We start from the raw sequence: 108,841 nt of genomic DNA, 5'->3' as shown, positions 1-108,841 counted from the left end.
TTTTTGTCTGGCTGTTTTTCTTTTTTTTCCCCGTTCCATAACATAAAACTGCTGATTTCATCCCAATAGCGTGAAGTAGGATACCTGGCTACTTCTATTTCCAGTAGTATTTCAAAATAAAACGTATGGTGAATTATAACATTACAAGTGTGTAGATTAAAATAATTCTGAGACAGCTTAATGACATTACTTTCTATAGAAAACTTTCTTCTGATCCCACTAACCAATTCAGAGCAACTGTACATGAAAAACTAGACTTTTGGTTTAACAACGAGGATCTTGGTAAAGATTGACATCTTTTTATGAAAATCTATCATCCTCTTCCTAAAGTGCATAAGTCACAAACTGTTCCTTTTGTTGGTACACCAATAGTCAGTGGCATTGGGTCCCTGACCAGCAATGTTCCTACTTTTATTTATCATTTAATTAAATCGTGGGTTACTTCTCTTTATTCTTATACCAGAGACTCGATCGATTTTATCAACAAGCCGAAATCTATCAGTATACCCCCTGCTTGTTTATTGGTCACGCCTCTATACTAACATTCCACACAGTGGTGGTATAGAGGCAGTTATTATTTGTTTTGGGCCAAAGGGATCCCTCAGATAAACCCAGTACCACTTATGTGAGTGAACTCACTGAATTAGTGCTCACTTCTAACTACTTCAAATTCATGAATGACTATTACCTTCAAACTAAAGGCACGGCTATGGGCAGCACCATGGCTCCCAACTACGCCAATCTGTATATGGGTTTATTTGAGATGTATTTTGTGCTCAATGCTGAGACCAACCCTTTCTCTTCTAATAGTCTTTCTTATCAATGTTATATAGATGACATTTTTATTATTTGGAATGATACGGTTGAAAACCTGAATTTGTTTTCCGTAAAATTTTGCACAAACATCGGCATATCATTAACACGGATCCCAGACTAAAACATGTTTTTAAAGAGCCCCCCAGGCTGGTGTTCAGACGCCCTCCCAATCTAAGGCACCAACTTGTCCATTCTTATCCTCCACCCACTAATCCTTCTTTCTTATCAGACATTCCTCCTGGTAATTATAAGTGTTAGAATTGTGCACAAAGTGGATATACTACTAAATGTAAATCTTTCACACATCCACACAGTGGCAAAGAGGTTACTATACGAGGAGCGATCACATGCTCCACCACATATGTGGTTTATCTCATCAAATGCCCCCCCCCCCCCCCCGTGGTGTTGACCATAATTGTCTATTTCTCCAACGAGAATCCTTTTATATATATGCTACAGGGAAATTGGAGAACCAGGGAAATTGGAGAAGGAGCACTAGTTTTCACCGCCCCCCAAGCAATTCTGTAGAAACAACACTAGAGGGAGCCACGAGCCAGGCTTCCCAACTAAAGTGCACGCACATATATGGCCGCGACCACAAACACACACACACACTCGCTCATGCTTTCAATTTAGAAACTAGAGGGAGCCACGAGCCAGGCTTCCCAACTAAAGTGCACACACATATATGGCCGCGACCACACACGCGCGTGCGCACGCGCTCATGCTTTCAATTTGGTTTATTGAAAGCAGGACTGTTAATAAGATACTTTTATTGTGTTCTGGCTTTTGTTTTATTTCCCCCCTGACACACACACACACACACACACACACACACACACACACACACACACACACACACACACACACACACACACACACACACACACACACACACACACACACACACACAGTGATCCAATTCTGTCCCTATCGGTTCACAACTCGGACGGCGCTGATTCGACTAGCAGGGCATCGGCCGGTCAGCGCGGGCACTCCTCGGCCTCAAGCTCTGCTGAGTCGGCGCGCCTCCGCCATGGACAATAACTATTATCACATGTGCGTGTGAACCCGTCCGTGTTCAGCGTTCCCCTAGCGTGGCTTCCTGGTTGCTACGTCGGGGGGAACAACAAAAGACAGGTCCGCGTCGCATCAAAGCCCTGCCTTGCCCCGAAGCCCTGTGCCTAAAAACGAGCGCTCTGTCTTCAATCTCCCTGGTTCTCCAATCTCCCTGTGACATATATACTCTCAACACTATGTCCCCTTGTGGGCTCAATGAAGAGTTTGATGTCAAGCCATTCTTGTGATTCTTCTGTATTTTTCTTTCTTTCTTTTTCTATTTTTATTATTTCTCTGTATATCTGACATTTTGCATTGGTTCTGTTTTGTCCTCATTATTATTTCTTACTTTTTGCATTGCTTTTGCTGCACTCATACTTTGTTAGTGGTCATTACTTTTAGCCATTTTTATTATTGAGGTATTTTCATGTGTCCATTTTAGCTGTGAATGGTAAATGTATTGCACATTAACTTTTTAGTGTTGGCCCTTTTTAACCTGTCCACCCTGAATGCCTTTTTTGTCTCCGCCAGGCCGAAAGGCATGGCGAGAGAGTATGTTTTGCCCCCTGTCCGTCCGTGTGTGTGTGTGTGTGTGTGTGTGTGTGTGTGTGTGTGTGTGTGTGTGTGTGTGTGTGTGTGTGTGTGTGTGTGTGTGTGTGTGTGTGTGTGTGTGTGTGTGTGTGTTTATTCTTTGCATCATCAGGCTATTGTTGTGGGTAGCCTACTTGTGTTGTTGTGGAGTGGAGCTCTTGCTATAACAAAGTATAGGCCTATAATAGTAGTGTCATTGATGTAACCTGGTATCTGGATTGTGATGCTTTTGCTGCAGGGTGAACTATATGAGTAGCTTATAGTATAATAGATTTCTTAGTTTTGTTCAGGCATGTCATACAAGTAAGTTGGACACAGCTCGAGCTCGAGTGGAATTTTGTTGAATAAGTTCCACAAACAGCGGGGGCCTCCACTTAAAGTGTTGTTTCCCCCCCTTCCCTTCCAACAGGGTTAACGTTATGAGGTGGCAAGAGTGCACTTTTTTTTTGGAAGCCACCTGGTGATTTGTTGTTTTTGTTTAATATCTTTTTTCTTTTTTGCTTGTAGTCAGTGGCGTAGCCAGAACGCTAGCATAGGCTGGCCCTAGGGAGGAGCGGGTGGGCACGAGCATGCCCAGACAGCGGTTATTAATACTTTTTTTGCGGGTTTGTGACGGATTTCGGATACCTATATATACACTGTTATCAAAATGGCTGAATATGATATTGAAAAATAAAAAATAAAATTGTTTTTTTTTTTTTTTGGGTGGGCAGAAAAACCAAATGGTTGGGCCCAGGCTTACCTATGCCCACCCATGGCTTGTAGTTGGGCTGTAGATGCATCAATATTACTGTGAAGATCAAGTACAATGTCAAACAGACATTTTAAGGTGATATCTCTTAATGTAAATGGCCTGAATAATCCAGTTAAACGGAGCAGAAGTCATACATTGAAACGTGAAAAGGCACAAATGATATTTTTACAGGAAACTCTCTCGGACGGAACATGAGAAACTTAAAAAGTTTGGATTCATTCTATTGCTCTTTTAAATCAGGAAATGGTGTATCTGTTTTAATTCCAAATTCCTTAAATGTAGAACTTAGAATATGTTGATATAAGAAGGAAGATATGTCGTGGTGAAATGTAAACTAGAGGGCCGTGTTGTCTCGTTGCTGAATATATATGCCCCTCCAGGGAGTAACACATTGTTGTTTTAAACCTATATTTAATTTGATAACAACGGAATCTGAAGGAATATTGATTTGTGCATCAGATGCAAATACTATTCTTAGCAAATTGGATACAACAAATAGCAAGATAGTTAAATCTCCACAAACGGTGCACATTAATCAACATGTCAGCTTTTCACATCCACGTAAATGAGCCAGAGTTAGCCAGAGTTGGCTAATTCCCCTGAGCAGGCTGTTAAAATGGTGGTATAGTTATCCTTACAAAAATAGACATCATCAATACAATACAAGACAAGTAGACATAGTACAGAGACAGAACAAATACAGTAATACGAGAAGAGACACCAGTGATTAATGGAGCTGATAATTACAAATTTGGTTAGCTTTAAGCCATCTCTTAATGTTGAATTTGAAGGTGAGATAGTTGGTGGTCTCTCTTACTTCGGTAGGGAGACTATTCCAGTGATGGGAGACTCTAACAGAGAGGACTGTTTCACCAAACACACTCTGAATGGTACCTCACAGTCGGGACCGTGTCTATGTTCCCCGGGTTATATGTTTCCCAGGTTCTATGTCCCCCGCTTTCCTAACCCTAAACCTAACCCCTAACACCCTAACCTTAGTGGAGGAACCTATGTTCCCCTTACTGGGGAACATAGGGATGACCCCTCACAGTCCCCTCTGATAGTTGCCCTTGTTGTTCTGACCACTTTCCCTTCGCTCTATGAACTGTTTTAGTGGTGGAGGTGCAAGCTCATTTAAAACCTTAAAAATTAGACAAGCATCTGCAAAATGTTTGAAGCTTTCAACATTAAATGAATTATACTTTTGAACTATATGGCAATGGTGGTAACGGTTGGGCTTTTGATCAAGTGTTTTTAATGTCTGTTTGTAAAGTGATTCTATGGGTTTGAGAGTTGCTAGATTTGTCTGTGACGAGGTTGTGAAGCAGTAGTGTGAGAAAATCATAGCATGCATGAAGAGTTTGGCTGCGTTTGTTGTTAGATATGGTCTTATGTGCCTGAAATTAGACAGATTGAATTTGATTGTGTTGGCTACATTTTTTATGTTTTTTAAATCAAGTTTGAGTCTAGTGTGATTCCAAGATATTTAAATTCTGATACTACCTTAATATTGTTTCCTTTGACCATAATGTCAGGATAAACAGTGTCTGTGGAGTTGTGTGAAAAAAAACATACACACAGTTTTGTTTGTATTCAGGTGTAAACATGAGTTCCTCAACCAATCAAATACACGGCTGCAGTTGTTTTTTCTGCTGCTAGTTGTTTGTTTTCAGCATGTATATAGAGAACTGTGTCATCAGCATACATTTGTTTGGAGACAGATGGACAGACAGAAGGCAGATCATTAATATACAAACTGAATAAAATAGGGCCCACCCAGTATTGATTCCTGAGGAACTCCAATGTTACTGTTGAGATATGTTGACTCTTTGTTACCAATACGAACCCTTGTTTTGACAAGAGTACCTGATGGTCTACAGTGTCAAAGCCTGTTGTTTAAGGTCCAGAAATACTGCACCCACTCTATCACCTTAATCCAAACTTGACTTGACACTTTCGAGAAAATAACAGTTAGCTGTTTCTGTTGAGTGGTTGGAGCGAAAACCGAACTGCAGTGGTCACGAAGGAGTGTGGCCTGTGTTAAAATGAGCGGTCAGTTGTTGAGTAGCCTCGATCTCCAGGCTTTTATTGTTTAGTTTTGCTAAGAAATAAAAGCCTGGAGCAGCGCGTCGGTGTACCCGATATTAGTCCAGGGGCCAACACTGATATTTTCACAAATTGGTACCACCTGAGGTGGCTGTAAAGTTTTTGTATTTTTGTATTCCTACATGTCTCTAGTTTATATTTTGGTATGATACATCTTCCAATTCAGTAGCTTAATGGCAGTTATCACTACCTACCGGCTAATGTATCCGGTAGGAGACACAAAGTAGAATCTTTGTGTCTCCTACCGGAAATACACCCGGGCATCAAATTATTGCGACAAAAAACAAAATATATCCATGTATTCAAGGCTTCATGGGGTGTGCAATTGATAACTTCTCAGATTTTTGGTGTTTGCAAAAAGACTGCTTTCCATAAGCTTGTAAAAGTTGACCCTCCTTCGGTCTAGGGTGGTCATAGCTGAATGGGTAGAGAGTCCCCCTGGGAAACTTAAAGGAGGAGTTCACCCAAAAAATGATTTATTTTCTATCAATTGCACACCCCATGAAGCCTTGAATACATGGATATATTTTGTTTTTTTGTCGCAATAATTTGATGCCCGGGTGTATTTCCGGTAGGAGACACAAAGATTCTACTTTGTGTCTCCTACCGGATACATTAGCCGGTTTAGAGTGATTACTGTCATTAAGCTACTGAATTGGAAGATGTATCATACCAAAATATAAACTAGAGACATGTAGGAATACAAAAATACCAAATATTTACGGCCACCTTAGGTGGTACCAAAATCTGGCTTGGCCCCTGGACTATATAGGAAGTGTGTCATTTCCCCAACCAACCAGAGTGCAGTGGGCGTCGCTCGTAATGTTGTGTTGACGGGGCGGGGGCTGACGGACAGATCGGTGAACCAATGGGATCACACGGCTGTTCTCGCCGGAGATGTTAAACACGCCCCTTTAGGTCAGAAAACAGGAGCGCTGATGCAGCCTAGTTGTTGAGCAACCCATTTCTCGGCCACCTTGGACACTGCAGGCACTATGGGCCTGTCATTTGCCACATTTGTCTGGTCACCAGCCTTAAAAATGGGTGTATCAATAGCTGATTTCCAAGTACTTGGGAAAATGCATTGCCTAATTGATAGATTTATCAAATGAACCAGAGGTCATCAACAAGGAGGTTGTTGATGACCAGATCATCCTTGTGTGTTTTTAGAAATGTTGTGTCCATATCATAAGCACATGAGCTCTTAAGGAGCTCATGTTCTCTAAAAAAATGGCTTGTCATCATTAATAGGAGCACATGTCAGAATTCTAGTGGGGAAGCATTGGGCCAGTAACCTGACTCTGCCAGATGGGGGCGGTATTGAGTAACCAGGTTCCCCAAACAAATGTGTGAAGCAAGCATCTTGGATCTGGCAGCGTCAGGTTATTGGGCCAGATCCCTAACTGAATTTATAAAATAGCTATTTAAAGTATTTTTGAGTTAAAGTTCCATTCACTTTAAGTTCATATTCTTTTGTTTTCTGTTCCTTAATTCTCCCAGTTAATTTATTAAGGGTTTCCTAAATAAATTTCCCATTTCCCCTTGTATCTTCTATTACTTTAAAGGAGCTACACCATGAATTTAAAAAATAATAATAATATTTGATATCATATTGTTTATGTCCCTCAAACGTTTTTCAAAAGGTTTGAGCCTAAATCAAGCCCAGATATACTCATTCCAACTAACTTCTCTCTGGCTTATAAAGCACTTTCACCTGCAATACCACATTGTCCTGTTTGGCATGGGGCGCTATCGAGCCAGTTTGTATGCATGTTATGTCCTGGTTCTGTGTGGAAAAAGTAAAAAAAAAAAAAATTGTTCCCAGACGTGACGTAGGGTGGGGGAACAAATCTGACGGACTATTTTCAGACCAATTTACATAAAAACACAGATAGCCTATGAAAGCCTGCATGCTCGAAGTTGGGTATTTGTTGGAACAGAAGAGAGGTGGGGGAGACCAAAAACACACAAAAATGAAGAAAAAGTTAAAATTCATGGTGTAGACCCTTTAATAATACTTTAAATTCCTTACTACCTTATTTCTAAGACTTAAGAAATCTGCCTATCACTGCTGTAACCTGATTTGAGTGATCTCTTCAATGCAAAATCTCGCTCTCTCTCATCTACTGCCAGAGGGCGCCATTGAGCCATGGCAGGGTGTTCTTTTGTCCAGGTTTACACAACACCTTCCTCATGAAGGGTGGCACTACTCTGTTTGTAGTTGCCACAAAAATACTGCTGCTATTCTCTACATCCTGACTACACAGCAGATTAGAGTAGACCAATCAGATTGTTTTAGAGCCCTATCAAGATTATCATTTTAATTTTTTGGAAATATCTGGTGAAAGGATTTAGGTTTTGGGATATTGTCAAACCGTTTACTGGTGAGTTTCCTCACCAGTAATGTGATGTTATGGTCAGACATACCAGTTATAAAATGATATGATTTTGTTATTCTCTCTGGCCTATTTGTGAACATTAAATCAATTTGTGTCTGTGAGGAATTTGTTATTCTTGTTGGACCTTTCACCAGCTGAGTGAGATTGAACTTGTCTGTTATCTCCTTAAGTTTTTTCCTATCTGATTTATTAGTCCAATTAAAATTTAGATCACCAAAGATCAAAAGTTCCTTTTTACTATCACATTCTTTAAGCATGGTATGTAGGTGCTCGTAAATATCAATAACCAATAAGACTACACTTAATTGTGTTTTTTTTACATATATTAACACTCCCCCCCCCCCCACTTTCTCCCCTAGCTGCCACTGAAGAGGTTTGGTTTAACCTGTTAAAGCTGGATGATATTGAGAGAGCCTTTGAGACATAATTATAAAAATCTTTACACGCAACCATTTGAAATTAATAATGAAGCCGCAATGTCATTCCTGGATTCCTTAGATCTGCCCTCTATCGGAGAAATACAAAATAAAATCATGACTGCAAAAATAACAATAGAGGAGATATATGGAGTTACATATGTGTCTTTATTAACCAAACAAAAGAAAAAGATTTGAGGGAGAAAAATTATAAACAGAGCAAAACATTTTTTTGAATGAAAACTAATTAAAACAGCAAGCAAAACGTTATAATGTGCAAGCAAAAACATTTATATAAACAGAGCAATTTTCATAAAAAGATGTTAATCTTTACCAAGATCCTTGTTGTTAAACCAAAAGTCTAGTTTTTCATGTACAGTTGCTCTGAATTGATTAGTGGGATCAGAAGAAAGTTTTCAATAGAAAGTAATGTCATTAAGCTGTCTCATAATTTCACAGTTGTAATCGAATAAAGGTGTGTGAAATGTATATCACAAACCATATCCACTCCTGTAACTTACCAGCAAAAATCATAATCATAATAAAATCAAATTGTAATAATTGTGTTAACGGCCCACGGTACACATCATAACCGCGGTGAAGCAGTTATTGTTTCCAGCACCTCTTGATACAGGGGTTGTTCTGCAGGTGGTGCCAGTACTTGAGCAGCTCACTGGGTTGAAACCCGTGGGACGTGATCAGGTTGCTGTACCTGCATCTGGAGTAGGGCACTCGAGTAGGGCCTTAGAACAGGAACTTGTTGGGCGGCGGTGTTGGCTCGATCCGTAGCTCGGCCAGGCAGATCCCCACATACACATCCTCGATATGCAGGTGGCGAATGCTCAGAGAGGCTCGGTAGATTTTCGCCGCCAAGTCTCCGGAGAACACGTAACCCGAACCTGAGCCGTAGGCGGGGTACTCCTCACCCGGGTACAGCTCCGGGGACACCACTTACTGTTTTTGTTTCGGATCGGTAATTCGCCTCTCCAGATATATCCTGTGTAGTAGTTCTTAGGATTAGGACATTGAAGGAGTGTCACAGCTTGTATACCAAGGCAAAGGAGGGCAGAACTGGACGAGTGAAGCTGGTTGTCGTTAGTTGAGAGACAAGTGTCCAACAATGACAATAACATTTAGGTCTTTTGGTCCAATAGCCTGGTTGCTAAAATATCTGCCTCTTGATCACAAGGTCGCTGGTTCAAGCCTCACGTCATGTACACTTTATTTCAATTTGTTGCACACAATACTATATCAAATAATGCATGTGCAATTGTTAACATAAAATGCTTATTTGAGAGCATGTTTTTTCAATGTATGACATACTTCATTGTGAAAATAGCCGATCTACAATCTCACAACTTTTCAGATAGCAACATGTTTCTGAGCTTGTACATCCTTCGGCTACTTTCACTAGTTTCGGTTCCGAGGAGACATACAATTTATCCATTGGTAAATGGTTTGTGAACGAGTTATCTAAGTGTTAGTGAAACAGGGGCTTGAAAAGAGAGCATGGTGGTAAATATTAACTTTTGCCCCAAAGTCTTTATATTCCATAATGTGATGTCCCACATCCCTCCGGTGTTGTTTACTTTTTGAGAACGTCAACGTAAAGGCTTGACGCAGACGCACGTTAGTCAAGGAGCCCCCAGAAAGCTGTTTCCATTCAAAAAAATGCACGTTTCAAAATAAGAGTTATTTTAATCTACACTTGTAATGTTATAATTCACCATACGTTTTATTTTGAAATACTACTGGAAATAGAAGTAGCCATGTAGCCTACTTCACGCTATTGGGATGAAATCAGCAGCTTTATGTTATGGAACGGGGAAAAAAAGAAAAACAGCCAGACAAAAAGTGGGGGGTATGAAATCACGGATCTGTGAGAGTGAGGGTGTTGCGTCGTACGCACAGTGAATCGGCGTGACGCCCCTGCACTATTCAACACTGTCAACACTATCAAAACTTTCAACACTACTAATACTTTAACACCTTTCAAACCTTTATAACCATAGACCTTTAGAACCTTTAAACCTTTAAATCTTTAGAACGTTAAACCTTTCAAACCTTTAGAACCTCAAACCTCAAACCTTTCAAACCTTTCAAACCTCTCAAACCTCTCAAACCTTTCAAACCTTTCAAACCTTTCAAACCTCTCAAACCTTTCAAACCTTTCAAACCTTTAGAACCTTTAGAACCTTTAAAACTTTTAACACTACTAATACTTTGTCACCTTTCCTTTAACACTTATAAAACTATCAATACTCAATACCATCAACATTCTTAGAAATCCCACACTGTTTCTTCAGGAACAGTACTTTCTAGTTATGCCTAATACATCAAAACTAATCAAGTGTAGCTTGTAGGGTGTGTCTTTTTCCATTGTTACATGTGCATGCCTTGGACTTTCACACAAGCAAAAAAAAAAAAAAAGTGAAACGTTTTGAAGACTACATATAAACAGTTCCCTCCATTGGCTTATTTATAAATAAGGCCTAATATCAAAGTCCTCATTGAGTCCTGTTGGTGTTATAGTTTTAAGATAATGGATCTCTTTTTTGCTTGTTACTTCTTAATTACAGTGGCTAGGATCTGGACCGGGTCAGAAGATATATATATATATATATATATATTATTTTTTTTCGAAATATATAAGTGTTGCCATTGATAAAATGTGTATTAAGTCTTGGTACCGCCCCTGTTCACCAGGTGGGGCTGGTAACCAAAGTATTCATTCTTGTATAAAAAGAGGTCATTTCCTGCTTTGTTGTTTATACTTGAAAAAGACAGAAAGGGTCGAAACATTGTATACCATCTGCTGTTTGTTAATAAACCTTGCAGCATTGAAAAAGTGAGTTGCGAGCCCCGCTTTGTTCTCTTATATTACTGTTTTGCAGTTAAGGCTCAGCACCAAGGAACGGAGGATGTGCGTTATTTATTTATTTATTTATTTTGAATATGTATTTGTATTCGCATTTTTAAAATACAAGACATACATGACCACAAACAGAACAAAAAACACAAAACAGAACAGAACAAGACATAACATAAGCGAGACAAACGGCAAGACAAATAGGTGATACAGGTGTTGTTCTGCAGGTCATGCCAGTACTTGAGCAGCTCACTGCCTTGAACCCAGTGGGATGTGATCAGGTTGCTGTACTTGCAGCTGGAGTATTCCACTCGCCAGTGGTTGAACAGGAACTCGTTGGGCGGCGGTGTGGGCTCGATCCGTAGCTCGGCCAGGCAGAGCCCCACGTACACATCCTCCAAATGCAGGCGGCGAATGCTCAGAGAGGCTCTGTAGATTTTCGCCGCCAAGTCTCCGGAGAACACGTAACCCGTCCCGGAGCAGAAGGTGGGGTACCTCTCACTTGGGTAGTCCTCCAGAGACACGTACCACTTACTGTTTTTGTCTCGGTTCGGTGAGAAGTCGCTCATGATATATCCTGTGAAGTAGTTCTTCTTGGGATACAGTTCGGGTCTGAGCAGCTTGTGGATGAGATTATCGGTGTTAACAAACATGTCACCGTCAGTTTTCATAACATAGCTGGCCTGTGGACAATGAATTGCCACCCAGTTCATCCCCATCAGTGTCTTTATAGTCAGTTTGTTGTAGGTATCCAAGAAGTCCTGCTGAAGGATATCGTGGTGCCTCTGGCTCTCGGACTCCAAGGTCTTCTGCTGTAGGCGCCCCAGCTCGCCTTCACTCGCCCCCAGCAGGAACAGCCTGATGATTCCTAGGCCTGGAGCGAGGCTCTCATTGCCCCACGTCTGCCGTATGGCGTCCCGTGCCTCTACTTGATGAGCCTTGGTGGTTATCAGCAACACCAGGAATGGTTGAGCTTTTCCCTCTGGACATTTGTTTGCCTCGTTAATGATGTAGGGGTACGGCCCGGGGGACAGCATGCCACTTGGAACGCCCTCTTCACTTTGGCTGGCATTAGCTGTCAGAGAGTGTCAGAGATTTTTACCATTTACCATTATGCTGTTGCTGGTCGTTCTGGTTTCCTGTTGCCTTACAGGTGGAGTCCCGATGGATAAGAAAGACCACGACCGCCAGGAGCGAGAGGAGATACAGGAGTCCAACGATGTGCGGACGGCATTGGCGTCTCCTCCACTGCATGGTGTCCAGCGGCTCTGTGGGAACTTTAATCCACTTGGACCTCAGTCACATTGGTCAGGGAAGTCGCAAGCAGCTTCTCAAACCTACATAAAGCGTGGAAGTAATGTGACGGCAGTCACATTACTAGGAAGGTCCTCTATTATGGGTGGTGAGTTATACACGCTGTACAAGCTTTACAATCCTTTATGACTGTTGGCAGGGCGTTCCACATTTTTATGGCATAGCAGGAGAACGAATTTAACCCCCTTAGTAACCTTAGTAACCCCTTGCTAGAGCCAAATCTGGTGATCAAGGCAGTATCACATGACAAGTTGTTTATTGCGTTTGTTAAATACATAAATGGATTATTTTTTATAATAATAATAATCTTATAATAATAATTATGGATTATGATTGTTACTATGGGTAATATTAGCATTATTGAAACGCTTTCTCTCAGCTGGCATAAATTAACTTTACTTGTCAGTTCTGCCGTCCTTTGCCGTCCTTCTCAACAGATGACATAGCCTGCCTTCTGTTTTTGCTCTTTTCCTGCACCATTTTTCACTGTGGTCACTCACATTTAGAGATATTTCACTTTTAAAAAATCCCATTCATTCATTTCAATGGGGAAATGCCATTTAGCTGCAGTGGAGCCAAGAAACTGCTTATTAGACCATAGCAACACCATATTGGAGCCTAGCAACCACCTATTATACCCTAGCAACCGTTTATTAGACCCTAGCAACCACCGTTTTACCTTAGGAACCCCCCAGTGGCTAGGATCTGGACCGGGTCAGAAGATATATATATATATATATATATTTATTTTTTTCAAATATTAAAAAAAAAAAAAATCATTAGTTTGCCTGTCTGTGGGTCAAATGAGTTGTGTCTACTGTTTTTAATATATATATATATATATTTATTCTAAAAAAGACATTTCTAAAAAATCAAGAATATGTTCTAAAAAAAATAAAAATAAATGAAGATGAAGTGTTGTCATTGATAACATGTGTATTAAGTCTTGGTACCGCCCCTGTTCACCAGGTGGGGCTGGTAACCAAATTATTCATTCTTGTATAAAAAGAGGTAATTTCCTGCTTTGTTGTTTATACTTGAAAAAGACAGAAAGGGTCGAAACATTGTATACCATCTGCTGTTTGTTAATAAACCTTGGAGCATTGAAAAAGTGAGTTGCGAGCCCCGCTTTGTTCTCTTATATTACTGTTTTGCAGTTAAGGCTCAGCACCAAGGAACGGAGGATGTGCGTTATTTTTTTTATTTTTTTTTATATGTATTTGTATTAGCTTTTTTCATTTTAAAATACAAGACATACATGACCACAAACAGAACAAAAAACACAAAACAGAACAGAACAAGACATAACATAAGTGAGACAAATGGCAAGACAAATAGGTGATACAGGTGTTGTTCTGCAGGTCATGCCAGTACTTGAGCAGCTCACTGCCTTGAACCCAGTGGGATGTGATCAGGTTGCTGTACTTGCAGCTGGAGTATTCCACTCGCCAGTGGTTGAACAGGAACTCGTTGGGCGGCGGTGTGGGCTCGATCCATAGCTCGGCCAGGCAGATCCCCACATACACATCCTCCAAATGCAGGCGGCGAATGCTCAGAGAGGCTCTGTAGATTTTCGCCGCCAAGTCTTCGGAGAACACGTAACCCGTCCCGGAGCAGAAGGTGGGGTACCTCTCACTTGGGTAGTCCTCCAGAGACACGTACCACTTACTGTTTTTGTCTCGGTTCGGTGAGAAGTCGCTCATGATATATCCTGTGAAGTAGTTCTTCTTGGGATACAGTTCGGGTCTGAGCAGCTTGTGGATGAGATAATCGGTGTTAACAAACATATCACCGTCAGTTTTCATAACATAGCTGGCCTGTGGACAATGAATTGCCACCCAGTTCATCCCCATCAGTGTCTTTATAGTCAGTTTGTTGTAGGTATCCAAGAAGTCCTGCTGAAGGATATCGTGGTGCCTCTGGCTCTCGGACTCCAAGGTCTTCTGCTGTAGGCGCCCCAGCTCGCCTTCACTCGCCCCCAGCAGGAACAGCCTGATGATTCCTAGGCCTGGAGCGAGGCTCTCATTGCCCCACGTCTGCCGTATGGCGTCCCGTGCCTCTACTTGATGAGCCTCGGTGGTTATCAGCAACACCAGGAATGGTTGTGCTTTTCCCCCTGGACATTTGTTTGCCTCGTTAATGATGTAGGGGTACGGCCCGGGGGACAGCATGCCACTTGGAACGCCCTCTTCACTTTGGCTGGCATTAGCTGTCAGAGAGTTCTCCAGACCTGTCTCCCCCCGAGGAGAGGAGTCATCTGCATCTTTCCAGAATCTGATGTTATTATGCTGTTGCTGGTCGTTCTGGTTTCCTGTTGCCTTACAGGTGGAGTCCCGATGGATAAGAAAGACCACGACCGCCAGGAGCGAGAGGAGATACAGGAGTCCAACGATGTGCGGACGGCATTGGCGTCTCCTCCACTGCATGGTGTCCAGCGGCTCCGTGGGACCTTTAATCCACTTGGACCTCAGTCACATTGGTCAGGGAAGTCGCAAGCAGCTTCTCAAACCTACATAAAGCGTGGAAGTAATGTGACGGCAGTCACATTACTAGGAAGGTCCTCTATTATGGGTGGTGAGTTATACACGCTGTACAAGCTTTACAATCCTTTATGACTGTTGGCAGGGCGTTCCACATTTTTATGGCATAGCAGGAGAACGAATTTAACCCCCTTAGTAACCTTAGTAACCCCTTGCTAGAGCCAAATCTGGTGATCAAGGCAGTATCACATGACAAGTTGTTTATTGCGTTTGTTAAATACATAAATGGATTATTTTTATAATAATAATAATCTTATAATAATAATTATGGATTATGATTGTTACTATGGGTAATATTAGCATTATTGAAACGCTTTCTCTCAGCTGGCATAAATTAACTTTAATTGTCAGTTCTGCCGTCCTTTGCCGTCCTTCTCAACAGATGACATAGCCTGCCTTCTGTTTTTGCTCTTTTCCTGCACCATTTTTCACTGTGGTCACTCACATTACAAGACATACCCTCCATCCACAGCCTAGGACCTCCTCCAGCCTAAAAAATTAGCTCACGTCTGATCAAAGTTAGGTGCCTTCGCATTAAACTATTGTGACACTGCATTCATTTAGAATCCTGTCATGTCCTTCATTAATCACTCATTGTACGATTTTCCAACCCGGCACACACTGCAAGTGCGTCTGGTCGGCTACAGTGCCTGCAGTGTGAACAAAGTCTTAGTGCAGAGGGTCCAGTGTGATCACTACACCTTCTATGTTAGTGAACTAGTCCTGGACCTTAGGGCTTCTCTTCCCCACCTCGTCTCCACATACTTTGAGGCCAGCAGCATGGCAGTGACACCAACAAGCTGGAGCTGCTTTTGTGAAACTGGTTGAACCTGTGATACATCACAACAACTTATTAAAAACAAACAAAAAAACACAAGAGCAGATCAAATGCTCTTGTGTTTGATCCCTGAATTAGTCATGGGTGTGTTTGGGCGTTACTTTAATTCAGTGTTTATCAACCTTTTTTGTGCCAAGGCACACCTGGCTTAGCCAAAAGATCCCAGGGCACACCTAGATATACGGTATATATATATATATATATATATATATATATATATATATATATATATATATATATATATATATATATATATATATATATATATACATATATATATATATACATATATATATATATACACACATACACACACACACACACACACACACACACACACATACACACACACACACACACACACACACACACACACACACACACACACACACACACACACACACACACACACACACACACACACACACACACACACACACACACACACATTATTGGGCAGGTATAAAGAAACCTTGTCCATTACAAATATATACACTTGGGTCAATTCAAGTTCTTCTTTGGTAAGTATATTTGGTACCCAATATACTTCTAATATCTGATAATAATATCTAATAATCTGATCCTGATAGCGTTATTGCGGACGCATGCGTTGTTGCCCACTACAGACGAACACCAAAACTCTCGCCCCAAAACAGTCACCCCTGGGGAAATCCGGTGATATTCACCTGGTATTCCTAAACGTAACCTCATTAAACTATGCCTAACCTTATTCCTAAACGTAACATCAGTAAAACTAATAATATGGCTAACCGTGAACTTATTTCTAACCTTATCCTCAGTAAAACAAATACAGGAATACAAGAACCGCTGGTCCGCGAAAAGAAATGGGGGCGAGCGTGTTTTGGGGCGAGTTTTCCGGTTATATCCACGGCACCACGGCTTGAGTTGCAAGAGATTCTCTCTCCGTGGCGTGGAGGAGTAATTAAACACTAACGTTGACACAAACACACTGGATTGATTTAGAAGCACTTTATAAGAAAACTAACACTTATGTATTGTTTTATTGTCGGACATTCATCATGGCAGGTTATAACATGGGCTTTTGGGACAGGACAGCCCCTCTTAGCAGGTACGACGTTCAGTTTCGCCGTATCGACCCGTTCCGACCCACTTAGTAATACTGAGTGCCCTTATACAGTACCAGGTAGGACAACATATTTGCATTCCTATGGGTGATGGTCGCTACACTGAATGGACTCGGCCGTGGCTGGGTGTGAAACGGATGATGGCCGTATCGATTGGCAGACAATGCTATTGTTCTCGAGGGTCTGGTTTCACACTTTCTTCAAAGCCCGTGGTACACCTCGCCAGTACCCGCGGTACAAAAGTGTGACTTCTACCAGGGTTGATAAACACTGCTTTAATCAATCCAATCAGAGTATCCGCTGCCATTCCCTTTAAGATCAGCGCAAGATGCAGTGCTATTTTCAGTGCATTAAGCAGTGAGACCAAAGAGACAAGCTACTGCTGCCCAAAATATCTGATCTCCAAGCAGTGGCGTAATTTGCCTAGGGTTGCTGGGTTATGAGAACCCATACATGGGACTTCCACGCAAGGGGGCCATTACTTCATTAATTAATTAAAGTTGATTAATTTATGTTTTTAATAAATGAAAATTTTACACAGTAAAGGCATCTGCTGTTATATTTATTTTGGTCATTTCCAATATATTATGTAGCCTAGGATAGGATTATATCCCCATAATAGTATTCATATAATTTTCCGCAATAGCCTTTACTCATTGACGAGAAGCGTGGCATTCCGGTGGTACTGTAACTGGAACACTCACCCCAAAACACACACACACACACACACACACACACACACACACACACACACACACACACACACACACACACATACACACACACACACACACACACACACACACACACACACACACACACACACACACACACACACACACACACACACACACGTACGTTGTGTCCCCCTCTCAGCTCTCCTACTGTCTGACTCTCCTCAGCTTCCCTACTGTCTGTATCTGCTACACTGTCTCCCTCTCAGCTTTCCTACTGTCTGTCTCTGCAACAATGTCTCTCTCTCAGCTTTCCTGCTGTCTCTCTCTCCTACGCTGTCTCCCTCTCGGCTTTCCTACTATCTGTCTCACCTACATTGTATCCATCAGCTTTCCCACTGTCTGTCTCTGCTACACTGTTTCCCTCTCAGCGTTTCTACTGTCTGTCTCTGCTACACTGTCTGCCTCTCAGCTTTCCTACGGTTTCTCTCTCCTACACTGTCTCCCTCAGCTCTCCTGCTGTCTATCTCCCCTACACTGTCTCCCTCTCAGCGTTCCTACTGTCTGTCTCACCTACATTAGTCTCTTCCTGAATCAGACTCAACTTTATTGGCACATCACAGGTTTACAGGTGTAAAACAGTGGGTGCAATTTGTTTTTGTGCAAGCGTTTTTTTTTCTTATTTCCATAAGAGAAAGGATTCATTCATTACTCTCTCAATTATAGATTTACTTACAAGGCTTAAAGTTAAAAACATGGGTTGAGACAACTATGCTTTCAAATGCAGTCTCACCCTCCTAAATTCTCTCTGATTTGAGCCTTTCAGCACCATGGACAGTGTCAGAGAGCACAATTGTATTCACTGTGGAGATTTCACAGAAAACGTTTCCTTTTTCTTTTTCAATTCATCATTGAGGTGAGCTCTGTTCCAGTTGCAATGCTCATTTCAGTGTAAATTAATTGAACATTGCAATGTTCCATCCATAGTATACTATAAACAATAAGAATAAATCAGACTTCAAAACACATCAGCCTGGATAAAATATAGCGCACAGCGACACAGGTCTTACAGTTTTTCAGGTTGTCACAGTGCCTCTCTCAGGTTGACGATGTACACACATCACATTTTCTCTTGTAGACTTGCATCTGGAAGTCCATGTTGGTTCCTCCCCGGTGGAACCAACATGGTTCCACCTCATTCACTGAAATTGAGGTTAAATGTTAATGCTAGGGGGTGGTAAATGGTAATTGCCATCCCCTGGGACCATAAATGATGCCCCTGATAGAGATAAATGCATTTCTTTTTAAAAGTAGCTAAAATAAGTTTGACAACAAATAAGGTGTAACAGCATCAACAGACGGTATCTTTGTATTTGCAGCTGATACTGCTGTTCAGCTCTGCTGGCTAGATGGGGGACGTTGAGATGGACAGTAGATGTGAAGTTACACCGTCCCCCTCCTTACCACCTGTCCACCCTGTGAACCCACCCTCCACCCACCCACCGTAAATCACCACCCACCCATCGCAACACCACCGTCATTTCCGTGAAATTTTGCACACACATTCACACTAATCCAAGGAAGAAATGCCACTTGAAATTTGTCAAATCAGCCTGGTGGCGCTATTCTCGTTTTTACATATAACTGCACCGATCTGTGTAAAACTTGGTATGCGCACTCCCTAGAGGCCAAGGAAAAAACAGATTTTATCAAAATATCACACAAATCGGTACACATGATCTCTATAGTCATGTGATCAAGACGGATCTGTTTCATATCCCATCCTGATTGGCTAAGATTCACATCTTAAGTTTGCAGGAGTGGGCCGCTTTGAACAACATGCCGCAAATCATGAACTGCGTCCGATTGCGCTGAAACTTTGCAGATACATTCGTGCTATGTTGAGGAACAAATCCCACCCTTTAACATTGCCCTATTAAAGCGCCACCAGGGGGGCGAATTTTGCAAAACTTTGTTTTTTTATATTACTCCTACAAATTGTGTCCAAACATCATGCAAATCGATACACATTATCTATCTCACACAAAAACCTACCTGACCTGGCGGAGACCTGTGCTCCGAGGAGCACTTTTTCTAGTTCGTCATTATACAGGGAAATCACCAGCATCAGGGATTAGGAAAACAGCAGATAATCACAAAATGTTCTCTACTAAACTGTCTGATGGAAACAAACGTCTGCACTGACAGACTCTGCTGTGTACTACTGTGCTGTGAGGCCCACAGTGACAGGAAACACACGTATGCACACACGCACACACGCGCGCGCACGCACGCGCACACACACACGTGAATTAATTCAACCCGACTGGGATGGTTGATCATCCCGCTACTGGAGGACCTTTCCTAAAATCACCGCTAGAGGGCAACATTATCAAGTAGCTAGACATTGCACATTCATAGACCGTGCTTGATTATTGTGTCATCAAAAACTACTGGCATGAAGACAACAACTCTCAGACTGAATGTTGATCACCTTAGTTTCTCTGGGGATTTAACTTCATTTAAACCACCATATACTTAATGAACTGGAGGCGTGTCCACATAAAAACATAATTTTGTCAATTTCTGTATACTTTTTTGAAAAAAATCTTCCTCCTAGTATAACCATAATAGCTGATGATTATGTTTTAGGGGGGAAAAAATCACTGAAAACCACGGCACCCCGTCTTTAAAGAATTGATGAATTATGATCAAGAAGCCAATTCAATAGGCTTTATTGGCATGACATTTGGCAAGTGTTGCCAAAGCACATTTACAATTATGACAACCTAACAACATAAACTCTACTGGTTTTCCCTTTGCACACACCCACGCACACACACACACACACACACACACACACACACACACACACACACACACACACACACACACACACACACACACACACACACACACACAAATCATATGACATTTTTCATCTATGAGCTTATATATTTATATATATCATATATATCTTATGTACTGTAGGCTATATGTTTTTTTTGTTTTTTCAAAATAAATGGGCCACGTACAGAGGCAAGTCTTGCCACGGACGTGTTTGTCCGTGTACGGACATGTTGATGACCCCTGCATCACATATTCCATACAGGACCCACCTGGGTCGGTCTTAAATTCTGATACCCTCTAAAGACACAAGACGTCTCAAGACATCTTAATACTTGTGAGACATTAGGTAATTGCCTAATATGTTTGATAATGTTTCATGGTGTGTCTAAAGACAATATTATCCACGTAACATGAACTGACAAAACATTCAGTAAAAATATAATGTGTCAAATGTTTGTTCACCCATGACTTGTTTTTAGAATACCATTTTAAACTGCTTTCATAACAGGGTTATGAACTGGCAAAATGAGCCTGTCTAGGTGTCTTAATAAGCAACATGTCATGGCAGCAGATGACAAGGAACTGGAAGCAACACTGTATATTAAAAAAAAAAGAGATTTAAAAGAATAATTATAGGCCTGAGTCCTCCGAGTGTCTCTGCCTGACATCTGAATGAGGAAACCATCTACCTGCCGTGTTTTTCCGGGGGCAGAATAGTATAAAGCATGGGACCTTGTGGATCATAAGCCAAATTCTACTCTTAATACTTTTAATATACTCTTAACTTCCATCCTCCACTCACACCTTAGCCCCGTCCCCGAGCAAGGAGGTGAGGATTAGATGTCTTCAAGGTGGGCAACACCTGACCAAGCGTCATGTCCAGTGGTGGGGGAAAGTACATTTTTTACTTGAGTAAAAGTATCAATACTGCAATGTAGAAACATTCTGTTACAAGTAAAGGTAAGCAAAATTAGTAAATTATGAAATGAGTAAAAGTATAAAAGTATTAGCATCAAAATATACTTAAAGTACCAAAAGTAAAAGCACTCATTATGCAGAATGTTTCACAAGTTTCACAAGTTATCATATCTAAAAAAACAATAATAAATCCTTTGAAAATAGCTGATCTACAAGCTCACAACATGTCGCATTGTGTCGCGTGGAGAGCTTGTAGATCGGCTATTCTGAATTTTCATGCACGCACACGCACACGCACGCGCACACACACACACACACACACACACACACACACACACACACACACACACACACACACACACACACACACACACACACACACACACACAGACACACTCACTCACTCACTCACTCACTCACTCACTCACTCACTCACTCACTCACTCTACAAAAACATGAAACAGCCATGAAAACACCAGTGGTGTATGAAGAGGAGGAACCAACATGTTTCATGGCGTGACTAAAAATATTTCCTGCTTTGATAGCAGGGACATAATCTGTGAAACTGGGCCTGTGTACATACCCTCATCAGCACACATGTCATGTCTGTGAGAATGTGTTGCAACGTCAAGGTCCTAGTGTAGGCTACTGATGATTGACTTTTGATTGTATTGCTCGCTACAGATTACAATTTACAATTTAGGAATTTACTCTGCTATGCCTAAATCTTATCCGGAGTATTTGATTGAATATTGATTGAATACTTTATTTAGAAAAGACATGGAAACAGTACATGGAAGTACAATTCACAATACAAGGTCCTCTAAACTGGATCGCTCATAAATGCACAATGGCTTATTTAAAATGAGATCCCCACGCACTCAAATCTCATACTGAATGTTTGTGAATCACCTTAGTTTCTCTGGCGATTTAACTTAATTTAAGCAACCTTGTTAACATGATGAGCAAGGCACTTCCAATGTGCTCCAACACACACACACACCAAAAAAATATCACATATGACATTTTTCATCTATGAGCTTATATCTGCTATTTTTGATTAGCCAAAGTATAAAATGACACAAATGCTTTCCTGGTTTTAATGGGTTAATGAGCATGTCATACCAACATTGTTCAAACACATTTTGAAAAATTATATTGTGAATATTTAATATTTACCCTCTCCAGACACAACACGTCTCAAGACATCTTAATACTTAGATAATAAGATACTGTAGTGAATATTATACAATGGGTGTGAATAACACACCTGTGATCATATTGCATGCGTGTGACCTTAGTCAACCTTTGACATGTCTCTGAAAATTCATGCACCTTTTCTTATTGTAAGCATAGTAGTGTACTAAATTTAGGGAACTTCACCAAGTTCGTGTCCTCTGAGTTTAGGGAACTTCAGAAAGGTCGCGTCCTCTCTTATCTTAGTCTAATCAATTAGTGTTGAGCAATTTGTGTAGAAACATTGAAATATTTGCAGAAGAACACGGTTATCTACCAGGACCAGATGTTCATCTTCCAGCAAAATCAACGGGGAGGCCATTTTGCACCCTGCAACGCACTTGAGGCTTTAGCGCTTGTGCAAGAAGAAGATGACCACGGTTTGCACATACCTGAACACTTTTGAGACATTTGAGTTATGAGCAAAACATAAAGACCACACAGGCTTTATTAATTGCCCTCCACATAAGTCTAAATTGATTTGAATTCAGCTTTTTGTTCAGTCCCTGTGGCTGCTGAAACACAACCACTATTGGCCTTTGAGTTCGAACGTCGACAGTATTGTTTCACACGGCTGGTCCAGGGCCTGATTGTCAGTCCTGCGGCCTTTGCACACATGGTGCATGAAACCCTGGCTTATTTCGCACCACCTGAAGGCTGCCATCTTATGTGAACATTCTTTTACTCACTGCACTGGACAAAGACACTTGTGAACGTGGCTCTAAAATGCTCTTGCATCACTTGGCTAAGTATGGGCATAGGGTCTCCCTCTCAAAATTGCAGTCGGTCAGCTTTGTGCTGTCGAAGGGACAGAGAACTTTGGCTGCTGATCGTGTGTCAATGATTAAGCAGCGCCCACCTCAGAGGACTCAAAATCAAATGAGATCCTGGCTCGCCGTGGTCAACTACGTTCGACACTGGCTGCATGACTGCTCCTATCATGACAAAGTGTTGAGACAAAGTGACTGGTTATCCTCAGGATATTGTGTGGAACGAGCAGCAGATGACAAAATCCTTAACTGCATTGAAACACTCTCTGTGCAGTCAGCCTGCGATTGGCTTGCGGAGATACGGAGAAACTTTTCATCTATACGTCAGCGAGACTGGTGTGAGGTGCTGGCGCATAAATCTGGGTCTGGATTTCACCCTGTGGCATATCTGTCGACTTCATTCTCACCTAGTGAGCAAGGGTTGCCCACCTGCCTGCGCGGGGTGATGGCCTGCTCTATGATGATACAATGAGCTGAGAAAATCACTGTGACATGATTTTGCATGCTAATCACCAAGTGTTTATAATTCTTATCAAGGTTAGCTCCAACACAACCACAGCACCACATAACTGCTTAGAACAGTTAGCCGAGACAACGGGTGCACGCACAGACATTTCAACTGTCCTATTTGATGAAGGTGATTTCCTATTTGTTGATGGTCCATGCTCGAAACCTGCTGATGGTGTGTGCAAGTGTGGTTATGCCATTGTTAAGCTGCCTGACACCGTTGTTGAGTGCTACAAATTGCCATATATGTTGGCACAGTAGGCTGAGTTAATGGTTTTAATTTGCGCTTGTGAGCTCTCTAAAGGGAAGGTTGTCACAGTCACTATTCTAAGTATGCCTACTGTGTGTTGGTGGATTTTTGCAGGCTCTGGTTTTTGCAGCGAAGACAAGACTTTGTTTCGGCAGATAGGAAGCCCATTGCACATAAGCACTTGATCTGCCGCACAATTACCGTTGCACCTGGCCAATGATGCCGATGAAAAGGGACGCGTCTGCCTCCCTAGTGCATCATTACCTTTTATTGTCCGCCATTTTCACGGTTGTTCACATGCCGGACAAACAGGGGTAGTAAATAGAATCTTGTAGATCTCCTATTTTTGAAAACTAAACTCTCACCCTTTGAGGTGATCACGGGCAGGCCTTTTCCAACTCCATGGATTCATAACACTAAACACCTTGGTCCATGTCTCACCGGAGACATGGACCATTGTATCTGACTATACCGATGCTCTGATTAACAAATTGAATAGCGTTCATGGTAATGTCTCACTTTCTCTCCCTCTGCCGTCTAGTAGGTCCGTCTCACCCCACAGGCCAGGTGATTTAGCACTGGTGAAGGAACTGAAAGAAGTCCTGGGTGAGCCGAGGTACAGTGAGCCGACTGAGGTCATCGCTGTCACTAGAACTGCTGTCCTTACAGCCCAGGAGCCCAGGTGGATCCACGCAACCCGTTTGAGGCGGGCACCAGGAAATGAAAATGTTTATATATATAAAATGTCTAACTGTTATTCCCCAGGCCCCTAGGTCTTGCAGAGGATTAGAGGAAGAGGGCACCAGGGCCGAGGAGGGGGACATGTCTCCTTCTCCCGCACACCCTGGTTTTGGTCCAACAGAGAGCCCCCACCGCCGTACGCACCTCGAGGCAGGCGTGGCCCTCCGGCACCTCCAAGAAATAGAGTAGACAGACCCTGGTTGACTCAGGAATGCCACTCCATAATAATAATTGTTATGCCCTAACCCTAACCCTAACCCTTGGTTGTCTCAGCAGCATGTGCTGCTGCGTTTGTGCTCTGGGCATACTGTTAGTTAGTTAGTTTATTTATTTTGGTCATGATTTAGAAAAATAAACAGATAATTTTGGCAGAAAAGGTTTGGGCTGAAACAGAAACTTATTATGCCCACCTTATTAATAATTAAATTAAATTAAATGTCACAACAGAAAAGGAAACAAAAGAGAAAAATGTTTGTGTTGCAACAGTTAAACAGAAAAAGTAAATGCCATTTACTAATTGTTATATAATGTATTTTTACTCGTTTCATATTCATAATAATAATGTATCACTATTATTTATAGTAATAATAGTAATAATAGGTACTGTAAGAACTACCATATAACATGATATGAATGTTAATATGTGAGGAATTTGTATAAAGACAAAACAAATACTCCCACTACCATGTTTTATGTATATGAAGTGGTAGCTTCATACATATAAATATATTCTTGTTGATATTCATTTTTGTAGACTATTAGAAATAGATTTACATAGATATGTATGTATTATGCGCACACATATATACATGTGGATACGCACGTACGTATGCTTGTACGCACAATTACATATGTGGAAATATGTATTCACTATATCACTAGTTTGTCACTAGTGATTCTATATATCTATTAATTACTGTTGCCTTTTAAGTTATTTTAAAATTTCTAATGGAATTGCTCAATTTAAGTTTATTGTGTAGTTTATTTCATATTTGTGGGTCTGTGGCCCAGGGGACGTGTCCGCCTGTGGCAGGACACAGCTACTCATAAAAGTTTATATGATGAAGGGCAGCACTAACCATTCTGTTTTCTCCCAGACCACACCTGACACACTGGACTACGACATAACACCAGATATTCCTTCCTTTTCATTATATTTTTATTCAATGTATTAGAAAATTATGATATGCTTTTCTTCCTCCTATGACTGATTAGGTGTATACTGGTCTTCTTTCATTGTATAATGGTGTTGTCCTATTCAGGACAAAAGAGGGCAACTGTAGTGAATATTATACAATGGGTGTGAATAACACACCTGTGATCATATTGCATGCGTGTGACCTTAGTCAACCTTTGACATGTCTCTGAAAATTCATGCACCTTTTCTTATTGTAAGCATAGTAGTGTACTAAATTTAGGGAACTTCACCAAGTTCGTGTCCTCTGAGTTTAGGGAACTTCAGAAAGGTCGCGTCCTCTCTTATCTTAGTCTAATCAATTAGTGTTGAGCAATTTGTGTAGAAACATTGAAATATTTGCAGAAGAACACGGTTATCTACCAGGACCAGATGTTCATCTTCCAGCAAAATCAACGGGAAGGCCATTTTGCACCCTGCAACGCACTTGAGGCTTTAGCGCTTGTGCAAGAAGAAGATGACCACGGCACATCCTGCTACCACCATGAACTTTTGCACCCCAGATCACAATACACATATAGAGAGTCTTCCTTGATTGTAATCAGTTTAAACCGTCCATTTGAGACCGCCTCAAATGGGATGTTCCACATTGAACTTGTATGTATATATATGACTGTCTGTCTTTCAATAAATTAGAACATGTTAACCTTGGACACTTGTTTGAGACTTAATGTGTTCCCGATCGATCGCTCCTCTTCTTTGCTGCTACAACTGAGACATCACCTGGTATTTTCCTATGAACTTCTCTCATCCACATCATCTGACCAGACTTTGAATGACCTAGAGAAATAAAATCGCTACAGATACCTTGAGACATATTAGGCAATTGCCTATGTTTGATAATGTTTCATGGTGTGTCTAAAGACAATATTATCCACGTAACATGAACTGACAAAATATCCAGTAAAGTTACAATGCGTCAAATGTTTGTTCACCCATGACTTGTTTTTAGAATACCATTTTAAACTGCTTTCATAACAGGGGTTCAAACTGGCAAAATGAGCCTGTCTAGGTGTCTTAATAAGCAGAATGTAATGGCAGCAGATGACAAGGAAGCAACACTGTATATTTAAAAAAATAGATTTAAAAAAATAATTATAGGCCTGAGTCCTCTGAGTGTCTAATCACTTCCTCACTCTGCCTGACATCTGAATGAGGAAACCATCTACCTGCCGTGTTTTTTCCGGGGGCAGAATAGTAATAAAGCATGGGGACCTTGTGACCCATAAGCCAAATTCCAATACTCTTAACTTCCATCCTCCACACACACCTTATCCCCGTCCCTGAGCAAGGAGGTGAGGATTAGATCTTCAAGGTGGGCAACATCTGACCAAGCGTCATGTCCAGTGGTGGAAAAAAGTACTCCCATTTTTGAGTAAGAGTATATTTACTTGAGTAAGAGTATCAATACTGCAATGTAGAAACACTCTGTTACAAGTAAAGGTAAGCAAATTTGAGTAAAAGTATAAAAGTATTAGCGTCAAAATATACTTAAAGTACCAAAAGTAAAAGCTCTCATTATGCAGAATGTCCCGTTTCACAAGTTATCATAATGTAAAAAATATATAATTAATCTTTTGAAATATATTTTCAAATAGCCAAAGTATAGGGCTGAAGTGGTTAATGTATGTTTTGAGAGAACAGTTTCTCTGAAGAGTAGAGTAAAAGTGATGTATAAGGAACCAACATGTTTCATGGCGTGACTAAAAAGATTTCCGGCTTTGATATCAGGGACACAATCCCAGACCCAGAATGTTCCAACTAGGAGATTAGACAGTTGTCAGACGGTTGTCTGTCTAGACAGATGTTAGGCTCATTGTTTATCTGGTATCCTATAATTTCTTGGAGGCACTACGTTGTTCTCTCTGTACTCTACTTATGTGACTATTTACCTTGTTGCTTATTGACTAGAGTTCATTACTCATCTTATTCTGATCTCGTACTAGGCTCTATGCACAGCAGCCATTGTGAAGTCATTCACACTTCACAGGTGTTACCAATGATACTAATGAAGGCTCTGTTCCAAACAGAGTCAGGGTTCTGATATTGTGCATGTTGGCTCACTGGAAACTCTCTGCTACACCAGTTGGTCTCAAAGTGTGGTCCAGGGACCCTCATGGTTACTCCTTGAGGGGGTTACAAATGGACCCCTTACGGGTGTGTAACTCTGAGTGTGTACAAATGGGGCCAAATGGACCCGTAAGGGTCCTTTTGGTTCCATTTGTACACTCTCAGAGTTATGGGGGTCCTTGAAATTGAAAGGTTTGAGAACCACTGTGCTACACTAAATGGAACAGAGCCTTCATTAGAATCATTGGTAACACCTGTGAAGGAAGGAAGTAAGGAAGAGGCCCAATTTTTTTCCAATATGGCTGCTGTGCATCGTTGGGTGCAGCGTTGGCTGGCGGGCGTGGGTGGTATTTAAAAACTCTCTCTCTCTCTCTCTGCAAATTGCACACGTTTTACCTAAGTAAAATATCAATACTGCAATGTAGAAATACTCTGTTACAAGTAAAAGTACCAGTATGTAAAATGTACTTGAGTAAAAGTAGAAAAGTATTGACATCAAAATATACTTAAGTACTAAAAGTAAAAGTAGGTTACTCATTATGCACAATGTCCCATTTTTGTCTCCCCCTAGCTTTAGATTGGACCCCCCCAAGTCCATTTTAGAATAATACAAATAAATATTAAAATGATTAAAAATACTTATTTAATAGAACCTAAACTGACTTATGCATCATAAGTCATTAATAATGAAGAATTAACATAACACAGTGTCAAATTAGCTAGATTAGAGAAAAAGAAAGAAAAAAAACTCAAAATGTTGCAATGATGTATTTAACTTTGGGGAATCAAATATTTGTTGAAAAGGGTTAAAAAAAATTGCGCACGTTCGTGCGCATGCGGAGTCCCCCGCCAAACCCAGCCCCCCTTGGAATAAATGACTTCCAGCGCCACTGCGTGTCTTGGTTTCAGTTCCATATAGTCTGTATTCCCACCTTGAGTTAATAAACACTTTGAACCGATCTGTTCAGCCTCTGCCTCATCCTGCACTTGGGTCCTACATTCTGGCCTGAATCAGACCGTGACATCTACAAGGTGTGTAGAGGGAGGGAACATTTGCCATAAAAGCAGTCCAAGTACAAAGATAACTCAGGTCTAGTTCACTAAGTCTAGGCAGGGGTCTTCAACAGAGGGTTTAAGTGACATTGTGGTCAAGAAAACACACCTACATGTAGTGATTTGCGCCGAGCTGAGATCAAACCTCAGTCTCCTACTCGGCAAACCGACGCACAACCTACCGTGCTAATAGAGCTGAGACCGTTTGACAGAGTTGTTGTGGCCGGGTCTTGTCTGGGGCGCGTGACTCCATAGTCTAAACCAGTTGTGCATGATTGGCCAATACGCTTGTGCAAGGACGCGCTGTGATTGGCCAGTAGCCACTTTGAGTGACAGTTGGGGCAAACGCTCTCACCAAAACATTATTTACTATTCTGTCCCTATCGGTACATAACTCGAACGGCGCTGAGTCAACTAGCAGACCATTGGCCGGTCGACGCGGGCACTCGCGCCTGGAGGCGCTCGGGCGCGTCTCCTCGGCCTCAAGGTCTGCTGAGTCGGCGCGCCTCCGTCATGGTCCAAAACTATACTTTATCGGCGAAAAGAAATAGTCCGCGGTTGTTTGAAAAAGGCACTTCCGCGTTGGCCACAGAAGGGGGCGTGTTTATAGCACAACTGGTTTAGACTTTGTAATGTCGCGTCTGGGGCACTACATCAAACATTTCCTGCATGCAGCCAGTAGGCCAAGCAGGAAGTACCTTTTCAAATTATCCTCATGGTGGCGCTATATACCATTTTGCTTTTCATTAACCATCCATTAACAATCCGTTAATAATTTATTAACCATTTATTAGCCATCCAATTAACCCATCCTAGGAGAAAGCAAGGCCATGGTGGAGTTTCAATGAGAGATGAGAAGCATCATTTCACAGTGATTGTTGAATTTTCAAGAACAAACTATGTCTGATCAAAATGTAATTATAATATTTATATCAACTATCTTTCTTTGAACAATCTTTCTAATAACTACCTATGCTGCTACCTACTGTACAGTACATCTATGCACTCTATCGCTCTTCTGCATTGGATTGATGCCACCCATGTTCAATGACAACATAAAATCATCCATCCATCCATCCATACTGTACTTTCCTTGTCTCTGCTCGACACATTCTTATTCCTAACTATGTTTACGAGGTAGACAACATCTGAACAAGCGTCAGACTAGACCTGAGACCCCTGACATATCGCATGTTGACGAGGATGAAATAATTGTTTATCAGTATGCGACTAGAATGGTGCTTAGTCGGTGACAAGGTGACACTGTCAACTTGTGCATGTCAAATGTGTAGCTATGCTCGCTTTTTTAGACGTGTAAACCTGTGACGTGACAATAAAGTTGAAGTTGAGAATGTGTAGCTATGCCTTATCATGTTCTTGGCAAACAAACAGTTTCACCTGAATTAAAATGTGTATTATGTTTCTTTGGAAGTTTTTGGTTTCCTCTTCGGACCAGTGCCATGTTACCTTCCTTGTACCGATTGAGGAAACAAAAAACTTCCAAAACAACGACAACTCAAACACACCCACATCCAGGCCCGGCCCCTCAGTTGCAAAGTCTGCCCCCTCAGTTTAAGTTTTAATTCAAGTTTTATGAAAATAGCAAAAAGTAAACCAAAATATTGGCTGATGAATATAATTAGCATAGAGATGACATTAGCAGTATTGAAACTCTTTCTGTAGCGTTTTTCCCTATAGGCTAATATAATCATCTGACGTCTAATTTCCCACTGTACAATCACCGGCAGTAGGCCTACTTAAAATGAACGTCGGATTGGTTTTCTAGTGATAATAGGATACAACAATACAGCAGGATATTATTTCATATCTTCCATACACAGCCATATGAACACTCAATGCATGTTCAAGGACCGATTATCTCGGCAGTCGCACAATTCATTATGGATGACTATTATATGCATGGCCTGATGAATCTGTAGAGAAGAAACAAAGGAAACAGTCATATAACATAATATAAACTCTCCATTATGCAAATATAAAGAGACATTCAATCGGCATTCCCAGCAGGCTGTGACAATACTGACTATTTGAAAAGTGGTCCTTGGTGCAAAACATCTTTCTCTGTCCTCCTGTTTCCTGTCTCATGACATCACTTTCACATCATTCAACATGCTGACACGTGTTTACAGGGGGAGGCATGCGTTAATCCGACAGACCTTTTCTCCGACTATGTGGCATCCGCGTGCGGTTGGTAGCACACTTGCAGAGCCACTTTTGTCTTTGTCTCTATTTGTTGCTACTACACTGGCTGTTATTCTGTATGTCCTCTCATTATTGTTCTTTATCGACGAGTTCAAACAGAATGTTATTTAGATAGCATGTTGTTTAGACAGATGCTACGTTCATTGTTTACATGGTATTCTATAGACCCCTTAACAGACGACGTCACACTGATAAGAACCAGTATGCGTGCAACCAGTATGCGCGCAATGAAACCCATTCTGTCAGGTCTCGCTAGGACGCGCCTCACTAGCCAACACACAAGAGGGGGTTGGGGTGTGCTGAAACCAGCACACCCCGAAACAACAGGTTGAGAATTGATTGCATGAAACAATCACCTGTGCATCCAGTCTGAATGTTGGTAAACAAGTAATTGGTCTATAGTTTTGAATGTACAGAATGTTATTCAGATAGCAGACAGTTTGATCATCTATTAACCTATTTATGTTTCTACTAACACTGGTAATTTGTTAATACCATTACAATTGTGAAATAAACAGCCTATTTATTTATTTATCTATTCATTTAACGAATAGTTATACTATGTGTTAATAAATAAATACATACAAAATCATTGTTTCAGTAGAATCTGTAATGGCCTGACGAAAATAGAAGAAATTAAAACACTCCTAATTTCTACTACCCTCGATAGTTTCAGCAAAACCTATAAACCCTATGAATTTAAACCCAATAAGTGTAGCAGTGCCGTTGCACCCCAGATAGCGCGTGCCCCGTGCCGAGAAGTCTTCAGACCAAATGTAGCTGTGAAACTATTAACCTCTCTGCACTGCGAACACACTCTAAAATGCCTATTTCTATTTATAGTAACCTTTGTTGCATATTTTCTCACTCACCCAAGTGTCCGCTGATAAGATCAAACGGCTCGTATGAAGAAATCCTCTTAAAACTTCTCTCGTAGAAAAGGGTTTTTATTTAACACTCAAGCTAATACAGGCTTTTAGCTAAAATACAAATCTATGTATGAAAAGGCAGAATTTCTGATAAGACAGACAACAGACCCCTAAGCTCTATCTCCTCATTTCCTAAATCTAAGGTGCCTGGCACAGGCAGAAAAATATCCCCAAATTCAACTTAATTCAACCAAGATACGGGCAATGCCATGAATTCTTGTTTGAATGTTAAAATCTGAATAATATTCCTCAATTCCTGTGAACTGCACGGTCATTGACAAACACATCCCCAGACCAGTTCTGGAAATAATCTATCATTTCCCATGCAATAAGGCTGCCTAAGATTAAGCGACCAAGCAATCGGTAATGCTAGGAGCTGACAAAATTCTCTGTTTATTCAACCAGATTATGGGCAATGCCAAGGTCCCAGTTGAATACAGCAGAATCCACTATCGCTCCCCGCAACCTCGTTGCAGTGTGGCCGCCAAAAGGAACTAATCAGAGAGAGCTAAAACGGGAGAAGTCCGCGCAAGGCTATGTCCGTCGCCCGGTTAAAAGGCACAAACAAGTGACACCTCACACAAGCTTCTCTACCAAACCCCCCCAGAACAGAGATATACAGCAGTATTTATACATTTTGGCTCCATCCGACACACCAAATATGGGATCGCCTCCCTCCGGATTAGATCATTTCAGTAGCTAAACCTTATATGGTGCTGGTTAGATTATTTCAATAGGAAAAACCTAATATGGTTTTTCCCTCTACCAGTTAAAACATTTCAGCTGTTGACAGGGCAAGTTGGTCATGTGAGCAAAAAGTACAGTTTGTAGCAAGTCATTGCGTATGAGGAAGTTGTGGCTGTGGTGTGACGGCTGGCATCAAGGAGCAGAGTTAGTGTCCACAGCAACAGTGAGTTGATTGGCGTTCCAACGCCTACGTTGACGCCCCCCGCGCTTGTTCCTCTTCTTCAGCAGAGCGCGTTGCTTGGCAAGGTCAACCAGCTGCCGCGGGGTCAACAAAGGCCGCGGAATGACAAGGCCATATCTTAGCCCAACCATGACAAATCACACCAAAGGTCAAGTGGCCTAATTGCCCCTGAAATACTGAAATTCCAGGCCTGGTAGCTATGCTCATGTTCTTGGCAAACAATTTCACCTGAACTAAACCACAGTGTCCCAGACCCATAGAGAGAGAGAGAGTTCTGACACTCGCGTTCACTTCATCGGGCCAGGTCTTCTACATAGCCGTCTATTGGCGAATAGTGACAAAGCCCTAAACCGGACGTTTATGGAATGCACTGAAGTCAACAGCTCCTTGTAACTATTTCCATTTACATGAACCACATGACCGGTGCTATTTCTGCCCCCTCATTGGCAGAACTCTCTAATATGTTTATGTTTATGTTTATGTTTATTAAAGGATCCCCATTAGAGTCACACAAATGAGCCTCTAGTCTTCCTGGGGTCCTGCACAAAGCAAATACAATACAAATAAAATAAATACAAATAATAGTACAATAAAAGCAAACAATAAAAATGAATAGAAAAAGACAAATTAACATGTTAAAATCAAATCCAACAATCCAGTCAAATGAAACAAATACACAAATAACAGTTACATACTTGCCAAGTTACTTGCAAGGTATCTCTTGATGTGTTTTTTTAAGTAATGTTGTTATGGATTGTACATAAGATGTGTTTGGGCAGAGCATTCCAGAGTTCTACTGACCTATATATACCAGTGAGCACAGAAAATTAGTTTTTGGTGTTGTTTTTGTTCTTAAGTTATCAGAAGCTGCTCCTCTGGTGTTGTACCCATATTCAGAAGTCATGTGTAACTGTGACATGTGTAGCCAAGCTAGACGGCTTATTGGTAATATAATACAAGGCTCTGTACGTAGTGTCCTAAATGTTATGAGGAAACGACAACAAAAAAATTCAAAGACCTCTCAAACTGACAACTCAAACACACCCACATTATTTCCCAATTCACTATCTAATCCATCAAACCCACATTATTTCCTGGTTCATAAATGTATATATTGTCACGTTTGCCCGCTGTGGTGGCATTCTCCCTGAAGAGTTGATGACAACAAGATGCTGTCTCTGCCTCTGTTTCTCATCCTTCTGACAGGTAAAAACAATTCAGTATTATTCTGTTAGATGTGTGATTGTGAACCATAAGATTCTACATATGAGTATTTTTGGTAGTGATCTGCAGATCGATACTCAGTATTGACATATCGATACTGAGTATCGATACGTCGATAGATACTGAGTTTGGTACGTTTGGTATTAAAGAGAAGATGTCTTTATTAAAGAGACGTCTTTATTATTTGTTTTTACAATTAGAATTCAGCTTCCCTTTTATAATGGGGAATCCTTAATCATTTCAGATTATTCCCAATTAACCATATCAGTGAGCCAAAAGAATCAGTATAATTACAAAATCCCTGGAAGGAGGTCCCTGATATGTGTGTGGTTTTAACAAGTGATATGGACATCGAGAACACCTGAACATCTACTTAATTAACACATGGATAATTGCTGCTGTCGCTGCTGTGTGGCACTTTATTGTTGCAACATTGCTGTCAGGCGTAGAAAATGGTTTTAAAAAAAGCAGTGACCAAATTAGGATCTTTATCTTTAAGAAAGTGCAAATGTGCAAGTTTTATTTTGGAATTGTAATCGTTTTTTAATTGAGATGTATTATGTTAATTCATAAGTTTTTAATTTTCACATTTTATTATTTAATATTTCTTTAAACAAACTTGTTTTGTTTTGTTTTGCATTTATGTATAAATTGCTGGTATGAGTCTTGTGATTGTGATGCCCCTTCAACAGTACTTTTTGACTTTTTTCACACATACCCATTTAAATAATGATTAGCAGTATGGTATCGGTATCAGTTTTGAGAAAATTGGCACAAAAAATCTGTATCGTATAAAAAAATTAAAAAAAGAAGTATATCGCACAACACACATTTTGGGATAGTTTCATTATAAATTGGGCACTTGAATTTGTAACAGATTTTTGGCTCTGTTAAAAAACTTTTACAACACTTTAAACTTTTAAAGTGTAAGGTTGACTGTATAGAAGGAGAATGAGACAATGTGGCTCTGAGTCCAGAACCAACGGTGGTTCCTGAGCTCCGAACTCGATGCCTATAAACGTCTGTCCACACCAGGGAAAGTGTTTCATTAATTCACATTAATTTGAACTGCTGTTTGTATCATGAGTACATATTTTATCAGCAAATGAATAGTTTGATTAATCACATTGTTTATTCGTCTCACTCCCGGTGTATAAGGACCTTGAGAATCTCCCACTGAAAAACTGTCTTCTTAAAACCTATAAGACAGGCTTTTAATAATCTCTTATATTTTTGCTATTTTGGAAGCTCATGCCTCCTTAATCAATGCATGAAGAGCTAACAAGCCTTCTTGTCCAACCGGGAAAAACCTTCCCCGGTTGGACGTACCGCGTGGAAGGAACACGTTATTCCAACCAGTTCCTTTCCCCTCCATCAGGCGCCCCGGTACCTACCCTAGGGGACACGGGGAGAACATGCAAACTCCACACAGAAAGGCCCTTTCGCCTTTTAATAATCTCTGAAACATGTCTCCTTCTCATTTACAGCTGGAGTGACAGCATGGGACAACAACTGGGACCAAGTTTTGAATCGTGTGTGTCCACGGGGCCAAGCTGTTTCCAGCATCTCAAGGTACAGAAATAAATAAATGAATGAGGACACACACACGTACGCACACGCACACGCACACACACACACACACACACACACACACACACACACGCGCAAATTGAAGCATCGTTTCATTGTTGATAGTACAGAAGGCTATGAATCATTCCATCACTTTCATTTGTTTCCAAGCGCTCACCACAACCGTCATGAAGATCGCCGCTGGACTGTCCGATGCAAGGCAGCTGTGACCTTCACACAGTGTCACTGGTCAGGCTGGGTCAACAATTTTGATCATCCCATGAACTTCAACTGCCGTGACAACTTTGTCATCACTGGGATGTACAGTTATCACAGCAATCGCCACGAAGACAGACGGTAAGAACAGGTTGCATGCAAGCCGATTTGTCATGAAAAGCTGGCATGAAATATAAGGCATTAGCATTAGGGTATTATACAAAGGACTATTTAATTTGCAATATCGGCAGCTACTGTGTGTGTGTGTGTGTGTGTGTGTGTGTGTGTGTGTGTGTGTGTGTGTGTGTGTGTGTGTGTGTGTGTGTGTGTGTGTGTGTGTGTGTGTGTGTGTGAAATGACACTACGGGATGAGTAGGACAGAGGCCAGGTGCTACATCCACCCGGAGCAGAAATGTGTGGGGAGGGCTAATTGGCATAATGACTAGAGAAAAAAGGTGTACAAATATATGTCATCTAAAAAAACAAAGGGGGGAAAAAAATAATTAATTGGATAACATATCCAATGTGAGACTGCGTGTGAAATATATCAATATATCAACCAATAACTCATACCAAATATCAACAACGTATTAGAAACAGGGACAAACCGCAACCACCAGTCTTTACAAACACCTTCACAGAAAAACAAGGGCAATGTCACAATAAGCAGACATGGCAACCACCAAACACGCCCCCATTCTACAGCCACGCCCCCACCATATATATATGAACAGAAGTGCACGCCCACAATTCAGTCTAAACACATCCCACAAATGGACAGGGTGTTTCTTAGAGAGTGTTACACACACTCTCAAAAATGCAATGGATGGACAACCCCCCCTCCCCAGCCACGTCCAATGAATAAATAAATAAATACAATATAATTTCAGATGGCAGTTTCACTGCTGTATGTCGCCTCGACTGGAAACACATGGCTGCCATGAAACACACTGGGTGAACAACTGGGACCAGTACTTCTCCTGGAGAGTTCCTGGAGGAAACTACTTGACAGGCGTGTACAGTTACCACGATAATGGCAAGGAGTAAGTACAGTCACAGCCCCACGTTGTTTTTTTCTTTGTCTCTCTAACTGCAATGTTGTTCTTTATCATTTATCATTACATAATAAATATTATGTAGTTTCCCCTACAGTTAAAGGTAGGGTAAGTGATATTTTGGGGTACATGTTTTGTACTATATTCTGATAGTAATCATTGCTACAGAGCGTTTGTTTGGTCACGGGGGTCTCTCCAGCTCTTTAGGAAACGAAAAGAATATAGTGCATTTTCAGGTAGGTGACAAACTTTAAGCCAATCAGGAGAGAGCACTGAAAATGCATTTTCTGTTTAATAAAGAGCTGGAGAGACATGGGAGACTCCTTTTACTGAACAAACACTCTATAGCAATGAGTACTATCAGAATATAGAGCTATTTAAGACTTATTTTAACCAAAGTAAAGCACTTACCCTACCTTTAATAAAACATCAACTAATGCACAAACTTGGACACATCATCAGTGTTGTTACTTGCAACAGACACCCTCCTCCAGGCGACCCGACCGAGGCTGATCAGACCCCGGCCTGTGTCCAAGTGGCATGCTACTGCCCCAACTGTCTCTTGGGGGTTAGAGACAGAGCTAATTGGGTGTTAGGGTTAGCCTGGCACTAGCCAGACCGACAAAGCGGATCCACTCACACATGGAACGTATGGGAGTGAATCCACGCCCTCAGTCTGGCCAATGCCAGGCCAGGTTAGGTGAGATGTTGCAGCAGATGTTGGCGACACTAGGAGGCTCTAGGCTACCATTATATTGGATATAATATAATTGCACTGCGTTGTGAGCTTGTAGATCGGCATTTTCAAACATTTGAGTACTTTTGGTACATTAAGTATATTTTGATGCCAATACATTTTGAACACAGGCCTTTTCCTTGTGACAGAGTATTTTTTATATTGTGGTATTGTTACTTTTACTTAAGTGAAATATCTGAGTACTTCAACCACCACTGGTTGCAAGTGGTTACAGTTGCAACTTGTTGTGTCACGAATCATTGTTGTGGACTGGGATGAACAATCACAACAGAGCAAGAAGGTGGACTGTGACTCTTCCCTGATGTTACGCAGTGGTGGAAAAAGTACTCAAATTCTTTACTAGGTAAAAGTACCAATACTGCATTATAGAAAGACTCTGTTACAAGCAAAAGTCCTGAATTAAAAATGTACTTGAGTAAAAGTACAAAAGTATTGGCATCAAAATGTACTTAAAGTACCAAAAGTAAAAGTACTAAAATATTTGAAATAGCAGATCTACAAGCTCACAATGCGTCGTGATGCGACGCGTTGTCCCCCACTACAAATAATTGTAGTAAAAGTACAATATATTTGCCTCTGATGTAATGGAGTAGAAGTAAAAGTATTGGAAATTGGAAATACTCAAGTAAAGTACAAATATCTCAACATCGCACTTAAGTAAATGTACTTAGTTACTTTCCACCACTGATGTTACGCAAACATAAACATTGTAGTTTTGTTAATGAATGATCATCACACTATTCACCTTTCATACTGATTCACATGAGCTAAATGTCTACACCAACTTCTTTTGAAGTGACATTCAGTTAACTATGCTGTGTTTTATATTGACAGGGATCGTCGCTGGCGTTTCAAGTACTGCCAGGGACGTACCCGCTGAAGACCAAGACCGTGGCAGCAATACATTCTATGATTGTCTGTAATTGCCCGTCTATTCATTGTATTATTCATTTACTTTCAGCTTCACTCTCATGACTGTATAGAGTTGGTTCATTATAATCTCACATTGCTATGAATATGAATGGGTGTTGTAGCAGAGACAGTAGCGTTCATAGCAATGAGGAATGTAAGAGAGCCTAAACACTGTATCAGGTCCATTTGGTTAAATATGTATCCATGGGGTTAGATTTGTATCCTCTTAGAACTCCTTCTTGTCAGTCTCCCGAAACCTTCCAAGGCAAACGGGCACCGAACCTCTGAATTCCAGGTTTATTTCTTTATTATACTTTATATCTCTGTCAGCTGTTGTATCAAATAAATATCCAAGCATTTAAGTGGTCATTGTTTATTATCTTACCAAGGAAATACTTAATTTACACAACAGAGAGCCCCAGTTATCTGTTCCACACACACACAGTGGTGTGTTGTAGGTTTTTTGGGGGGTATACGATAATTATTCCCTGCACAACATGCGCGATACGCTAGTGCGTTTTCAATGGATGAAATGGTTATTAGACTGTAGTGTATACGCTTTTTTCCCCAAAAAGTCTGCACTGTATACAGCGTGACACGGTAGAACACACCACTGCACACACAGACAAACATATCACTTTGGGGTTGCCAAGTCTGTTTTTCAAGAGCAGGGAGATGACTATATGCCCCTGAAAGAAAAGGCAGGGGGGTCTGAGAAGACCTCCCATAAAGGGTTGTCACATTGAGTCAAGTCCCAATTTTATGTATGTATTATGTGCAGGATCGAATAACTAAACAAAACAAACAAACACACAAACAAAAACACGTAATCTCTCTAGATGTTTTGGGCTTACTATTTAGAAGGGCATTCCTATCTATAGAGAACTGGCTTTAACAAGAGCTGTATCAAGTGCTTTAGTACAGTGGTTCTCAACCAGTGGTCCGGGAACCACCAGTGGTTCTTGAGGGGGTTCCAGGGGGTCCCCAGAAAAAGGTGTTAATACATTTCCCCCCCTTTATCCATATCGTATACGTTGGCTATTCAAAAATAGCAGATATACAAACTCCCAGTGCGTCACTTTGTGCCGCGGTGCAAGCTTGTGTATCTGCTATTTTTTGAACATTTTCAGGGCCCCTGGTGTTTGAAGAATTGTGTAGAATTTTGCATTTTTTAAGACAAATCTTCTCTTCTGGGACTTCTTGGCACAAAACATTTTCAGGTGGGGGTCCGCGGCCAAATGTATGTCAATGTTTAGGTAGAATAGCCTTGTTCTATAAACCAACTGCTTTTGGCTTGAAAAAGGCCACATGTTGCAAACCCAGAGGCCAGGCACACCGTTGCTCAGATCCGCACCAAACTCTAATTCTCACCAAACTTGCACCTGTGGCCCGTCGACCCCTGGACAATGGTTGTGCGAAGTTTGGTGCGGATTGAATCATTGAATTATTACAACAGGGGTCATGACAGTTTGGCATGTTGGTGTATATGCCTCTCGTGTCTGGCAGTTTGTTTTAAAATACAAAATGTCATGGGCTAGTATGGCCCACTTTAAGGAATCATCACTCAGTCATAATGATGGTACTATATGTTCTGTAGTGGTTCTCAGTGTCAAAAGTTAGAGAGCTAATTGTTATGCATATTTTTAAAACGATTTAACAATGGGTGGTCAGAGCCAGGACCTATGGCTACTTGGGGGTCCTTCTCATGAAAATATTTGTGAACCCCTGATCTACTTTGCACTGCCTTGTTGTTGCAAGTAGATAGAGGACAGTCAGTCAAATATGATGCTTTATGATCCTGTTAATATGACCCTTCCAGCAATAGTTTTTAAAGATGCATCATTATCAGTCCTCCGGATTATTAAGGCTTGTCAATTTTCCAAAAGGTTATTAAGGCTAGTCAATAAAATAAAATAAAAGATTGGCTATTTTCAGCGAAAGCCTTCCCCACAATAGGCTCTATTCACAGCAGCCATATTGTGAAGACATTCACAGGTGTTACCAATGATACTAATGAAGGCTCTGTTCCATTCTGGTCAAACAGAGTCAGGGTGCTGATATTGTGCATGTTGGCTCACTGGAAACACTCTGCTACACCAGTGGGTCTACAGTTGGGGTCCAGGGACCCTCATGGGCTTCCAAATGGCCCCTTACAGGTGTGTAACTCTGAGAGTGTACAAATGGAACCAAATGGACCCGTAAGGGTCCATTTGGTTCCATTTGTACACTCTCAGTCGTGGAAACCACTGTGCTAGACTAAATGGAACAGAGCCTTCATTAGTATCATTGGTAACACCTGTGAAGGAAGTGATAATATGGCTGCTGCTGTGAATAGAGCCTATAACATACACTAGTATAAAGCCCTGAGGGACTCCGGTCAACCATATAGGGTTTAAGTGGTCAGGGGGGAGGGGGGGTGGGTGCGTTGTCAAGCTTGCAATGCGCAGAGAGGCATTGCATAGAAACCAGTTACTGTAGGCCAGAGCTATACAAGGAGAGTTGCGTCACCTCGGTTGCTTCACGCCATCGGGCCAGGTCTTCTACATAGCTGTCTATTGGCGAATAATGACAAAGCCCTAAACCGGAAGTTTATGGAATGCACTGCTGAGGTCTACAGCTGCTTGTAACTATAGTTCCAGTTTACGTGAACCACGTGACCGGCGCTGTTTCTTCCCCCTCATTGGCGGTACTTAATACAAGGCTCTGCTGTAGCTTACATGGGTTTCACTGTTGGTGTTACTGTTGTCTTTTAAAAATGAACAAGGTTTTGCTGTCAAACAGTAGCTAATAAAGAGACAACAAGCAATTATCTCTCCTCCGCTCCATTAAGTACCATATAAAGTTCGGAATTCAAAATCTATAGGCCTCCTACTTAAGTAAAAGTGCAAAAGTATTGGCATCAAAATATACTTAAAGTACCAAAGGTACTCATTATGCAGAATGTCCCATTTCAAGTTTTCAAATGTATAAATATCTTTTGAAAAAAGCAGATCTACAAGATCACAATGCATCGCATCGCGACGCATTGTGAGCCTGTAGATATTAATTGTAATGGAGTAAAAGCAACTTCAAAACTATGTATTGTTTGAAGGCGGGGTCTTTACTAGTGAACCAGTTATAGAATGTGACAACATAAGAAAAACTCCTAAATTACAGTCTAAATGGAAAGAGAGGTCCACTCCACACACCTGCTATTTTTAAATAATGTAAGTGAGTACTATTATACTGTTATTTTAACATTTTGCCAGTTACCAGGCTGAAATAAAGTACCATGGGATTCATTCCCAAACCCAAAAATGGAAAACACAGAATATAGCATAACTTTTGAAGGAAATAACAGATTAACAGAAATAAATTTCACACAATTTTGACCGAAGGAATTCATTAAAATGGTTATTAAGATTGAAGCACATCTTGACAATTTCAGGACATAAATAAAAAATAAATATTTATATTTATTTTTTCTAAATACTTTTATTATTAGGGCATGCCTTCTATTCTCTGAGCACACCTTTCTAGTAATACTTGAGGAGTCAGGCTTCTCACACTGAGCCACTAGAGGGTGCTAATGGCGTGACTTTTCCTGCCCATCACTATTATAGCATGGAATGGCAGTAGTGCAGGAAGTACTCATATTTTGGACTAAAGCTAAGCAAAGGTAGCAATACCACAAGTATACTGTATTCAAAGTACAAAAGTATTTGCATCAAAATATACTTAAAGTCGTAAAAGTCAAATTCTCATTAAGCAGAATGCCCATTTCAGAATTATACATTATATCATGTTTTATGACTAAGTATTCATCATTAAGCCCTATGTTAGTCATCTACAGCAAGCTCACAACACGTGTACTTGTAGATCTGCTATTTTTGAAAAATGTAGGAAGGTTTTTAATTAGGGGTGTGCCGATACACTAATTTCACGAAACGATACGATACGATATTTGGCTCACAACTTCGATACGATTTCGATACGATACGATACGCACTTTTTTTATTATGAAAATAAATGGGGGAGAAAAAAAGGAAATGCAAACAAATAATTCTGTTTTTGCATTATTCAGACATGCAAACTTGTAGCTTTTCAGCCGTTTTGAATCCAAATAGGGCAATAGTGTGACACCTGACCCGAAAAAAAACAACATGTTGTCACCCTTTTCACCTCGGGGCTGTTTGCATGCCTGATTATTTTGATAGGTGTAAAAAAATAAAAAAATAAAAATAAAAATAAATTCCAAAACGATATTTTTTTCCCCCAAAACGATACATATCGTCGCATATATCGCGGGACGATATATCGGCACACCCCTATTTTTAATTAATTAATAATCATCTAAATCTGGAAATTACTAGTTAGTAACTATGCAGTAACTAAAGTTTTGAAATAATTGTAGTGGAGTAAAAAGTACAACATTTGCCTCTGAGACTTAGTGGAGTAGAAGTATAAAGTACAGTAGCCTATCAAGAAATGGAAATACTCAAAGTAAAAGTACCTCAAAATAGTAATTACAGTACATGACTAAATACTTTCCACCACTGTGGAATGGAATGTGTTGTGGTCATCTCAGCCAGGACGGGCGGGCAGGGACGTAGATTGTTTGACCTCTGCCTCGTGTGTTGTGATATCTTCTTTTACCTCATTGTTCTCTCTTGTTATTACATGCATTTCAATTCAAAGGGGCTTTATCAGCATGAGAAAACATATGTTTACATTGCCAAAGCAAATGTGAAATAAACAGTCAAAACTAAGAAAAGTAGGCTACAATACAAGTGAAAGGGAGTAAATAAATGTTCAAACATAGCTGAGTCACATTGGAACTTTGAAAAATGAGCTTATGATTGTAATTATGCATTTGTTGTTAGAAATCGTTTTAGCAGTTCTGTATGTAAGCAAGAATAACTTGCTATATTGCTTTTGAAACAAATAGCAGCAGAACTTCAAGATTTTGCAGTCACTTGCATAAAACGTGTGGGACAAATAGCAGCATTAAAAATAGATGATTTATTTAAAATAGTATACACAAATAGCTGCAAATGTATTTAAAGATGGTTGATCTGTTTATGTACAGTAGTTTTATGTACCAAGATCAACTCGGTTCAGATATAATATGATTAGTAGTCCTTATCTCTTTCCAGTGGTGGAAAAAGTACGACAATTTTTTACTTAAGTAAAAGTGTCAGTACCGCAATGTAGAAATACCCTGTTACAAGTAAAAGTCCAGAATTAATAATTTACTTGAGTAAAAGTACAAAAGTATTGGTATCAAAATAATCTTAAAGCGCCAAAAGTAAAAGTACTCATTGTGCACAATGTCCCATTTCAAGTTTTCAAATGTATACATATCTTTTGAAAATATCAGATCTACAAGCTCACAATGCGTCGCATCGCGACGCATTGTGAGCTTAGATCGGCTATTTCCAAGCGGCCAAAATGTATATAGGGCTGAAGTGGAGTTTTGTAATAATAAAAATCTACAAAGTAGCTATAGTAACTAAAGTTTTCAAATAATTGTAGTGGAGTATATAATATTTGTTTTTATTTGTTGTTTGTATCAGGGCCACTTTGTAAACAATGCTTCAATCTCAGTTGGGCCTCCTTGCATAAAGATGAAAAGAGTTTGATCTGTAGATTTGTCATTGTTTCATCATTAACTGCATTTTAATGAATGTATGTACAAAGTATTTTAAGTACCCCCCAGGGGTCCTTGAGGGGGTTCCAGGGGATCCCCAGCAACATTGGTTAATATAGCATCTCAATCATTTTAACCACTTTATCCACATACTTTGGCTATTCAAAAATAGCAGATCTACACGCTCACAGCGTGTCACTTTGTGCCGCGCTGTGAGGTTGCTGAGCTCTGCTATTTTTGAACATTTTTGAAAAATCTTGAAAGTGATTGGAAATGTTGCTTAAGTTGTTGACACAAATCTGGGGGACCCTGGCACAAAACATTTGCACATGTGGGTTCGTGGCCAAATACACACGTCATTTGGGGATCCTTGACATGAAACAAGTTTGAGAACCACTGATATAAGTCACACGTTAGACACCAAATGTCAGAGGTTTGTCAAAGGTCAAGAAAAGTTCTCACATGTTTTATTAAAGTAAAAGTATCAATACTGCAATGTAGAAGTAGCATACTCTGTTACAAGTAAAAGTCCGGAATTAAAGGTAAAGGTACAAAAGTAAAAGTACTAAAATGTTTGAAAATAGCAGATCTTCAAGCTCACCAAGCGTCACGATGCGTTGTGAGCTTGTAGATCAGCTATTTTCAAATAAAGTGGTTAATGTATGTTTTATAACATAATCATTTATATCTGCAAAGTAACTAGTAACTAAAGTTTTCAAATATTTGTAGTGGAGTATAAGTACAATATTTGCCTCTGAGATGTAGTGGAGTAAAAGTAAAAGTAATTAGAAATACTCCAGTAAAGTAAAAGCACCTCAAAATTGTACTTAAGTACAGTACTTGAGTAAATGTACTTATAGTTACTTTACACCACTGGTCAGTTTGGAAGAGCTCTCATGTGCTTCTTCTATTATCTGCAATTGGAATGTTCCAGATGTAGATGACTCCACCCACCTGCTGCTACAACAAGTAGCTTAAAACAAACACTTCAAGCATAAGTCAGACTGAATGAAAACACTTGTAGGCCCGCTGCCATCTGAAACATGTGCATTTTGGTGAGAGGACACAGTGTTGGACTAACCAGTCCTTCCCTAGAGGGACAACGTCTCACATCAGCTCAGATTCCTTTTCTGTGATGCAAGCAGCAACATTTCCACATGAGAGTGCACACAGGTCCCACCACTGTGTTTGGAAAGAGACAGGCCAAAACAATCAGTGGTGTAAAGTAGCTAAGTACATGTACTCATCAAGTACTGTACTTAAGTACCCTTTTGAGGATTTTTTTACTTTACTGGGGTGTTTCAAAGAGGCAAATATTGTACTTTTGCTCCACTACATTTATTTGAAAACTTTAGTTACTAGTTACTTTGTAGATTTTGATAATTGCCCTATATTCATTTCGTCCATTTGAAAATAGCCGATCTACAAGCTCACAATGCGGCGCGGTGCGACGCATTGTGAGCTTGTGGATCTGCTATTTTCAAAAGATTTGTATACATTTGAAAACTTGAAACGGGACATTCTGCCTAATGAGTACTTTTACTTTTGGTACTCTAAGTACATTATGATGACAAAACTTTTACTCAAGTACATTTTGAATTCCGGACCTTTACTTGTAACAGGGTATCTCTACATTGCAGTATTGATACTTTTACTTAAAGTAAGGAATGTGAGTACTTTTTCCACCACTGAAAACAATGCAAGTTGAACATTCATATTGGGAAACATCAGTGTTAAAATATGTGTTACTTAAGTAAACTAACACTACCACAATCACTGATCAAGGGGAACAGTTTACTGTAGGTGTTAAGTGTCTTGCTCAGTAATACTTGAACTTTGATACATAGACCGGGACCGGGAGGTGAACCGGTGACCTTCTGATCACCAGACGGCTACCCACTAAGCTATGGCTGCCCCAAGAAAAAATATGTTGTTGCTGTCAGGCACAAACCTCTTACTGCATCTCCATATTTAAACTTTTTGTTTTTTCGTAAATTTACGCCCTACTTAATCATACTACAGCGTCACACAAAGTATCAAAAGTAGCAGATCTACAAGCTCGAAATGTGGCGCGAAGCGATGCATTTTGAGCTTGTCGATCTGCTACTTTTGAATCTTAATCCTGAAAAAAGTTTTGGACACATTAGGTTTCCACCAAACAGAGACGATAAGTATAACTAGAAAATATTGTTCCTTAAGAAACAATGTGGGCTTGCTTTAAAGCGAAAAAAACTGTAGTTATTAAAAGTACAAATTCAGTTTGACTCTGTATCTTTGTCTTTGTGTTGTGTGTGGGTGTAGACGTGCCTCCGGTTGATCAGATCGGGAGCACCTGTTATCATTCTTGTAATTGTCATCAGTTACACACCTGCTTGCATAGCTGATGGTAGTAAGGGGATGGAGGGGTATAGGGGGCGGGAGTGATGGGTGTGGGGTGCTCCCCCCTGGCTCCGGTGAGCTTGTAGATTAGCTATTTCTGATGATTTACTGTGTGTGTGTGTGTGTGTGTGTGTGTGTGTGTGTGTGTGTGTGTGTGTGAGTGTGAGAGAGAGAGAAGGGGGGTGTGGGGGTGGATGTTGACCAATAAACACCATTAGAGTTGAATTGCAGCTTGAAATTTACAAGATTATTGCCATCAAAATGTTACCCTTTTACACACACATTCATACACTGATGGTGGAGGAAACCATGCAAGGCACCAACCTGCTCATCGGAAGTAAGTAACACAAATGGAAAGGAAATTAAACTGTGCATTGTAAGCACTTGCATAGTACTACTGTAGTGCATCATACAGCTATAGATACAGTAAAGTGGTCTCATACAGCTATAGATACAATAAAGTGGTCTCCTTTTTATGCATAGGCGGAAATTGCATAATTATACTGCATGCAAAAACTGCATGGTTCTTGCCCAAAACTGCACGAGATTGGCATAAATGTGGCATGTCTGTACAGGGGAGGCTTGTAGGTATCCATGTAACCCATTTCCATTCACATATATTGAGGTGACAGCTCAAGGGAAAATGGTGATGGCCGTTTTTCCCTCACCAGAATGTTGTCTAACTTTGAATCATTAGGTATTTAGCCCCCTTCCCGACAGGTAGCATGACAAGGTTGGTCCCATTGGAAACTTGAGGTTGTCTAGAATCAAATGGTATCTCTATCTTTGGGCTACGTCTAAATTTGAGTGTGCTACAGTCTCCCAAAGACAGTCTCGCTGTGTTCTCGCCAGCAATCCCACGGGTCTCATAGGGGTATAAAAACACTGAAAAAAACACACACTTTGGACAACTTTCTTTCTTGGGATCATCTAAATCCCTATATTAGAGGTCCTATTGATGCCAAAAATCCAAACTAGAAAAAAAAGCAGTTGTGAGTGGACCCCTCCTAGGGCCTCTACTATGACTGAATATTCAATTTTCTCCGATTTGAGGTAAAGAAAGAGTCATTTTCAAGATAGCTTAGGGACATGGGAAGTTTTCTATATACAAGTGAGGCAGTGATATTCACCATAAAGTATTGGAAAATAATCATCTTTGTTGTTATTTGTCAAGCGGACAGTATTTTTTTTTGTGTTTCTGGGGATGTTGTAGGTCATATTTAATAATACAATGGTAGCAAGCACCAGAATCCTAATTTTCTACTTACCCCTATGTGTCAGGATACTCCATGCCGATTTTCATATGTGTAAGACAATGTATGTAATTTTAGTAAATTGATATTGCCATTAACATAATTCCTCCCCCAAAAAAGGGGTTTTGGGGCCCCTGAGACCAAACGGCCCCGAGTTGGGGGAGTTTAACCTGCTCTTCAGCCTAGTTTTTTTTTTTTTTTTTGCTGCCTGTTGCATGCTTTGATTGCTTAGGATGCTTAGGATTGTTGTCCTGACCCCTGGCCTTGTTCATACCAATCCTGCCTCCTTACCTCTGGCTGACTGTGATGATCAGGGGTGTGGTGGGGCTGTCTCCATGTGTGGAGGACATGCTGGGGCAGGTGTCTAGTGATGCGTGTAGCGGGAACCTGATGGACTGTGCGACGACTCTTGAAGCAGCCACTGTTTTCTTATGGTTCATCATTGGTAAAGACTAGGTTTACCTGTTCCCCCAGGACAATTAATGACCAGAATGTGGACTAAGCTGCACACCTAAAAATATGTATCCAAATCTGAGGCTTCATCTTCAATTCTTCAGGTCTGCCTGTGGCTGCTTCGTCTGCTGCTTTTGGAGACTTCCATTCTCTCTGCCTCCTTGACTTTTGATCCCTTGGGTCATGAGGCTTGAACTTATTCCTCAGGTTCACCTTCCTCAGGTGCGACACTGGATGTCTCACTCTCACCCTCACCCTCTGGCGGCTGATCCTGGGGATCTGCATCCTTTGCCCCTGATTCCTTGGGCATTTCTAGGGTTAACCCTAACCCTATATCTGTGCCTGGCTTTGGCTTTTTTTCCAGCTTTTTCTGCACAGGGAGATATAGTTTAAACTCATCCGGAAGCTCAGCTTCTGTGTACAGTCTGTCTGAGAAATACACCCTCCTTACGCGACAGTTTGCATGGATCTGTACGCTTAGCGTTGCAATGTACTTGGTACCGTAGGTTGCCCGGGTGAAGTCCAACAGATTGAACTCAATCTGATTCCAGCCATCGTCCAGCTCCATGGGCATGGTACAGAGGAACGGCGTCACCCGCATCTTGGTTTGATAGTTGCTCGCCCGAATCCGACGACGTATATTTTTATGGTCCATTATCTGGACTTCAAAGCTGAAATACCTATTGAGGTTCTTGACGACTAAGATCAGAAAGGGAAGTTTGATGCCCAGTGTCTTTGTGGGATCTCCAGGACATGTTATATATGTGGTACTGACATTGGTCCCCTCTACCTCCACCACAAGTGAATGGATGTCTTCGTCTACGATTCTTTCGACGTGACCATAACTGGTCTTTTTAGCCCAAAACTGAAGAGGATTGCTGCCAACACTATATAAGATGGACAATAACCCACTTTGAAATGTGGGCCTATACATTTTCTATGTGCTTAGTATTGTGCTAAGCATATGCTGTTAGAGTGGAGAACTGCTGGTATCGACACATTTGTTCGGATCTGCCGGATGTCATTATGTAGGCATGGGCGTGATGTAACACAAATGTAGCCGAAACCGTTTCCCAAATATGGACTTCCAGTCAGCCTACAATGCAAACGCAGCGCTATGATTGGGCGACGAAGGTGTTAGATTTATTACTGAACCTTAACTCCATAAACGTAAACCTGTAGAAGGATAAGGTACCTGGTTCAGTGGTTCCATAGTGTAAGGAGTCATCCCTTGAAATAATCGCTACACAGGTGATTACAATTGTATGAATCAAAATGGTTTATTATCCTTAAACTAAGTTTACAATTATTGATGAGCCTATTAAACAATCAGAAATGAATTGTCATATACAGAAATAAAAGATACAATACCACTCAAATAACAGCGCGCTGGATACAAAAATCTCTCCCTAATCACAGAGTAATGATGCTCCAGACAGGGCGATATTTCTGCACTGAAGCATCCTTTCCCTATTCCAGCGTTACATCATAAAAACATTATCAATTAGATCTTGATGTTGGCTTCAGAGGACGAGGCTTCCTGCTGTTCTCACGCTGACTCCACACCTTCCCAGTCACAGGCCTCTCCACTCCTCACCTCCCTTCGATGGCCCTACACTCCCTTACTTTTGATTGCGATAAGCGTCTATGAACCCTTTGTCTATTATAATTTGGCCAAGGTATATGGCATTTTTAGTTTTCTATTTCCTTGCTGGGAACTAACACTCTGAATTCTGCTGTGTAATCTCATGTCATTTTGATATCCATATTAAAGCTTTTAGTATATTACTATAAGAGTATTACAACAAAAGTATGCGATTATTATGACCTAATATTAATTCTATGGCATCACTGGTGCCTGTATTTTCAGTAAGACATTCCTCTGAAAAAGGGAGTAAATGAGAGAGAGGGAAAGACAGGGCCCCTCTCACTATGATCTCCTCTCCTCCTTGGTAAACACATTTTCTTTGAATAAGGTTATAATGACATAGTTAAACTAAAACTTAACACTTTTAGTCATACTAAGGATTAAAATATACGATGTATATACGGTACACAGTATAATAGTCTATATATCACTGTGTGGCTTAATTGATTAGAATAGCTGAACTTAAAGCAGTTATATGTTTAAACAGCAGGATATAAACAAGAGCCACTATGTGCCCCCCTTTTTACTCTTCTAAACTCCATTTATGCAGTTTTCTACATACACATTCATTATACTTCTAGACTTTAAATCTAATTTTCCTAACAGTCCCCCTTTTACACCTGCCTAGCGGTAGGTGTAATCTAAAAAGGGAAATTAGAAGGACCTGGTACACTTAGATTTACAGCGTTATGTCACAAGTTGCAAATGCGTCGTCATGTGTGTCTGGGCTAGGATAAATGTCATGCACGTCATTCTGGGTCTGTATGTACTGTCCGTCATGTGGTATGAGGCTTCTCAAGTCTCTAGGCAACCCTCTAAGGTTGGCTGGATCAAAGTCAGAGTCATAGGTCGATACCTTAGTCAGAGCAAGTTGTCGGGCAGTGGAGTCATGTGAGGGGATGCTAGCTAGTGAGCGGTTTACACAACAGTGGATAAGAATGGGAAGTATCCCACTGGCCACCCAAACCATCCAGGAAGAGCCCCATGAGGAGAACCAACCCCAGGGGTCGTATCCTTCTGGTGGTGGGGTCAATGAGTCCAGAACGGCCTTGGACTGAGCTAATAGAGAGGTTACATTAGTAGAAACATCTGGAATTAAAAATGGTTAAGCAACATCTTGCACATTCCCACCTGCTTTTGCAGTAAGCAGGTCAAAGGTCTGTTGGTACTGCAATGAAAAAATGTAATTAGAGCACACATACTCCCATGCCACTACGAACAGCCAGAACCCCAAAAGACCAAAACTGCCCCAGTGTCCCCCTTAGCTGACTGGCTGGGGAGGAAAAAGATAGATAGACAGACAGACATACCGTCCGATCGACAGACAAAACCTCCTGTAGGCCGACCTGGCAAATAAATCAAGCATTTCATAAAGCAAATACATCAAACACAGAATATTGCTGGGCTCTGGGTAGGTCTCCTGTCCGTTTCCTGTGTCTGTTAAAAAATAGAGGCCCTCAATGCAATTAGGTTCCGTAAACTTTGTAATACATGTTTCTACACATTTTTATTATTCAGGGGCGTCCCCCTTTTAAACATGAAAATGGCTGGTTCGTGACTTTTTTGATCTGTGGTTAGTTCATATGGGGACTGATCAATCACTTAAGTTAACAGATGACTGTACAACAGTTAATACAATCGCAATACTCCCCCCCACCTTTGAATTTCTGACACTATTGTAATATTGTTTTGGGCTGCTACACCTCCATCATATATGACTAAATTATTTTTAGAATGTATTCACTCTCAACTAAACATGCGCTGCGCCATCTGCCACTTGTTAAAAACATTCCTCGTTCTCATCATATGTTTTATTATTATGTATGTTCCTTCCGACATTCAGTCCTACCCCCCAAGGTAATTTTAGAGGATTTTAATTCCACTTTTTGTCATATTTCTAAACCTCACATTCCGCACTTACTTATTGAACTTACTAGATGCCATTTAAGTCTTCAAACTCCTTTCCAACATTTAAGAAATATTTAAACACTTCTAATTCCACTTGACCTCCCATCTAGCTGACTCACTTGACCTCCCATCTAGCTGACTCACTTGACCTCCCATCTAGCTGACTCACTTGACCTCCCATCTAGCTGACTCACTTGACCTCCCATCTAGCTGACTCACTTGACCTCCCATCTAGCTGACTCACTTGACCTCCCATCTAGCTGACTCACTCGTGCACTAAACCCTGCGTACATGCACACTTCCTTAGTTCCTTTACTTTCTTAACTACTACCTCACTTACTTGTAATCTTTGGTCAGGGTGCCAGTCAGTGTATACTGTAGTGTGAGTTTTCTCTGTACAACAATGTCTCTGCTAATGGTCATATTCTACAGTGTGGTTGCAGGAGAGTTTTTCCATTCTGTTCTGTGGACTTTAATGTTGTGCTATAATACATGAGTAGGCTACTTGTCTCTCTCCCCCTTAAAAAACAAAAAAAACAAAACTGTTTTTTCTTGTTTTTTTTTCAAACATACAACTAAAGGTGCACTCTGCCCTACTTTGGCCATTTAATAATTTAATTACCAACTTGCCAGAGGAAATTTTGCTTTCACATGCATGGGCCAGAGAGCCTGGTTTGACATCTTCCAGCGGCTCGGTAAATGGTCACGTGACAGCACTCCACCTCATTCCTCCTGCCAGAAAACAAATGTACAACAGTTTATGTTTTCCAGAGCATCCCCAAATGCTCAGTCGATACAGTTCCTTCTCCTGCACTTGTCGCATGTGCATTGCAAACAATCCTGCAGCATTGTTTATATCCCAGGTCGTATAGACTGACCCCTTCCCGCCTGTAATATCACGTCCAAGAGCTGCAGACAGTGTCACTTCATGTGAAAAGGCCAGACCATAAACATCGTGGACCCCTCGGATGTGAACGCAATTATCCTCATCATTCGGGTTATTTACTTTGAAAAATGGCAGTTATTATAGTGGGGCAGTTTAGAAGTTATAACATCATTAACATTTATTCCTCTAAAAGTTTTGCTTCATGTGCGGGAATGTATGGTTTCGTATGGTTTCGTATGTGTACTGCCACTTAAGCAACTGTGTGTTGTGTGTGTCCGTGCGTGCATGCACTCTGACCTCTCTCCTACTCTGTCATACTCTCTTCTAATCACTTTTCTCTGCCTTCTATGCTGGTCCTGCTTAACCCTGTAACCTTCCTCCCCCTGCCTTAACACCCCTATAACTGGTCTGTTCCATTCTGCCTCATCTAAAAATGTTGCTGGCTCTGACCACCGTGTGTTCGCTGCCGCCTAGGCTTTATGCAATCACGGGCAAAGTGCCCCATACCATTGCAGTTAAAACACCTGACCTGGGACATGTCACAGGGACCCCTATAACCTCTTCTACCTCTATAGTACCCTGGTTGATAATTGTTATTCTGCTGTTGTACCCAATTTTGTTGCATTTCCAACATTTGTCACTTAAGTCTTTCGGACCTCCCCCGCGGGGCGCAGTCGACAGGCTAGACCCCTTTCCACTTGAGGTCTACACCCAGGTCACCCTGGATGGAGAGTTCAAGCCTCCTGCTTCCCGGCGTCTTCTTTTCAAAGCCCACCGATCACAGGAGCATCACTCGCTTAGTAACTGTTGCACTACGGCGGTCGCTTTGAGCTTGTGATGGCCTGACTGTACATTGAGCCGAACGCAGCGACCACAGCACGCCATGGCTTTAATGCTATTGCGATCCGACCGGCGGGTGACCCAGTCGATAGCGATCCCTTACCCGTTGGCGTGGTTGGCGCCCCAGGCAGGAAACCGACGGTCTTGTCCTGGCCCCGCTTGGCTACGGGAACCAGAATTTTAACCGTTTTCACCCGCCTTGCCTTTTCACAGAGACCGTCCCTCAAGACCGCACCCTCTGCTAGGTGTGGACTGTCATCCACGTACCACGCAGTTGCCCGACACACAACCATGTGCGACAACCACGCAGGCTAGACGGAAACACAGCTAGGATGTTAATTCATCCTTGACAGAACACGGGGGCCTTCAGTATCTCCCCCGCACTATATAGAGTATTTAACGTGCTCTGGGAGCCTTGCGACCCCGCTGCCGCCTGTTGCAGCCAAGGGTTCGGGGAGCCTACCCCCTAACCTCAGCTGCTGTTCTACTTGTTGTATTTGTAATCTGAGAAGCCTTTTCTTCATATCAGCAATTTCCGCCATGACACCTTTTTCTTTTAGGAATCTAACACAACAGGGGACTATGGTACTGCTATTACTTCTGTACAAACAGCGTTTGACCACTCCCTAGTGAATGGCACAGTATTTCTTATACAACTGGTCTTCCGCAGTAATCTGTAACAAAACGGCTGGATGTGGCACTTAATTTGATTCTCACTGAAAATGCCAATGTTTATGAACCCCCACGTTACAATCTATATAAGATAAAACATGAGACTATTCAGTTAAACACATTATAGCAGTGATTTATTACTGGGGAGTTTTCTGCCTGTGTGTGTGTGTGGGCGGCAACAGTACTCAAATTCTGTACTCTCTTCTCCCTTTTGTGAACCTCCAAATGGCAGTGCGAGGATTAAAATGATATACTACTGGGGCTTATCTGTGAGTCTACATGCGTGTGTGTATATGTCAAAAATTACTCAAGTAAAAGTATAATTATCACAATGAAGAGGTGTACTACAGCCAACCTAGAGCATAAACTTTAGAAGTAGGCTACAAACAGGCTTGTTCTCAAAATGTTCGTAAGTACCACAAGCAGAAGTACTGAACTTATGGAAACAGATCAAACAAGCTCATGTCGTTAATCTTCAATGACAAGCCAACCAGCCGCACAGAGAAAGCAGCGGCCGTGCACGTTTTAGTGTTTATTTTACAAATCGCTATAAGTGGCCAAAATACATAAAAAACACACAGTTCCTAGCGCCCAGAACCGTACTATCTAAGAAAATTATTTAGGGGTTTCCAAAAAAACGTCTTCACACTTTTTAAGAAGTTTTTGTTGTCCTACACACCTCTTTCCTTTTTTCTTTTTCCTTCCAACTTTCTAATTTTTATTGTAAAAGTCTCTAGGAGCAGCCAGAATGCACAAAAAGCACACACTTCTTAGCACAATGAGCCGCAGTACGTCATAAAATTATTTAACAGTGAACTAGAAAGAGATAGACAGAAGAGATGCGACAATTAATTGATTGTCGCGAGTACACACCACCCCAATGCAAACTCACATAGCGCGGCGCGCTATGTGAGGAACCACCCACACAATAAATGTCAAGACTATATCTGTTATATTTCGGCAGTTTATCTCGGCAGCTATACTGTAAACTGTTTTATTTCGGCAGTTATAATACTGTAATATGTCGGCAGGTATCTGTTATATTTCGGCAGTTTATCTCGGCAGCTATACTGTAAACTGTTTTATTTCGGCAGTTATAATACTGTAATATCGCGGCAGATATCCGTTATATTTCGGCAGTTTATCTCGGCAGCTATACTGTAAACTGATTTATGTCGGCAGTTATAATACTGTAATATCGCGGCAGGTATTCGTTATATTTCGGCAGTTTATCTCGGCAGCTATGCTGTAAACTGATTTATGTCGGCAGTTGTCGGTTTAACCGCACTTTGTGTGACAACAAGATACTGGATCACTGTAAATGCTGCACTCGTGAGTTAAAATAACTGAGTTTACCTGGTAATGTCTCTTCCCATAAATAACAGTCTTCCCTCAAACTCCCCAAGTCCGATTTTGCACAGTTAAAACACACAGCTTAATGACAATTCATTCACACCGCTAAATTTGGTTATAAATCAATGTCCTACAATTGCTAAATTTATGTCAATGCTTTGGAATTACGACAATTGCTTATCTCAGTCAAACAAACTCAGGTTAGAGTGTCCAATCACTGAATTAGTCGAAACAGGTTTCAGCAAACCTTATCTTTCACCCCGGGGCAAGTTTGCTCAGAACCGAGACAAGAAAGCCAAGACCGGTTACTGGAATGATGTCCAGACGATCAGCCTGCCAAAGGATGTCCTCCTTACGGAACCATAAGGGTTTACGGCACCAATTGTTAGATTTATTACTGAACCTTAACTCCATAAACGTAAACCTGTAGAAGGATAAGGTACCTGGTTCAGTGGTTCCATAGTGTAAGGAGTCATCCCTTGAAATAATCGCTACACAGGTGATTACAATTGTATGAATCAAAATGGTTTATTATCCTTAAACTAAGGTTACAATTATTGATGAGCCTATTAAACAATCAGAAATGAATTGTCATATACAGAAATAAAAGATACAATACCACTCAAATAACAGCGCGCTGGATACAAAAATCTCTCCCTAATCACAGAGTAATGATGCTCCAGACAGGGCGATATTTCTGCACTGAAGCATCCTTTCCCTATTCCAGCGTTACATCATAAAAACATTATCAATTAGATCTTGATGTTGGCTTCAGAGGACGAGGCTTCCTGCTGTTCTCACGCTGACTCCACACCTTCCCAGTCACAGGCCTCTCCACTCCTCACCTCCCTTCGATGGCCCTACACTCCCTTACTTTTGATTGCGATAAGCGTCTATGAACCCTTTGTCTATTATAATTTGGCCAAGGTATATGGCATTTTTAGTTTTCTATTTCCTTGCTGGGAACTAACACTCTGAATTCTGCTGTGTAATCTCATGTCATTTTGATATCCATATTAAAGCTTTTAGTATATTACTATAAGAGTATTACAACAAAAGTATGCGATTATTATGACCTAATATTAATTCTATGGCATCACTGGTGCCTGTATTTTCAGTAAGACATTCCTCTGAAAAAGGGAGTAAATGAGAGAGAGGGAAAGACAGGGCCCCTCTCACTATGATCTCCTCTCCTCCTTGGTAAACACATTTTCTTTGAATAAGGTTATAATGACATAGTTAAACTAAAACTTAACACTTTTAGTCATACTAAGGATTAAAATATACGATGTATATACGGTACACAGTATAATAGTCTATATATCACTGTGTGGCTTAATTGATTAGAATAGCTGAACTTAAAGCAGTTATATGTTTAAACAGCAGGATATAAACAAGAGCCACTATGTGCCCCCCTTTTTACTCTTCTAAACTCCATTTATGCAGTTTTCTACATACACATTCATTATACTTCTAGACTTTAAATCTAATTTTCCTAACAAAGGCCGGGGGTGGGGGTGTGTTGGGATAAGGACCCCCACTCATATCTTTTGCGTGCCCATGCAAAAGTCCTGCTGGCGCTAATGTAATGGTGATGTAGGTGGGAGGTACTGAACTATCTGACACATTGTATCGTATCATATGACTATAGCAACGCCAATGTTAAGAATCAAAAGTTCTGTCATGTCCGAGGAAATGGTAGCCTCTGATCTTAACATAATCAGGATTATCTACACCAACTCCATCAACTTAAAGGACGACTTCCCCCATTTTCAACCTATCTTCTTATAATTGGTCCTCACTAATGCTCATTATAATATGGTACCATTTATTTCTACTCAGTCTGGGTGTCAGAGGAGGGCTGTGAACAGTTCAGAAATCCGTCTAAGTGACATCATCGATAGGGAATCCAAGCTAATAGAAACTGCAGCTTTTCTATTCCTGGAAAGTTTTGCATGCTTTGAAATCGAAAAAAAAAAGAAAATAAATCTTGAAATCTTGTTTGGGGAAAAAAATGTATAATTTTCTTCTTAGTTTTTAAAATAATCTAATGTAAAAGTAATGATATCCACTTTGCTGGCAGACTAGTCTACTTCACAGTTCCAGTTTGATCTGTCAAGATATCAAAATGACAGTAATGCCTAATTTTGGACAGCTTTTCTCACCCTCTCAGGTAAATGTAGCCATGGTGGCACATTTGATCAGACCAGCCGACAGGACCCAATTGGGGGCATCAATAAGGATACCATCTTGTCCGGTCATGGCTACTTCCACCATATAGTAGCTAACCTAGCTGTTGATGCCACGATGGAGCTACTGGAGGATATCAGAGTGGCTGTTGGTGATAAGAGCTTCCTACGGTAAGAGTTCTTCAATTTGAGCTACTTTGCATCCACAACAACGCATTACAATAAAGATGAGCCAGTTCCAATGGCCATAGATGAGAGATGTATCCAGAAATTTGAGCAAAAAAATGTAGAGACACTTGTGTTTCAGTCTGACTTACACTCTTTTGCTTTCCCAGACTTATGGGCCTCTCCCAGGCTTCTGTGCTGTGTTTTGTCATTGACACCACAGGCAGTATGAGTGATGACATAGACGAGGCTAAGAGAGTCTCCTTCGATATCATCGACAGTAAGAAGGGAACCCAACAAGAGCCTTAGATCTTTGGATTAAATCGGAGAGCAGACCTGTGCGCACTTGGTGATGTAAAATAAATATCTGTAGTGTAAAAAATGTGGCCACAGTGACTTTACAAAAACACAGGACATTTCTCCTCTGTCCTTCTCTCTCCTTTTATAAAGAAATAGTGACAATATCTATAGTGTGCTCGCTGCTGCTGCAGCGAGCCCACAATAACTATAGTGTGCTCGCTGCTGCTGCAGCGAGCACACTGAGCACAATGAATTAAAGAATGAAAATACTGAAGTAAAGTAAAAAATACAACAACCTCAAAATACCGCTGGAAAACATGTGGCGGAGGAAGGGTTACTCCAGCATGATGGTGGTGGTGATGATGATGATATTGATAATAAGGATGGTTTCAACTGTCGATATTATCTCTAATCAATGTTCCCATCTGTATAATTCACTAAGTCTTTTGGCAGTAGGCTACCTTTGTGTTTGTCATTGCAATGTCTGGCCAACTACTGCTGAGCAGTGAGATTGATTTGATCATCTCTGATTAAATCTGATGATGATGACAATAACTCCAAATCCATGATGGAAATACAAATAGTAAAACCCTTCTGTCCATGTAGAATCACTTCCACTTTTTTTCTTGGTGTTCTTTTGACTACTGTAGTCATCAGCTACTGGAGTAGTGTGGTGTTTACCTGCAGAAACACACTGCACTATCGCTGTATTTTGGTGTTTTCACTGTTTGTTTTGGTTGCCCAAAAGATGTCCGTCTACTAGTGCGTCTACCAAAACAAACAGTGAAAACACCAAAACACAGCGACAGGGCAGTGTGTTTGTGCAGGTAAACACCACCACACTACTACAGTGGCTGATATACTGCTGGTATAGAGAGAAATGATTGGAAAACAAAATAATGTATTGTTTTGTTATGTAAACACAGAGCAAAGTCACATACAGTACAATGCCTTTAATAAAGAAAGGACTCTGAATAAGCCTTTAAGGCTTCCTTCTGTTCTTCCACTGTAACTAATGTCTTTATTATATTGAATGCACTTTAATCTGAATGTATCTGCTACCTTGAACCCCCCCCCCCTATATAGTAGCCTATATACTAGTGCATTGGTTCTCAAAGTAGGGTCCCAGGAGCCCTGGCCACGCTATGAGCTTGTAGATCTGCTATTTTTCAAAAAATCTTGAACATCAGTTAACATTTTAAACACAAATCTTTGCTTCTGGGGGTCCCTGGCACAAGATATTTTCAGATGGGGGTCCGCGGCCAAATATATATATATATATATATATATATATATATATATATATATATATATATATATATATATATATATATATATATATATATATATATATATATATATATATATACACACACATATATATATATATATATATATATATATATATATATATATATATATATATATATATATATATATATATATATATATATATATATATATATATATATATATATATATATATATATATATATATATATATATATATACACACACACACACACAATCTGCATCTGACCATAGAGGGTCCATTCTATTCCTGTAGGAAGTGACAGGATCGCTGCAGTGAGCCAATCGGATCGGAGGATAGAGCCTCAGACAACAAACAAAAGATCGAGGCTAAGCACGGAATACTTCAGTGTGTTTAGTCTGCTGCTTCACTGCTGTGTCTCCCTGGTGGTGGTGGTCCGCACCGTGGTCCCCCAAACCGTCCAGCAGTCTCAACAACAACGTCCGCTCTCTCAACCCCCTTCACAAAGCCTGTTTAGTCGTAAGAACGGCGGCTTTGGAATAGATCCGTGGCTTTGTGTTGTTGTCAGCAGCTTAATGTGTCAACCGAGCCCGTTCTATAGCCGTTAGCCACGTTAGCTAGTCGGAGGAGGGGGGGGGCTAACTAGCTGTTGTGGCTACCTAGCCCAGTTAGCTTAGCCTTAGCTAGCTGCGTTGCTAACTCTTATCCTGACGGGTCCGGAGGGCTAACTAGCTGTGGCTACCTAGCCAGTGAGCTTAGCCTTAGCTAGCTAGCGTTTCTAACTCTCACACTGACGGGTCTGGAGGGCTAACTAGCTGTGGCTACCTAGCCTAGTTAGCTTAGCCTTAGCTAGCGAGCTAGCTGCGTTGCTAATTCTTATCCCTACGGGTCCGGAGGGCTAAACCCAGCTGTGGCTACCTAGCCAGTTAGCTCAGCCCTAGCTTAGCGTTGCTAACTCTATATACGGGTCCCTGTTGGGTGGGCTCTGGCTTGTTGCTCAAGCCAGTTTGTTTTTGTTTTATATTTATTATTTGTATTAAACTAAACGTGTGGGTGGTCGGCCAGGGACTCTTATTATAAGGGGAGCCGGATGACGTCGGGCCAGTCGTCGGGGGGTTCCTGCGGCTTCCTCATGTCGGTGGTGGTCCAGCACGGAGACTCCCAGCTCAACGAGCAGGAGAAGGAGCTCAACCGGAGGCTGCGGCGGCTCTACCCGGCCGTGGACGAGCTGAACGAGACGCCGCTGCCGCGCTCCTGGAGCCCCAAGGACAAGTTCAGCTACATCGGCCTGTCGCAGAACAACCTGCGCGTGCACTACAAAGGTATTTTTTGGGGGGGGGTTTCTCTTGTCGTGTTTTTTTTTCGAGTTTGACTTTTTACGGCTCGAAACACGACCGATAAATTGGATATAAACACTTTTTTTTGTTATCCCCTCCTCCTCCTCCTCCTTCAAAACATAGTGGAGGCTAACTGTTCTAGCTCGGCTAGCTGTGGCTAACGTTAGCCCCGCAGCTGCCACGGGGAAGTTGGTGACCCGTCGAATGTTGTTACCCGTGGTGAACGCTCTAGTTCAGTGCATCTCTTAACTCTTCTCCTTTTCAAGGTCTCCTTTTAACGCTTGACAGTGTACACAATGGATTTATACACTGTCGAGAGTCACAGATTGTACGGGTCAATTTAGAACCCCACTCAAGGACCCCCGAGAGTCCCTGGACCCCACTTAGAGAACCACTGCTCTAATTCTTTTGAATACAAAGAATCATAATAATATGGAACAACTATCATTCGTATTTTGGTGAAATTGTAAATGATCACATACAGATGTGTAAACTCATTATTTTATTACTAATTAGATATATTTGATGTCAAATCAATTATTTATAAGGTTAATAATTCCACAACTAGATGTTGTCTTTTGAAGAGGTTTTAGACATTTCCCACAGCGTTGATTATGATGGGAAACAACCAGTTTACCTGAGATCTACTTGGTAAACAACACTGCGGGGACAACATTCGACGGGGTCACCGATTTCGGCGTAACGCATGCTAGCCCCAGCTGCCATTGTGGCTAAAAACAAAGTAGGGCTAAAGCTAGCGAGCCTTCAACACAACAACAAGACAGAGGACATCTTGCAAAAAAAAAAACAAGCCAGCAGCTGGCATCCAAAGGACTGACCCAGTAGCTCTCTAACCGTCTGATCCACCCTGCCAAGCATTACTGATCTGATGTCATCGAGCTTACGTGGTTGCTAATACATTAGCTCAACTGTCATAATAATTATTGTGACATTTCAACACACAATGACCATGAAATAAAGTGCAGCTAAAGCTGGTCTAGAATGCCATTTTTGACAAGTCACACTGTTATAAGCTGTCCCCAGCGACCTGCAAGTGTTGACAGCCTGTGTTGTTAGTTAAGATTGTTAGGTAACCAGATAACAGGAAATGTCATGAAGAGCTAGAGTTCAGTTTAACAGAGGTGGCTGGCTTCCCAACAACAGTAATTCGTGTTAACAGTATAGCCGGTTCTCTCTGCTACTGAGCTTTTCCTTTCCTATCAAGTGCCTTTTTCTCCTCCTTCTCTTTGACATTCAGGTTAGACTAGGGTTGTTTTTTGATGCAGGCCTACCCAGAAAAGGCTTCAAAAAAGGGAGGGGGGTTATTAGGTGTGACTCTGTTTCCTGGGTGTGTTCTTCTACAGTTTTTTTTGTCTCTTGAAATTTTTCTGTCTGAAGAACAAATGCAGCTGAATCTTGTCATGTGTGCTAGATAAACTTTTTCATGTCATGTCAAGGGCCCCATGTATTTGGAAATGTATTTTGCCCAGGGTCCCCCATACAAGATTTGTGCTGTTCAAATGTAAAAAAAAAAGAAGAAAATATTTCAACATTTTCCTATCAAAAATTGCTAATTTTTTTGTGGTGAAAATGGCTGATCTACACATACTTGCGATGTGTTGTGAGCTTGTTGATCAGCTATTCTCAAAGAGCTGAGGGTTAAAGTGGTTAAACTTATTTTGATGCCGTATTAGCACATTTTGCCTGGTGGGGAGGGGACCTCCCCGGAACACTTTCAAGGACCCCTGGAGGTCCCCGGACCCCACTTTGAGAACCACCGAGATGGACTGGTGCTGTGAGCAAAGTAGCATAAGCCAGATACAGCTGTCATTTGACATTTTCACAGTCCCTCGCATTCGCATTATGCGTGACATTTTGACAACACAGTCCATCACAAGCTGAAATATCATTCCACTCATAATCGCTTAATTAGCATACTTTACCCCATATACTGTAAATATTTATCAGTAGTTCTCAATCTTTGTGTCAAGGACCTCCTACTTAATGAGTAGTTTAGCCCCCCCTTCTGAAAATATCGTTTTAGTACCACATAAGAGAAGATTTTTCAAGTTGTGTCAACACTTTTCAATAGCAGATCTTCAAGCTCAAAATGTGTCATGATGTGACACGTTGTCTTGTGAGCTTGTAGACCGGCTATTTACAAATCATTTTCAAATCAGGCTTAAGTGTTTAAGCTGTTCCTCATTTAGCTGGGGACCCCTCTCCCACACCCCCCCCCTACCCCTGGTCGGTCCCCGGACTAAAGTCTAGAATGAATTTTGAATGTTAAAATGTTTTGCAACTGTATGAAAATATTCTTGGGCCCGTCTGTAAACGATATGTACCAGACTGAGACTACACCAAATCCTACTTTGTTAAATATTAGTTGGCAAGTTTCCAAACATGTATGCTTAATAAATATATGATTTTCAAATATTTATATCACAACAAGAGCTGTAATCAAAACAGGAAACGGTTGAACAGACTCTAATGAATGATTTATACTCGGTGGGTAGCGTGCCAGTGTCGCGCACTGGAAATAGCCGATCTACAAGCTCAAAAGGCAAGCACATGAAGATCGTCTATTTCGTGTGCGCGCAACCGAAGTGTATTTAGGCTTATCTGATGGTTGGTTACCTGCCAAAAGGGTCAGATGGAATAAAGAACACATCAGTTAATGTGGTCTTTGTTACAGACCGCCATGGATCTCTCTCATAGGTATTTAAAGCAGGATGTCAGTGTCCTCAAGCTGGCTACTGTATTTGTGTAGCAGCCATTTTGTCACAGATAAAATGAGAAATGGGGTTGTTGAACAACAGGTTTTCAAAACGGACGCGAGAGGGGCTGAGATTCATGTCTCGTTCCTGTTTGTTTAAGTCCAATGACAAATGTAACAATTGAATACACGTTTGATAACTAAATCCCTCCTTTTGTGGAGTTTTTAACACCAGTCAAATGCTATTAAAATAAATCTCGGCCTGTGGCTGGTAAATCTACTCCAGCAACAGTACCATCCATCATTTGCATATCCTATTCTGTTGTCAAAATGATATTCCCCGTTTAGAAAGAGTCAAAGTCGCTGCTGGTCGATTAAAAAATGTAACACTAGCCGCGGTGCACTTTAAAAAAAAAATCCTTTTTGTTTCATGAGACCGTTTCACAGCAGACATTTGACAGGTGAACACAGCTGAACCTCACAACATTAATTGCGGGTGTGTTTCCTTTAGGTGTTACTGTGTGCCAGCAGGGACAGCTTCTGTACATACAGTTGACTTCATGCTGCGAAACCAAAATGAAAAGTAGCCACAATTAAACCTTATTACCTTAAGCTGCGTTTACACGTCAAAATGTCAGCTGTGAAAAGTGAAAAGGGTCCATGGATAATGGATACGCCTGATGAATTAACCACTTTAAAACCCATATACTTCATTGACCAGTGTCCCGTCCCCAGGGGTCTCTATTTGGTCCTCTCCTTTTTTTCCCTTCTACCAAATCTCTTTCAGCAAACAACAAAAGTCGTTTCGGTTTGCCGTTTTCACTGATGGCCTATTTCTTGCGACTATTCACATATTATGACATGCCCAGAATAGGGAGGCAAGGGTTCATGTGGTTAAATAAAATATTGTCACTTTTATTTTGGAGAAATTGGTGTTTGGTCGATTATGTTTCTTGGCAGTAACGTTTATACCATTGAAAAGCTTGTTAATTTCCCTTTCTAAATGGTGCCCCATTTGTAAGGACCTTGCATTTGTGGGATGAGCAGCACAGCTGAGTATGTGGGTTGCTCACATGGAAAAAAATCACCAAATCTTCTCTGTCAATGCCAAACAGCTTATCTCTCTCGTCTCTGTCGGGTGAAAACGTCCAAAACTGTTACTTTTCAGGATTCAAATTTAAAAATGACATTGCGCCATGTTTTGACCCCCCCCCCCCCGCAAAAGTTAGAATATGGAGATGAGATGTCCGACAGCAACGTTATTCAGTTGTGGCTTAAGACTATTGCGCATCCCACAAATGCACCTTCCTTACAAATGGGGCACAGTTTAAAAATGGAAATAAACAACGGCATTAAAGTAATTGCCAAGAAGCATTGTTACAACAGTAGACATAATCTACCAAACACAAATTCCTGAACATTTTGTTAGATGTTTAACCCATTGAGACCTGAAGCCGATTCTACATGTCTTATGAAAAACGTAGTTTCTATATCAGTGGTGCTCAATCTTTTTCATGTCAAGGACCCCCACAATTATATGTATTTGGCCGCAGACCCCCATCAAAATATTTTGTTCCAGGGACCCCTAAAAGCAAAGATTTGAGTTAAAAAATTTCGCTTTAAAAATATATATATTCAAAGATTTGCACACATTTTCACGATTTTTCAAAAATAGCAGATCTACAAGCTCGTAGCGCGGCACTCGGTGCCGCGCTACGAGCTTGTAGATCTGCGAGCTTGTAGAAGTGCAAAATAATGCTTTTTAGCTCAAATCTAAAAATGGCACAGTTCCAGGTCTTAAAGGGTTAAGTAAAGCATGTTTTTTTTATTGATTACTTTATTAGTCAGAAATGTAGGACATTAAGGCTAAAAGGAAAAGTCCTTGGGACATGTTTCCATTGTGGTCCTATGTATTCAATTCATCAACAATGTCGGTTAATATTGTCTCCCTCCTCTTCTTCTCACCCAACAGGTCATGGAAAGACGCCCAAGGACGCAGCGTCTGTCCGGGCCACACACCCCATCCCTGCCGCCTGTGGGGTGTACTACTTTGAGGTCAAGATCATTAGTAAAGGACGAGATGGGTAAGGAGAACCATTTTTGGAAGGCTGTGGACACACACGGGTGTCATTTGGGGTCCCTGGGGATGGAAGTAACCAACCCCCAGTGACACGTTTAAACTCAAATTCTCTTATTTTATGCACATTTTTTTGCACAAGCTCACAATCAAATGGTAACTTCTTTTTTTTGCCTCTATTTCAGTATATCTCAAAGCTCTAGTTAGGAACCAAATGCACTTATATGTCTGTAACTTTGAGCCTACGGGTCCATTTGGTTCCTTTTGTATGCTTATGGGGGTTCTATGGCCCAATACCTACCATGCTGGGGTTCCTTGAAATAGAATGCAAAGTTTGAGAACCAAATGACTCCTCTGTGTGTGTACATGCTTGAATGATGGCCTGTCTGTGTCTCTCTCTCTCTCTCTCTTCAATCAGATTGTGCCTGCAGGTTTAACTAGTCTAACTTGTAGCGAGCTGTTGTCTTATCTTTTCAATCAGATTGTAAAATTACACTATAGACCCATACTGTAATTCAGATGTTATGGGGGCTTCAAAATGGCTGCTTTACAGCCAGCCCGGTCTCATCTAAGGGAAAATAAAGACTCTCAACATGATTCTGGTTACAGTTTAGGCCTGCAACTATCGATTATTTTCTTAGCAATTATTTCTATCCATCTACTTCTTCGATTAATCGAGTGATTGAGAGGCGCATTTAGAAAAAATATATATATATGTCAATGAGTCGATTAACCCAATGTAATTTTGCACTTCATCACACAACACTGTTCAAAGAATGTGAAAATGGCAGATCTACAAGCTCAGATGAGAAGTATGGTGAGCTTTTATTTTTTAGCTTATATTTTTTTCTTAGCCAAAATAGGGATAGATTATTAATAGATGATCTTAATAAATTATTGATTTATCAAAAAATATATATAATTGACTTGCAAATCGGTTAGTTAGATAATTGCTTTGCAGTTTTCTGTCAAATAAGCAAGCCCATGATGACACCTGTCTGATCTGTTACTCATGACTAGGCATATAACGGTATACCGTTACACACGTGTGTGTGTGTGTGTGTGTGTGTGTGTGTGTGTGTGTGTGTGTGTGTGTGTGTGTGTGTGAGAGCAAATATTGAAAACAATACTTTTGTGACTGAACTATAAATTAATTAATACGTTTAAATCATAATTTTATATTGTACTCAATTCATTCATTTGTAAGGCTAATCAAATATTTTTCCTTCAAAGAAAGATATATATATATATTTTTTTGATGGCCCCTAGTACCAAAAATATATTAGAAAAATGTATTCAAAATATATTTTAATACCGTACTGTAGAATTTCATACCGTTACATGCCTACTCATGACCGCACTCATTTGTTCATGCTGAGATCATTTCTAAAACGCAGATTTCAGGTTGAATCAGCAACTTATGAACTAGTTTTATATTGTTCGGTTAGTGTAAGGCAGCGGTTCTCAAACTCAAAAGCCCCCCCCCCCCCCCCCAAGTTTGGTGTGCATTAGGACCCCCATAACCCTCTTAACAGTGTACAAATGGAACCAAATGGCCCTGTAAGGGCTCTATCCGCAGCAGCCATATTGGAAATTGGGCCTTTTTACTTCCTGCACAGGTGTTACCAATGATACTAATTAAGGCTCTGTTCCATTTAGGGGAGCACAGTGGTTCTCAAACTTAATTTCAAGGACCCCCATGAGTTCACACCCGTAAGGGGCCATTTGTAACGCCCTCAAGGAACCATGAGGGTCCCTCGACCTCACTTTGAGACCCACTGGTGTAGCAGAGTGTTTCCAGTGAGCCAACATGCACAATATCAGCACCCCGACTCTGTTTGACCAGAGTGTGGAACAGAGCCTTCATTAGTATCATTGGTAACATTGGAAGTAAGGAAGAGGCCCAATGTCTTTCCAATATGGCTGCCGTGCATAGAGCCTATTCCTTACGTTTAGAAGTGCCCAGACGTATCGGTAGGTGGAGAGATCTCTGACCGCCTGGCTGAGATGTGACATCATGTGCTCGGGCTTAGTTTGTGATTTTTGTCACGCCACCTTCTCCCGTCTCTGAATTTTCAAGCAATCCACAAATTAATGAATTACCATTTTGTTACAAGAAATACTCTCCTAAGTAGAATCTAAGATATCTATCTATAGTAGAATCAATTCACTCAGCGTGCGGTTAGGGTCATCAAATCAATACCATGTGCGTATTCCCCCAAGGCACATGACTGGACTGGCTAGTCTAGCATCGATTGACCTTCCGGGACCCGCAGTGATTAGCTGGTGTCTGTATCGGAGACCTGCAGGCGTCAATTAATCACACATTCCTAAGTATCGCTCCGGGTCTTTTGATAGTCAGACTGCGGACCCTGGTCCACTGAGGGGCTTTCATCTGTAGAAGTGCTTGGGTGTCTACGTTGGGACAAGTGTTTTTTTAATGTGGGGTAGTTGGACACAGACTGATTGAGTTAATTTATTCCATTGATTTGTATATCGTCAACGCTTTTCGGGTAGAAGCCTTGGTATGTCCAAAATTGTTACTTTGTAGGAAAGGGACCAGGGACCCCCCCATACAAGATTTGTTTGAAAAATATTTATAAAGTTTCAATTTTCTTGAAAATAGCAGTTCTGTAAGCACATAATGCGTCGCGTTGTGAGCTTGTATATCTATATAGCTATTTTCCAACAGCCGATTTTATATAGGGTTAAAGTAGTGGAAGTGGTTCCAGGACCCCCTTGGAACCACTTAAAAAAACCCTGGGGGTCCCCGAACCCCACTTTAAGAACCACTGCTTTATACCGCACAAAATCACTGCCAGGCATACAGAACCGTTGAGAAAAGGAATTACAAAACAGTTCAAATAAATTAAGCTGTGGGTGGTCATGAAGTTATAAAAGTGCATCCACTAAACCTCCTCAAAAGAAGTTCGGAAACTTCCGGTTGATTATTTCTCCCCATCAACAATACCAATTAGTATTGTATTTTACATTGTTATCGTTGCTCATTCCACGATCTTAACAAATGATACCTCGTTGACTAATCAACGATAGCATACAGCATACAATACCAATTGGTATTTTTGTAGGGGAGAAATAAACGACCAAAGTTAAGTTTGCAAACTTGAGTGAGTTTATGTAGGGTCAGGTAAGCTGGGTCCAGGCCAAAAGCTTGCATCATTTTGACCTGATAAAACCGCCTCCATTATTAGGTTGATGGAAGCAGTTTCTTACAAGGACAGTGAAACTGATGGTCACATTCCAGTCTTATAACTTGCGTTTGGCTTTCGGCCTATGAAAAGCAAGCGTTTATGCACAGTTGCACACCTACCGAGCGACGGGTGCGTAAAAGAGAGGTCCAATCTATGGTTCGATACAGGCAGCATAAAACTCCCACACGCAAGTATTCAAATGCCCAAAATATCATTATTAGGAAACACGTTTTTGAGTCTTGTAGACAACCTGATAAAGGTCTCAGGACTAGAGTGGTTTGTTGTCGCAACCATGGCATTTTACTTGACGACAAATAATTGTGGTTTACTTTAAATAGGCCAAAACGATTTTAAATATTTTTTTTGTGTTTAGATGAAGATATAAACCTGCAACAACCACACATTCATATTAAACATGGAGGCATTGTGTGACATCATACTTAATAAACAGTGGATCATGTTATCTGTTAACCCATTCAATCCGGGAACGCATCTGTGTCATTTTAGATTTGAGCTATAACCATTTATTTTATACTTTGGCGATTCAAAAATAGCAGATGTACAAGCGCATAGCGCGGCACCGAGTGCCGCGCTATGCGCTTGTACATCTGCTATTTTTTGAATAGCCCAAAGAAATCAGTTCCCGGATTGAATGGGGTGAAAGTCCACACCGTTTTCCTCTTGATGTATTTGTGATGTTTTTGATGAATAAACGACTTAACTGTTCTCTGCAGGTACATGGGTATCGGCCTCTCCGCCCAGGGTGTAAACATGAACAGACTCCCCGGTAAGATTACACTTCTGTGTGTGTGTGTGTACTTGTATTACTATGCTTGTGAGGGCCCCACAAGTACTGTATTGTAGGATTTGAGAAATAGACACAGGTCTAGGCTTCGTTAGGCTTACAATTAGGAAAATAATTGAGTTTCGGTTAGGATTAGTTATTTATTTAGAGGTTATGATTTGAGGTTTGGAGCTAATACCTGATTTATACTTAGTTGTGCGTCAGAGTAGTGCACGGAAAATAGCCGATCTACAAGCTCACGCCACATACAAATGGCGTTCATAAAATATTGATGCCCTCACAAGTACAAATGTATTTGTAAATACAAATGTATGAGAATGTGAGCAGACGTGTATTGGTGAAGTTAGGTGTGTGTGTATGTGTGTGTGTTTGCTAGTGTCTTTTGGGTGTGGCGTGCGTTCATTCCTGTCTTGTTTTGCATGGTGTCCTGTTTAAGTGCTTTTGTGCGGGTGTCTCTTTGTGCGGTGTGTGTGTGTGTGTGTGTGTGTGTGTGTGTGTGTGTGTAACAGAGACTTGTAATTTGTATGTATCGTCTGTCAGACATTTGGCGTGACTGCATCGGTATGTTGTCGTCTTGTCACCCGGGTTGGGGACAGTGATCCTATATCGGGTCTGGAAATATTGGCAGCGTGCAGGAAACACTTGGATTGTTGTCAAGTGAGGTTGTCACTCGCTGACGACCGTTTTCACTTATTCTTCATAAGATTAAAGAGTGTTGGAATGGGTCAAACTAGATCTACAAGCTCATAGCTCATAAGCGTCTTCCATAAAAGTTAAAACCCTAACCATATTTAACAAAAGCAATGGTTAATAGCCTTGATCTGCTATTGCTTCTAATGGTTGGCTGTATGTAGAATAGCAAGGATGATAGAATGACAATACCTCGGTAACGGCAGCAGTGTGGAGGACTCGTCGCGCACCGTTTTAACAAATCACAGATTGGGAACACAGATTTACTTTGCCCTAGCACAAATGTTCAGTTGTGATATTAGTTTTGGATTTTTTTTAAAAAGCTCTTCAAACTTTTTCAAACCCAAAAACTTCACCCCAAAACTAAAGCCACACAACCGGTTCAATGCAAACACTATCCAGCTACATTTGTCTGTTTGAGACCTCTGTAGCCAACATGTGCGGTATTTCCTCGCCTTGGTTTTTGAATGTCAAGATCTGACCACAGAGGAATATTTTTTTCTTCTTTTCTTAAGCATTCATGCATTGTATCTGTTCATTATCTGATGACTGATGTGCACATCATGAGGATGTGTCTTTATTATGAAGCTAGCTGTGGTGGCTGTCGCCCTTAACATGACCCCTGTTAACCCATTCAGTCTGGTAACGCATCTGTCATTTTAGATTTCTTTCGCTATTAAAAAATTGCAGATATACAAGCTCATCGAGTGCCGCACTATGAGCTTGTAGATCTGCTATTTTTGATTTTTTTTTGAACATTTGTGCAAATCTTTGAATATATATATATATATATATATAATTTTAAGCGAACATTTGTCAAATATTTTGTTCCCGGGACCCCCAGAAGGAAAGATTTGAGTTACAAATCGCTTTAAAAAAAAGAAATATTGTGCTGTCAGAGAGCCAGACAAGCAGCAGTTGAGACGTTATGAAAACTGTAGAGAAAACCCAGCATATCGTCTCAAAAACATGTGCTGCATGTGCCTAAAGAAAGCTACAGCTGTGTCCATGTTATGATGGGAGAGTGTCACATTCCACATCAGCCCGACAGTCGTAGTTCAAAGGTAACCTGAATCCTGGCGCTCGGGTGGCGCAGTGCTAAAGTACCTGTCCCACCGCCACTGCGGAGTCTTGGGGTTCAAATCCACCGCGGTTAGGGGTGTGCCGATATATCGTCCCGCGATATTAAAACGTGACGATGTATTGTTGTGAGTCGTGACATCATACTGTATCGCAATATTTGTTCAACGTTTCTTTTTAAATGTTGTTTTTTTAGAGGAGTTCTTACTGTATGAATCCTTAATCACTTCATCATAGTCAAGGGCTTTTGAAGAGAAATGTCACCCCCCCCAGTCACTTTCAGTTTGGAGCACTGCAGAGGTTGTGTGTTTGTGTCTAGCTGATGCTCGTTGACGCTCGTTAATGTTACTTGCATCAAGGCAATTATGTTTCTGTACTGTCAAATAGGCTAACATCTAATCTATAGCATCAAAGCCATAGATTTCTTCCAAGAGACACTCTGGTTTATAGATATTCTGTTCAAGCTGTTAATAACTAGGCTAAACTTGGTTGGTAAAAGTCCAGATGACAAGAATAGACCACCGAAGTCTGACGTAATTTACACATCCTTGGTTTGTCTACCTGGTTCGCAGTTTTCCACCCCCATTCTGAATCCCATAGACGTATTTAATATCGCGTCAAATAAGAACTGTGTTCCAAAAAGAAACAAATGACCCCGGCGGTTTGACTCTTATGGATATGAAGCATCAACTGACGGTGAGAAAACGATAATGTTACTTCCGCCGAATTAGTTAAATTTTCGCCAGAAACAGACTGTATCAAATATAAGTGACTGACTATCATAAACGATACAGAACCTCCTCCCTGACAATATCGCCGAGACAGTTTGTTTATTTTTGGACCACAATTCTTATATGAGACTATTCTATGATAGACTGAAAGAACGAGCCCAATCGATGGTCTTGAAGGGCGGAGCCAAACCCAGGCGCTGGATTCCAGCGCCTGGGTTTGGAGCACTCTGATTGGTTAGGAGATAACAAGGTCCTAAAACCAGCGTTCCTGCAAGGTTCTCCCAGGCTTTTTTTCTTTTGAAACAAAAAAAAAGGCATGGGTTTCCGAGGCTAATTCTATGATGACCCAATGTTATTATCCATAGCGAAATTACTTTACGAACCAGGGGATGAACGAGTGACGTCAGGACTTCGGTGGTCTATATGACTATGATTTTTGTGGAATTTATATTTATGCAGTATTTATATTTGTTATTAGTGTCTATATGTCCTCTGAAAGGGGTTTATAGTGAAAACTTACTTCACTTGTTCTTTAAGCTTGTATTTATTTATAAAACAACTTTTTTGTGTTTTATAAATGAAGCACTTTTAAAGATTGAAGACTGAAGATTTTAATTAAAAACAAAAATCGTATGGATATCGTGAGCCCTATATCGCGTATCGTATCATAAAATGAGTGTATCGGCACACCCCTAACCGCAGTGCATCCTTCTTTGTCGAGCGTCTATATGAACACAATTGGCCCCGTGTTCGAGGGAGGGAAGCCAGGGCGGCGAGGGTGATATTTGTCACTGCACATACTCTTGTAGGCTGAGACGGCACCTGTCAGCAGGGATTGTTGGGCGGGAGGAGTTGGACGGAGGTGCAGACGATTACAAATTTAAGTTGACAATTAATTGTCACTCAAATAATTTCAAATATCGATTTAATTTTGTGTTTGGCGTTGAACATTGCAACATATGAAGCCTTTTAGGCTTCATAGTCAAAAATTGCACAGGGCAGTTATGACAAATAACTTAAATATACAAAGACATTATTGACATATTAAATAATTGTATACATATACAAATAGAAGAAATGGCTGATCTACAAGCGTTTGTAGATCTGCTATTTCTGTTTTTTTTATATTTGAAAATCTGTCAGACAATGCCAACATGGAAACGATTATGCAAAAATAATTGCGACTATCGCAAATAATGTACTAATTGTGACAGGCCTACCCGAGTCTGTGTGTGTGTGTGGGGGGGGGGGATTTTATCAGACCACACAGGGTGGTCTGTCCTTGGCTGCATCTCACTCCACCAGCAGCACCCACAGGCCCTGATGCAGGGTGGAGACTCACCCATCGGCCCTACCAGCCCCCCCTCCCTCAGTAGAAAGATAACAGGAGGCCGGCTGTCCACCGAAGCCAGCCCAAGTCCCAGCTAAAATAATTTACATTATTATAACATCACTGACCAACTGGTACTGGTAAACACACTACCACTACATGCAGTATAAGGAAGCCCAGAGGTGTGCATAGTTGAGCCGTGTTTGATGTTTTCAGCACCCTCTGAACACACAGCTTAACTCACTGAGTGCCAGAATTATTTCTGGCTATGTTGTCCCAGTGCCAGAGATTTTTTCAAAGTAAAAAAAAATGCTTAGGAAGCATTGTTACAGGCTTTTTCAGTTATACATATATATTATATGTTAAACAAGGAGTGGATGGAGCTGCAACTCTTCAGATAATGATATCTTGGGTTCTGAATATTATTTTTTTTTTTAACTATTTTTTCAAAACACGTGATTGGCACGTTGCACCATACCGGTAAAACACGTGAATAGCACTCAATGAGTTAACACATACATAAAAGGCTGGACTCAGTGATGTTTTTATTTATTTAACCACTTAAAACCTATATGTTTGACCGGAGTCCCCCAGGGCTCTATACTAGTGTCGTCTCTGTTTTCTGTTATTGTGGGGAAAGCTTTTGCTGAAAAAAAGCTCACAACGCATCGTAACCCGTTGTGAGCTTGTCGATCTGCTATTTTCTGTTGTATGTTTCCCCCAGAATTCAGATGCTAGTGTTTACGTGGTTAAGTAAAAGGAGCTAGCTAACTATTTTTGAATTGCCGAGGTATAAAAAAAAGGGCTTAAGTGGTGTAAAATCTTGGTAATATTCTAAATCTCCAAAAGTAATGAGTACCTAAAAGTTTTCCAACAATTAGAGTGGACTAGAGTAAAAAAAAAAGTACAATATTTGCCTCTGAGATCTAGTGGAGTAGTAGACGTTTTAAAGTATCGAAAATTGTAAATACCCAAAGTAAAAGTGCCTCAAAATTAACTTGAGTAAAGGTACTGGGTTACTTTCCAGTTTCCACTACTCCTGGCGGCTAATAACAATTAGCTAATTGCCTCTTCTCCAGGCTGTGTTCCAGACTGCAGAAGTGTGTGTGTGTGTGTTGGATGACGCAACAGCAGCATTTTAATAATCAAGCCCTGCTGTAATTTACTGCAGGCTGTCATGGTTGTTTTTCTACACTGCTGCTAGGATGGATGTACAGTCAGTGTGTGCTTTAGGACAGTGATTCTCAATATTTCCAGGCCCCCCCCCCCAGTTTGACATGCATTATTAGGCCACAGACCCCCATTTGATACCATTTTTATCTCTGGGGATCTCAGTTTGAACTGTAAAATCCTCAGTGGTCATTTAACTCTGAGAGCTAGGGGTGTGCCGATACACTAATTTCACGAAACGATACGATACGATATTTGGCTCACAACTTCGATACGATTTCGATACGATACGATACGCACTTTTTTTATTATGAAAATATATGGAGGAGAAAAAAAGAAAATGCAAACAAATAATTCTGTTTTTGCATTATTCAGACATGCAAACTTGTAGCTTTTCAGCTACAATAGCCGTTTTGAATCCAAATAGTATGACACCTGACCCGAAAAAAAAAACATGTTGTCACTCTTTTCACTTCGGGGCCGTTTACATGCCTGATTATTATGATTGTAAAAAAATATAAAAAAAAAAAAAAAAAAATTCAAAAACGATATTTTTTTTCCCCAAAACGATACATATCGTCGCGAAAACGTATCGCGATATATCGCGGGACGATATATCGGCACACCCCTACTGAGAGCGTTCAAATCATTTAGTTGCATTTGTAATCTCTCGGAGTTACAGACCTGTAAGGGTCCGTTTGGTTCTCAGCTATGAGTAATTTAGCTGGGGAACCCTCTGGAACCCCCTCAATGACTCCTGGGGGTACCAGAACGGTTACCCGACGTTGAGAACGTCGGAGATGGTTCCTGTGCCCATTGATGCCCACAGGAATAACTGTAGGCCAGTGGGTAGCAGGGGTCGGCAACCTTTTTGACGAGGGTCATCTTTTTATTTTCTTCCGCCATATCAACATTAAGTTATGACACCACATAAAAGAAAGATGTTTGCTGTAACGCTTATGCCTGTAACACTTATGCCTGTATTGTCTGTAACGTGGTTGTACTTGGACACAAGGATTGGCATTTTTTTCCTGCATCTGGTGTAAAATCTCTTCCTCACAGGTTGGGACAAGCACTCGTATGGTTACCATGGCGACGACGGCCACTCCTTCTGCTCGTCGGGCACCGGCCAACCGTATGGACCCACGTTTACAACGGGCGACGTGATTGGCTGCTGCGTCAACCTCATCAACAACACCTGCTTCTACACAAAGAACGGACACAGCTTAGGTACCAACGTTACCATGGTGATGTGTACACCGTCACTCTTGGGCAGAAACCTTGTATCTCTGTGTTTCAACTCTTTTTTGTTTTTTGGGGTAAATTAATGCCCTATTCATCGTATAAGGGTGTTGCGCAAAACTAAAATGAGTAAAACCGCTGATCTACAAGCTCCCATCGCGTTTCATTGTCGCTTATTGTGAGCTTGTAGAGCTACTTCTGCTATTTTAGAACACTTTTGAAAGTGTTATAAGCCTAAATAATAACCACATTGGATCCATTGGAACACATTATTGAAACATTATCAATTGGCTTAGTTTTATATTGTCTCTGTAGGGTGGAAACCTCATAGCTCCAAAACTGTTACTTTTCAGGTTTCAAATTCAGCTCAAAGCGTGTCGCTTCGCTTGCGGATCTGCTACTTTTGGTGCTTTTGTCTGATGCTGTAGTATGATCAAGTAGGGCGTTAATTTACAAAAAAACGCAATGTGTTGATCATACTATAGCATCACACTAAAAGCATAAAAAATAGCAGATCCACAGGCTTGAAACGCGGCGCGAAACGTCACGCTTCGAGCTTGTCGATTTGCTACTTTTGAATTTGAACCGTTTTGGACATATGAGGTTCCCACCCGACAGACGAATAGCTAGCATGCTATTTGCCTTTGCCCTGTGCAAAGCTGCCATTGTTGTGTGAACGTTGAAAACGACGACCGCCCACCTACCACGAGGGACCCACTTAATGTCATCCCACCCCCCTGCGTGCCAGCGCTGCAGTAGATGCAGCGAGGCAGAGAGAATCTGGGACGGTGCAGGAGACTTTTTTTTTTACAGTCAACTAAAACGTGAAGTCATTTTTCTTCTCTCAACGTGACTCATGAAGCTCAATTCTGGAAATTGGACCGTTCATGAACAGCAAAGTTGTTTCAGGCAGCGTTTGAATTTGGGCCGGTAACTCAGGGCTACAGACTAGAGCAGTAAACGTTCTTCTAATATCTTTTACTAAGTATAGAGTATTCTGGTTCAAATAAATATCTGTCGTGTAGTGTTCCTCCATGGAGTGCTCTGAGGCTGGAGTAGAGTGTTTACAAGACACGCCATTGTACGACTGAGGAAGGGGAAAGAAGGCTGAACGAACTCTTTGAGTTTCTAGTGGCAGAAAATGTGCATTTAGTAAAGTATCTCCACTTGCCCATGAGATTAACATAGACCTCATTCTCCCCACTTCCTCCAGTGACTATGGCAATGGAGTGATTTTTCCCTAGAAATACTCTGAACGGCCTGTCAGGTTCTTGATCCGACCAGAGCTTTTTAGAGGACTTCAGGTGTGAAAGGCACCCGATTGTTTTGCCGAACGTGGTGACCGATTTCTGTTCCGTCCGCTGGCTGCAGCCTTGTTCCGGCGGACGAGGTTTCCAGCAGACGAGGTCACGTGCTGTCAATTCGGCCAATCATCAAGCGGTCGCGCACACATCCCTTTTCCTTTCCGTCTATTTGTTAGTTTTATTAAAAATCCCACAGCTGTCGTCGCAGCAGCTCTTTCAACTTCCTGAAGTGCTTAGCACATTCCCTGCCAATCACGTAGATCTACGTTCATGCAAATACAACCGTTTGCCGTCGATCACGTAAATCAGTTTTTCAAATAATAATAGAGAAAATATATATGTGTGTATGTATGTGTGTGTGTGTGTGTGTGTGTATATATAAAAAAAATAATCTCACAGAACCAGGAGATAACACGATCCGAAGATTTACTGCTCCATTCACTTCCTGGTTAATTTATTTGGGAATAATAAATACTATGTATTTTTGGCGAGACATGCTATTTTTAACAGCGGATAACAAGTGAACGGGAGGTCGCGATGACATTTCTTTTTTCCACGGAAGCACAGTGAAACCCTCCGTGATTAGCAACCATCAGGGGATCGATCATACTGGAGCTAAATATTCTGTGACTACTTAAAAAGGTTAGAAAAATCGAGAAAAAACCTGGCAGAAGCTAAAAAAAACAGATGCATAGTACCTGTGTTAAGGTAGCTTACTTCTCCGTGTTGGTTTGTAATAATAACGATCAAAACGATGACAGAGACTTTTGTGTCGGATGAAGATATGCTGTGGAGACAGATAGAGCTCCAAAGTGCTGACATTCTCTTTCTTTTATCTTTGTTTCAGGTATTGCCTTCACAGATCTACCGGTAAGTGTCTTACTGTAACTCTATTTACAGTTATTCAGACGTCCTAATGGGTGTACATAAAAGCCAGATTTATGCTCTTTTGTACAATGACACAATGTAGTCATGTGCCAAATAAATTGCAGGTTTACAAGCTCCCAACGCAATGCATCAGTGAGGTGTTGGGGACCCCTGCTCTAGACCACGGGTTCACAAAAATGTCAGGCTGCGACCCCCCCCCCCCCCCAAAAAAAAAAAGAAGCGTATTTGAACTTGGGACCCCCCGCCTCCACCCTGACAACCACTTGGTAGGCATTACATTTAGTTTGACTGGGTTTCGCAGATAAATATTGTGAAAATGGACTAGAAATAAACTACAAGAGCTCGTAGATCGCCTAGGGTAAGTTCTTATGGGTGATCTCAGAGCTTTCTGTGGTCACTCCAGCACACCTACTGTACATGTCTTTACTATCTGAACTAGTTGGGTTTGAACAGTGTCACCAGTCAGAAGTCGGGTGGTCGTGATTTATATTTATTTTTATTTCCGCATTCAGTCCAGGCTATTCTGTCAGCAGTGACAGTTTGGAACAGAGAGGAGACGAACTACAGTCTCTACACGCCTCTGAAATCCCTCTTTAGTGACCATTGATAGACACAAACTGTCAAAACAAATGTCAAAACCTCCTCCATACCTCTGACTTAATGTCCACAGCATGTCGGAACGATGACCAGGTATTGAAATAACCACACTAGATGTACACACACATTCTCCAGCGTCTCAAGACAGAGCAAGCATGACTGTGCTTAATTAGATCATAGTACTGAGTTGGGGGGGAGGGGTCGGTCTAACTTTCAGAACAGTGCGGTTGGCAGTTTGTAGCGACACTTGTCTGTTTTTTTCTGACAGGCCATCAGAAGAAAGTTCTGATGTCGGATAGATTATTTTGTAGCATGCATTTTAGGGCTGACCTTGGATTATTTAATTTTTTTTGTCGAAGCTTCTGGGCCCTAAAACTGATGGTGAATGTTGTCACGCTCACTATTCGCTCATCTTGATCTCCGCGCTCCGTCACTCACCTTAATTTGTGCACTGGTCGCTCCGCTCAGAGCCGTCGGCTCAGCAGCAAAAAAGGGGGAAAAAAAGTATTTTGCTGCATGTCCGAAACACTTTCTCTTTTGGCACAAATGCGTCCCCATGAGCCCAGATGGACAGCTATACGTTGCAAAAGATGCCATCAAAGTTTCCTTTTTATGTAGGCATTGTATTGTTTTATAAGACGGACAATATTAAATCCGGTGGGTTAATGTGAGTTAATGATTAACCGGCATGCTCAAACGTGTGGTGCGTGGCTCCGACCGGAGCGTCTTGGAGCGGCAGGCCGAGTTCCCCCCCCCCCACCTTTTTATAAACCCGCTAGATTAAAAATAATTTCGCTATGCTCACATGCTCTTACTTGAGGCGCAAGTTAAGACACGCGGGCAGAGAGCTGGCACTCAAAATATATATATATATTCTTTTAAAAGAAGATGTGTAAAAAATAAAAAAATAAATAAAAAAATACGCCAGAATAGTCGACTTATTTTTCCATGTTCGAATCCCTTGCCATCGAACGAAGCTTTGAATATTCAAACTATTTGGGTCAGCCTTAACGCTTTTGATACGTTGTTGAGCGAAGTCCCTCAGGGCTCTATGCTAGCAACTTTTTCCGTTTTTGCTCTACATTAAATATCTTCCGATCAACAGGCTTGTCGATCTGCTATTTTCTGCGAAGGTTTTCCCAAAATCCGGATGCTGGGGTTTTAAGTGTTTGCCTGCTCCTCCTGTTTCTGTAATGTGAACCCCTCCCACGACTCGCCCCCCTAACGCACTAGAACCCCTCCCCCACGACCAGCCCACGCCCCTCCAGAACCACAATGAAGGCCCAGTGGAGGAGGCCATACATGCATTAACCCACTAAGACCTGGAACGCATCTGTGTCACTTAAAATTTCTTTGGCTATTCAAAAATAGCAGATATACAAGCTCATGGCGCGGCACCGAGTGCCGCGCCATGAGCTTGTAGATCTGCTTTTTTTGAAAAATCGTGAAATTTTTTTTTTTATATTTTTTTCCGAAAAACTGTTAGGATTTAGAACATTTTTAAGAAGCGGCCTCAGGTCTTAAAGGGTTAACCACACACACCGGGACACAATGGTCCATGCCATGGTCGGGTTTGGCTTGTTCCTTCTCCTTTCCTCTGGAAAGACCAGGGACCAGAGACCTGGTCACAGAACAATCAAAGCATTGAGCAGGAAAACGGGGTCTTGGCCGAGTGCCACGCATTCATGTCTGACCAGAATGGAGCGCTGTGCCGTGCGTCACCTCGGCACAGATGACCTTTTCTAAGCTTTAGTGGGCTGTCTCTAACACGGCATGGAGTGGATACACACCATGCACACACGGTTATGAAATCTTACTCGACGATTAATTGTCACTCAAATAGGCTAATTGCGATTTTTACGATTTAATTGTGTTTCTGTCGTTGGATTATTATGAATACAAAATACATTTCCGTTTTGGCTTTTACCCATTGAGGCCGATTCTAAATATGTTTTCTAAATCCTAACATTTTTTTGAAAAAAATAAACATTTATTTTCAAGATTTTTCAAAAATAGCAGATCTACAAGCTGTGCCGCGCTATGAGCTTGTATATCTGCTATTTTTGAATAGCCAAATAAATCTAAAATGACACAGATGCGTTCCCGGTCTTAATGGGTTAAGGCTTTGTAGACAAAAGGTGCACAGGGCAGAGATATGACAAATAACATATTTAACTAGGAAAAAGTGCTCCTCAGAGCACAGGTCTCCTCCGCCAGGTCAGGAAGGTTATTGGGTTATTGTGGGACAGCGATGTTCGGAATTTGCCAATCAGGATGGAATATCAAAAATCAGACTTATCCGGCTTGATCAATTGACTATAGAGATGATACGTACCGATTTGCGTGATGTTTGGACACAATTTGTAGGAGTGATATAAAACAAATGTTTTGCAAAAAATCTGCCTCCTGGTGGTGCTATAATAGGGCAATGTTAAAAGTGTGGCATGGGCAGGCCAAAAACAATTGCAGGCCAAAGGAGTGCGCATACAAAGTTCTACTCAGATTGGTGCAGTTATTGGTAAAAACACGAAATGGCCTGTATACCACCATAAGGCTGATTTGAACATTTGCCAAGTGCCATTTCTTCCTCTGCCTACCGGGAATGTTTGTGCAAAATTTCACAAATGATACTTTGTTTATGATTTGAGGCATTTTGTTCAGAATGTAGCACTCCTGCAAACTTTGAAAGCCAATCGGGATGGAATATGAAAAATCTGAAAGACCTGTTTTTCGTTTAATGACTATAGAGACGCTGTGTACCGATTGTACCGTGACTAAATCTGTAGTAGTATTGTCAAAAAAAATATTTAGCTACAACAGGCCCATGTGAAAAATTTGAGGCAGAGGTTCTGCTCTGGCATCCAGAGCTGAACATGAACGTAGTGGAAATAGCCTATCTGCAAGCTCAAACTTGTAAATCTGCCATTTCCCAAAAAAAAGAAAGAAACTTGAACATGGGAAATTATTATGACGATTATGGCTGTTATATGACGGTTAAGCAAAAAGGAATTGCGATTATCTCAAATTATTGAGATTAGGCGATTTTGTAACAATTGTGACAGGCCTACCAGGGACCTCACGATTTGACTTTTTTGTTCTGTCACGATTCTGTTCATTGCCAAAAATTGCCAAAATAGTCAATAATACTCAAATCTTGCCGTCAAAGAACCCATACAGAACGTGACAAAGTCGGTCATCACCACTCCTCTCCTGATCAGATGAGGTTCACTGGCATTGGGATCATCTGCTTGACAAACACATGTACAGCTGTTGGATTTCTCATCATGTCTAATCTCACTTTGTTATGCTACTGCTTCCATTAGTGGTGTCATTAACGCATCGTTAACCAGACGATTGAGTAATTAATGAAGTCACCTCATATATAGCGTCTGGTTAGAATGGAAATCACAGAACTTCCTTTTAATGTGCTCAGCTGTTATGTGTTTTTATGCAAATTCGTGTTCTAGTTCCTTGTCCGTTTAGTGTTATCGTTGGTCTGGTCTCGTGATTTGATTTTGATTTCAGCTACTTTTGGTGATTGTTCATCAAAGAGATCAACCGATATTAGGAGCCGATATGCATTTTAAGTGAAATTTTCTATTTTTGTGTCAATATTCACAAACTCGAAAACAAAACGTCCTTTAAATACCTTTAAGAATATTTATCAACAAAAAAACTTCATATAAGTGCAGGGAGCTCCCACTTGTAGCAGCATTTCTTGTAAACTGAACTGAAATTATAATGTATAATGAAAATAATATGTATATATATATATAATATGTCTCTCTCTCTCTCTTTCTCCAGCCCAACCTGTACCCCACAGTGGGCCTGCAGACGCCCGGCGAGGTGGTGGACGCCAATTTCGGCCAGCACCCGTTCGTGTTCGACATCGAGGACTACATGAGGGAGTGGAGAACCAAGATCCAGGCCCAGATCGACCGCTTCCCCATCGGGGAGCGAGAGGGAGAGTGGCAGTCCATGATCCAAAAGTAAGAGCCATGGATTAACCCATGCAAACCGGGAACGCATCCGTGTAACCACTTTAACCATTATTTTACACTTTGGGCTATTCAAAAATAGCAGATCTACAAGCTCATAGCGCGGCACCGAGTGCCGCGCTATGAGCTGGTAGATCTGCTATTTCAGAAAAATCTTGAAAACTTGTGCAAATCTTTGAATATATATATATTTTTAAAGCGAACATTTTTAATGGGCTGTTTTTAGCATTTTAACCCATTCAATGCGGGAACGCATCTGTGTCATTTTAGATTTGCTATGGTTAGCTATAACAATATGTTAGCATATTTCATATAAAAGCAAACGTTAAAGCCTCAATCTGTGATTTCTGTACCTGGTTGGCAGTATGTAGAACAGCAGGAAGAATATTATTACAAAAATATCATAATTTCACATAATGTGTTAACACATTGATTGCCTATATCGAGTTAACTCGATTTTAGAATCCATCACTTGCTTGCCTAGATCGAATTAACTCGATTTTAGCAAAACATATTTTTTTTCAAAATTATTTTTTTTTAAATTTTGACCCAAAGACCAAGGAGATATGATTTTTCGAAGATTTAGACTCCTATCCACTTCCTTGTTAACTTAAAACTTAAAAATTCTGTATCTCGGCTCCTGAGTACTTCTTTTTTTTCAATGAAAAATCTCTTGGCATAAAACTGCAAAAAAACTGAAAAAAGTCTGGCAGTGAATGATAGTTTAGGAAACGACGCTAGCGTGGCGGGTTTCCTTTCACACTATTTCACGAATCGCATAATGGGACTTGGCCATGTTACCTTTTCCTTTAATCCTCTAGTAGGAGCTAAAAGAAAACTACGTATCCCATCGGCCCCTGCTGTAATGGGGATTAGCTCTCTTCTACTGGGATTACTTGTTCTGAATGGCATTAATCTCCATTTGATGGGGCTTGGGGATTGATGGCGGGAGAGAATGGCATCACTCTCACTCCAGAGAAAGTCCTGTTTTTAGCCCCAGGATTTAAAAAAACGGGGATGTTTTTAAGCTGCGTGGCAACAGATTGCTGGAGGGGAAATGAGATTGTCCACGTTTTTATAAATGTCAACAATACACTCCAGTCCAGAATAGACATTTAGGAGGAGGAGAAGCCAGGGCCTTAACACCCAGTGCCGCACTATGAGCTTGTAGATCTGCTGTTTCTGCGATTCCTTGACATGACAAAAACTTTGAGAACCACTGATATTGTAGCAACATTTTTAAACTGTTGGGATTTAGAAGACATTGTCGAATCCCCAGAAGCAAAGATTTGAGTTAAAAATGTTTTTATTTTTAAAAAACATACATTCAAAAGATTTTCACAACTTTTCACTATTTCAATTTTGTATAAATGGCTCGTAGCGTGGCACTCGGTGTGGCGCTATGAGCTTGTAGATCTGCTATTTCTTTTTACTGCTAAGTACAAAACAATGGCTATGGTCTAAAATGACACAGTATGCGTTCCCGGTCTTAACCCATTAAGACCTGAGGCCGCTTCTAAACATTTTCTAAATCCAAAAAAATAAATAAAAAAAAATATTTTTTCACGATTTTTCAAAAATGGCAGATATTCAAGCTCATAGCGCGGCACTCTGTGCCCCGCTATGAGCTTGCAGATCTGCTATTTTTGAATAGCCAAAGAAATCTAAAGTGACAAAGATGCGTTCCAGGTCTTAATGTCTTAATGGGTTAACTGTACAGTTTGAACCATCTGTGATGGGAGGTATCCACTCCATAAGCTGGAAGAACATAACCAACTCTTACCCATCCTCTGTTATAAGCTATGTTTGTACAGAAGTGCATAGAATTAGTGAAGTTTACACATCAGAATGTGTCTTATCTGTACGTTAAGCACATAATCTATAAGCCCTCATGTTAAAAGCTACGATCCGTAAGTTCTCCGGGGGGGCACAGAGAGGTCAATGCCATGATGTCAAAGATGGTCCAGTGTGCACTGTCTGCCTCAAATGACTTTTGACGTTGTCAACCAGTAGTGTAGGGTGTTCAAAATGTCAACTACTGCAGATGTTGTATTAACATACTCTTGTCATACACATTGGTCAACCCTTTAAGACCTGAAGCCGATTCTACATGTCTCCTAAATCCCAACAGTTTTCTGAAAAACGTATGTTTCTATATCAGTGGTTCTCAAACTTTTTCATGTCAAGCACCCCCAAAATAATATGTATTTGGCCGCGGACCCCCATCAAAATATTTTGTTCCAGGGACCCCCCAGAAGCAAAGATTTGAGTTAAAAATGTTCGCTTTAAAAATATATATATTCAAAGATTTGCACACATTTTCGTGATTTTTCAAAAATAGCAGATCTACAAGCTCGTAGCGCGGCACTCGGTGCCGCGCTACGAGCTTGTATATCTGCTATTTTTGAATAAGCCCAAAGTGTAAAATAATGCTTTTTAGCTCAAATCTAAAAATGACACCGTTCCAGGTCTTAATGGGTTAAAGTAAAGTCCTGGATTATAGCTTTAGTTATTCACCCGTGTAATATACTAAAGACACAATAATGATACAAGTGGAGGTGACTGACCACCCTCCTTTTTAAAACTCAGCCGGGCACAGACTTTGTCTACAATTGTGTCTGTAACGTGTAGTTAAGATGCTTCTTTTGGCCAATAAAACATCCTGATGCATTAACCTGCACATTAGGTTCCGACTCTCCCATATATATCACCCCTAAACTGGCTGCTCTCCATTGGCTACCTGTAAGCACCAGAAGTGATTTTTAAGATTCTTCTCATCACTTTTAAAGCCCTGCATGGACAGGCTCCCAATTACATTATTGATATGCTGAACACGCGATCATACGGTATTTAGCGAGGTCTGTGGCGAGGTGAAAAAAACAAAAAAAATAAATCAATCGCTGGCAGTGGTGAGTACATTATGATATTAAACTCTGGCATGGAATGTGTTAACTGGCACTTTACTTCTACTGCTGTATATTGTATTTATGTTGTTTTTACTGCTTGTTTTTAACATGTCTGTAAAGCACTTTGCAACATTGTTTAGAAAAGCGCTATACAAATAAACTCATTACCATTATATATGCGCGTTTATACCAATTGGCATGAAAAGTTAATCTGTTCTTCCTATGCCCACGGCCGACCTTACCGCCACGTTTAGTGCAAATCTGTTCGCAACTGTTCAAGATATCCTGCATACCAGCAGTGTTGATTTTGTCGACTAAAACTATGATGAAAAATGTTTCGTCGACTACCTTTTTTCACTGACGAAAACGAAATAAAAACTAAGCAATGAGGACTAAAACTATGACTAAATATACTGACAATTTCATCAACAAATAAAAACTAGACTAGAATGTTTGGGAGGGATGAGTGGAGAAGAGATCCAGTAGAACTCTACAAGCCCACAGCATGCAAGTGAAAATCAGCCATTTCTATGGCACTACCAAAAATATGTTTTCGTCGACTAAATCAACTGTAGATTTGGTCGACTAAAATCTTATGGTACTTTTAGTCTAAAAGTAAAACATTTCAGGTGACTAAGATATGACTAAAACTGACTTTATTCATAAGACATGACTACTAAATCAATATTTGCTGTCAAAATTAAGACTGCATACCAGCAGACAGGGGTGAAAACATGACCATCTTGGTAGAAGTATCACTAACGCCTGGGTTCCTTGTTGTTTTTTTTTCCTTCTTCTTCTTGTCAGGATGGTGGCCTCCTACCTGGTGCACCACAGCTACTGCTCCACAGCCGAAGCCTTCGCCAAGTCTACTGACCAGGCCGTGCACGAGGAGCTGGCCTCCATCAAAAACAGACAGAGTGAGTTACATTCATTGGGTGACATCGTTTGTGCCTCAGTGGCAAAGGCACAGTATCGTACTGTATACCGTTGGTTCTCAAAGTGGGGTCCGGGGACCCCCAGGGGTCCTAAGCGGTGTACCAGGGGGTCTCCCATTGTTGTATACTTTGGCTATTCAAAAATAGCAGATATACAAGTTCATAGCGCGGCACCGAGTGCCGCGCTATGAACTTGTAGATCTGCTATTTTTTTTAAAAACGTCAACATTTGTGTAAATCTTTGAATATATATTTTAAAGTGAACATTTGTAACTAAAATCTTTGCTTCTGGGGGTCCCTGGAACAACATATTTTGAGAGGGGGGGGTATGTGGCCAAATACATATAATTTTGGGGGTCCTTGACATGAAAAAGTTTGAGAACTAATGATGTATACTGTATGTCTCAGACATAAAATGATGCAACTTCCAACAGTTTTGAAGACTGGTGTTGCCGTACCCGCTGGTACCCTAGCCTGGTAAACCCTCCCTCCGGAAATCTCATTTCCATTTGATTTCAGGAGTGAGTCTGGCCTGATCGCCCATTCTGCAATATTGGCTGTGGGCTGGAGTTGGGTGTGAGTAATACCGTTGACTGACAACCCCTTCAGCCAATGAAACTTTTTCCCCTTCAGCCAATCTGCAGTTCATTTTTACCACCTCCAGACTATGTGACGCAACGGGACTTTTGAGACGGCCATGCCCAAAATAGGTTGCCTTATTCGGATAAATGCGTGGCACTGCCCGCCCCTCCCGGTTCTCTAAATTTGTATTTTTAAATAGGCTCTGTCATGATTAATTGACCACATATATGAAGTTAAACAACTAAATTCTATCCAAACGATATCTTAAAAGTAAATTCCGTGCCTCAAAAACAAAGTTTGAGAGCGTTTTAAAAACGAAAGTAAAAAGTGTAACTGGCCACAGAAACAATGGTGGATCGTTCCATTTTTGTCGGCTGCACTCGGTCCCATTCGGGCTCACTCGTACTCGCCACCTGATTGGCCAACTGTCGCTGTCAATCACAGAACGATGTGCGACGACGCTGATAGGCTCGTCAGTTTGGCGTACACAGCCAATATTGCAGAATGGGCGTTCAGGCCAGACTCACTCCTGAAATCAAATGGAAATGAGATTTCCGGAGGGAGGGTTTACCAGGCTACTGGTGCCCTACTACGCTTGCAGATGCCGTATTTATTAAGTGTCATGGAGCATTGGTCGAATGACACAAACAAAAGCAAAACGGTTTGCTGTGCCAGCGACGCAAGCTTACCACTTAACTTGTATGAAGAAGGTTTTTGGCTGCCATATTCACAGAATGTAAACCTCAGCTTTGGCTTGGTGTCACTGTCACTGAACTATGGATGTCAAAAAGTTGTGCCTGCCGGAAATGTTCCCCCAAACGTTGTCAGCCAGTTTGATAGTGACTGAAGACGATTAAATTCACTAGGGCTGCAACCTCCCATCATTTTCTTATGATTACTTTCTTTGATTAGTCCAACCGATCGAGGAGCCCTTTTTTTGTGTGAATCATTTTCCTTGATTGTGATGAATCTACGCAAAACAAGTCTTAATTGAGTTTTTATTAGCTCCTAAATCCATTAGTCTGTATAAGCCCTAGTTTTATGCTTTCTACAACTTAAGCTCACATCGCCACATGTTGTGAGCTTTTTAACTAATTGATTAAATTGATTAGTTCGATTAACTGTTGTACCCATAAAAGTCAATGTGGACACACACAGGAAAACTAACTGCTTCACAGAGCGCACACACGCACACACACACACACACACACACACACACACACACACACACACACACACAATGTACAGAAATAGCACACGTTTCCTTACAGATGAGGGCATTGATGATATATTTATCCTCGTGTCCTCCTGAGGGAGGAAGACTTATATTGCCTGTTAAGAGGAAGCGGCTTTTGTTTATTGTTCTGCTCTCAAGGGGTGTGTGTGTGTGTGTGTGTGTGTGTGCGCGCGCGCAAGTTTTTACACACACACAACGCCACTTTACGAGAAAACAGCTGTTGCGAGCTCCCTGTCTCGCAGGTCTTGGTTTATTGTAGGGGAAGCAACAGTTAATCGAACTAATCAGTGTTATCGGTTATATATTTATTTTTATAATAAATCAATTAATACGATACAATACAATTTTGTGTAAAAGACAGAATAGATTATTTTTTTAAGGCGATATTTAAAACATTTGCCCGATCTAGCCGATTTGATGTAACTCGTTGTGAGCTTGTAGATGGCCCATTTTTCCACACCGGTGTCATGGAAAAATAGGCAATCTACAAGCTCACGACAGGGCTTACTGTAAGTGGTTAATCAGACTAATTGATGTATTTAGTCTATTATTTCCAAAAATCCATTCCAAATGTTTTACATTGATTAGTTGATAATAAAAATAGCTAAATATGCTTGAGTATCCCATTAATCGAAAAATTCATCAATTAGAATAATCGCTAAGAAAATGATCAATAGTTGCAGCCAGTGGTGGAAAAAGTACTCAAATGTTTTTGAAGTAACTCTGTTACAAGTACAAGTCCCGAATAAATAAATGGCTTGAGTAAAAGTATTGGTATCAAAATGTACTTTAAGTACCAAGTTGAAAGTACTCATTATGCAGAATGTCCCATTTCACAAGTTTTCTAAATGTATAAGACATCTTTTGAAAATGGCAGATCTACAAGCTTACAATGCGACACATTGTAAGCTTGTAGATCTGCCATTTTCAAATAGCTGAAATGTATATAGGGCTGAAGTGGTTAATATATGTATTGTAATAATGAGTAACTGAAGTTTTCAAATTGTAGTGGAGTAAAAGTACAATATTTTCCTCTGAGATGTAATGGAGTAGAAGTCAAAGTACTGACGAGTAGAAGTCAAAGTACTGACAATTGTAAATACTCCACTAAAGTAAAAAATACCTCAATTGTACTGAACTACAGTACTTGAGTAAATGTACTTAGTTACTTTACACCATTGGTTTCAGCCTTAGTTTTTTAGTTTTCTTTTAGTATGAAATCTTGCTCAAAATAAACCCACCCTCTCCTTTATGCCTGGTGTAAGCATGTGATGTGTCTGTAAGTTGAAGTTGATTTTGAAGTGCTGGCGTGGCCTGCCTGTCAGATTGGCTGCCTTGTGGAAACGCTCTGTAAACAAAGAGCATGTTATGACAGAAACATATCTGTTCTGCGTGGAGGTGCCGTTACTGTTTGAACTCAACATCACTTGGTGTCATTTAGAACACGGATACCAGGCTAAAATTAGATCTTGACAGGTTGCCAGCTAGCCAGACACCATGTTTAAAGCCCTGTACTGCAGTGGTTCTCAGACGTTTTCATGCCAAGGACCCCCAATAGGCTCTATGTACAGCAGCCATATTGGACAGAAATTGGGCCCCTTCCTTGCTTCCTTCACAGGTGTTACCAATGACACTAATGAAGGCTCTGTTCCATTTAGTGGTTCTCAAACTTTTTAATTTCAAGGACCCCCATAACTCTGAGAGCGTACAAATGGAACCAAATGGACCCAGGAGGGTCCATTTGGTTCCATTTGTACGCTCTCAGAGTTACACCCCCTCAAGCAACCATGAGGGTCCCTGGACCACACTTTGAGACCCACTAGTGTTTCTAGTAAGCCAACATGCACAATATCAGCACCCTGACTCTGTTTGACCAGAATGGAACAGAGCCTTCATTAGTATCATTGGCAACACCTGTGAAGGAAGTAAGAAGAGGCCCAACTTCTCTCCAAAATGGCTGCTGTGCATAGAGCCTATTGATTATATGGCCACGGACCTCCAGCCGAAAATGTTTTGTGCTAGGGACCCCCAAAAGAGTAGATTTATGTTAAAAAAAAATATTAAAAGAAATTGTTAAATTATTTGCAGATTTCTCGAAAATGTCCTAAAATAGCAGATGTTCAAGCTCGCAGTGTGGCACAAAGTGACACGCTGTGAGCTTGTCGATCTGCGATTTTTCATGTTTTTGTTGTTGTTTTCCCCCATAAATGTATGTCCTACCTCGTCATACTACAGTGTCACACAAAAGTAACAGAAATAGCAGATCTACAAGCTCGCAACGTGATGCGATGCGAGACCGGTGCCGGGTCTCTTTGAGAATAGGCCCCTCGAGGGAAACGAAACACCCCCCAGCCGCCGGGGTAAAATGCTATGAAACATATTGTGAAAATAGCCGATCTACAAGCTCACAATGTGTCGCGCGCTTATACTGTTTGTTTACTGTTGAGTGAGTTTGCTGTTGACTGAGACAACAATTGAGTGAGAAAACAATGTTGCACGTTAAGCTAATTATCTGGGGGTCCCGGCCCCCCAGTTTGGAAGCAACTGCTGTAACATATATATATATATATACGTAGGGTGCATGGTTAGAAGAAATGTAATGGTATCTATGAGGCAGTTAAAATAGCAGCATAATATAGTAACAGTCCTGAGGTTAAAATAGCAGCAGCTACAGTATAGAGGTGGTTCTCAAAGTGCGGTCCTTGGGTGTGTGTGTGTGTGTGTGTGTGTGTGTGTGTGTGTGTGTGTGTGTGTGTGTGTGTGTGTGTGTGTGTGTGTGTGTGTGTGTGTGTGTGTGTGTGTGTGTGTGTGTGTGTGTGTGTGTGTGTGTGTGTGTGTGTGTGTGTGTGTGTGTGGGGGTGGGGGGGGGGGTTCCAGGGGGTCTCGGCGACCATTGGCTCGGTCTTGAGGGTATTGCAAGTGGGCCATATCTCTCGTCTATAAAAGCATGTTTCGTACCTTATGATACCTGTAACCTAGCAACGGCCGCCGCTGTCACAAGTGTAGTATAAAGCAGCATCAGTGAAAATGCATTTTACTGACAATATATTAGCCTTATGCAAATAAGCCTTAATTACATTTTTTGAGGACAATGCACCTGAAGCTGATGACCAGCCTGCACCTAAAGATACCCAAAATAGGATGAATTAACAATGTATCCCTATTACACACCTGAATGCACTGGAATGGGAAAGGAATGGACTATTCTTTTGTTGAATAAGATTTCTTAATTGCCAAGTTTGTCGCCATTGTCCGTCTTGACGTGCATTCATAAATATTGATAATGAAACGGAGGAGCGATGGCAATAATACGTTTAAAGGTTGTGTTATATGCAGTGGTGGAAAAAGTACTAATGTTTTACTTAAGTAAAAGTATCAATACTGCAATGTAGAAGTACTCTGCTACAAGTAAAAGTCTGGAATTCAAAGTGTGGGGGTCCCACAGTTTGAGAGCCACTGAATTAGAAGTAAGTGTTGTTTTTTTGTTGTTTGCAGAAATCCAGAAGCTGGTGTTGTCAGGTAGAATGGGGGAAGCCATCGAGACCACCCAGCAGCTCTACCCATCTCTACTGGAGAGGAACCCTGACCTGCTCTTCATGCTCAAGTAAGACCGTCAAGTCCTCTTTAGGATCATTCATTTCTGTCTGTCTGTCAACGACGCGTTGGGAGCTTTTAGATCGGCTATTTTAGCTATATTCCTTTTCGGTTATCATTTTAAGATTTGAGCATTTGAAGTGGTCAAACTGGCAACCTCCATAAAACCCTAATGGATATTTGGATATATATATTGGATATAGGTAAAGCCTCAATCTTGTAGGAACATTATTACTAAAAACATCACATTTTATATATTGTGTTCATTCTTTAGGAAACGGCGCTAGTGTGGGGAGACTCCTTTCATACTGTCTCACAAATCGCACATTAGGACTTGGCCATGCAAAGTTTTATTCAGCTTTAATCCATGTATTCTCCTTCCCTCATGGTCTTTTTTTCTATATATTTCACATCACATTCAATGTTCATCCCCTTTTTCAAACTGTTTGTCTCTCTGTCTCTCTGTCTCTCTCTCCAGGGTGAGACAGTTCATAGAGATGGTCAATGGCACGGACAGTGAGGTCAGGTGTCTGGGTGGGCGGAGCCCCAAGTCCCAGGACAGCTACCCTGGCTCGCCCCGCCCCTTCAGTAGCCCCGCCCACAAAGGCAGCACCTCCCAACCCTACCTGACAGGTATGCAAAATCAGTAATAACATGCTAATGACGCATAGGGAACAAACTTCACTTTTTTTTTTGCCTCACCCGCCAAAGTGGCTGGTAGACTCAAAATCTACCAGGGGGTCCCCAGCATTACTTAATGTAGCGTCGCCATCATTTTAACCATTTAAACTATATTCTATACTTTGGCTATTCAAGATATGCAAGCTCACAGCGTGTCACTATGTGAGCTTGTACATCCGCTATTAGTGAACATTTAAAAATATTTTTTTAACACAAATCTGCTCTTCTGGGGGTCCCCAGCCCAAAATATATATTAATTTGGCGGTCCTTGTCACGAAAAAGTTTGATAAGCACTGCCATAAACAACATAAGGAATTCTGGTGTTTGGGGTCAACAATCAGGATTTTTAGAAAATACAATGTTAACCTCCTCTCCCCCCTCTCTCTCTCTCTCTCCCTCTCTCTCCCAGGGTTCGACAGCAACTGCTGTAACGGCGTGACGTCTGGCAAGAGCCATAGCTCCTCCCCTCATGGTCATAAGCCCTGCCCCCCTGTCTCTGGCCCCGCCCTCCCAGCTGCTGACGTCAGCCTGAACGGGAGCCGCAGCCAACAGCCCTTCACCAGGTACGTGCACGTTTGGACCCATTCGTATCTGTGTCATTTTAGATTTCTTTGGCTATTCAAAAATAGCAGATATATAAGCTCAGTGCCACGCTACTTGAGCTTGAGCCTATGAGCTGGAAATCACTCAGCGGTCCTGCGTACCACAAGTTTCTAAATGGCACATAATGCAGGAGGCAGCGGGACGTTGCGTTATTGTAGAGTTTTCACTCTACCCTAAATATCTTTCCCCGAAAAATAGCCACGTTGTGACCCCCACGGTCATGAAATTCCTGGAAATATTTTGAAATAAAAATTAAATAAATCCAGTACTGGAAAAGGTTTGGAATTGATAAAAAATATAAAACAAAATATAAACATGTATAACATTACACGAAATATGTAACATAAGTAGTTTTTCGCCGAACGGGCTGTGTGATGGCAGCCTAATGTATGTCTCAATTGTTAGGTTGCACTGCATAGGGTGCCAGGTTGGTGTCACGTGATACAAAGAACAGAGCTACAAGCTCACAACGTGCTGCAGCGTGATGAGTAGTTAGCTTGTAGAGCTGTTCGTTTGTCACGTGACACCAACCTGGAAACTTGTGCAGGTTGTGTGTTTGCTGTCCCAACAAACAATTGCGAGCAACATGTGAATAGTCGGTGAAGCGTAAACGAACGCAGTTAAAATATATCGGTTGAACTAGTAGTATGATCCACAATGCCAGGGAAATGTTTACATAATAATTTGTGGCTTACAAATTAAAAGTTTAAAGACTGGGTAAAGCGAGAAGAGGACCCGAATAGAGCTGGCTGCAAGTTATGCCACAAATCTTAGCCGGATACTGTACTGTTCCTAGTTTACCACTCTTGATTTATTTTACATAATTATGTTCATCCCTCCTCGTGTCTGACAGTATCCTCTTGTTGAAAACTTAATATGAAAAACATAGGAAAACCTACAACAAAAGTGTAATTTAAAACATACTTGCATCCTTCATTACCTTTAAATTCATAAATGGGGCAAAGGCAATATTATTTAAAAAAAATAAGTCATACGGATGCCATAATGAGTCTTGTATTCCAGTGAGCTATGCCCTAATTTTGGACGAAATTTTGAATGGAATTGTACCATTTTATTTTGTATTCTTTATTTTGCTACACTCCCTATCTTTGGGCATTGTACATAGGAGTAAGAGACACATTATTGCGCTGAATGATTGTTATATAGGCCTGGAAATTGGGCTAAATATTCTGGAAAGGTTTTGGAAAAGTTTTGGAAATTCATTGCTAAAAATGTGTGAGGACCCTGGCTTATAGATCGGCTATTTTCGGCTGATTTGTTGTTTCTCTAAATCTCTCTCGTCTGTCTTTCTCTGTTTCTATTTTGATCGGTCTCCCTCTCACTGTCCATTTCTCTCATTCTCAGTAATGATGTAGATATGGAAGTGGATCATTTCACTAATGGAGTATCAGAATCTGCTTCCAACGGCTTCCTGAATGGAAGCTCCAAACATGCAGCCGACATAGACGAATGTGACGCAGACATGGGTCAGTAGTGTGTGTGTGTGTGTGTGTGTGTGTGTAATCAGGGTTGTGCGAGTGCTCCATTTGTTTGTGTACACCACCATGTTTGAATTTGGTTCTCTGTGTTTGTATGTGGTCAAATACAAGTGAGGTGTGTGGGTGTGTTTTTGTGTGTACATATGGGTGAGTGCTTTGTGTGTGTGTGTGTGTGTGGGGGGGGGGGGGGGGGTGACACTGTGCGTTGGTAATTTGTTGAGATATTATGGTAACGTGTGTGTATTCATGTCATTTCAGTCAGGAACACTCACGTCAAAGTAGATTTAACCATTTATTGCAACAAATGGAGTACAGTTAAGCTTTGCGGTTAAAGGCTCTGCTCTTGGAGATATTCCCTGAATTTTGTCCAAGCAGCATGCTAAGAAAAAACATGGAATGTTAAGCAAAACCCCCATAGGGATACTATATCAAACAATAAGCAATACATTGACATATTGGTGTGAATTAGCAGATATAATATCACAAGTATTTGAGCCTATATGCCAGACTCTGATCAAAAGGTGGAGGCTGGGGTGGAGGAGGCAGCTAAGCAGCAGTGACGCAGGCAGCAAGACGAGCGGAGACCTAGTGAACGCAAAGCCGTATTTAAATTGACCTCCTTGTTAAGGCGTGAGCTCTGATTTGGAGTATGAATGTGTGACGTAATGACCAGCAGAGCTGCCAATGGGGAATAGGAGGCTATAGGCTGATGTTCACATCAGCTGATTGACAGCCCATTACAGCTGAGGCGTTTTTGTTCAGTGTGTGTGTGTGTGTGTGTGTGTGTGTGTGTGTGTGTGTGTGTGTCTGTGTGTGTGTGTGTGTGTGTGTGTGTGTGTGTGTGTGTGTGTGTGTGTGTGTGTGTGTGTGTGTGTGTGTGGTCCAAGGTTTGTTTTGTAAACACGCAATACAGTTTCAGTTTTTTCATAAAGCCTCATTTCTTTTAATATAATAACACTGGTGCGGATTATGTTCAGATATCGTTGCTGTCTAGCAGAAACCTCTTATATCCATATTCTAAGTTTTTGTGTTTATTCGTAAATTAACGGACTACTTGATCACACTACAGTGTCACAAGTCTGAGCTTGTAGATCTGCTACTTTTGCTATTTTTTAACATTTTAATCCTGAACAGTAACAGTTGTGGACATAATGAGGTTTCCACCCGTCAGAGTAGAGACGATATGCATTTAGGTATGCTTGTTTTTGTTTTTTTAATGCTCTGTGTTGTGTTGGTACATTCCTTTCACCTGACCCCGTCCTCTGATTGGCTGTGGCTTCACAGAGGTGGAGTCTGCCCAGTCCAAGAGACAGCTGTGCGGGGGGAGCCAGGCGGCCATCGAGAGGATGATCCACTTTGGCAGAGAGCTGCAGAGCATGAGCGAGCACCTCCGCAGGGAGTGTGGCAAGAACTCTGCCAACAAGAAGATGCTGAAGGTAATGGCCAGTGGGGCTGCAGCTCTCCATTGTTTTTTTTATTACATTTACAGGGTAGAACTGGGAGAAAAATATCATTAAAAAGTCCCCAAAAAAACTGACAAGAAGATTACAGACACTAAAATTAGGTAATATGTTGTTTGTTTTAGAGTTAAAATGAATAGTGACTATTATCTCAATTACTTTTCCATTAACACATTCCATGCCAGCGTTTAATCTCATAATGTACTCACCAGTGCCAGCGTTATATGGTTGTTTTTTTTGTTTTTTTCACGTCGCCATAGACCTCGTTAAAATCCTTAAGATTGAGCTCTAAACTGTTTCTAAACACAGCGGAGATCCTTCTCCGTCGGCCAGTGAAAACCCCATGCAAAACGGAATCGCCATCTTGTAGTTAGAACGGTTTATGTTAAACAGTGATCAGCGACGAGAAAAACTACAAAGAGAAAATGCCGTTTCAGTGTCCGCTTTAGAATGGAGGCGGATGGCAACGAAAATATCCGGAGAAGAATAATTCCGCTTCCGGTGGTGCTACAATGAAATGTGTTGTGGCGAACGAGGCCTACAATGAAATTTAAACCTGTGAGAAGAAAGAAAAAGACCACTTCGCGTAAGTCTACGCGATTGGCACGTGGCGGCTTTAAATAGGTTTGTGTAGGTCTACGCGATTGGCACTCAATGTGTTAAAGGTAAGGTAAGTGATATTTTTTGGTAAGTGGTTAAAGCGCTGTATTCTGATAATAATCATTGCTATAGAGTGTTTGTTTGGTAACGGGGGGGTCTCCCTGTCTCTCCAGATCTTTGATAAACAGAAAATACATTTTCAGGTAATTGACAAAATGTCAGCCAATCAGGAGAGAGTACCTATTTATCAGCTACATTTTTATAGTGTTTCAGTTAAGAAATTGTCTGCTCATTTTTTTGTCATCACTTCCAATTTCACTTGATTAATATGTATCCTGACTGAGTTGTCTATCCTGATTGGATAAAATTGGCATCCTGCCCTGAAAATGCATTTTCTGTTTAATAAAAAGCTGGAGAGACATGAAGACTCCTGTTACTGAACAATCACTCTATAGCAATGAGTACTATACGAATATAGAGCTATTCAACACTTATTTTAACCAAAGAAAATCACTTACCCTACCTTTAATCACTTAATCGATAAGTGTTTTAATTTTTTTAATAATCAACTAAATCCATTAGGGACCACCAGAGCTGAATGTGTGGGCCCTAATGGGTGCTCACTGCTCATCACGATCATCTGAGTAGCCATCAGCTGGTTGAAGATGAAAACTTGAGTTTCCCCCGGGGGACTGACAAAGTGCCCCCCTCCCCTAAACCACTTTATCCTATGTCAAAGAATAAAACAGGGCTTGTGTTGTGCAACAATAGTGCAAATAGCCGATCTACAAGCAAGCCAAGTAGTCGATGAAATGGATTGCTTCGATTAACTGTTGCACCCCTAATGGCAAGTACAACTCTCAGGATTAGCCTTCATTTACAGATCTACTCTCCTGAGCCAAAACAGCCACCTAACATTTAGGTTTCTGTCAGGCCCTAACCTGATTTACACTGAGCACTCAACCTGTTTACTGAGTTAAAGGTCTGTCTGTAAGCAAATCAGATTTAAGGATTGTCAGGGCTACACAGTAATGATGTTTTTTTGTGTGTTCTTAATCGTTTTGTAGTATTTTTATTTGGTTTTATTGTATTTATCATGTATAGTTGTGTTTTTATTATTATTTTATGCTTTAGGTACTTCCACTTGAATTGTATCTGGCAGTCAGTCAGCGTGTATGTTGAGTTTTGTCATGTTGAGTTTTTTCTTGTCAATTTTAAGCATAGAACGTGCGTCACAAAGGGATTTTCTTTGGTTAAAATAAGTGTTAAATAGCTCTATATTCTGATAGTACTCATTGCTAGAGTGTTTGTTCAGTAACAGGAGTCTCCTTGTCTCTCCAGCTCTTTATTAAACAGACAACAATAACAATTTGATCCAATCAGGATAAAGAACAGGATACAGATTAAACAAGTGAAATTGGAAGTGATGCCACATAGAAATGAGCAGACACAATTGGAACTGGAACACCATAAAAATGAAGCTGATAAATGGGTATTCTCTCCTGATTGGCTGAAATGTTGTCACCTACAGTACCTGAAAATGTAGTTTCTGTTTATTAAAGAGCTGGAGAGACAGGGAGACTGTTTCTGAACAAACACTCTTTAGCAATGATTACTATCAGAATATAGAACTTTAACCTTTTAACAAAAAAACATTTGTTTTAACCGAGAAACATCTCTTACTCTACCTTTTTTAATTCAGTGTGCGGACAGTTTTGTATTCGTCGATACACCCTGGATTCACTCCCTTGTCACCTCGTCCCTCAGTTGAGATGGAGAAAGTCTTGCGTCTCCCTGCAAACCCTGTGACGAACACTCACGCTAATTCAGAAACACATTCGCTACAGAGTTCACTTCAAATCTAGTTAACTTGTTGACAAGTTTACCATGGCAGATGAAGGGCTATACAATGTTTCCTCGTCGGTATCACGGCGACGAAACAAACACTTGTCACCTCAAGCAAGAGGCAGCAGCAGCGCTCCGGGGCGTTGTGAATCAAGTGGCTGCGTTTGACCCAGTGCCAACACTTTCATTTCAACCTCAAGACATGTCCCCTGAGGACACCGGGCCTTAAGCTGGCAGCAGACCTCAAACCAAGTCTTATTATTTTTCATCTTGTCGAAACCAATCAAACTTCTGTGAGGACGAGATTGTTTTATACTCACTTGAACGTTGGACCCTTTTGAATTTGAATCATGAAAAGTAACAGTTTTGGAAATATGAGGTTTCCACCTGCCAGAGATGATACGTTATTCACCTTTTGCATTATGATATGTTCTGACATTTTGCATATTATAAGAGTCAAGACGCCTGGTATAATCTTTTTTTTTTGTGTCCTGAATGACACAAGCAGCGCTTCTCTCTTAATCTTGAGTATAACTATGGTCTTATCCCTGTGTTTGTGACGGGACTACTTTACCACTGATCTGTGTGTCTAATGCACTTCTCCCCATGATGCGCAATTAAAGCACAACCACCACCACCACCACCACCACCTTTTAAAATAAGTGACATCAATGAACTGGTTTAATTCAGAATTCCTCGGCAAGTGCCAACACTGACTGTGGTTGACTGTTTTTCTCTCTTCTTCCCACCGCTGTAGGACGCCTTCAGCCTACTGGCCTACTCTGACCCCTGGAGCAGCCCCGTAGGATACCAGCTAGACGCTATTCAGAGGGAGCCTGTCTGCTCCACACTTAACAGTGCAATATTAGGTGGGTCTTCCTGTCCGGGAATGATAATCGTATCCCTGAGGCCGATCCTACAAATGTCTTCTAAAACGTTTCCTACAGATGTGCCATTTCAAAACTTCAAATGTCCTGCCATCGCCAAGACAGTACATTTTCAGGGGATTCCCTCACTGCTTTTATGATGCTAATTAATTTGAGCAACTGGTCAAGGACCTCTTCAAATCACCTTTTGCCTCATAATGAGTCTGACACCTTCTTCAACACACATTCTTTTGTTCTCATATATATGGATGTCTGTTGAAGGGAATAACGGGGGTGTGTAGTGACAACTTCTTTTCAGGGGCAAAACAGTGCATTTTTAAGGGCAGAAAAGGGAGGGAAAAAATGCATTTTCAGGGCACTTTCAGGGAAAGAACAGTAACGTGTGAAGTTTTGAAGTGGCACATCTGTATATGGGTGTTTCTCAGACTATTTCATGTCAAGGACCTCCCAAAATAATATGCATTTGGCCGTGGACCCCCCCATCTCAAAATATGTTATTCCAGGGACCCCAGAAGCAAAGATTTGAGTTAAAAATGTTCGCTTTAAAAATATATATTCAAAGATTTGCAAAAAATGTCAAGGTTTTTTTTAAATGGCAGATCTACACTAAAAGCTCATAGTGCGGCACTCATGCCGCGCTATGAGCTTGTATGTCTGCTATTGTTGAATAGCCAAAGTATAAAATAATGGTTAAAGTGGTTACACAGATGCATTCCCGGTCTTAATGGGATAAATAGCTGATCTACAAGCTTACAACGGTCACAAAGTGACACGTTGTAAGTTGTATATCTGCTATTTTTAAAAGATGTACTAATGTTTTTCAACATGAAGACGATTATGCAAAATAATTGCCATTATCTCAAGTAATTGCGATTAGGCAATTATGTACTAATGGCCTGGCCTATTTGTGGCTGTGACCGACATCCAGTATGAGTGTAACATTTGTCCCTTGTGTGTGTGTGTGTGTGTGTGTGTGTGTGTGTTTCACTCGCAGAGACTCACAACCTGCCGAAGCAGCCTCCTCTGGCCCAGGCAGTGGGCCAGGCTGCCCAGTGCCTCACCATCATGGCTCGCTCTGGGACCGGATCCTGCGCCTTCGCCTCCGTGGACGATTACCTGCACTAGCCCTGTGCATATACACACACACACACACACACTACACACGCACATAGACACATGGATACATGCACACACAGGTTTCTGTTACTATACTTGTGAGGACATCAACATTTTAGAACGGCATTGAAAATAGCCAAACATAACTTAATAACGAATACAAGAAATAGCAGCTCTAAAAGCTTTGTAGCTTGGCTGTTTTCCACTGTGCAACACTGGTGCGGAACCAATTATAAAATGAGGCATAGCTCCAACCCACAACAGCTAAACCTAAACCTCTAAAATGTCTCATCCTAACCCTAACCTGAAACTTAAGCCCCATGGTTTTTTTTAACCATAAAAAAAACAATTTCTCTTCGAAGGAACCGTGAAAATCGTCCTCACAACGTCCGTTTGTTTAATGGAATGAGTACGTCATTCCAGTGATGACCTTACCTTACCCTCCTGCTGCATTTGTGCGTTTCTAATCGATTTGAATGGAGGACCGTTGCTGTCAGTGTGGCCACCTAGTGGTCATAAATAGAATATGCTGTCACCACACAGCAGTGGTTCTCTAAAATGGGTTCCTTGAGGGGGTTCCAAATGGACCCATTACAGGTCCGTAACTCTTGAGAGCGTACACATTCTTTCAAAATAAAACGTTTGAGAAGAACTGACTTAATCCTTTAAGAACGGGAACGCATCCGTGTCATTTTAGATTTTTGAGCTATAACTAATTAACTAATTATGTTATACTATTCAAAAATAGCAGATATACAAGCTCATATGAGCTTATAAAGCAAACATTTGTAACTCAAATCTTTGCTTCTGGGGGGTCCCTGGAACAAAATATTTTACAAAAGTTCTCTTCAAAAAAATACACATTCAAAGATTTGCACATTTTTTCACGATTCTAAAAAAAATAGCAGATCTACAAGCTCATAGCGCGCCACTCGGTGCCGCGCTATGAGCTTGTAGATCTGCTATCTTTGAATAGCCAAAGACGTCTTAAAACGACACAAGACGCTTTCCCGGCTTGAATGGGTTTAAAGTTCACACAGGGACGAATCCCTGTTGCGGGCAGCGATGGTGTGTCCATCCCCCATGCAGTATTCATGGTTTGCGCTGACTCATGGACCGCCATGTTTGTGCCGAGTCACTGCGTGAGCGGGTCTAGACTGGATGAGGAATGCGCCGTTCACATCACGCAGTCCAGGAGGGTTAGGAGGTCAATTTAGGGGTCCTTGACATGAAAAATGTTTGAGAACCCACTGACCACTGGTTCGAACTTTTTAATTTCAAGGACCCGCATAAACCAAGAGGCCATTCATTACACACTCAGTTGCAGACCTTTTTAAAGGGTCCTTTAGGTTCAGATTTACAGACCTTTTAAGGGTCCTTTGTGGACCCCCTCTGGAACCCCCTCAAGGACCACTGACCCAGACTGCTTCTGGTACCCAGTCAGAATGCTCTGGGCTGAAAACCGGTTATAATCTGGGTTCCCTGGAATTCAAGTTGAGAATGACTACCTTACCGCGCGCACAAACACGCATACGTTTGTATTATTATGATTATGAGGACATGGACATTTTAGGACGGCAATTTTAACCTTTTCTTTTGGGCCATTTTTAACCCTATCTCTAAAGTCCCTGTACACACTTGAAGCGTGAGGAATTAAAAAATGGTTTGGCGGATATTTCACATCAAACTATTCATTTGGCGATGATTCATTCATCCAGGTTGTTGCTTTTATTCACGGTAAAAAATGAGCCTCATTTCGACAGTAAATCAGTCACTTTATTGCCGCGTGATATTGGCGTTCTTTAGCGTGGATGTACTCGCACGAAGGACCTTAAGGCTGGAGTTCTCCGTAGTTGCGCGTTGACGTTGCGCATCAAGAATGGCAGGTCTCCAAGCTAACGTGTTGCGCTGTGAGTTCGTAGAGAATTGTGATGATTCCATCTACCATAGTGCATTTGGCTTCATGCTAAATCCTGGAATATGCATGTTACATTTATATAACTCAATCAACTTAACCATCAATGCATTGTTACCTTGTAGATCTGCTATTTTCAGAAGCACAGCGTTCATCATCTCTAAAAGCAGCACAAACATCCTGTCCATGACCGTGACTCCCTCTGCGTGTTTATTGGGTGGAAAATGTATTGTTCATTGCATCCATAGCGCGGCGCATTATGAGATAGTAGGTCTGCTATTTTCGGTTTGTGAAGTATAAATCGGATATAACACTTCAACCGCTAAATCTAACCTCTAAAGGCCTAATCCTAACCCCAACCTGAATCTTTTCAAGCCTCAAGTGTAAAAATCATATTTTCTGTTTCATTATAAAACAAGCATTTATCTTATTTGGAACCAGGAAAATTATCCTCACACGTATAGTAATACAAGTACACACACACACACACACACACAGCTTCTCTATCCATTTGTACATGGCTAGTGTCACTTCGGCCCATCGTCTGCACCATTCTGATAGACAGTAGGGGGAGGGGGGGGCTAGCCAAGAGTAGCCAACTTGAAAATCCTCTTTAGACAAAAACGAAGAAAAAAAAAAGACACCTCCCTGTCCTCCTCTGGACATTTCAGGACAGAAGACTGATCCAGGGACAGACAAAAAAAAAGATATATTGATGACTGGTGGACCGTTTGCTTGTTGGTTCACCCCGTTGAATCTAATCGAGCTTCAAACACACACACACACACACACACACACAGAGAGAGGAGAAAGTGGAATGATATAGGAAGGGGGGGGGGGGGGGTTGGGTTTTTATCACAGTGGTTCTCAAAGTGGGGTCTGGGGAACTCCAGGGGTCCTTGATGGGTTCCCAGCGGTTCCGCAGCAAAACGTGTTGACAATAGCATCCAAATCAGTGTAACTACTTTACCCATATATGCCTCGGCTATTTGAAAATTGCAGAGATCTATAAGCCGCGTTGTGAGCTTGTAGATCGGCTATTTTTTTGATATGTATAATCTAACATTTTAACAACCCAAATATTTTATGGGGGTTTCCTGGCATAAAATGTTTTAACACGGGGGAGGGGAGGTGGGGGTCCACAGTCAAATACATTTGACTGTGGTCAGTTTTCCTTCTTATTCCATCCTGGACAAACATACCAGTGTGTCGCCTCAGACCAGACATCCCCGTCTCACTCGCCAAGGCTTGCCGAGTACGCATCGCGCTCTTCGTCTGAAGCAGTGGCTCTCAAAAGTTTTTTATATTCAAGCACACCCAGTTTGGTATAAACTAGGCCACAAACACCCATAACTCGAGAGTTACGGACCTGTAAGGGTCCATTTGGATCCTAACTAAATCCTGCTTTTATTTTTGCACATTTTTGACCCGTTTAGACCTGAGGCCCATTCTACAAATGTCTTCTAAAGCCTAACTTGTTCATGTCAAGGACCCCCAAAATGATATCTATTTAGCCGCGGACCCCCATCTCAAAATATTTTGCTCCAGAGACCCCCAGAAGCAAAGATTTGAGTTACAAATGTTTGCTTTAAAAGAATATATATATTGAATGATTTGCACAAATGTTCACAATTTTTCAAAAAATGGCAGATTTACAAGCTCATAGAAGCTTGTATATCTGCTATTTTTGAATAGCTTAAGTGTAAAATAATGCTTTTTAGCTCAAATCAAAAAATTACACAGATGCGTTCCCGGTCTTAATGCGTTAACAGACCTTTAAGGTTCAATTTGGTTCCTATCTAAATCCTACTCTTTTTTTTTTTTTTTTTTTTTGCGCTGGGAACCCCCTCAAGGACCCCTGAGGGGCCTCCCCGGACCCCACTTTGGGAACCCCTAGTCTGAAGCAACCGCGCTCTCATCTGAAGCACCGCAAACATCCCTCCCTGTCCATGACTCTCGGCATGTTGGTTTTGGGGGGAACAAAACAAAACAAAAAAATATCTAAAATCGAACCCTGACCCCCCCCCCCCCCTCCCAAAAAAAAACAAACTGACTTCAGTACGTCAGGAGGAGACTGGCGGGTTGTCGGTCGGAAACGCATCTGGACTTCAAGAGGAAACCGACCAGAGAGAATCTTGACCGAATCTGGACTTTGAGCAACTTTTTATTTTAAGGCTTTTTTTTGTTCTGTTCTGTTCTCTCTTCCCTCTTGTTTTTAATCTTGTTTAAATGTTTGTAGCGGGAAGGGAGGGGAGGGTTTACCTGGATCACGTTTCCTGTTTATTTTTAGTTTTTAAGGTTTATTTTTTTCCTGGATTAACGGCATGGTGCAGATTATTATTATAATTATATTATAATTATTGTTATTGTTAACTTGCATTCACAGTATATTTGTTGAGCGCCAGCAAGAAGCGAAAGTTCCACCCATACATTATTATTACTATTATTATTATTAATAATAATAAAAAAAATAAAGGTCCCAAACCCACCCAATTCTTGCAACCGGCCATCGTGTGTACATGTTAACGTTTATATAGGAATTTAAACACACAAAAAAGGAATTATATCAATAGAGTGATATTTAGTTATCAAAAGAAAGGAAATTATTGAAAAATATAATAAAATAAGATGACCTCAGTCATTCATTAACCACTTAAACCCTATATACTTTGTTGACCGGGGTCCCTCAGGGGTCTGTACTAAGTCCCCTACCTTTTTTCCCTTTACACTAAATCTCTTCGCTGAAAATGGCTCCCAGTTGTGAGTTTGTAGGTCGCCTATTTCTTGGCAAAATGTTGGCCCCAGAATAGGGATGCTAGGGTTGATGTGGTTACCAGTTCTCACCAACAGTACAGACCGTCTGCTGTTAGCATGTGCTGGTAAGTGCTGGACTTTTTACGTGTTTATGCAATACGTTCTCAGCCCCAAGGCGTCGTATTACGCCACTCTTGTCAAGGTCACCTTTTTCGTCCCTTTCCGCCGCCGCGAATGCTCTCCGCCGTCGTGTTTTCACACTATAGCAGTGGTCCTCAGGGGTCTCCAGCATAAATAAGGAACAGTTTAAATGGCCTATACTAGTGACTTTTCTGTTTTCGCTCTACATTAAATATCTTTGCTGAAAATGGCTGATCTACAAGCTCATGACGTGTTTTGAGTTTGTAGATCTGCCATTTTCCGCTAGAGTTATCGCCAGAATTCAGATGCTGGGGTTAAAGTGGTTAAACACTAAAGCCCTATTTTTATATTTTGTTTTTTTTTCCCGATACATTGTAAGCTTGTACAGTAGATCTGCAACTTAAGCTCTTTTTTTTTTTTTTACATTTTTGGAAGATTTTGAAGATTTTCGCCGATAATGGCATGCCCAAATTATGGAAGCCAGGTTGAAAGTGGTTAATTTTAATTAACCACAGGATTTAATAAGAATGACTATTCAGATACTAGGTTTCACTCTCTCCACTGCTATCGCCCTACCTGAATGATGTGCTAAATATATTCTAACAACAATAATCTTTAGCACAAAGTCTTTTCAAAAGGCCATCTGTTTCCTTGACAGGAAAAGCTGAGAACCACAGTGCTGGAGGATATCGGTCTGAAATAGTCTTCTCAGGCAGAATGCGGACTATTTTCAGTTTCGTTTTTGCAGTAAAAACATGACACCAAGGCAGCCCATCGCGCAAGCCTGCTTGTGCCGACTGCGCCGTTCGAGTAGCATACTGATTGGCAGACAAACGGTAAAATAATTGTTATCTCTGCATGAACGCGGTACATGAAAGTGCACCCACAACGTCTGCACCGGACGCAAAAGGTACCTTGACCAAACTCCAAACGATGGATGCTTTGGATTGAGAATGCGTTGGTTCACTGGGATTTCTACGCAAGTCTAACAGGACTGGAGAAAAGTTTAGGATGTAAAATGTGACTGTTTTCAGCTCCTTTTGGGGAATTGTACAGATGGGGTGGAGAGATCGGGTGTACAGTAGCTGTCTTATCACTCATAACTACATACATTTTGTATGTAGACGCACATCTGCGAATCCACTGTCAAGGAACTCTATGATGACTGCTGAGCCCTTGTACCGTTAAGCCTGATTTATACTATTTTCGGTGCACGACACCGGCACGAAACTTAAGTATAAATAAGGCTTTACCGTCCCCTCCCTCTCTCCTACAAACCCTAAACCTCCAATTGCACAACAGGTTTGATGCAAACATTGTGCTTTATATTTTCGTAACGTATCTATGCTAATCCTTTATCGATAAAGAACTCAGGAGCCAAATGCTTTTTCCTCTCCTTGGTTTTAGAATGCTAAGATCCTAACCCAACCTGGTCTAAAGCTCAACTCGTACTCCGTCGCGCGATGGTGTCGCTCGCCTCATCTTGTCGGGCAGGCAACACCGTCGTGCGACGGAGTACGAGCTGGGCATGAGCCTCCATTACAGTCTGAAGGGTTTCTGTCTGGTGTGATGACAGGCTTTTCAAACTTGAAGCTGAATTTTGTCATAAACAAACAGGGCAACAGGCTTATTGATGCCTGTAACAATGACCATTGTTTACTTTGATACTAGGGTGGTGTAACCCAAACTTGGCAGTAATTACTGGGGTGGTGCAACCCAAACTTGGCAGCAATTACTGGGGTGGTGCAACCCAAACTGGCAACCATTACTTGGGTGGTATAACCCAAACTGGCAGCCATTATTTGGGTGGTGTAAACCAAACTTGGCAGCCGACTTGGCAGCCGTTGCTGGGGTGGTGTAACCCAAACTGGCAACCATTACTTGGGTGGTGTAACCCATACTTGGCAGCCATTACTGGGGTGGTGTAAACCAAAGTTGGCAGCCGTTGCTGGGGTGGTGTATAACCCAACCTGGAAGCCAATTACCGTAATGCATAAATGTGTTGGGAGAGCGACTTGAGACTGTCATGGGTGAAATGGTTCATCTAACTTCTTTAGCCAAGCGCAACCTCCACTCCTTAACTGCTTTCTGGTCCTGTTTTCTTTATCTACTAGAGCTGTGAGCTTGAAGAGCCGCCCTTGTCCCACTAGTAGGCTACTACTGTCCTGGTAGCATCCTGCTTCTCATCAAGGCTGCTGCTGGATTTCAGGTGTGAAAAGCCCTAAAGCTCGCCTGTTTTTAAGCTGGTTTGTTTTTAGTTTTTTTTTGGTTTGTCAGCGACATCCCGCAGTACCTACCGAACCTCCCAACGAGGCTAACTTCCTCTCTCCCCTACTTGTTTTTCATTGGGTCGTCTTTCTGTCTCTCATCAACTGAGAGGTGTTCGTGAAAGAAAAAACACCCAGTAATGTCAAACTGCACTGTGGCTGCCACGTATTTACAGAAATAAAGAACCAAATACTTTTAGGGCGACAACATCGCAAACTGTGTGTTTTAAGCCTGTGTGTTTGTGCTTTGCCACTTTTTTGCAGAGAAACCGGAATGCTAAAGGCTTAAAAATAATGATAGGAAAATAATCTATATAAATATTATATATACGTGTCTGTCTGATCTCGACACTGATCCTCTTGCTTTCTCCAAGGAGGAGGGTCTCCAGATGTGATGTTTCTCCTGATGGGGAAACTGAGCTTTTCTGTAACTTTTTTTTTTTTGTTTCGTTTTTTTTTAAGTGCAAGCAGTCACGACATCATTGTTTAGATTTAAAAGAAGAAAAGAAAAAAATCTTGTTAGAGAAGTGTCTTATTGTCTCTCTAAATGAGTAAGGTCTGAAACCTATGCATGCCATAGTATAAAGTGGTGATAAGATCACGTTTAGATGTCTCTTCTCTTGACTTGATTTTTTATTTTTATTTAGCCAATTCACGGTGTTTGAAAGGAAGATGTCAAACAAATTTGTTGTCCACTGCTGACTTGTTGTGTCCATTTGGAGAAGAAAAAAAAACAAAACAAAAAAAAATGATGTGCAATTTGTGTGAGGGTGAAATGATTTATATTAAAAAGACGACAAATGATA

General features: G+C 41.1%; 5 protein-coding genes across 5 annotated transcripts; 2 read left to right on the top strand and 3 right to left on the bottom strand.

Annotated features, from left to right (window-relative positions):
* Positions 1–8,453: 8,453 nt before the first annotated feature.
* LOC311045943 (beta-1,3-galactosyltransferase 2-like) lies at positions 8,454–12,264 on the bottom strand (the record flags this gene model as incomplete). Its single annotated transcript, XM_084058014.1, has 3 exons — positions 8,454–8,853; positions 11,302–12,085; positions 12,120–12,264. 3 exons carry the CDS (start codon positions 12,262–12,264, stop codon positions 8,748–8,750), a joined length of 1,035 nt encoding a protein of 344 aa, XP_083914140.1. The 3' UTR covers positions 8,454–8,747.
* Positions 12,265–12,289: 25 nt separating this feature from the next.
* Positions 12,290–14,849, bottom strand: LOC311045942 (beta-1,3-galactosyltransferase 2-like; the record flags this gene model as incomplete). Its single annotated transcript, XM_084058013.1, has 2 exons — positions 13,657–14,849; positions 12,290–12,347 (listed from the first exon to the last, which is right to left on the bottom strand). The coding sequence occupies exons 1-2, from the start codon at positions 14,748–14,750 to the stop codon at positions 12,290–12,292; spliced, it is 1,152 nt and encodes a 383-aa protein (XP_083914139.1). The 5' UTR covers positions 14,751–14,849.
* A 19,457-nt stretch (positions 14,850–34,306) lies between these two features.
* LOC311046287 (hemagglutinin/amebocyte aggregation factor-like) lies at positions 34,307–39,012 on the top strand. The gene is made up of 5 exons (XM_084058507.1): positions 34,307–34,358; positions 35,864–35,948; positions 36,117–36,302; positions 37,052–37,204; positions 38,808–39,012. Exons 1-5 carry the CDS (start codon positions 34,322–34,324, stop codon positions 38,851–38,853), a joined length of 507 nt encoding a protein of 168 aa, XP_083914633.1. The 5' UTR covers positions 34,307–34,321; the 3' UTR covers positions 38,854–39,012.
* Positions 39,013–48,795: 9,783 nt separating this feature from the next.
* Positions 48,796–49,533, bottom strand: LOC311045941 (cilia- and flagella-associated protein 20-like; the record flags this gene model as incomplete). Its single annotated transcript, XM_084058012.1, has 1 exon — positions 48,796–49,533. One exon carries the CDS (start codon positions 49,531–49,533, stop codon positions 48,796–48,798), a length of 738 nt encoding a protein of 245 aa, XP_083914138.1.
* Positions 49,534–60,235: 10,702 nt separating this feature from the next.
* On the top strand, positions 60,236–101,289 carry ranbp9 (RAN binding protein 9). The gene is made up of 14 exons (XM_084058435.1): positions 60,236–61,155; positions 65,859–65,970; positions 69,910–69,962; positions 76,044–76,211; positions 78,375–78,397; positions 82,817–83,001; positions 86,724–86,836; positions 92,169–92,277; positions 92,746–92,900; positions 93,358–93,511; positions 94,917–95,038; positions 96,335–96,486; positions 99,713–99,824; positions 100,837–101,289. Exons 1-14 carry the CDS (start codon positions 60,924–60,926, stop codon positions 100,965–100,967), a joined length of 1,821 nt encoding a protein of 606 aa, XP_083914561.1. The 5' UTR covers positions 60,236–60,923; the 3' UTR covers positions 100,968–101,289.
* Positions 101,290–108,841: the final 7,552 nt, after the last annotated feature.

This window comes from Gymnoscopelus microlampas, assembly GCF_963454915.1.
Source record: "Gymnoscopelus microlampas genome assembly, chromosome: 5".
In the NCBI taxonomy this organism is placed as follows: Eukaryota; Metazoa; Chordata; class Actinopteri; order Myctophiformes; family Myctophidae; genus Gymnoscopelus; species Gymnoscopelus microlampas.
This window is presented reverse-complemented; position numbering and strand designations above follow the sequence as displayed.

What these genes read in the sequence shown, in the direction of transcription:
- LOC311046287 (XM_084058507.1), top strand. Translation starts at nt 34,322, where the DNA reads ATGCTGTCTCTGCCTCTGTTTCTCATCCTTCTGACAG. An exon ending in GTTTCTCATCCTTCTGACAG is followed by an intron (nt 34,359 to 35,863) that starts GTAAAAACAATT and finishes TCTCATTTACAG; the next exon opens with CTGGAGTGACAGCATGGGAC. An exon ending in TACCACGATAATGGCAAGGA is followed by an intron (nt 37,205 to 38,807) that starts GTAAGTACAGTC and finishes TTATATTGACAG; the next exon opens with GGATCGTCGCTGGCGTTTCA.
- ranbp9 (XM_084058435.1), top strand. Translation starts at nt 60,924, where the DNA reads ATGACGTCGGGCCAGTCGTCGGGGGGTTCCTGCGGCTTCCTCATGTCG. An exon ending in AGCCAACAGCCCTTCACCAG is followed by an intron (nt 93,512 to 94,916) that starts GTACGTGCACGT and finishes TCTCATTCTCAG; the next exon opens with TAATGATGTAGATATGGAAG. An exon ending in CGAATGTGACGCAGACATGG is followed by an intron (nt 95,039 to 96,334) that starts GTCAGTAGTGTG and finishes GTGGCTTCACAG; the next exon opens with AGGTGGAGTCTGCCCAGTCC.